Consider the following 133,095-nt stretch of genomic DNA (forward strand, 5'->3'; position numbering starts at 1 on the left):
GAACTGGAAACTTAGCCAAGCAATTTTTTTAACTTTTCTTTTGTAATATAAACATTTAGAACTATACATTTTTCTCTATAAATCACTTTATCAGCATCTAATGAAGTTTTGGACAGAGGAATTGTTTATATACTCATTATTTATTGAAGTATAGTTGATGTACAATATTATAAGTACAATATGGTGATTCACAATCTGGTGAGGCTTTTACTTAATTCTGAAAATGTTCACACTTAAAAGTTGAAAGAATTGTACAGTGATACCCAAATGCTCAACACCTAATTTCTACAGTTAAGATTTTACTTTATCTGCCTTATCGTGCAACTTTCCATTTATTCATCCTTTCTTCTATTGATTTCAAGGGTCTTATTTTTTATTCACTTGGAAGGAAATGACAGATATTAGCACATTTCACTCTTAAAGATTTCAGCATGCATATCATTACCTGGAGTTTATTATTTTTACTGATTGAAATTTTAAGGTCGGTTTATTAAGCTCAATGATAAAAGCTGTCAGAAGACTTTTTTCCTGAAAATTATTTTTTCTTATGAAAAAAAGAAAAGAAAATCAATACACACCCTCAGCATAGACATAGATGCTGTGGCAGTCAAGCCTCTTTAAGATGAGGATAGTTTACTAGTTGGTCAAGTCACTCTCTGGTCAGCAGGATTGTAGTCTGGATCATCCTCCTTATCCTCTGGATCCAAGTCATTTAATTTCTGGACAAGTGACTCATCTACCTCCACGCTGTATCCAGCATACTCCAAGAACTGGATATTAGCTGTGTCAGGATTATGATCTGTTTCAAACAGCTGTTTCCCACTTAATTTACTTTTTCCTGCTTGTTCCTTTACTTTCATTCATTTAAAAACATTTCCAAGAGTTCTGTATTAAACTTGGCCTTCCAACTTAAGAAATTTTGAATAGTAATAGGAGTACCATAAAATAATTGTTTTTCAGCTTCTGCTCTTCTTCTTGTCTTCAAGTTTCTATTTGATCTACCATTTCACTTAATTTTACTGGACCGCTATTGCTAAAAATCATACTATAGAAAAGCTTTCATCTGCCTGTAAAACTAGTAACTTTATTTCTAGGTTTTTCTGGGAGAGTATTTCCTAGAGGGGAGCTTCATCTGTGTGCTTTTCCATATATGTAAACTTGAGGAGGGAGGGCAGGACAGTTTCATTGTTTTCTCCAGCCTTATATGTCACAGGAATGGTGAACCTGGTTGGATTTTTCTGATACTTAGCTGAAATACTACCAAAGGAGAATATGGTATCAGGAAAGTTCATTGGAAGACCAGTTGTTAAGAGGGTTGGATCAACATACAATCACGCTCTGAAGAAGTCAGGGTAGATGGACTCCAGAGATTTCAGTTTAAAAAAAATATATATATATATATACATATTTAATATTCTTTTCTATCATGGTTTATCACAGAATATTGAATATAGTTCCCTGTGCTATACATTAGGACTTGTTTATCCATTCTAAATACAACAGTTTGCATCTACCAGCCTCAAACACCCAATCTATCCCTCTCCCTAACATACATAAAGAAGCACAAGCTGAAATCAAGATTGCCGGGAGAAATATCAATAACCTCAGATATGCAGATGACACCACCCTTATGGCAGAAAGTGAAGAGGAACTAAAAAGCCTCTTGATGAAAGTGAAAGAGGAGAGTGAAAAAGTTGGCTTAAAGCTCAACATTCAGAAAATGAAGATCATGGCATCCGGTCACATCACTTCATGGGAAATAGATGGGGAAACAGTGGAAACAGCGGCAGACTTTATTTTAGGGGGCTCCAAAATCACTGCAGATGGTGACTGCAGCCATGAAATTAAAAGACGCTTACTCCTTGGAAGCAAAGTTATGACCAACCTAGATAGCATATTCAAAAGCAGAGGCATGACTTTGCCAACAAAGGTCCGTCTAGTCAAGGCTATGGTTTTTCCTGTGGTCATGTATGGATGTGAGAGTTGGACTGTGAAGAAGGCTGAGTGCCTAAGAATTGATGCCTTTGAACTGTGGTGTTGGAGAAGACTCTTGAGAGTCCCTTGGACTGCAAGGAGATCCAACCAGTCCATTCTGAAGGAGATCAGCCGTGGGTTTTCTTTGGAAGGAATGATGCTAAAGCTGAAACTCCAGTACTTTGGCCAGCTCATGCGAAGAGTTGACTCATTGGAAAAGACTCTGATGCTGGGAGGGATTGGGGGCAGGAGGAAAAGGGGACGACAGAGGATGAGATGGCTGGATGGCATCACCGACTCGATGGACGTGAGTCTGAGTGAACTCTGGGAGTTGGTGCTGGACAGGGAGGCCTGGCATGCTGTGATTCATGGGGTCCCAAAGAGTCGGACACTACTGAGCGACTGAACTGAACTGAACTGAACATACAGAAAACTGCAAAAATCCTAAGTGTATAGCTTGATGAATTATCACAAAATGAATACATCTAAATCAAGAAATAGAAAAGGTTCCAGAAACTCCCCTCATGTAACCACTACCTGGACTTCAAACACCATAATTCATTTTGTTTACTTTTTGAACTTGGTACAAATAAAATCATATAATTTGTATTTTTGTGTGTGGCTTTCTTTAGTACAACATTGTATCTGTGAAATCCATATAGCTGCACCTAGTGATAGTCTTCGTTTCCACTGGTATATGGTATTCCATTGTATGAATCTACTACAGTTGAAATTCTACAGTATTCATTCTACAGTTGAAATATTTACTACTATAAATAATTCCATGAGAACACTTTTGTGTGTCATTTTTATTGTGGTAAAACATACATATTTCCCCTTTTATTCATTTTTAAATATAAAATCCAGTGGCATTAAGTACATTCACAATATTGTACAACTATCACCACAATTCATTTCCAGAACTTTTTCTTATCTTTTTGATGCACATATGTGGGTATTTCTCATGGGTATATACTTAGGAAATGCTGGATCACACTGTATATGTTCAACTTTAAAAAATATTGCCAGGCTTCCCTGGTGGCTCAGTGGTAAAGAATCCACCTGCCAATGCAGGAGACACAGGTTTGATCCCTGATCCGGGAAGATCCCACATGCTGCAGATCCCACGGGCCACAGCTATTGAGCCTGTGCTCTAGAGCCCAGGAGCCACAACTACTGAAGCCTGAGAGCCCAGAGCCCATGTTCTGCAACAAGAGAAGCCATCACAATGAGAAACCCATGCACCGCAACTAAAGAGTAGTCCCAATTCACCACTAGAGAAAACCCATGCAGCAATGAAGACCCAGCATGATAGAGAAAAAAAAGAAAGAAAAAATTATTGCCAATGTTTCAAAGTGGCAATGGTAACTTACATGCCTATCAACCCTGTATGATAGTTCCCATGGCTATATGCCCCTTAAATTTTAATTTTAATTAAGTTTTAATTATTTTAGAAATTTTTTTTGTATCTTTTCTCACTTCTCTGATAACTGTTTAGCACCTTTTCATATGGTCATTTAGACAATAAAAAGGGCTAAAGAAACAGAGAAGACAAAACTATATCTTATGAAATTTGAAGCTCAAGTTGTATTATTTGTGTGTTAGCAAGCAGTTTACATTTCTAATAATATGTCTCCCATTGACTAAAATCAACCCCACGGGGCAATATCTCTCACACTCCCACACTGCATATATGAGATTATATCTTAAAAAAGAAACAAAATCCTTTACAGTCACTTGAGTGGTGTTTAGGGACTTAATAGTGACAAAGGCATGAATTGAATCCACCATATTTAACAGAATATCATGCTTTCTAATTACAATTATTACCAAAAAGTGGGGTCAGCTGCTCCCCACTCAAAAACCAATAAACAGGCCAAGCTGGTGGAAGGGAAAGTTTGCTTTATTTCAGATGCCAGCAACTGTTGGGGAAGGGCAGACGTCTGTCAAAGGCAAACTGCCCCCCTCCCTCCACCACAAGCAGTGGGTAAGAGCTTTTACAGACCCGGAGAGGGGGCTACGTACACAAAGCACAGTCAGCTCTGATAGTCATCTTCAAATTGGTCATTGGTGGTCTTACCAGCATCATCTTGGTTATTTTAGGTACAGTTAATCTTCAGTTCCAGGGTTCATCTGTTCCCATTTCTTGAAGACAATTCTTGGAATTGTAGCAGCTTATGTCATGGGTACAGCCTAATTATCATGCAGTTAGCTTCTTCCACCTGCTGTTTTTCTTTTTAATTAATTAATTTATTTTAATTGGAGGCTAATTACTTTACAATATTGTGGTGGTTTTTGTTTTAATATCTATAAGACAGATCATCTATAAGCCATATAGATATGGCTCAGAGCATTATCTATAGCCCTTGCTGCTGCTACTGCTGCTAAGTCACTTCAGTCGTGTCCGACTCTTAGCGACCCCATGGACTGCAGCCTACCAGGCTCCTCTGTCCATGGGATTTTCCAAGCAAGAGTACTGGAGTGGGTTGCCATTGCCTTCTCCTCTACAGCCCTTGAGGAGGAACTAAAGGTCCTTAACTATGCTCAATTATTACATTATTATTATTTGGTCTTCTTTGACTGCTTTCCTTTGTTTCTGCATGTACTCACTTCTCTGATTAAACTTACTCTTAGCCTAAGTTTTTCCACAGACAAAAGGCAGGCAGAGGACATGGGGGGCAAAGACCGTAGGGTCCTGCTCTGTTTCATTATTACTGATATGTAGAGTATCACACTATTGCCATTCCACTCACAGGGAGTGCCTAGGCTCAGTTCTCATCTAAAGACTGTCAACATTTTTGTCCCACCCTCTCAGCACACAGCTTTTCATAAGGCTATAGCCCCAAGCAGAAGGTTGACAACAGTTTTGTTCAGCTTGCAAGGGTGTCCTTGGCTTCAAGCTGAAAATCCGTCCCAGGTCCCCCACCTCCTGGGAGGCACAAATCTCTGACTGCTACCCTTGCTTCCAGACTTATTTCAGAGCCCATGGGCTCTATGACTTTAGCAAATTCACAGAGGTGATGTTTTAAAGCTTAGATTGCTTTACTCTTTTCAAGTTCTATCTATCATTGCTATATGTCTGCTACAGGGTGCATGTGTGTGTGTGTGTGTGTGTGTGTGTGTGTGTGTGTGTGTAAAAGCTGTAACCTGTTTTCATCTGTCTAATAAGAGTTTAGTAAGAGTTTCTCTCTTTTTTTTTTAGCCACACCATGCAACTTGTGGATCTTAGTTTCCCAACCAGGGATCGAAACTGTGCCCCCTACATTGGAAGTGCAGAGTCTTAACCACTGGACCATTCGTTCAGTTCTGTTGAGTTGCTCAGTTGTGTCCGACTCTTTGCGACCCCATGAATCACAGCATGCCAGGCCTCCCTGTCCAGCACCAACTCCCGGAGTTCACTCAGACTCACGTCCATCGAGTCGGTGATGCCATCCAGCCATCTCATCCTCTGTCGTCCCCTTTTCCTCCTGCCCCCAATCCCTCCCAGCATCAGAGTCTTTTCCAATGAGTCAACTCTTCGCATGAGCTGGCCAAAGTACTGGAGTTTCAGCTTTAGCATCATTCCTTCCAAAGAAAACCCACGGCTGATCTCCTTCAGAATGGACTGGTTGGATCTCCTTGCAGTCCAAGGGACTCTCAAGAGTCTTCTCCAACACCACAGTTCAAAGGCATCAATTCTTAGGCACTCAGCCTTCTTCACAGTCCAACTCTCACATCCATACATGACCACAGGAAAAACCATAGCCTTGACTAGACGGACCTTTGTTGGCAAAGTCATGTCTCTGCTTTTGAATATGCTATCTAGGTTGGTCATAACTTTCCTTCCAAGGAGTAAGCGTCTTTTAATTTCATGGCTGCAGTCACCATCTGCAGTGGTTTTGGAGCCCCCCAGAATAAAGTCTGCCGCTGTTTCCACTGTTTCCCCATCTATTTCCCATGAAGTGATGTGACCGGATGCCATGATCTTCGTTTTCTAAATGTTGAGCTTTAAGCCAACTTTTTCACTCTCCACTTTCATTTTCATCAAGAGGCTTTTTAGTTCCTCTTCACTTTCTTCCATAAGGGTGGTGTCGTCTGTGTATCTCAGGTTATTGATATTTCTCCCGGCAATCTTGATTCCAGCTTGTGTTTCTTCCAGTCCAGTGTTTCTCATGATGTACTCTGGACTATCAGGGAAGTCCTAATAAGAGTTTCTTGAATTGATGACAGACAGGAGTTGTGACAGGATGTTAGTTAGATGCTCCCTGTTGTCTCTGGAGTTTCAGCCAAGGTCTCAAAGGCAGAAAGCAACACAATAGATGCCAGGCAACCTCTTCTCCCATCCACTTCAAAGGGAGATGGGATGAGACTGTGAACCCATCTGCCAGCATTACTATTAATAATTATCCACACTGAATCAATATAAGGGAATTAGAATTGTGGGGAGGTAGAGGGGGGGTTTTCCCCTTTGCCTAAATCCAAGTGGGGACTTCCCTGGTGGCTCAGACTGTGAAGAATCTGCCTGTAATGTGGGAGACCTGGGTTTGACCCCTGGGTTGGGAAGATCCCATGGAGAAGGGAATGGGTACCCACTCCAGTATTCTTGCCTGGAGAATTCCAAGGACAGAGGAGCCTAGTGGGCTATGGCCCATGGGGTCACAAAGAGTTGGACATGACTGAGTGACTAACACACACACGGACACACACACACACACACACACAGAGCCAAGTGAGATAGAGACCTCCACTAGCACCTTGCAGAATGTTTGGCTTAGATCTCCTGGATTTAGAAAGTCCACAGGGACTCACGTCCTAACTCCCACCTGAGGACGTCCATATGCAAAATGCTGGCTGACCAGCTTTCCTGGGATGGTGAGTAAGGTGGGTTGCATGGAGAGTGAGCTGCACTGCCCTTGCCAGTAGGGCAAAGATGCAGGAGTTGTCCTGTGGACAAGTATACCTAGAAGGAAATGACTTGGAGTCATTAAAAAGGTCCTTCCCATGAAGGATGCTCTGAGAGGAAAGGAACTTCAGGAGAGTATATTTTACAGAACCTGCAGAAGGCCATGAACTTGGGGGCGGGGAGAGAGGAGTCATAGGCAGTTAACCAGAGGAGAGGCATTGCCTAGGTCCCAGTAAGAGAGCTTAAAAAAAAAGCCCACAACAGTGACACACACAAGAGAGAAAGAGCCAACTTTTGTGAGTCCTCCAAGTCCACAGAGAACCAACTTTTGAAGATAACAGCATCTTGCCCCAAGTGGGAAAAGCTGTGGCCCTTTCCCCTAAGCTCTTCTCCTCTTATACCAAACCCTGGGGGAGAGGTTCAGAAATAGCAGTTGGCCAGCAAGACAGGAGTAAACTCTGATGAGTAAAGCCCAGGAATGTGGAGAAACTTGGCACACCTTGGCACACAGCAAGACTCACACGTGAAGCAGGCAAAAGCTAGAGGAGGGGCAAACCTTTAGCTCGAATGAAGTTGAGAGTTGAATTATATTTAGGGCAGGTGTGAAGAGGAAGCAAGGGAGTTTTCCAATTATTAACCCTGGGGGCCAGCTCCCCTGATAAAAGTAATTATTCAATATTAGAGAAGGATTGAAGAGGAAAAGTTGATAGTGTACCTATCCCTGATTTAGCATATATCGACTCCAATGAGCTATAAACACCTATTCACATTTTATTCATATTTGTTTAGATCACACCAAAAGCAATGGGTAACCAAAATTCATACACAGAATAGTAAAGACCAAGTGTACACCTCTGGCAGAGTTTTAATTGGTACTCTGCTCCACACAGTCACTTAGGACCCAGGCTGACAGGCTGTACCTTCTGGAGCACGTAGCTTCTTCAGTTCCACAGCAAGGAAAGAAAAAGCATTTTATAACTACTCTTTCTTGATTTCCCAGAGGCAATACAAGGTGCTTGCATTCACAGCTGTAGTGACTAGAAATAGTCATAAGACTCCCCTTTTTGAAATGGGGAAGGAAGCATTCTTTTTTTGGTGTTAAGCATGAGAGGAGCCCCAGATATGGTGCACGAGTGCTCAGTCACCCAGTTGCATCCGACTGTTTGCAACCCAACAAACTGTAGGGCAAGAATATACTAGAGTGGGTTGCCATTTCCTCCTCCAGGGGATCTTCCCAACACAGGGATCAAACTGGCATTTCCAGCATCTCCTGAATTGGCAGGTTCTTTACCATTCACAGATGACTAACACCAATTTCCAGGACATTTTACATGGCAGCCTCACTTACAGAGGCTGTCACCCTTCTCTGATAGGACTTTTACCTGCTGAGCTAGTGTATCTAAATCTTTGATTGCAGGTCTCTGTCGCACATGTTATGAAATATGTTTTTAGACTGCTCAGAAACCTTGTACATAACTCATATTTTCTGCTTAAGAGCCATCACTTTCTCAGATGGCTTTACTTTTACTTCTTTTACTACCATCAATCCTGGTAGTTTTCTTTTCACAGAGAAATCACATTAAAGAAAGCTCTTTAATGTGACAGTAAAGAGCTTTCTTTAAAAAAAAAATAATAAGGAAAGCTCTTTACTGTCACATTACACAGTTAAAAGAAAACAACAGAACTGGATTGAGATGTGGATAACTGGCATTTGACAGCGTTCATTCATTAGCTGATAACTCATTCCCTCATACAGAGAAGGCAATGGCACCCCACTCCAGTACTCTTGCCTGGAAAATCCCATGGACGGAGGAGCCTGGTAGCCCGCAGTCCATGGGGTCGCTAAGAGTCTGACACGACTGAGCGACTTCACTTTCACTTTTCACTTTCATGCATTGGAGAAGGAAATGGCAAGCCACTCCAGTGTTCTTGCCTGGAGAATCCCAGGGAAGGGGGAACTGGTGGGCTGCCATCTATAGGGTCGCACGGGGTCGGACACGACTGATGCGACCTAGCAGCAGCAGCAGCAGCATTCCCTCATGGTGACTTCCCAGTATACAGATAATCCCAACTTATGTTTCAAACAAAATCGGCTATCCATCTGTGAAAAATAATCTCAGATTTAATTTAATGGACTATGCAAGGGTTCATATATAAAATTCCATGTAAACTGAATATGGGAAACAAAATCATTAAAAGTGTTAATAAATATGGAAGAATATATTAAGAATCTTGACATGATGAAGGCCTCTTTAGGCCACAAAATCCAAAGTCAGCAACTGAAAATTCAAATGCCTATAGGGAGCAAGCAAGTAATGTTGAGTGAAGAAAGATGGGTGTGAGAGAAATCAATTAGTAAAAATTTATTTTAATTTTACTAAGCTATGAGGTAAGCAAATGCCATTATACAAATATGTGAAATTGGAGAGACTCTAAATTTAATATGAAAAATATAAATTAGAAAATGGGAATCTTAGGGAATGCCCTGGCAGTCCAGTGGTTAGGGCTTAGCGCTTTCACTGCCAGGCTAGGGTTCAATCCCTGGTCAGGAAATTAAGATCCCACAAGCCCCACAGCTCTATCAAAAAAAAAAAAAAAAGAAAATGGAAATCTTTTGTAAGTAATTTTTTCTTTGTCTTGCCTCTTCTTTGCAAACAGAAACCTGATTTTCATACCAATTTCAGGCTTTGTGTTTCTAGTTAATAGAGGAAAACTTTCAAGCCATTAGTACTTTATTTTGAAGAGTTCAATTTAGCGTCAACATTTTTCTTTCATATTTTGACCATTGCTTTTCTTCTTTTTTTTTTTTTTTTTAACTTTTGTACTTAGTAGTATACAGGGACCACCACTGCATCCAAGTGTCCAGGAAAATTCTGGTAGCAGACTGGAGGGTTCCAAATCGCTTGCAAACTCTCCAGGCCTCCTAGCTGTCACGATGTGGACCCCTAGCGGTGAGCGACGTTCCCGATAAGTGTTCTGGTTGAGACGGCGACAATTTTACTCGGATGCCTGCTTTGGGTTTGATTCTCGCTCCCGAATCGCCCCCATTCCGCACTTCCCCATCCTCAATTTCAACTTCTGCAAAAGAGGCAAACTAGAAAGTAAATTGTTGGCCGTGGTGCGGCTTCTATGGGAGCCGGGACTTCGTCGGTCGCTCTTGCCAAGGTGCGTAATCTCCCACATAACGCCTTGCAGGTTTTTTACATTCCCATCACTTACAACCATTTCTTGTCACCACGTAAATTAACAGGGTTGCGGGCAGGGAAAAGGCAAAGATGCTCCCGCCCCCTCGAAGCCACCAGCATCCCGAGGACTCAAGCATCCCCGGAAGAGCCAACTCCGCTCCTGCTAATCCTTTCCCTTCCGCTCGGCCCACCCCGGGCAGAGCGCTCGGGGTCACGTGTTCGCCGGAGGAGGGGAAGTGGGCGGCTCAGCGGCCGCCATCTTACCGGCTTGGAGGCGGAGCGTGAGGAGCGCAGGTCGCGCGCTTCTCCTCCCCTCCCCTCGCTCAGCCTCGCACCGCCCTCCGTGCTCCTCCCCACTTCTGGCTCCCTTGGCCGCTCCCTGAGTGGAGGAACGGGGAGCCCCGGAGGGCGGGGGGGTGTGTCGGGCCCGTGATCGCGCCCTCCAACCGCCAGCCGCGGCCGCGGGGGCGCGCTCGACCGGGCCCCAGGGGAGGCGCGGGGCTGAGGGGAGGGGGCTGCTCCGGCTGCGGGGGCGGCGCACGGCGGCCGTGGCGGCCGGGGTTGCAGCTGCGGCGGCGCGCTGGGGGCCCGCGTCCGGGGCGCCCCCAGGTCGGCGCTGCCGCCGTGGCCGCGGCTGCCAGAGCCATGTACCGCAGCGGCGCCCGCTCCTCCGTCTCTTCACACCGGCCTAAAGAGAGCGGCGGGGGCGACCCGCGCACCGGCCGCAGCTCCGGCTCCTCCTCAGGCCCGGCTCGCCGCACCTCACCGCCGTCCTCCTGCTCCTCCTCGTCGCGGACGCCGGCTCGCCGGCCCCGCTCTCCCTCAGGGCACCGCGGCCGCCGGGCCTCTCCGTCCCCTCCGCGGGGTCGCCGCGGCTCCCCGTCTCCGCCCCGCGGCCGCCGGGCCTCGCCGTCCCCGCCACGGGGTCGTCGCGGCTCCCCGTCCCCGCCGCGGGCCCGTCGCGGCTCCCCGTCGCCGCCGCGGGGCAGACGACTCTTCCCGCCGGGCTCGGCCGGCTTCCGAGGGAGCAGCCGGGGGGAGTCCCGCGCCGACTTCGCCAGGGACGGCCGCGGAGACCATCCAGGCGACAGCGGCAGCCGGGTAATCCCACCCCTTCACCCGGACTCTGTGCTCCAGCCCCCTCGCCCGGGATTCCCGCTTTCAGAAACGCCCGCCGCCCGGCCGACCCGAGGCCTCCAGGCCGGGGTCCCCACATGGAAGGCCCTTCATCCCCATGGGCCCCCTCAGCGACGCCCGAACCAGGAGGTTCCTGGTCAGCCCCGGGAACTTCATTTGCACAATAACGGATTCGGGACGCGGCCGGGCGCCGGCTTGGGACGCCGTGCTGCGTTTCCTGGGAATAGGCTGGTTCTCTCCCTCTGTGTGAGGTGTGAAAAAGTTTGCCGGGCGAGGGGAAGCTCCTCCACGCCGTGTGCCTGGTACTTTTTCAGTAGTTGGTGTCCTTAGAGTTGGATGGTTTTGTGTGTGTCCCGCTAGAACTGAGCTGCGCCCTGGATCTGAAAAGGGTGAAATCTCTTTGTGGCGACTTAGGGTGGCTTAGACAGTTCCCAGGGTAGACACCGAGAGAATGTACACCGAGAGAATGTAACCTGTTCGTACTCTGTGTTGGAGCTGCTTCTCCGAAATCGAAGTGTGGGTATCTACAGTCGTTGTAATAGGTGCCTCCCCTTAACCTAGTTGTGTGGCAGGATTCACGTCCTTTCGCGGGGTGCGGGGAGGGTTCCTCTTTATCTAACAGCTGAGGAACTCACAGAGATTTAAGAAACTTAATCAAGGTGATGCCTGTAAGAAGTGGAGTGTGATTCAATTCTTTACCTGGTTCCCAATACCCTGAATTTAACTGTTAAGTTTCCCTGCTTGAAGGGACAGAGCATGAGGTTAAGAAGGTTAGTTTAGAGGTAATACTGACTTTTCATGCATCTCTCTGTTAGTAGAGCCTCTGGGCAGGATCTGGTGTTTTGGTATTTGTTTTTATTGTTAGTTAACCAATCCTTTTAAAAAAGTGACAAAGTTTCTGTTTTATTTAGTGGCTCTCTAACAGTATTTGGGTACTCTGGTCATAGGTGAATTGACTTATTAAGAGTTTAAGATTTTCATAGCTGAGTATGATAGTCTGAATGTTAATCACTACAGAGAAAGTAAGGAAAACAAAAAACAATGAGTTTCCATAACTTCCCCTTTCTTCTCCAATGCACAACCTATTTGCTCCAGTCTTTTGTCTCAATAAATGACATCACCCGCTGCTCAGCCAGAAAGTGATCATCTCCCTTCTCCCAGTCTGTAGGGATAACTTCATCTATCAAACTATCAGCTCTACCTCCAAAATACATCCTCCAAACTGTTGTCTTCCTGCCATCATTCTTATCTAAACTTTATTATCTCTTGCTTAGTTTATTGCATTAGGCTCCATTACACTCCACTTTTGTTACCATCCAGTTTTTTTCTATACCTAGAAATAAAAATGATTTTTAAAGACCTCCATTTTATGTATTTGAGAAATATTTATTGAACCCTTACCATGCTGTTCTGGGCACTGGGAATATAATAATGAACAAACCAGTCAAAAACCCTGCCCTAGTAGAGCTTATATTCTGACAGGGGGAGTTGGATAATAAGAGAAGTAAAATGTCTTGGCATGTTAAATATGATTAAGTGTTAAGAGAAAAAACAGAAAGGAGTTACAATTTTTGGTAAGGTAGCCAGAGAAGGCCTTCTGGGAAGGTGATTTCTTAATAAAAACCTGAAGATGAGGATGTGAACAGAGTGAGCATCTAGAGGAAGTAAGTAGTAATGTCACTCCCATGCTTGAACCCCTTCTATGGCTTGTTAAACTAAGAATAAAAATCCAGATTTCCTAACTGTGGCTTCTGCCTGTTGTGTGTCACTTCACTGCAGTCATGCTGGCCACCTTTCTGTTTCCCCAAACATGCTAAGCTTATTACAGAACATGCTCTTTTGGCCTGAAACATCTTCCATCTGTTCTTTGCAAGACTGATATCTCATCATTGAGGCTCCAGATTAAATGGTATCACCTCAGAAAGCATTTTCTAACCATTATCTGAAGTAGCTCCTTTTCCCCAGTCTTTCATGTTATCATGTTTTAATGACTTTATAACACTTCACACTGCCATCAGAAATATTTTTTTTTCTTAACCTGTGTTTGGCTTGTCTCCTTTAGTGGAAATGTAAAGATTCTGGTAGCAGACTTAATTCACTCCTCTGGCCCCATTCCTGGTGCCAGGAAATTAAAGAATTTAGGAGGATTGGAAGTATGGACTTTCATCTAAGAAAATGATAATTTAAAATGTGTATATGTGTGTGTGTGTGTGTGTATATATATATATACATATACATATAAATATTTGTTTATTTGGCTGCACAAGGTCTTAGTTGGAGCATGGGAATACTTTAATTGTGGCATGTGGGATCTAGTTCCCCAACCAGAGATGGAACCCAGGCCATTAGACCCCTGGTGAAGTCCTTGATAATTTTTTTAAAATCCTTTATTTTTGGAGTAGTATCTTACCATAATCATCTCTCACCCTGTGGACTATAGCTTTAGAAAGGAGAACAGTTTTGAGTGTAGGAATGTCTTGACCCTATTGACTGTTACTATCTTTTACTCTTGTAGAGACGCTCTCCTGGTCTGAGATCTGACTCTTCTTTGGAACAGAGCTTACGGATCACTGTTGGCAATGACCACTTCTGTGTTGGCATACCAGAACGGAGGCGGCTTAGTGATCGACTGGGGTCACCAGTGGAAAATCTGGAGGATGCAGACAGGTAGGCTTCATCTGAGGCAGGGCACTTCATATGAGTACTTGAAGGTAGAAATGTTGCTGTTTTCTGAATGATGTATTTGAAAGGGTGGTGCCAGCACTGAAGTTTATGCCCTATGTCCAGTACAAAGTATTACATTGGAAAGAGTGGGGTAGACTCTGTTGCTGAAACAATTATGTAGAAAAAAAGACTTTAAAAGATCTAAGACTTCCCTAGTGGTCCAGTGGTTAAGACTCTCTGCTTCCACTGTAGGAGACATGGGTTCAATCCCTGGTCAGGGAACTACGATCCTGAGTGCAGCATGGCATGGCCAAAAAAAAAAGGTCATCCTGGCCCCAACTGGAAAGGGGGAAGTTGAGGGAATATAAACAGTCCCCCAAATTAAAAACAGTTGAGATGATACAGATTCTAAAATAGTGGAACTAGGGGGGGGTCCCTTCTGCAAAGGAAAGTTCTGAACAAAATAGGATATCTAGGAAATCTACTTATTTATGGCTGCACTGGGTCTTCATTGATGCAATCAAGCTCTCTCTAGTTGCATTGAGTAGGGACTACTCTAGTTGCAACCCACGGACTTCTTACTGCAGTGGCTTCTCTTGTTGCACAGCACAGGCTCTAGAGCTTGGACTCAGTAGTTGGGGTACACTGGCTTAGTTGCCCCACAGCATATGGAATCTCCTGGACCAGGGATCACACCTGTGTCCCGTGTATTGACTGGCAGATTCTTAACCTCTGGACCACCAGGGAAGTCCTTAGAAATCTTTGTTTAAATGGTGTTATTTTTTAGCTTGTCCAGGATGAAATATATATAGATTCAGAAAAGGTTTAGATAAATTCATGTTTATTGTATACACACACACACACACACATGTATAGGCATTAATAGAAAGTTAGAGATCTTTAAAAATGTTTAATTTCAGTTATTACTTTACAACCACTGAGGGCTAAGGAAGGGCAAATATACTCCATAGGGTGTTAAATATAGATCTCAGGTACTAGGAACTTAGGTATGTATGGGAAGTAAATAATGCGTTACATGTTTTTCACCTCGCAAAAGTAAAAGAGCTAGAATGGGAGTGCAGGGAAAGCACTCTTTCTGAGAGCTGAGAACCATGTCTGTTAATGGTTTCTGCCAAGTATATTGGGAGTTTTCACAAATGTTTAGCAGTAGCAGTAAATCAATATAATGTTCTTTTAAACTGTGACTCTCCGTGAAGTAGTGCACAGAATATAGGCAGGCAGGTGGGGGACAGCTGGGCAGGAAGTGTGAGGACCAGTGCTGCCCTTTGGTAATATTTACTTCAAAGCTTCAGTGGCTATTCAATGCAGTGAAGCAAGGCAGGACAATCATATAACACTGAAGCTTCTGAAGATAGAGCTTCAAGGTATGTGACTGTATCACTTAATTGAGGCAACAGCCCATGCCCTTCTAGCTGCTTCTATTTTGGGAGATGATTGAGTAGGCAGGCAGTCCGAGTAGGTGGTGCATGATGTGATTCTCTTCCTTCCTTAGGAGCTCAGGTTTTGGTGTGACTAGCATTTCCTCTTGCTAGTTCTAGGGTGTCAGCTCCCCTTTCCATAAACTTTGTTACGCATGTGTGCTTCAGGTAAACAATTGTCTGTTTATAAGTTATAAAAATTAAAAATTTCTTCTCTGTATTTAAGATAGTAATTTTCTCCCTTGAATCCTATTTCAGAGAGAGAAATTTATTTTAGAGAAAGTGAAATTAAGGTTCTACAAGGAGGTTCCAGGCCATTCTTTAGACTTTTTTGCCCTCAGCACTCTTGTTCAATCTGCTTTGTGTCGATAATTACTGTCTGCTAAAACCAGGCCATACGAACATTGGCATTCGCAGTGTCTTCCTGACTGTGAGTCCAGTCTTCAGCTAATGAAGCAGGCCATTTCCATCGTTTGTATGTAGGTGTGTGTTTATTTTTTCCTGAGACCCTGTATTCTTTCTCTTCCCATATTCGATCTGTTAAATTTTATACCAGGTTTGGGTTACAGTCAGATTACCAGGGTTGTCAGTCTCCTCACCACAGCAGTTCTCTGTGCAGGACTGTAACTTATTCTGAAAAGAAAGTGTGAATAGGTTGTGTGAATAGGTTGTGTGAAGACTCTGAGTTTCTGAATAAGTGTAGATGTGAGGTTGATTTCCCTTGTTTATGAGAGTATTCTGCACATTATACATTCCATTCATAGTAGTCTCATCTCCTGACTCCTTCTTGCCTTGATGTAGGGAGTAGGATTTTTTCCCTGTTACTTGCCTTAGGGAAAAGACAGAAGCACAACAGCTTTCTTCAGGCATTTTGAGGAATCAGCACAGGAAAATAATGGGAAGTTTGAGCTCTGGAGAACCTTTTTTTTCTTACCGTATACATTTTTTAGCAGCTTTTTTATTTAGCCATAATTCATATACCATGCAATTCACCCATTTAGAGTGTACAGTTCAGTGATTTTTAGTATATTCATAGAGTTGTACATATACCACTGTGATCAATTAAAAAATTTTTCTTTTTGCCTTATCCTTAGTCTCACCTACCCACCCCCCAGCCTATCACTAACCTTCTTCTGTATTTATTCTGGCCATTTCATATAAATAGTATCATACAATGTGTGGTCTTTTGTGACTGGCTTCTTTCACGTAGCATAATGTTTTCAAGATTCATTCATGTTTTTACATATAACAGTGCTTCATTTTTTTTATTGCTGATAATAATTTCATTGTATATGTATTTTGTTTATCTGTTACCAGTGTTGAGTGGATGGATAGCATTTTAGTTGTTTCTACTTTTTGGCTGTTATGAATAATGCTGCTGTGAATATTGGTGTACAAACTTCTGTGGATATATGTGTTGTTTTTTTTTAACTTGCTTAAGGGAATTTGTAAACACAGAAAAAGTAGAATAGTTCAGTGAGCCTCTAGGTACCCATCACCTACATCAGTCAATTTTTTTAAGAAAAGAGTTGGACTTGACCAAAGCTTTCAGAGAGAGTTTGTCACTGGACTGTTCTGAGCTGCAGGAGATGGGGCCCTTTTTAGGACTCACTTTTATTGCAGTCAGTTCTCTCTCATCCTTTGGGAAAACTAGGGAAGGAGGACATGAGCTTCTAACAGGCAACCTGATTTCTGCCTGTATTTACACATTAGCGCATTCTTTTAACTGTTTCTATTCCTCCTTTTATTGGTTTTTGCCTCCTTTTGCAGGAGATTGCAGGTTTGGATTGAGTCTTTCTGAGAGCCATTTCATTATTTCTAGCTTCTCGATGTTTAATATTGGATTAGATTTGAGGCTAGTTGGTCTCTTGGTGGAGAAAGCAGAACATAGGAGCAATGGATGAACTTGCCTACTAGCCATGGAGCCTGTAATTTTCCCCAACGCTAATGTGATCAGAGACTATGTATATAGATGGTGTTTTGGCAGTGGAGTGACTCAACTCATGGACATTCCTCCCTGAAAAAAGATGTGTTCATGGCTGGCAGACCTGCAAAGTAAAATATTTTACTCTATTTTTGTTTGATTTCAGAGATCATCTTTGGTCATTCTCATTCTTTCCTATTATTTCATAGTACATTGAGACCACAAAATTCCCTAAATACTTGGGGAGGAGGTGAGTAACAGGAACCTCGATTCCCATAGATGACATTCTTATAGAAGAGGTGATAAAATTTATCCTTTATAGTCTTTCATAAAGTTACTTATAGCTGTAACCTCAGTCTAAAACTGAACAAGGGCTGTGCTAGTGAATGAGAAAAAGCAGCTCTTTGATGTTCTACTAACTTTAGTCCCAGAAATAGGAAAACTACTGTCATAAAAAAACAAAAGTCATTTTTCGAAACTTCAAAAAAGCAGAAATAGCTCCTAGAAACTGTAGAAGACAGGAATAATTACCATCCTGTAGATAGTAATTCACTCTGAAATGTGAGTGACGTGTAAGTTTTTCTAAGTTGTATGCTTAAAGTGCTTTGTTCTTGTTTAGCTGCTCAGTTGTGTCCAACTCTTTGTGACCCCATAGACTGCAGCCTGTCAGTCTCCTCTGCCATGGGATTTCCCAGACAGGAACACTGGAGAGGGTTGCTATTTCCTTCTCCAGGGGATCTTCCCAACCTAGGGATCCAACCCAAGTCTCCTGCATTGCAGGTGGATTCTTTACCACTGAGCCACCAGAAAAGCTTAAAGCGCTAGGGGATCTTTGTTTCTGTGATTTAAATCAGAAACTTTTAGGGGGCAGTAGAAGCTCCCTGGGGCTTACCTGGTGGCTCAGTGGTAAAGAATCCACCTGCCAATGCAGTAAATGCAGATTTGATCCCTGGGTCAGACAGATCCCCCGGGGAAGGATAAAGCAACCCGCTCCAGTATTCTTGCCTGGAGAATTTCATGGACAGAGGAGTCTGACAGGGCTGCAGTCCATGGAGTCTCAAAGAATCGGACAGGACTTAGCAACTAAACAGCAAAAACAGAAGCTCTGTGACCATAATGCCCCAGAAGATTAGGATACTGTGTGTGGTATAGAGATCTGAGCTGAAAGGACAGATGTTCCATCCGTATTTTTACCTTCATGCCTTAAAAGTCTAAGGCCTTTTTATTTCTATAATAAATCTATCTCACTGTAATAGAAATATATAGTGAGATAACCATCACATACTTTTTTTCTGGGCTCAAGATTAACAAAATGCTTATGGATATTCAGGCAAGGCAGGAAAGAGTATAACAAAACAGACTGAGGGAGTTTTGTGGTTTTTAATATATGATCCAGTGAAATGAAGCAATTGCAGAACCTTCTAAAACTTACAAGAAAATCGTGCCAATTGGATAGATCAGTGGTTAAAAAAAATTTTTTTTCCCACAGTGAAACTCTTTTTTTTCCAAATGAAATATTCTGTAGAATTTGACAATATAAACAGGTAAAGTTGGCCTGCTCTAACTCAAATTTTGTTTTTACAGTTTTTGTTTTACACCTTAAAGTTTTTTTTTTTGGCTATACCCAGCATGCAGGGTGGTACCTGAGAATCTGCATCTCTAAAAAAATTTCCTGGGAAATACTGATGTTGCTTATTCAGACCAAAGTTTTAGTAGCAAAGAGCTAGTGTGAAGTTGTGTGACCAGGACTCTTTGTAGTCTGGTAGTGGTATTTTCACATCTCCAAGACCTTTGCATGAGACTGTGCATCCCCAAAGTCTAATCAAAGAAAGAATTCTGTCCAGATAGATTAGCAATCTCTTCCATTGGTTAGAGGCTGCAGCTGCTTATGCTCTGGGAAAAGGGAGAAGAAATATTGCATGTATATACGTAGATTTGTTCTGACCTCATGATTACTGTCTTTTGTTCTAAGCATTCTACAGCCCCCTTGTCAGATGTCAGTCTCTCTTAGCCTTGTCTGGTCTCGCTCTTTGCAAGTCCATTATATTCAGTGATGCTTGTCTCTTTCCTCAGGGATGACCTGACTGATGATTCTGTCTTCACTCGAAGCTCCCAATGCTCTCGAGGTCTTGAACGATATATTTCCCGGGAGGAGGCACCTCTCAGTCCCTTCTTGGGACAACTTGATGAGGACTACCGAGCAAGAGAAACTTTCCTTCATCGATCTGATTATAGTCCTCATATCAGTTGTCATGATGATCTGTTGCGGGGAACAGAACGGAATAGAGACAAACTCAAAGGCTCCTACTCTATACGACCTGAGGAAAGTAGCCGGGAGGCCAAACGGCCCCGCTATGATGACACAGAGAAGATGCACAACATGGGAAGTGATCACCCGAGTTTTACATCAGGGACTCGCAACTATCGACAGCGTAGACGGAGCCCAAGCCCTAGGTTTTTAGACCCTGAGTTTCGAGAGCTGGACCTCGCCAGGCGAAAACGAGAGGAAGAGGAGGAACGAAGTAGGAGCTTGAGTCAGGAGCTGGTGGGAGTTGATGGTGGCGGCACTAGTTGTCCCATCCCTGGATTGTCAGGTGTCCTAACAGCATCGGAGCCAGGATATTCTTTACATCGGCCTGAGGAAGTATCTGTGATGCCCAAGAAGTCAATTCTGAAAAAGCGGATTGAGGTGGACATGGAGCCTTCCTTGCAGGTCTATGCTGTGTTTCTTTTAGGGTGTCTTGCTTGTTTCTCTCAATATTTTAAAGCCTAGTTACTTTCCCGGGGGCTGTGTCCCTAAGGTATCCTTGGAATATATGTTGGCGTAACATTGTTATGCTTATGAGCTGTACCTTTCAGGAGTCTAAGGAAATTGTAGGCCTCATATGCAGTAATAGAGGGCTTCTGTTGTTATGTATTAGGCTTCCTAAGGGGCTTCCCTGGTGGCTCAGACCACGGAAGAATCTGTCTGCAATGCAGGAGACCTGCGTTTAATACCTGGGTCATGAAGATCCCCTGGAGAAGGGAATGCAAACCCCACTCCAGTATTCTTGCCTGGAGAATCACATAGACAGAGGAGCCTGGCGGGCTGCAGTCCATAGGGTTGCAAAGAGTCAGACATGACTGAGTGACTAAGCACACAGGCTTTCTAGACAGACGTTTTGGAGAGTATCTATTATATAAAGTTTTTTTTCCCTCTAAGTTGGCTAGTCCTGTAGGATCTTTGAATATAGGTTTCTTGGAAATGAAGCTTGAAAGCAAAGGGAGGAGCTGATTGAATTTTCCTCATCTCTTTAAAGAGAAGAAAAAATGTGTGAGTGGTAGGACACTAGAGCAGAAATCCGATAATTCTAATTCTGGATCCATGTCTATCACCAACTTGCTGTGCGATTTTTAGACAAGTCACCTAACCATTCTGGACCTTGATATTTTTTCCTTACTTACAGAAAGATGGTCAGGCATGAGCACTTGTTTTTACTTGTTCTCTTAGGAGCTAAATGTTTCTGAAGTGCCTAAGGGCACTTAGGGAAGTAAGAGAAGGCTGATCAGTTAGGGATCAGAGTTTCCTGACTGTACTTCAGTCAAAGTAGCTCTGCTTGTATTTTTTTTTTTTTTTTTTTTTTTTTGAAGATTCATAAAAAGAGAAAGCAAGTAAGCTAGGGCATCTCTAAAGTCCTTTTGAATTCAGATTCCTTGTTAAAGACTACAACAAATGGGCAAAAGTTAAGATTCAATCTGCCTTCTTTTCTGTTTCCCTTTGCTACAGCAGAACCATCTGGAGAAATGGGAAACCATATCTTGAACCTGGCTAAGGACCTCCCTTGCATCCACATGTATCTTTGCCCTGTTAATTCAAGAACAACAAAGTATTTATTTTAATCTCAGTTACTGGTTTTCTGAGATTCTATGTAGAGGCTAATTTAGTTATGTTTATCTTTGCAGCTTGAGAGTTTTCCCAGCAGTACCAGCTCCAGCCAGGATCACCCTCTTTACTCTGGACACTCATCTCTTCCACTAAGTGGTGCTATTGCTGCTTTTGCCTCAGAGGTTGAAAACAACAAGGGAACTATGGTAGAGACTACCCTGAAGGAATCTCAGGGCAACCTCTACCAATGGGGCCCCCTCCCTGGGATACCCAAAGACAACAGTCCCCTCAGAGAGAAGTTTGGAAGTTTTCTGTGCCACAAGGAAAAATTGGATATGAAGGCTGAGGGACCAGAGCGACACACAGACTTCTTGCTTCCTCACGAGAGAGCCAGCCAGGATGGCAGTGGTTTCTCCTGCATTCTGAGCATGTTAGCAGATTCTACCAGTACGCAGGAAAAAAGGCGACTTAGCTTCCCTGACATTGAAGATGAGGAGAAATTTCTCTATGGGGATGAAGAAGAGGATTTAAAAGCAGAATCTCCACCAAAGCCCCTTGGGAGCTCTGAAAGTGAAGTTATGAGGCAGAAGGCAAGCTCCCTACCCTCTTCAGCTCCAACTGTAAAGCTAGAATCAAGAGAAGAGACCAATCCAGAATATGCCAAGATTCATGACTTGCTCAAGACCATAGGGCTGGATATTGGGGTAGCCGAGATTAGTAAACTGGCTGCACGCACACAGGAACGACTTCATGGCAAAAAGCCGTCAGGTTCCTCTGCTGACCGCCGTTCCTCTGCTGACCGCCATTCCTCTGCTGACCGGCACTTTCCTGCAGACCGCTGTTCCTCCGTTGACCGCCGTTTCTCAGCTGATCAGCGCTCTGCAGATCCTCACAGACTGGAGAGCGGGGAGGTGCACCATAGCAATACCCACTCCCCAGAAGTGTCCCGTCCACACCAGGTCTCCCCTGTGGACCCTTACTTGCTCACAAAAAACAGCCCCCCGTTCTTAAAGTCTGACCATCCGATGGGCCATATTGTAGGACCTGAGGTGGTTGGCAGTGGGTTTCAGTCATCTGTTGCAGTCAGGTGCATGTTGCCATCAGCCCCATCTGCCCCAGTTAGACTTCCGCACCCTGCTTCTTTATCTCAGTTTCATGTGCCAAGGGCCTCTCAGTTTGCTGCAGCTCGGATACCTCCAAACTACCAGGGACCTGCCATTCCCCCTGCTTCCTTTGATGCCTATAGGCACTACATGGCATATGCAGCCTCAAGGTGGCCCATGTACCCTGCCTCCCAACCCTCAAATCACCCTCTACCAGACTCACACAGGACAGTGCCAGTTAGCAAACAAGCTACCCGCAGCCGTCCCAACCTCCGTGTGATCCCCACTGTGACTCCTGATGAGCCCAAGCATGAGGAGTCAGTGCTGGGCTCAATTCCTACTGCCCAAGTGCCTGTCCATGTGTCCATCCCATCACTCATAAGATATAATCCAGAGAAGATTTCTGATGAGAAGAACCGTGCTTCCCAGAAACAGAAGGTGAGTGTTAGCTTTGGGCCTCCTGTGCCTGCATCTTCTATTTCAACATAAATTTGTATTTGTCTTTTAGAGGGAGCTAAAAATTTGCAAGGTCCAAGGCAATCTTTAGAGAGTGCTGTTATTACCATAATTTTTTCTTTTACTGTTTTCTCCTTTGGCCTAAAGTATGGCCCTAGGTCCTACTGTGATTGCTAGACTTCTTTTTCCTAAGTTTATTTCTCTGTCTCAATTACCAGCCTTAGGACACTATGGGTAGAAGCTGGGAGCCTTGAAGTCTTCAGTATGACTCATCAGAGAGTGAGGAACCAAAATTGGGTTCCTTTCCTGATATCCATAGAAATCAAGAAATCTGTGTTTTATCCCAGTGAGTTTTAGATCTTTTTTCTGTAGTGATTATGGAGTTTAAAAACTATTGACTAGTTGTTGCTTGGTAACTAAACCAAGAAATAAGCTTTGTTTGTTCTGGTTTAACTTAGAGTCCAGGAATAATAATATATTTTATGACACTTTTTTAAAGTAGTTTTTGTACTGTCAAGGTTCATTGGGTTCCTTGACTATAGAAAGCAGACAGTGGCTGGGGTAAAGATATAATAATTTAGATGTTTTAAAGCAGTAGGTAAAAATTACATAGAGATGAGGAATACAGAATAGAATTTTGAATAGAAAAATTAATATATACTGTTGATTTTAAAGGTACTTGATAGCTAACAACTCACTTTGTTAAGCACAGTGACCTAAGGACCATAAAATTGTAATATGTGTTAATTTGGTTTGCTAATAAAATAATTAAGACCTGAGGAGAAAAATAGAAAAGGTGAAATTGGAAGGCTAATTGATTTTTTTCCAGTTTAAAAGAAATTTAGCTAATCCTTGAGAAGACCAGAAACACCTCTTAATTTTCCATTGTACTTGGGTACCCTGAACTTCAGTGTTTTGTGTTTTTTGTTTGTTTTTTTGAAGTCTTTTGGGAAAGAGAAGAACTTCCATACGACAAAACCTAAGACTGCAGAGATACTCTGAAGACTAGTGCTTTTCCTTTCCTTTACCTTTAAGGCCCTAGTACTAAAGTCAGGGCTGACAGTACACAGGGTTTTCACTTGAGTTCCTTATGGACAAGCCATATTTGTTTTTCCCATTAGGTGATAGTAGTAGAGTTGAAAGACCAGAGGCTTTAGGGCATATATACCTGGATTTAAAATCATCTTACTATATGATCTTTGGTATGTTACTTAGTCTTTTGCAACCTCAGTTTTCTTACTGTGAAACAGATAATATCATGATTAAATAAGATGATACATACAATGCAACTAACACAGTGCTTCATCCACAACACATATTCATTCCCTTCTTGATGGTTCCTTTTGGACTCAGAACTACTATCTAATAGTGTAGTGCTTTTACAAAAATAGTAGTTTCCAATCAATAGAGTTCTGGAAAGGATAATTCTATTCTGGGACTTGAATTGGAATGAAATAATCATCTTCGTTATAAAGTCAGAGCCTCTGTGTGCAGGTGTTTGTATTCTTGCATTCAGATATTATCTAGTATGAGGCTTTCTGGAAAAGAACAATAGAAAAGGGGGGATGTTGTAGGCTAAAGTGTCTGTTACCATTTTTTATTTTGCAGGTTATTGAAGAGAGGGAAAAGCTGAAAAGTGACCGTGAAGCTCGCCAGAAGAAGATGTACTATCTTAGAACTGAGTTGGAGCGGCTTCATAAACAGCAAGGTATCAGACACTCCTAGGCTGCCCTTTTGTTGTAACTTTAGTAAGAGATCCAAATGAAAAGCCTTGGGGACTCTCAAACAGGTTCATTGACATTGAAGCTTCACTTTCAAAAAAATTTTGATATGATTAGACTTATAGAAAAGTTGCATTAGTAGTGTAAAGAATTCTCAGGTGTTTTCCATGATTATTAGCATTTTACCATATTTGCTATATTCGTTTTTCTCTCAATTGTGTGTGTAGGTGTGGGTGTACACCTCTTCACCAGTGCTTTTAGGATTTCACATATACACTAAGGAAAGAACATAAAATATGACAACTTGGTAATAACAGAAAAGCAGAGAGTGGGAGAAGATGTAATTTCTTGTTTGGCTTTGGACTTTTTAGGAATGAGAAGCTTAGTTATTAATCCTGTGAGGGTTAATTCATGAGAATCTGAAGTTTGAAATAAGAAATAACATCAGGTGAACTTAAGGCAAAATGTAAAACTCAATGGATGTGTTGGTGAAGGGTCCTTAAATCAGATAAAGTCAAATATGTGAATAATTATTTGGTTCTCTGAAGAGAACAGCCACAGAATGCATGTGTTACAGTTACAGCATATATTAACCTTTTTGGAGGACACATGTACATAAACTTGTATATACCCTTCTAGGGATACATGGAGTCTCTCTTTGAAACCTGTCCATAGATCTTTAGCTAATAACCCCTACCTAAGAGATAATGTAATCACTCTACCTTTACTTCCATAGGAGCATCACCTAAACCGGCCCACGTGGAGGGCAAGTCTCACCTGCTTTTGGATGTTTCATGGAGAGACATTTTATGAACATAAAGTCTTAAGAATTAGTGTTTATGACTGAAAAATGGCTTGTTAACTTTCCTGTGTTTCTTTCTGTTGACATTTGACTACTCAGGGGAAATGCTGCGTAAGAAACGAAGGGAGAAGGATGGTCACAAAGATCCACTCCTAGTAGAGGTGAGTCGGCTTCAGGATAACATTATGAAGGACATTGCAGAACTTCGACAAGAGGCAGAAGAGGCAGAAAAAAAGCAGTCTGAACTGGACAAAGTGGCTCAGATCCTGGGAATTAACATTTCTGATAAATCTCAGAAGTCTTCAAGTGACAGTAGAGAGCCTACAGAGAAGACTGGGAAAGCAGAAAAATCCAAGAGCCCAGAAAAAGTGTTGTCATCCTCAAACTCCTCTTCCAATAGCAAGGTAACGACTCAACTTTTCCATTTCTTTTGTATCTTTTATTTCCATGGATTCCTAAAGCAGCCTTCTAACTAACCATTTTCTTAGCTTCCTTTTCCAAACTGTTCTTACTCTTGCTAGTTATTTTTGTAAAACATAGTTTAGATCGTGGTACTGTCCTTCAGAATTTTAGCAGTTCCCCATTGCCTCCAAAGTAGAATTCTGGGCCCTCCATGTTCTGGATCTAGCATTTACACCTTAACTCACTTCAGTCTAGCTTCTAGTCTTCTCACAACTTGAAATGCCTTTTTGGTTCATGTTTAGCAACAAGGTCACCACCATGTTGAACAGCCTCAAATTTCAGTTCTTAAATCAGTATTTGATACAAGGAACCACTGTCTCCGAAAAACTGTTTTCTTCCTTTGGCTCCCATCACATTTCTTTTCCTTCTTGTATGTTAGCTGCTCTGCTTAATTTCCTGATCTTTGAATATTTTAGTTCTTCAGGACTCAGTTCTAGCCCAGGTCTCCAGAATTCTGCTTTTTCCCTAGGTCATTTCATTCAGTCCTCTGCTGAAATACCATATTGACAACTTTCAGTTTTATATTCTAGCTCAGGTGATTCTTATAAGGTTCAAGTCTGAGTGTCCAACAGACTACTCACTATTTCCACTTGATTGTCTCTAACACCTTAAAATCAATGTATTCTAAATTAAACTAAGATTGTGCTCAGCCTCCCTCTAATCTTTCTTCCTCTGCTGTTTGTTACCTGTCTCAGTGAATGACATTACTGTCCAACAGTTTTTATGCCAACAAGTGGAAAAGCATTCCTAGTGCTCCCCCTTCCTAACTGCTCCACACGATTACAGAGTCTGCCAGTTCTCCATCCAAAATAAATCTCAGTTCCATTCATCTCATCATCTCTGTTGCCATACAAGTTCAAGCCACCTTCAAGTTTTGCTTGTACTGCTACTCTCTTAATTCTTTCTCCACATTCAGCCAGTGGTTATGATACTACTTTGCCTGCCTCTTCAGCCTCATTTCAAATCTTACTTTTCCTTTGCTCTCTGCAATTTCATTACTGGCATTTTCATTCCATAAATGTTTCATCATCTTTAATGTCTTTGTGTCCTCTCCTCCTACTAATTACTACTCTTCTTACCCTGTGTTCTCACTCAAATTCATCCTCAGATCGCAGTTTAAATTATTTCCCTGACTCCCTTTCTTGATTTTCCAGGTTGTTAAATTTGCCTCATATATACTCTCATATCTTCATTTTCCTTCTTAGCATTTATGGCCTTGTAATTGTATTATTACATGTGTTCCCCAATTAGATTTTAAGGTTCAAGGGATCAGGGACCATATCTGTCTCATTCTCCAGTATAGTCCCCAGTACACAGTTCAGTGCCTGCCACATAGCAAATAGATAGCTCTCAGGAAATCATTAATACTCCTCTTAGCCTGGAATAATCTTTCTCCCAACTCTACTCATCCACTAAGGCCCAACTTGAATACTCCCCTCCTCGGTGAAGAATTCCTGAATTCCGCTGTGATTGAGTCAGACCTTTTTTAGCATTCCCATAATATATTACTTTGTTCCTTTATAAAATGTATTTCATTCTGTCTTACTGAAAGCATGATTAAACTCATGCCTGATTTCATGCCTGTCTCTTGCACTAAATGAGAGCTTCTTGAGAATAACAGAGTATAACTTATTTTTGTGTTTTCTCATGGCATCCGGTATGTCTAGTACGTAGTAGATGGTCAGTTAATATTGGGGTTAGAGAAGAAGATACTCTGTATTCTCTGTCAGCCAAGCTTTAATTTTTTTATGTCTTCCTGGGAGACTTCTCTTTCTCAACCAGGTAGGACTATTTTCTTATACCAGGACCACTGAGTTCAGGGCCTTTGATGGGAAAAGAGCTTGTAGTTGACTTATACATTATTTGGGGTTCCATTTAGGCACCAACCCCATGATAAACTATCATCTTGACTTGAGTGAGAGAATGTTCTCTGAAGTTAACAAGAATATGTTGCAATTTGATTTTCATTTCAGCAATAAGGAATGTTCTCTCTGCAAGCTCTGTTTTCTACCTGTCTTTGGTCTTTCTTCTTTCTTTGCCTCTTTTTAAAATGTGTGGTTAGTTTGATTTTCTTTCTCTTAAATAGCTCATTTCATAAAAGTAAACACATGCACATTTCCATAGTTCCATTCACTTAGACACAGTTGTTACTGATGAGTTGGTATTATTCCAAATTACCTTCTTCTGTTCATTCATTTAATAAATATTTCTTGGTCTCCAAAAAAGTGCCAGACAGTGTTTAGATATGGGAAGTATAAAAGGGAACTATGTAGTTGGTGGTGGTGGTGGTGGTTCAGTCGAAAACAGGCTAAGGAATATGGAGTAGTTAGGGAAAGTCTTCTGGATAAAGTGACATTTGACATTCTGTACCTAGTCACATATCTGTATTGATTATTCAAATACATCTTTTAATAGATTTGTGTTGTTTTTTTTTTTTAATTGGTTGCACTGGCTCTTTGTTGTTGTGCACAGGTTTTCTCTAGTTGTGGCAAGTGGGGGTTACTCTTCATTGTCAATGAATGGCCTTCCCATGATGGTGGCTTCTCTTGTGGAGCATGGTCTCCAGGGCACACCGGCTCAGTAGTTGTGGCTCACGGACCCTGGAGTTCTCGGTGCTTGGGTTTAGTTGCTCCACAGCGTGTGGAATCTTCCCAGACCAGAGATTGACCTGGTGTCCCCTGCATTGGCAGGCAGATTCTTATCCACTGTACCACCAGGGAAGTCCTAATCAAATGTATTTTGTTATTTCGTTGTTCAGTTGCTAAGTCCTGTTGACCCTTTGCAACCATGGACTACAGCATGCCAGGCTCTTTTGTCTTCCACTATCTCCAGAGTTAGTGGGCGATAGTTGCTCACATTCATGTCCATTGAGTTGGTGATGCTATCTAACCATCTCATCCTTTGCCGCCCACTTCTTTTGTCTTCAATCTTTCCCAGCAACGGGGTTTTTTTCCAGTGAGTCAGCTCTTTGCATCATGTGACCAGAATATTGGAACTTCAGCATCAGTCCTTTCAATGAATATTCAGGGTTGAATTCCTTGAGAATTGACTGCTTTGATCTGCTTGCAGTCCAGGAGACTCTGAAGCATCTTCTCCAACACCACAGTCTGAAAGCATTTGTTACTTACTCTTGTAGTATTTCATGATAGTCTTTCCATGTCAATAAATAGACTTATATAATATCATTTTAGCAACCTTATTTTTATTGTTGTATGGATAACAGTTTAACCAGTTAAATCACCTGTAGTTTGACGTAATTTCCTGAGGATAAATATCATGGAATAGAATTGCTTGGTCAAAGGTATAAAGAATTTTGAGGTATATAATTTGTGTTCCTCAATTATCTTCTGGAAAGGTGGTGTCAGTTAGTACTCACCAGCAGTGTATGCATGTGCCCATCCCTTACCTGCTGGATATGATCTGTTTAGTGACCCTTGAATAGGACTGTAAATGGGAAAGATTATTATTGAAATCTCAGTTGTTTCCCTTTCTCTATTTAGTCTTCCTTTCCCCACCAGCCAATATTCCAGGTGCTCCCTTCCCTGATTGTGTCTACTGTGGAACCTACTTCATACTCACCTTCTCTGTGTTCCAGGATTATCTTTTTTATGTGCTTCAGTCCCCAATATTATCCAGAATTCTCATTTCCTGAATACCTTGTTCTCAGCTTGCTGAAAAATGAATTCATATTATTTATTATTGATCACTTAATGTTGGAGAGTTGATATATTTTAAAAGAGGATTCATGTTAACTGAAAGATGTTAAATTCTAATGGTGACACTTTAGGCAGTTAGAAACATTTTACCCAGATTCCTGTAAGTTATCCTAAATAGATGACTATACCCTTTATCTATGCCAGCCTTGTTCTCTAGTTTTCTGTACTGGATGTGTCTGTGATGAGAGAGTTCACTATCATCTGGTTTGTTTGTTTTTTTTCACTTGCTTAATCTGTCAATTACCTTTTCCATTTCCTCTTCCCTTCCTAGTTGTCATCATGATTGATAAACTTAACTAATGTATTTAGTTGTATAGGTAACACATTTAACATCTACCAAAGGTGATACTATAGAAGATTCCTATCCACTCTTGTTCTCTACCTTCCTCCCCAGAGGCAGCCAATGTTTCCATAATCCTGAGTATTCTTCTAGATATTTTCAGATATATAAGTAAATATAATGTCATTATGATTTATTCTTCATAATGACATGACACTGGAATCAAATTAATTCTCTTTGAGTCTTGCAGACAGATTTCTCATGGGGTTTTTCCCAGTTTGTGCAGCTTTAGGCAGTTTTAACAGAAATGTGATCATACGGTCCTATTTCCGTTATTGCAGTAGCTACCTGCTTTTTCTGAGGGAAGACAGATCTAGATTGTCTTGAATTCCTTCTTAGTACAGGTTTTTCCCCCTCTAGGAATCAAAGGTAAACAATGAGAATTCCCATACTAAGAGCCCCAAGCCTGCTGAGAGCCCCCAGCCAGCTAAGCAGTCTGATCAGCCCGTTGCTGCCTATGAGTATTATGATGCTGGCAATCACTGGTGCAAAGACTGCAACACCATCTGTGGGACCATGTTTGACTTCTTCACCCATATGCACAATAAGAAGCACACACAGGTAGGTATCTTGCCCTCTGTTATTTCCGTTCTTGCCCTCTTTCCCCTCAAACTCCTATACCCCCATCTGTATTACAAAGCTGGAAAATGCAACATTCTCATATGGGCAGGAGCCCCAATCTGAAGAGCCAAGAGGTACCAACAAAGGAGACATCATCCCCAGGGCTCAGTCCAGGGGACCTGCCTGTAACTAAACACCATGGCAAGTGTAAGTGATGCTGCTGCCTCTTTTGATTCCTTGAGTACCTGATTATTTGTTTTATTTTATCCATTGCTAGTACTTGCTCTAACATATGTTTACCTTTTCCACAGGTGATTTCCATTTAAACAGTTGGCAGAGTGGGTGGGGGTGGGCAGCTGGGGGCTTCTGGTCCCCCCTGGTTGTTGGGGAGAAAAAGAAAAGTGGGTCATTGAGATTTTAGTGCTGTGTGTGAGCGCCTCTGCCTCTTGCAAATAGACACTGGATCCCTACAACAGACCTTGGGCTTCAAAGACCCAGAATGAAGCCAAGCAAGATGCTGTAAAGCGCACTGACAAGATAACTGTTCCTGCAAAAGGTAAGTTTCCTCCCTGCCATTTTTGTGGTTTCCTTACATTCAGTCAGGGAAGAGGTATCCCTGAACTAAGGTGCAAGGAAGCAGCATAGAGTGAAACATAACCAATACTTTTAGCAAAGCTGGAATATTGTATTCCATGTGCACAACTAGGTCCTAAAGAAATAAAGAGAGCTATAAGACAGTAACAATCTCTACCCATATGGCCAACAATCTTAACAGATGTTAAACACATACATACCACTCTAAAATAAAACTTTCTTTGTGCTCGCTTCGGCAGCACATGGACTAAAATATGACTTTCTTCACCACTGACTTATGCACTAAAACCTTATTTGAAATCCAGGGGAAAAAGAACAGTAAGAGGTGCAAAATAACTGCCTTTTCAGCTAAGAACTATAAAATATTTTTGAATAGTTGTTATTAGGGGCTAAGTTGAGAAATAGAAAGTTTTTTTGTCTTTAAACTTCTCAGTTTCTTACCTTTGTAAGTAGTCAGTGCTTCTACATCCTTTATATCTGTAGAAGATAAATTCCTAAGTAATTAATACCAACATGAGAGATTCTCATACAAATGGTACTGGGCTTTTGAGGAGTATAATTTTTAAATCTCCTAAGATACTTAGTGCTAGTTGGAATTTGAGGAGAATCAGCAACAGAAATGAGTCTGGCACAGAAAACTCCTAAATTAACCAGTTAGGGGATTAACCAGTTAGTGTTCCCAAAATGTAGAAGGGATGGAGGTCCTGAGTTCAGGCTTTAAGTTGGAAAAACATACCATTGAGATTCTAAATGCTCCTTCTGACTTGAAAGTGAGTAAAGTCCTTTATACTGTTAATCATTTTACTGCAAAAGGGAAGTGGGATTTCCTTTGGTTGCTGTCATCTTGGGTAGAAATGACTTACTTTCTTGACTTTGTTCTACTTCTTGCAGGCTCTGAGTTTCTGATTCCCATCACTGGATATTACTGCCAGCTCTGTGAGGAATTTTTGGGGGATCCAATTTCTGGAGAGCAACATGTGAAGGGTTATCAACACAATGAGAAATATAAGGTTGGTCTTTGTAGTAGCCTATGGAGATTTCCTACTTTCTGCAGTAATCCTTTTGATGTTGTCAAGCTCAGAGCAAGAAAAAGTCCTTAACACTTCAAATTCTATATAACCACAAGGAAGTTCTCAATCCTAGTAAGAAATGCTAACCTGAGAGGACCATTTATTTATTCTTGAGGAAGGTGAATCAGAATTTTCATTAAATGAGTTCTAATAGTGGCAGGGTCAAATTTTCTCTCTTAAAGTATTTTGCCCAGTTATTGAGCCTTTATCTTTTCTCTTCCCTAGAAATATGTGGTTGAAAACCCATTGTATGAGGAGCGACGGAATCTGGACCGCCAGGCTGGCTTGGCCGTGGTCCTAGAGACAGAACGGCGGCGGCAGAGTGAGCTGAAGCGCAAGTTCAGTGAGAGACCGAAGGAGGAGAAGAAAGAAAAACAGGCAAAGATTATGAAGGAAGTAAAGGAGGACGATAGGGTGTCTGAGGAATTAGAGGACCAGCTTTCTGAGGGTGGAAACTCCCCTGAAAAGGCTGAAAATAGAAAGAGGCCTAGCATCAAACTCCAATTAAAAGAAGAAATAAAGAAAGAACCACCAATATCTTCCTCTTTTGGGAAATTCAGCTGGAAGAAGCCGGAAAAAGAGGAGGAAAAAAGTTTAGTGATCCCAAGTATTCCCAAAGAAGAGATTGTGGAAAGTGGTAAGGACAAAGAGGATGGCAAAGCTGATCCTGGGAAGACAAAGCCTATCAAAATCAAACTCTCTGGGAAAACTGTTGTTGCACATACTAGTCCTTGGATGCCTGTAGTGACAACTTCAACCCAGACTAAGATCCGACCCAACCTGCCCATCCCATCCACAGTCCTCCGCAAATCAGGTTCAGCCACAGTAAGCAAGCCAGCTCCGCTTAACACCTTTCTATCCATCAAATCTTCTGGAACCACTGCTAAGCCTCTGCCAGTGGTTAAAGAGTCTTCAGCTGATCTCCTCTTGCCTCCCGACATCATCTCTAAAGCATTTGGAGGGGAAGAGGTGATTTTGAAAGGGTCTCCAGAGGAAAAAATGGTGCTGGCTGAAAAGAATGAGCCATCACATATACCTGAACAAATGCTACCACCTCCTCCACCTCCACCTCCACCGCCACCTCCACCACCTCCAGTTATACCTCATCCAGCTTCCCCCTCTCCTGCCCAAGCAAATGCTATTTTGGCTCCAGTGAAATCAAACCCAGCTGTATCTCACACTGTCATCCCTGGCTTCCTGGGTCCTAACATTTTGAACCCAGTATTACCGGTAGCCATCATGGCCTCAGCACAGCCTACTGCCATTCCTTCTGATGAGACGGCTCCTGGGGTGAGTGAGAGTGACCGGGACCAGACCCTATTCTCTGTGTTGGTGCGTCCTCCACCTCCCCTCTCAAGTGTGTTCAGTGAACAAGCCAAAAAATTGGAAAAGCGTAATTCATGCTTAGCCACAGCCAATGCTAAGGATCTGTATGACATATTCTACAGTAGTGGTGGAAAAGGAGCCCCTGAGACTAAGCTGAGTGGTGGTCCATTAGCCAACGGGGAAAATAGAGCTGAAAATTCAGATACCTCTTCCACTTCTACTTTGAACAGCAGTGCATCCCAAGAGGAGTTGCCTTCAGGTAGAAATTTGGTCTCTGCTCCTATGGTCAGCAGCTCTGAAAAGCCCATTTCAAAACCTCTGGTGTCCCTAGGAAGATTGTCAGCTGTAGAAAATGTAGATTCAAAAAACAGAGGCAGCAGCTATGGCTTCCTGCAGCCTCTGACAAGGTTGTGCCAAAACAGGCCTTATGAAACTATTAGCCCAAAGACAGAGACTTTGGCCAAGTGGGCCTCTGGTTCCTTCCAGAGTGATGCTAATAAGGATGTAGCTCCAGTGAGGAAAATTGAACTTGACCTGGGAGACCCTGGGCCACCAGGTGTGGAGCCAGCCTCTGAGCTGTCAGATACACAGTGTCATACCATGCAATCTCAGAAGTTGGTAGAAACCCACCTTGTGGAATCTAGTAAGCAGCAAAGCCAGGAGCTCCACCAATCTAAGCATTGTGGGAAAAGTGAAGTAGAGACAAGCACTGAACTAAAAGAAGAAGGAGTGAAACTCTCTGAAAGGACAGTGAGAGAGGGAACAGATATCAATGTTGGGCCCAATAGCATAGAGGACTCTAATTTGAACAGTGGGAACAGATGCATGTGGGAGGAAGAAGTAGAACAGCCCAACTTGCATAGGACTGACAAAAAGGCTAAACAGTCCAGGAAATTGATAACAGAAAGTAAAACTCAAGGTAAACTAGTACCTGAATTGAAGACACAAGCTGTCTCTTCCACAAAGGCAAAAATAGACTCATATCCGTCAGAAGCTAGGTCTTTACTCCAGAACCCACAAGATGTGAAAATTTCTGCCCCAGAATTGCTTCTTCAGTCCCCAGACAGATCAGATATGTGCTTGAAAGACCATGAACAGAAGCAAGGAGTCCCAACTTGTAGTGAGGAGTGGCTAGAAAATTCAGCACCAGAATCATCTTCCAGAACTTCTAGGTACAGAAGCCTCAAACTGAAGAGAGAAAGATCAAAAGACTTGCAGGGTAAAATGACCTATAAACTGACTGTTTGGGATGAGAACAAGAAGCCAGAAACCTGGGAGAGCCCAGAGAAACCAAAAGCAGAAGCCCTGGAGCCTCGAGATGTCCATCCAGAACTAACAGTGACAATAGAGAGCAAGGCCTTAGAAAACTTTGAAGTTACAGATTTAAAAGTAGAAGAGCTTGCTGCCCTGGGAAGCCTGGGGGATATAGGTGTTGATTTCTGCAATACTCGGGTAGACCCAGCACATAGATCCCCAGTTGCCCTGTCTCAGAAAGTATGTGAAGAAAATTCTGTGTCTCCTCTAGGAGGTAATCCCTCCACTCTCACCGACTTTGAACCAATACCATCCTTTTCTGAGTTTCCCTTAGATTCTCCCAAAACCCTGGTGCTGAACTTTGGAGCAGAGGGTGAACAAAACTCAACTAATCCCAGAACTGGGAGGATCGCTCCTAACATTTTGAAAACTGGACTTCCTATAGAAAATGTTGGCCTTGGCTTGGGGAACCTAGAGGGAACACACCAGGCCCTGGACCTGTTAGCAGGAGGAATGATGCCTGAGGAAATAGAAGAAACATCTAAATTAGAGAAACAAGATTCACTCAGATTGGAATCAGAAACAATTAATCCTTTATGCCTTGGGCCATCTCCTTGCCTTCCAGACCTTGTTGATTTTGTCACACGGACATCTGGAGTTCAAAAAGAGAAGATATGTTCTCCTCTCTCTGAGCCAGGTGACCCTCCTGAGTGTAGTTCCCTGGAGATGGGACCACTGCAGCTAGAAATACCGAATGCATCCATCACGGAAGTAGCAGTTCCTCAAGTAGATGAATATAGTGACAACCCTTTGAATGTGGTAAAATCTGTGGCTTCAGGGTCCCATACAAGGGAACAGGTAGCCGGAGGCAGTACGATCCCTCAGGAAATAGCTGCACAAGAAGCTGCTGTTGATGCGCTCCAGGACCACACGGAATCCAGTGTTCACAGCTGAGAAAGCACGTTCAGAGCTACTTGTGGATGAATCCTATTGGCTTCTAGAAATCAGGTGCCCAGGTGACCCAGGACTAGTTGGATCTCATCTGGAACCTACACTAAGAGATGCAGTCAGCATCTTAGAGTAAATGTTCATGGAAGCTAAAAAATTTACCTCCGTTGCTTTTTTCCTTAAGAAACCAGACAAATCAATCATAATTTCTATACATATCTGTAAAAAAAGTATTTTCTGTTAATTATTATTATTATTTTTTTTTTTTTGCCAATTTATTTTCTCCAACTTTGTCATTAAAATCAAATGTCTATCTGGCTCACCACCTAGTGTGCTTTGATTGTATTTTGGCTTTGACTCTTCCATTTCTGGGGGAGGAGGGAGACAGAGCTGACTTCTCCAATTGCTGTGTTGTATTCCCACCCAATTTCTTGGGCAGCTGATGGATCTCTGGGAGAAAGACAAGAAAGCCTGCTGAAATGGAAAACTACTGATGAAGGAAGGATTGTTCATCTCTTAGGCTTTCCATTTGGATGGGCCTGCCTTAACATTGTTTGAAATGCAGTGTGAGTAGCCCTTTTGTTTACTGTTTATTTCCTTGTGGCATGTCAGTCCCCACACTTCCTTCATTCTGTTGCCCTTTCTTGAGCTGGTCCTGCTAATCCACAAACCTATTTGGAAATCACCTCAGTAAACATGGAAGAAAATCTACCAGGCTCACTTTAGGAAGACAACAAATCGGTAAGGCTTATTCATGGCTTAGTGCCAGGAGCAGATATGCTTTTGGGGTCCCTTTTGTTTTTGAAATGGCCTTTGTTCATTGTACTGTGATCCACTGACACTTTGTGCAAATTATTTAGCAGCCATTTTCTGTTCTGAAGAGGTAGAGGATCTGAAGCTTGTTTTGGGATTGTACTCCTCCTCTGTTCCACACTTATATGTATTCCTCCCTCTACCTCTCCCTTTCCCATTTTTTTCCTCCATAGTGTGATGTTTTGGGTTGTACATTTGTTCAAAAGATTAAAGATTTATGAGTTGACTTGGACAAGTTTAACTTTATTTTTATTGTGTTAATTACTTGGAATAAATGCATTAATCTCATGTTTCTTTCTGGATTTTTGTTTTGCAACCACACACATTTGAATTTTATAGGAAAGCTAGAACAATGAACTTCCTCTGCCCTATTGTCTGTCTCCCCCTCCCAACCTTCTTTCCCCAGTTGTTAGGGCTACTTTTGTTCCGATATTGTCTGTTCCCCAGTGCTTCCTGGATGGGTAGTGAGTAGGCAGCAGAGGTCTGGTTTTGGCATCTTTCTGTTATGCAGCTTTCTATATACTTTTATGTTGACTCTCCCAGTGCTCCTCTGGGAACTGAGCTCCCCAAAATACTCAGGTTCTTGTTGAGGGTGCTCTTGGGCAACAGGGAGCTTGGTCCTTAGATTTTCTAATATCTGTCCCAGTTTCCTCTTGACAGTGTAACCTGGCTCAATAAAGGCTTTGATGTCTTATTTTCCCACATGCCTCAAAAATAATGCAAAGTTGCTGATCTTTTTTCCTAAGAATTCTTGTTTTTCCTGTTCCTTGTGTGCAGAGCTGCAGAATCCCTGTGTTAAGTTTATGAAGGCTATTTTTCTTCACTGATTTAGAAATTTAGAAGTTGTCCTGGCCTCCCTTCTTCATCTTGTGGAAGGAGCACAGATTTGGAGTAGTTAGGTCCTTGGATGATCCTGGGCCATTTGCCTTACTGTGGTTTCAGACGAGTTACTTTGCCACACTGTACCATAGGGATTTTTTTCTTTAATACAGAGGATCATTATCTCCATCTCACACCAGATGTGTACAAGGTCAGCCATCCTGAACTGTCTTCCAAAGTCTGCTTTTTAGGCTGAAACCTGAGTTCAGTGCATCTTTTTGGCCTGAAAACCATAAGCAGATTCAGAAGGTTCCCTTTAACAGAACATAAACCCAGGTAAGCTTCGGAGATAGATTTGTTTCTCCAAAGAACTGCTGCTCCCTCTCCCTTCTAGGAGTTTATTTACAGGAATTTGGAGAACATAAGAGTTTAAAATGCCAGTTGTTACTGATTTTCAGGACTGTTCACTTAGTAAGTTCCACCTCCCTTTAGGGAGAGATGGGTGAGTTTAGGGTAAGCATGGAGAGGGGTTAATGGCATACAGATCCCAGTGCTAAACTCTTTCTTGGAGTCAGAATCTTACTCTCTGGTTAGAAGCAGGCCAATTGAGAAGGATGGGGAAGGGAAAAGACAAAATTTAGGAAGGGCAGAACTAATTTAGGGTCAGGAAGATCCCCTGGAGAAGGGCATGGCAACCCACTCCAGTATTCTTGTCTGGAGAATCCCATGGACAGAGGAGCCTTGTGGGCTACAGTCCATGGGGCCCAAAGAGTCGGACACGACTGAAGTGATTTAGCATGCGCGCGTGAACTAATTTAAGTAACTGGGGCTGGAGTACTTTGCGAAACTCCTCTTGATAAAGGGCCCCTACCAATCTTAGGCTTTTTCTAGAATAATGCCCACTTTTAAGAGCTGAAGCAATGTGTTCTTCATATCTGCTTTAAACCAGCAGAAGGAGAGCTTTTAGGATTCTGTAGTTTGGGTGGAAAGTGTTGGTAGCTTCCTCTTTGATCAGTGGGATAAGGTTTTGGAGCTTATCTAGAGAAGCCGTTTGAAAGGAAGGGCAGAACTTGAATCCAGTTGCTAGCACCTAGAGTCAGGGCCTGTTTCTTTTTATTCAGTACTATCACAGTACTGAGTAAATTTTCATCTTAGGAGACAGGCACATGCAAAGAGTGGACCCTAATCTTTACATGTGGCTTATGGTGTCACATAACTTTTAAATATCAAACATCAGAGACAGTTTTTATTTGACTCCCTCAATTATGAGAACAGATGATCAGTAGTTGGGTTTTAAATTTTGGCGAACACCAAATTTTACCTAGGTTGTGTAAATAACCCCTTAAAACTTCCCCTTGGCTTTGTGAATGGAGGCCTTTGCTTTGTAAACCTCTTTCTTCGCAGCTAGCTTCAGGGCACATAATATTCTTAATAACCCTTCTGCTAAGTATACCTGTTTGACACTATGCCACTCCATCTCTGAAAAATGTCAACATGTTAGCTAATGTTTTGGTAGTAAACACACTAGAGTGTATATCCATTTATCAGACTGCCAGGTTAAGAGACTGAGGAAGAATGGGGAGGTGGGGCTGGGGAGTTTGGACATATAGAATGCAGGTGTCCAGTAGGGACATTAAGTGTTTTATTTTAAAAAAACAAAAATGGCAGGGGATCGAGGAGGAGACAGTAAGGTGGGATTTTGTAAAAATACATATTCCCAAGCCCTGGTTCTAACTTCAACAAAGCTTACCTTTGTTCTAACCTACAAAGAACCTAAGCAAATTCTTCATTAACAATTCTGTGAGAAGATGGACAAATAAAAATAACTTGAGATTGTGAGCACATTTCTTCTTTATTTAACCTTAATTTTACAATAATGTCTGTAATTTTTAACCAAAGATTACCTATATAATAACAGTATTCATTGATATGCTGAGCACCTGAATTTACAATGAAAACCTACCCTTGAAAAAAATCAACACCCAGATTTGCCCTCAACCCTTAACACTTTGCAAGACCATGTGCGTTTACATTGTAGCACTTATTGTGGTTGTACTTTTATATTTATGTGTTTCTTTGATTAATATGTGCCTCTTTCCCACTCCCTTCCCCCAACTAGACTATAAATTCTTGAGAGCAGGAAGTCTGTCTTTGCTTACTGTTTTTTATCTTTGTATTCACAGTACACAGTTGCCTGGCACATTTAAGAGTGCTTGATAAAAATTCAGTAGAAGAATTAATTTGGTAGTAGTAGCTATTTTTTTTTTAATTAACTGAATACTTAGCAATTTATAAGTGAGGAAAAGCTGTAAATTGCTGATTGTATTTGCTGGGTGCTTAATACTTCAGAAGCTGACTGTCCTCTTGCTTCTGTCCTGGATCTTTATCTGCAAGGTACTGCCTTTAGCAGTGAGTGAATATCAAGGCTGCCATCATTTCAACAGCATTCCAGAGTAAGGATTGGGACACTGCCCCTGAAGCTCCTGCAAGAAAAACAGGATGGGAAGGGGGCAGTGCATTGACTTTAGAGTTCACAATAAAAGACTCTGGGACTCTGATTTTCAGATGGCTCCCTTTCTCCTTTCAGCCAGATTTTATAGGCATGTTGAAGTAAATTAAGCCCCAAATCCTTCTGATTTAGCCGAAGGAATAATTCAACCTTTCACAGCCCAGCATCCTGTTGTCACTTCGTCAAAATTATAAATCAAGCTGTCAATTTTATTTCTGGAAGGAGACAACCAAAAGAGTTGCCTTTGGAAAAGGAAGGAGTGGTGCTTTCACTTTTTATTTTGTATATTTTTTGTTTGAACATTCTGACCATGAAAATGCATTTTGTGTAAAATACAAATATTTTACACCCATATAAAATATGTACACACACACGGAATTTTTATGTCAGTGAGACTTGTCTGGTGCTGAGAATTGTAGACCAAATTTTTTTTCCCCTTCTGTATATTTTTATGCATTAAAAAAATTAATTTTTAAAAAAAAAGTTATCACTCAGGGCATTCCTGTCTTCACCGTCATCAGTTTTCCATTATTACAAATAGGTCTTGGTGCTTTTCCCTTAAGACTTCCTAAATTCCTCTATTTCTGTCAAGGTGGGGCAATATACATTGAAGAATACCACTCTTCTCTTCCTCTTCCCTAGCTGTAGTTCCTACCTCTGTGGAACGCGTTATGCATTTCCATTCATGCTGTATGGGCACTTAGACATTAAATTATATAAATCAAGATACCTGTCTTCACAAAGCTTACTTTAATGCAGGTATACAAAAGATACCACAAAGTCTTTGTTGCATTCAAAGGGACACAAGATAACATATCTAGATGTGTTAATTAAAAGCTTTACAGGCTTTTGTTCCTTCCACTCATAAAGGATCAGGCAAGAAAAGTGTTTTGTAGTAAACAAGGGAAATGAGCATGTTTAAGAGAAGCGAATGAGCAGAGTAAAAATAGAGACGGAGGGACTTCCCTGGGCATTCAGTGGTTAGGACTCTGTGCTTCCACTGCCAGGGGCACGGGTTCAATCCCTAGTTGGAGAACTAGGATCCTGAGTGCCGCACAGTGTGGGCCGCCCCCACTCCCAACCCATCAAAAAAAAAGAGTTACATTATGGTAGAGGAAGGTAACAAAAAAATTAAATCGACCATGTTGAGGTACTGTTCTCTTTCATCTTCTCTCCGATACTTAGCCCCTGCTAAAGTTCTATCCAACCCTCCATAGCCTGCCTACATAAGGATGATTATGATGATATTTACTGACTCTAACCCACTTATCTTCCTTTTTTTTCAGGAGCAATTGCAGAAGTCTAAAGATTTCTAGAAGGAAGGACTGCAGAAGACATTTTTGTTCAAGGGAGGCAGGGACAGAAGCCACAGGAACAGTGAGTACCCCTGGAGCCAGTGGGCAGCGTCACCTCTAGGGTCTGACTTCCAGAAGGTGCGTATGATTGCTGGAGCAGGAATGGGTTGTGGAGAAGGTCCTGTTATTTTCGCTGCCAGGAAATGGTGAGTTGGGTGAGCAAAAATGTTATTTATGTCTTTATCTTTGTACCAGTAGAGGAGGAGCAAGATGAGGATAGGAACAGAAAGCATATATTTTAAACTTGCCACTCCTCATCTCAAATTATCTCCTAACTTCTATCTCTCATTTTGAGATTTCTTTTTATTTATTTATGGCTGCGCTGGGTGTTCGTTGCTGCATGCAGGCTTTGTCTAGTTGTGTCAAGCCGAGGCTACTCTTTAGTAGTGTGTGGGCTTCTTATTGTGGTGTCTGCTCCTGTGGAGCATGGACTCTAGCGTGAGCGGGCTTCAGTAGTTATGGTGCACAAGCTTAGATGCCCCATGACATGTGAAATCTTCCCAGACCAGGGATCAAACCCATGTCCCCTGCATTGGCAGACAGATTCTTTTCCACTGAGCCAGCAAGGAAGCCCTCGTTTATGTCTCATTTTATGCCCTGATACTTATGTTACAGCTGTGGGTTCAGACCTTCTTATCCATCCTAGGCCCTGGGCCCAGTGTTCCTAGCTAATAGAACATCTCCCATCTCAGTTTTAGCCTTCCTTACTGGTCCATACAAAAATCCTTGGAGGATTGGAAAGTGTTAGTCACTCAGTCGTGTCTGACTCTTTGAGACCCATGAACTGTAGCCCACCAGGCTCCTCTATCCTTGGAATTTTCCAGGCAAGAATACTGGAGTGGGTTGCCATTTCCTTCTCCAGGGGACCTTCCTGACCCAGGAATTGAACTCAGGTCTCCCTCATTGCAGGCTGGCTGAGCCACCAAGGAAGCCCGTCCTTGGAGGGGTGGAATATAAATAGACAAAGGAGTCTTAAGAAAGGGGGAACGATCACAGAGGATATGTTTGAAAAATCCTGGGATTTCGGACTTCAAGACTACTATTAGCAGTTTCCATTCAGTCTTACTTGTCTTCTACACACAGTGAAACTTTTGGTATACAGAAAGAAGCAAGCATTTCAAAATACCAAGGAAACACCTTGTTCTCTGTGCATCTAAAATGCCTGTAGGTGCCTCTTTTACTCCCTTCTGTGCTTTGAAACTGGACTCAGGAACACAGGATGAGAACCTGACTTTTAGGTCCTTCAAACTCTTAAGATTTATTTAAATCTGAGCTGCCCCAACTCCAGATTTACCTTTAAAACTGGTAGCCTAGTTTTGTTTATTATTTGTAAACCTGGTACTTTTAGAGCCATTGAGGTCCACTGCCCAAATAAATCTGTAGTTTGGATAACTTTGAGGACTACTCATAACACTATAAAGAACTTGATAATGTACAACCAAAGCCATCAATAGAAGAAGAAAGAAGTAAGGAGTGAAAAAAATCTCACAGGGCCTCTTTTTGCTGAACTTACATTCATTAAGGACTACTCGTTCCTCAGGCATGACCCTGTGGATGAAGCATGGAAAGCAGCCTGGCGCCAGGGCTGCCAACACTTTGTCACCACTACTTTCTATCCCTTGCTCCAGCTCAAAATCTGTTTTTCATCAGCTACCACATTCCTCTGCTCAGGGACAATCAGTGGTATGGGTCACAGCTTTCATTCTAAAATGTGACTCACCTACCTACCAGCCTCTGCTTTGCTGCTTAGACCTCCCTTTGTCAGTGATGCCTGGGGGTCCACCTTTGAGGTATGCTGATCTGGGGCATGGGCAAGGGAAAGCAAACATTTTTTAGAATAATAGTTTTCCATTTGGAAAAAGATTTTCCCTTTTAAAATTTGATATGCTAGAGTTCACATGTTATTAATGAATAATAATAATTATTAATTAATAATAAACCTTTTTAATTGAAATATTTCTATAACATTAAATTTCATATAACATGATTCATCATTTTAAAGTGTACGGTCCAGTGGTTTTTAGTATCTTGAAGGTTGTGCAGTAACCCCCATTGTCTAATTCCAGAATATTTCCATCACTCTCTTAAAAACACATCCCAATTAGCAGACATTCCCAATTATCCCCTGCCCCAAAGCCACCAGCAATCATCAATCTGCTTTGTGTCTTTATGAATTTACCTATTCTGGACAATTCATTATAAATAGAGTCATATAATATGTGGTCTTTTGTATTTGGTTTGTTTCACTTAACATTTTCAAGGTTCATCCATGTTGTGCTATGTATCAGTAATTCATTAGTATTTTGTAAGTGTAGGTGTTAGCTTCTCAGTCATGTCTGACTCCTTGCAACTCCATGAACTGCAGCCCGACAGTCTCCTCTGTCCATGGCATTCTCCAGGCAAGAATACTGGAGTGGGTTGCTGTTGAATAATATTCCCCTGTATAGATATGCCACATTTTGTTTGTCCATTAGTTGGTAGACATTTGGATTACTTCCACTTTTTGGCTATTATGCTGCTGTGAACATTTGTGTACAGGTATTTGTGTGGATGTGTTTTTCAGTTCTCTTGGATATATACTGGCAACTGTTTTTAAAAAATACAATTTTTAGTAAAGTATAAAGTGCATACAAAAAACAAAAGCACACACATCACAAGTGTTAAGCTCAGTACTTTTCACAAAGTGAACACTTTGTGTAATGCTTTAGGTGACCAACACCCAAATCAAAAAATGGAATGTGACCAGCACCCCTGAAGTCTCTCTCATGTTCTCTTGGCAGTCACTGCTTTCCTGAATGTAACTGCTGTCTCAAGTGGGTTTTGTTTTTGTTTTATGGAGGTGAAATTCACATAACATAAAGTTAGCCACTTTAAAGTGAGCAAGTCAGTGGCGTTTAGTACATTCCCAATGTTGTACATCCAAAACCTCTGTCCAGTTCTAAAACATTTTCACTACCACAGAATAAAACCATTATACAGTTAGTTCCCATTCCTGCCTCCCCTGGCAATCACCAGTTTTCTTTCTGTCTTTCTGGATTTACATATTCTGGATATTTCATATACATGGAGTCACACAGTGATTTTTCTGTTTTCTTTCACTTGTAATAGTGTTTCTGAGGTTCATTGATATACCATGTATCAATGTTCCATTACTTTTTTATGGCTGAACAATATTCCATTGTCCGTGTATACCACAATTTATTGATACATTCATCCATTGATAGACATTTAGGTTGTTTCCACCTTTTGGCTATTGTGCATATTACTGTTATGAACATTTATGCATAAGTACTTGTTTTGAGTACCTGTTTTCAGTTATTTTCAGTATGTACTCAGAAGTGGAATTGCTGGGTCATATGTTATATATTTAGCATTTTTAGGAACCACCAAACTGTTTTCCCAGCACCTGAATCATTTTACATCCCTTCCAACAATCCAGTTTCTCCATATTCATGTGTGCATGCATGCTTAATTACTCAGGTGTGTCCAACTCTTTGTGACCCCATGGTCTGTAGCCCCCAAGTCTCCGTCCATGGGATTATCCCAGCGCAAGAATACTGGAGTGGGTTGCCATTTCCTCCTACAGGGATCTTCCTGACCTAGGAGTCAAACTGGTGTCTCCTTTGGCTCCTGCACTAGCAGGCAGATTCTTTACCACTGCGCCACCTGGGAAGTCCCTCCATATTCATAGCACTGGTTAAAGTCCTTTTTCATGTATTATAACCATCCCAATATTTTATTGTGGTTTTGCTTTGTATTTCTTGATGACTAATGATATTGATCATCTCTTCGTGCTTTTTGGCCATTTATATATCTTTTTTGGAGAAATGTCTAATAAAGTTCTTTTCCATTTTTAAATAGTATTATTTGCTTTTTATTGTAGAATTCTGAGAATTTTTAATATATTCTGGATACTAGACCTTTATCAGATACATGATTTGAATATATTTTCTCCCATTCTGTAAGTTGTCTTTTCACTTGGTTTTGTTGGCTCTTTTTTTCCCCTAGTCCCTCTAGGTGTAAGAATGAGGTTGTTGATTTGAAGTCTTCTTTTTAAAAATGTTTACTGGACTTGGGTGGCAGTCCAAGACTTTACCTTCCAGTGCGGGGGGTGTGGGTTTGATTCCTCATTAGGGAGCTAAGATCCCACATGCCTGTGGCCGAAATCCCAAAACATAAACCAGAAGCAATATTGTAACAAGTTCAATAAAGACTTAAAAAAAATATTCACAGCTATAGTTTCCCTTTGAGCACTGTTTTCACTGTACTCCATACATTTTGATATGTTGTGCTTTTATTTTCACTCATCTCAAAGTATTTTATAATTTCTCTTGTGAGTCCTTCTTTGAACTGTTGCTTCTTTAAGAGTGTGCTGTGTAATTTCCACATTTTGTGAGTTTTCCTCCTATTACTGATTTTTAGCTTTATTCCATTGTGGTTGGAGAAGACACTTTGTATAATTTTAATCTTTTTAAATGTACTGAGACTTGTTTTGTGACCTAACATATAATCTATCCTGGAAAATGTTTTATGTGAGCTTGAGAAGATTGTGTATTCTGCTGTTTTTGGATATTCTGTGTATTCTGTGTATATCTGTAAGATCTAGTTAATTTAGTATTGTTCAAATCCTCTATTTCCTTAGTGAACTTCTGTCTAGATGTTCTGTTCATTATTGGAGTATTGGAATCTCCCAATCTCCCACTATTGTTGTAGAACTGTTTCTCCCTTCAATTGTGTCGATATTTGATTCATATATTTTGGGTTTCTGTTTGACATGTATGCATTTATAGTTTCTATATCATCTTAATGAGCTGACTCTGTCAATGTATGATGACTTTCTTTGCCCTTTAACAGTTTTTTATTTTTTTATTTAAAGTCTACTTTTTATTTTTATTTAAAGTTTAATTTTAACATGGCTACCTCAGCTCTCTTTTGGGTACTATTTGTATGGAATATCTTCTTCCATCCTTTCAACTTATATGTGTGTTAGGATCTAAAGTGAGTTTAAAGTGAGTCTCTTGTAGACAGCATATAGTTGGATTTTTTTTCATCCATCTGCCAGTTCCTGTCTTTTAATTGACGGGTTTAATTTCTTTATATTTAAGGTGATTATTGGTAAGAAAGTACTTAATGATATCTTGCTATTTATTTTCTTCTGTCTTATGTCTTATCTCGTATCTTTTTTGTTTCTCAGTTCCTTCAATACTGCATTTTGTTTAATTTATTCCCAATGTATTGTTTTCATCCTCTCATTATTTCCTTTTCTATATATATTTTAGATTTCCTCAGTGGTTACCATGGGGATTATAATTAACATCTTAAATTTTATAACAGTCTCATTTGAATTGATACCAACTTAGCTTCAATACTGTACAAAAAATTCTTATTCTGCTCCTATATAGCTCCATCTCTCTCCTTATGTTTTGTCACAGATTACATCTTTATATATTATGTGTTGATTAACTAGTTTCATAATTATTGTTTTGTGTGTTTGTCTTTTTTTTAATTAATTAATTTATTTTAATTGGAGGCTAATTACTTTACAATATTGTAGTGGTTTTTGCCATACATTGACATGAATCAGCCTGTGTCTTTTAAATCATATAGGAAACAAGGAGAGTGGTCACAAACCAAATAATACTGGCTTTTATATTTACCTGTGTTACCTTTCCCAGATTTCTTTCTCTCTTTGTAATACTTTGAGTTATTGAGTTACTGTCTGTTGTCCTTTCATTTCTACCTAAAGACTTCCCTTTAGCATTTCTTGTAGTCTGGCATTGTCTAGTAGTGATAAACTCCCTCAGCTTTCACTCTCTAGGAAGGCTTAAGGTTTTAATTTCCTCTTTGTTGTGAAGGATAGTTTTGTTGGATACAGATTCTTGGTTGAGAGTTTCTTCTTTTAGCATTTTATGCCACCCCAGTCTTCTGACCTCCATGACTTTTGATGAGAAATCAGCTGTTAATCTTATTGGAGATCCCTTGTACATGATGAGTCCCTTATCTTGTGCTGCTTTCAGTATTCTCTCTTTGTCTTTTGTCACTTTGATTGTAAAGTGACTTGGTCGGGATCTCTTTGAGTTTGGTCTGTTTGGAATTTGTCCTACTTCTTAGATATGTAGATTCATGTCTCTTGATGAATTTGGAGAGTTTTCAACCATTGTTTTTTGCCTCTCTTCACTCGCTTCTCTTTCTGTAACTCCCATAATGCATATGTTGGTCTGTTTGTTGGTGTTCTATGCGTTCTTTAGGCTCTTTATCACCAGATGGCCAACACCGAAATCAGATTGATTATATTCTTTGCAGCCAAAGATGGAGAAGCTCTATACAGTCAACAAAAACAAGACCAGGAGCTGACTGTGGCTCAGATCATGAACTCCTTATTACCAAATTCAAACTTAAATTGAAGAAAGTAGGGAAAACCACTAGACCATTCAGGTATGACCTAAATCAAATCCCTTATGATTATACAGTAGAAATGAGAAATAGATTTAAGGGCCTAGATCTGATAGATAGAGTGCCTGATGAACTATGGAATGAGTTTTGTGACATTGTACAGGAGACAGGGATCAAGACCATCCCCATGGAAAAGAAATGCAAAAAAGCAAAGTGGCTGTCTGGGGAGGCCTTACAAATAGCTGTGAAAAGAAGAGAAGCAAAAAGCAAAGGAGAAAAGGAAAGATACAAGCATCTGAAGGCAGAGTTCCAAAGAATAGCAAGAAGAGATAAGAAAGCCTTCATCAGTGATCAGTGCAAAGAAATAGAGGAAAACAACAGAATGGGAAAAACTAGAGATCTCTTCAAGAAAATTAGAGATACCAAGGGAACATTTCATGCAAAGATGGGCCCAATAAAGGACAGAAATGGTATGGACCTAACAGAAGCAGAAGATATCAAGAAGAAGAATACACAGAAGAACTGTACAAAAAAGATCTTCACATCCCAGATAATCACGATGGTGTGATCATTGACCTAGAGCCAGACATCCTAGAATGTGAAGTCAAGTGGGCCTTAGGAAGCATCACTATGAACAAAGCTAGTGGAGGTGATGGAATTCCAGTTGAGCTACTTCAAATCCTGAAAGATGATGCTGTGAAAGTGCTGCACTCAATATGCCAGCAAATTTGGAAAACTCAGCAGTGGCCACAGGACTGGAAAAGGTCAGTTTTCATTCCAATCCCAAAGAAAGGCAATGCCAAAGAATGCTCAAACTACCGCACAATTGCACTCATCTCACACGCTAGTAAAGTAATGCTCAAAATTCTCCAAGCCAGGCTTCAGCAATATGTGAACCGTGAACTTTCTGATGTTCAAGCTGGTTTTAGAAAAGGCAGAGGAACCAGAGATCAAATTGCCAACATCTGCTGGATCACGGAAAAAGCAAGAGAGTTCCAGAAAAACATCTATTTCTGCTTTATTGACTATGCCAAAGCCTTTGACTGTGTGGATCACAATCAACTGTTGAAAATTCTGAAAGAGATGGGACTACCAGACCACCTGACCTGCCTCTTGAGAAATCTGTATGCAGGTCAGGAAGCAACAGTTAGAACTGGATATGGAACAACAGACTGGTTCCAAATAAGAAAAGGAGTACGTCAAGACTGTATATTGTCACCCTGCTTTATTTAACTTATATGCAGAGTACATCATGAGAAACGCTGGACTGGAAGAAACACAAGCTGGAATCAAGATTGCCAGGAGAAATATCAATAACCTCAGATATGCAGATGACACCACCCTTATGGCAGAAAGTGAAGAGGAACTAAAAAGCCTCTTGATGAAAGTGAAAGAGGAGAGTGAAAAAGTTGGCTTAAAGCTCAACATTCAGAAAACGAAGATCATGGCATCCGGTCCCTTCACTTCGTGGGAAATAGATGGGGAAACAGTGTCAGACTTTATTTTTCTGGGCTCCAAAATCACTGCAGATGGTGACTGCAGCCATGAAATTAAAAGATGCTTACTCCTTGGAAGGAAAGTTATGTCTAACCTAGATAGTATATTCAAAAGCAGAGACATTACTTTGCCAACAAAGGTCCGTCTAGTCAAGGCTATGGTTTTTCCTGTGGTCATGTATGGATGTGAGAGTTGGACTGTGAAGAAGGCTGAGCGCTGAAGAATTGATGCTTTTGAAGTGTGGTGTTGGAGAAGACTCTTGAGAGTCCCTTGGACTGCAAGGAGATCCAGCCAGCCCATTCTGAAGGAGATCAGCCCTGGGATTTCTTTGGAAGGAATGATGCTGAAGCTGAAACTCCAGTACTTTGGCCACCTCATGGGAAGAGTTGACTCATTGGAAAAGACTCGGATGCTGGAAGGGATTGGGGGCAGGAGGAGAAGGGGACGACAGAGGATGAGATGGCTGGATGGCATCACTGACTGGATGGACGTGAGTCTGAGTGAACTCCGGGAGTTGGTGATAGACAGGGAGGCCTGGCGTGCTGCGATTCATGGGGTCTCAAAGAGTCGGATACAACTGAGCGACTGAACTGAACCCTTTTTTCTTTCTGATACTCACATAATTTCAGTAATTCTCTCTCCCAGTTTACTCATTTCCTGCCAACTTGAATCTAAAGCTGTTGAACCCTCATAGTGAGTTTTTCATTTCAGCCACTGTACTTTTCAGTTCTAGAATTTTATTTGGTTCTTTTTATATCCTTATATTGATATTTGTTCATTCTCCTGGGGTTTTTTTGTCCATTAATTTCTTTAGCTCTTTGAGCATATCCAAGACAGTTGATTGAAAATATTTGCCTAGTAAGTCCAGAGTCTGGGTTTCCTTGGTGATGGTTTCTATAAATTTCTTTTTTCCCTATGAATGAACCATATTTTCTTTATTCTTTTTATACCTTGTGATTTTTTGGTTTAAAACTGGATGTTTTGACTATTATAACTTGTCACCCTGGGAATCAGATCCCCTTCCCAGGGTTTGCTGTTGATTATTGAAGTCTGTAGCCATCATTTGTTTATTGAATTTTCCAAACTGTTTTTGTTAAGACTGTATGTTTGTGTGTGATCTTTAAATCTCTGTTCCATTATCACAGCAGTCAGTGACCTGATGGAGATTTCTTTAAATGCCTGGAGTGGAAAATCAAATAAAAACAGACTAAAACCCCACCTCTCCTGGTCTTTGCAGACACTGACCTGGGGGGCAATACTTCAGTGCTAAGCCAATTTTCCTAGAACTCTGCCTTAACCTTCACCTTCCGGCTGCATGAAGCCCAAAGTTTAGCTGAACATGCAAGCCTAAGGTCCTCTCAGGTCTTTTCTGAACCTTTATCTGTCCTTGGGCGTGTATTTTTCATGCTGAATTTCCCCATACACCTGGTAGCCATCTAGAGTTCTTATTTCTCTGTGTGTCTTCCTCCTCAGTCTTCTCCTTTCCAGACTTTTAGATTTGCCTCCTGGTTGTTCGATTCATTGTTTCTTTATCTAGGCAGCCGCTGGTAGTATATGTCTTTAAATGGTTTCAGTGAATGTTGTGAAAGCTGCTCCAGCTTGAGGGAAGCAAAACAGGGTCAGCCTTAGCACAGATCCTTCAGGGAACCACCAAATAAGGCAAAATTCACAGTTACGATCTTTTGAGAACAAGGTGCATATTGCCATATTGCTTTCTCCTGGCACTAGCAAGCTATACCAGAAATGTGGACTGCTATCCCAATGGCCACCTCCAAGCTGTGGAATGAGACATGTTAGATAGGTAAGCAAAAATGCTGCAATGCTTTTTTATTGAAATTTTGCAGCTACTTTTTTCATTAAGCACACCACTGGTTGGACTCCATTGTAAAATTTTTATTAGATTGCAAAGTTCTCAAGAAGTTGATTCTGTCAGTTTTTGCCAGCTTAATGATAACTTCAGTGGAGGAGCTGATTCTTGGAGTTCTCTGCTCTGCCATTTCTGTGAAGTTACAGTATATTACTTTTTGAGGAACTGTCAATCTGTTTTCCACAGCAGCTGTACCACTTTACATTCCTACCAGAAATGTGAGGTTTAATTTTTTTCCACATCTTTCCAACATTTGTAAAATATATATATTTATTTAAAAAAAATTTAAATCTATTTATTTTTGGCTATGCTGGGCCTTCATTGCTGTGCATGGGCTTTCTCTAGTTGTGACAAGTGGGAGCTATTCTCTAGTCATGATGTGTGGGCTTCTCATTGCGGTAGCTTCTCTTTTTACAGAGCATTGGCTCTAAGGCACACAGGTTCATTAGTTGTGGCACATGAGCTTAGTTACCTCATGGCATGTGGAATCTTCCCAGACCAGGGATCAAACCCTCGTTCCTTGCATTGGCAGGAGGATTCTTAACCACTGGACCTCCAACACTTGTTACTTTCTGTTTTTCTTTTTTAATTATAGCCATTCTAGTGAGTATGAAGTGGTATCCTTATTGTTTTGATTTGCATTTCTTTAATGACTAATGATGTCAAGCATCTCTTTATGTGCTTATCAGCCATTTGTGTATCTTCTTTGAAGAACTGTCCAAATCCTTAATTAGGACTGTTTTGGTTGTAACAGAAACTGAACTCACACCGCTTAAGAGAGAAAAAAAAAAAATGAATAGGTGGTAATTTGTGGTTTGGTAACTGGGAAACCAAGTCATTGTTAGATCCAGGATGTCAGAGGTGTCATTGGGCCTCTTTGTTCCCCATTTCCTCCCCTCTGCTTAACTTCTCATTTTCTCTTCACTAAGGGGCAAGTTAAGCCCTGCAGTCTCAAGTTGCAATTGTTTTTACAGGCTTCTAAGTAGGAAGTGAGAGTGTATCTTTCCTTACAGCTCCAAAAAAAATCTTAGGGAGGATGTTGATTCATGTGAATTGGGCTACATTTCTATCTTTGAACAATTACTGTGGCCAAGTGGATGAAGTATCCAGACCAAGCCCCGGTCATTAGCTCACCCTGGGAAGGCAGGGTCTACCTTACTGAGGAGTCTAGACTAAGTTGAATTAATGTGCACTAAGGAAAATGAGATTCTCCAAAAGAAATGCTTCTAAGTAGAAAATAAAACGTTCATTTAGTACCTTCTTTGTTTGTAGCCTTCTTCTTTGTGGCTTTTTATCAAAAGATGGATGCTCAGGTTTTTATCTCCACTAAGATACTAGTAATTGCTGCCCTTTTTTTGGTGGTGAGGTGTGGGGTGTAAGAGATTAGACGTAAAGACCTTATAGCTCTACGTGTTCCAAAAGCTCAGGAGAAGAGGAGAAAGAACCCAATCATTTTGGAGTTGGGAAGAGGGTAGAACTTGGCTCCTGATTCTGTGAACTTGAACTTCATAGAGGAACTGAAAGACTTCTCTATAAAAAGGTAAGCATTTGCATTTATTGAAATTCATAAGATTAAACTGTTTTAGTCTTATTGCAAAGTCTCATGACCTGAAAGGACTATTCTGTGTATTATATATATAAAAAAAATTTACCCCCAGACCTTAGCGAGAAGATGAGGAGTTGCAGATAGTTTCCACCAAGGAGCATTGTCACCATCTATCAGATTTGTAAGTAAGCTGACCGCCAAGTTTTACTCCTCTTCTCTGTTTCCAGCATATGGATACATTTTTCATGCTGCTGATTATTTGGAGGTCATTTTTAAATATACACTTTCAGATGAAATGCACATTCTCAAGTACTACTTGAGAAGCCAAATCCATCTTTGCATGGAAAACCATCATTTAAAGCTGTTATTGATTTCTTCACAAGCGTATGTTTTGGGCTTCCCTGGTGGCCCAGTGGTAAAGACTCCACCTGTGATGCAGGAGACATGAGTTCCATCCCTGGGTTGGGAAGACCCCCTAGAGGAGGGTATGGCAACCCACTCCAGTATTCTTGCCTGGGAATTCCCTGGGGCAGAGGAGCCTGGTGGGTTACAGTCCACAAGCATATGTTTGAAGGCAGCCATGGTGAAGGGTCAGGAAGTCCTTTCTGACAGTGTTGATTCTGAATTAGTCCAACTGATGCCACTGAATCACAAAATGTAGTTCTCTCAATTGCCCTAAGCAGCTAACCACAAGTAGCTAATACAGAGTGCTCTCAACAGGTTCATCTGATGGCAAGTTGATGCTGGGAAACAAAGGAAAAATTGGACAGACTCTTGACAGCGTCATAAATAATGTTGATTATGCAGCAGCAATTATCTACAAGTGGGAGGATTAGTGTATTATAAGAAAGTATTTCAGTTTTGTGTGTATGTTTCTATTTTTGTGGGGGTTTTTTGTTTGTTTTCACTTTTTGTTTATAAAAAGTACAGCTTTCTAGTTGGAGGGGATATTCAAAACATGGAGTGAGAAAGCACAAGGGTTATGCGTAATAAAGGTTGAAAAACACAATGATAAAGAGAGAAGACTGATTTTTCAATAATATACAGAACTGAGTGAAACCTTTTAAAGGAGTCATTGTAGATACAAATTTTGATAATGCCTTAAAAGTCACAAGCATATGACCATGTACTTGAACAAGTCTACAATAGTATAAAATGAGTGATTTATAGTTGTAATTAAAACTCATTGCAGCACTAACCTGACACATGATAACAACCATATCAGTAAGGTGCTTTACAGTTTATGTAACACTTTCCTGCAGTCTCTCTTTTGCCATATATTTAATGATGGCATAATTGTGCTACCTGCTAATTTGACTTAATTAGTAATTTCTTGTGAATGACTGTAATTAGAGGGACTGATTTACTGCCCAAGCAAATTTTCAATTCTCTTTTTACTTTATTAGTTACCTAATATTTATAATTAGGATCAGTTTAAATCGTATTCCATTTTGCATCATACATGCTGATCCTTATGTATATTAAGAAACAACTACTGATTCTTACTCCTTGACAGCTGAACTCCTCTTGCTCCAGGGCTTTTGTTATAACAAAACTTTCAACCCCTACCAGTCCACTGATAACTGCACATATCTCCCACTGGTCCTCATCTACTCACACTAGAGGGATACTTGTGTGCAACATTTAACATTCATTCACCAAAAAATATTTATTGAGCACCATGTACCAGAAATTGAGCAAGACATGGAAGCATACATAGTCCTGGGTCCTGCCTTCCCAGGGTCACAGACTACTGGGGTAGACAGAGCCTAGATTGTGGCAGGAGAGGTGGGCAGGAAGTTGGCAGACCTATTTTTCCTCATTTGATTCAGCACTTAGGAAGGGAAAACATAGCTATCATAGGTTGCACTCCCTCTACCCCCAGCACAGGATGCTGTAGGAGGGAGTGCCTGGGGCAAATAGCCTGGTACTAAATAGGTGAGAGGGAGAGCTGAGGTTAGGCAGGAATTAGTGAGGTGAAGATACTGGAGAAGCAAGTTCCCAGAAAAGAGGTAGCATCTGCAAAGGCCCTAATGCAGGAAAGAACTTGGCAGATTAAGAAACTCATTTAGTATAATTACAGAAATTGAGGCAACAGGAGAAATGGCTTAGAAGACTGGAAAGGTGTAGAATCCTAGAACGAAGTTAAAAATTTTATCTTGAGGGACTTCCCAGGTGGTCCAGTGGTTGAGAATCTGCCTGTCAGTGCAGGGGATACAAGTTTGATCCCTGGTCTAGGAAGATCCCACATACTGCAGGGCAGCTGAGCCCACGCACCACAACTACTGAAGCCAGCATGCCTAGAGCCTGTGCTGTGCAACAGGAGAAGCCACCACAATGAAAAGCCTGTGCACCACAATGAAGATTATCTCCCAACACCACAACTACAGAAGCCCTGCACATAGCAACAGAGACCCAATACTGCCAAAACATACGTTAATTAAAACAATACTTTATCTTGAAGGTGCTAAGAAGCCATGGAAAAGTTTTAATGACATTTCCCTGCCTCTTGTATCTCAACCCATTAGTTACCTGGATAGTCCCTCTTATCTTCAGGTACAGAGATGCTGTGCAGACAAGCGTAGTATCCTTTCAGACTGAAACACATGGATAGCTTGGCAGAAACCATACTTAGGAGCATCAGGTAGGAAAAGTATGAACTCAAGAGTCAGAATGCTTGAAGGTCTATAATGTATAATGTTGAACACATTTCTTAACCTCTCCAAGCCACTTTCCTTTTCTGTACAGTTGGTAATGTAACACTGAAATCCATCACCACATTGTTAGATCAGAAATAACAAATACAGTGCCTGTGATTGCCATTCCATAGGTGTTAGCTGCCACTATTTTAGCAATGCTCCCTTGCTAACACACATTTCAAACCCTCGTGAGGAATGGAATCACAAAATAATATATCATCAAATTGTGAAGAAACCTTAAAGATATCTGTATATGATGCTTGGATTCTTTCTGCAACACTGATGAACAGTTGGTTTGTTCTCCAGCATTACTTGTAACATCCAAAGACAGGAAGCTCACTACTGTCTGAAGCAGCCACTCCATGTTTGGCTCTATTAGCAGGTTCTTTTCTTGGACTGAATCCACATCTGCTTCCCTATGACTTCTGTTCAGGGGCCTCAGTAGCAGTTATACCTCTCCCCTGTGACAGTCCTCCAGGTGCTGGAGGTCATTATCTCCATTTACCACTCACCTAGAGTTGAAAAGCTTGTTTCTTCACCTAACAACAACAATAAAAGGGTCAATTAATCAAGAAAACAACAATTATACAACATATATATACCTAACATGGAGAAGGCAATGGCACCCCACTCCAGTACTCTTGCCTGGAAAATCCCATGGATGGAGGAGCTTGGGCTGCAGTCCATGTGGTCGCTAAGAGTCGGACACAACTGAGCGACTTCACTTTCACTTTTCACTTTCATGCATTGGAGAAGGAAATGGCAAGCCACTCCAGTGTTCTTGCCTGGAGAATCCCAGGGACGGGGGAGCCTGTTGGGCTGCCGTCTATGGGGTTGCACAGAGTCGGACACGACTGAAGCGACTTAGCAGCAGCAGCATATACCTAACAATACAACACAAAATGTTAATGGGAGATTTTAATCTTAGCTTACTCCTTGGAAGGAAAGTTATGACCAATCTGGATAGCATATTAAAAAGCAGAGACATTACTTTGATAACAAAGGTCCATCTAGTCAAGGTCATGGTTTTTCCAGTGGTCATGTATGGATGTGAGAGTTGGACTGTGAAGAAAGCTGAGCGCCGAAGAATTGATGCTTTTGAACTGTGCTATTGGAGAAGACTCTTGAGAGTCCCTTGGACTGCAAGGAGATCCAACCAGTCCATCCTAAAGGAGATCAGTCCTGGGTGTTCTTTGGAAGGAATGATGCTGAGGCTGAAACTCCAGTACTTTGGCCACCTCATGCGAAGAGTTGACTCATTGGAAAAGACCTTGATGCTGGGAGGGATTGGGGGCAGGAGGAGAAGGGGACGACAGAGGATGAGATGGCTGGATGGCATCACCAACTCGATGGACATGAGTTTGAGTAAACTCCCGGAGTTGGTAATGAACATGGAGTCCTGATGTGCTGTGATTCATGGGGTCGCAAAGAGTCAGACACGACTGAGCGACTGAACTGACTGAGTAGTTGTTCAGTTGCTTAGTCATGTCCGACTCTGTGATCCCATGGACTGCAGCATGCTAGGCTTCCCTGTCCTTCACTATTTCCTGGAGTTTGCTCAAACTGATGTTCCATTGAGTCAGTGATGCCATCCAACCATCTCATCCTCTGTCGTCCCCTTCTCTTGCCTTCAATCTTTCCCAGCATCAAGGTCTTTTCCAGTGAGTCGGCCCTTCCCATCAGGTAGCCAAAGTATTGGACTTTCAGCTTCAGCATCAGTCCTTCCAATGAATATGCAAGATTGATTCCCTTTAGGATTGACTGGTTTGAGCGCCTTGCAGTCCAAGGGACTCTCAAGAGTTTTATCCAGTGCCACAGTTCAAAAGCATCAATTCTTCAGCACTCAGCCTTCTTTGTGGTCCAACTCTCACATCTATACATGACTACTGGAAAAACCATAGCTTTGACTGTATGGACCTTTGTTGGCAAAGTAATGTCTCTGCTTTTTAATATGCTGTCTAGGTTGGTCATAGCTTTTCTTCCAAGGAGCAAGTGTCTTTTAATTTCATGACGGCAGTCACTGTCCACAGTGATTTTGGAGCCTAAGAAAGTCTGTCACTGTTTCCATTGTTTCCTCATCTATGCCATGAAGTGATGGGACCAGATGCCATGATCTTTGTTTTTTAAACATTGAGTTTTAAGCCAGCCTTTTCACTCTCCTAGTAGTAGTGTACTAGTAATAATAACTATCATTTGCTGAACATCCCCACTAAACTTGGTACTATAGATACACTCATAAGTAAGTCTCAACCTGTCAACTGAAGAAAGTTAGAAAAGTAAACAAGTGTAAAACAATATTACAGATACTAGGACAGGAATGTGCAGGAAAAAGCAGGGGGCAATTAGGGAAATAGTCATCTTGATAAAAGAGGGGCCTGCCCTTAGATGGTATAAACTATACCCTCTCAGTTGAGTAGGTAATACTTAAACACTCAACTGGACTTATTTGTGGTATTTGTTAAAATATTTTAGAGGCTTTAGTCACACAAAGTATTCAAAACAACCACTGTCAGTAACTGAAAATGCATTCTTACAAGAGATGTTAATTTTCCCTGTTAATATTCTTTACAAAGACTCTTGGGTTAGAGTCAGAATAATGGAAGCCAGGCAAGGAAGAAGAGTGGAATACTGTCATTTGCTGTACCTGTACATGGATGGCAAATACTTGGAAAGGAATATTTGAAAGTATTTGAAAGACTAGACTTGGCTAGTCTTTCATAAGCACTGAAATAGAAAAGATGAGGCATATTATGTTTGTTGTGGCCATTCAATATAGGAAGGCCACAGAAGATGGGGAGCAGTAAAGGACCTGCCCACTGACTCCTTGCAAGTTGTATGAAAGCAGCATGGTAGTCACAGTTCAATGCTTGTTTTTTTGTGTGGAGCCCTATACTGGATGCTAGGATAAAGAAAACCCAACCAGGAGCCTGAGACATGGGCACAAGGTGACCCAATGCAGGAAGAGGTAGGGAATCTTAGAAAAGGATTATTTGATGTGCCCTGGAAATTCTGAGGACAGATCCTTGGACTGATAAAGTTAGCCTTCCTAAAGGAGGCAGCATCTCCAGGAATAAAACAATGAAGTCCTCCCAAACTCCTAATGTGGGACTTTCTTCAGAGAGCCATAGAGTGCAAAAGGCAGTGAACCTCAAACTGCCTTTTTGAAGAAGAAACACATGAAAGAGGCAGAAACATGACAGTAAAATATCAGTGAAGAGTAATTTTTCAAGTTTATTGAACCTTTCAAGAAACATTTACAAAACTAAGGGTCTTGACTATTCCCCCAAACAAGAAATGATGAGAAAGCATAGAAAAGTTTATTTCACATTGTGTAAGCCTTCCACCTTTAGAAGTCACTAAGGAGGATAAAACAAGTGTTGTTAGAAGCGGAAAATACAGAGACAAATGAGGAAACAGGAGTGTTGAATAGAAGTTCAGACACCAGTCGTATCCCCATTGCCCAGATGAGGGGACTGAAGTTCAGAGACATTCTCCAACTCCTAAGACACAAATAGGACTCCTTTTCCCCCAACAGGGCAGTTGCAGCCCAGCGATGGGTTTAGCACACATGCCCCCTTCAGCCTTTTCTGAACTGACTTGACAAAACAGAAGCATTTACTCCCCAAAACTCTAAATGATATTTCATTAGACTGTCTCCTCAGCTGGGGCCCTGGTGCAAAGTAATCTCTCTTCTGCCCCTCATTTGCTGAACTAACTTTTTTTTTTTTAAGTAGTTCCCTTCAGGCATTATTATTATTAAGGCATTATCCACATACCATAAATGTCACCCTTTTAAAGTGTACAAACCTATGGTCTTGAGTATATTCACAAGATATCACCACTGTCTAATGCCAGATCATTTTCATTTCCCCGTAAGGAGACCTGGTTCCTCACTAGTAGATACTTCCAACTGTCCCTCCCCTAAACCCCTGGGAACAACTAATCTATTTTCTGTCTTTATGGATTTTCCTATTCTGGATGTTTCATATAAATGAAATCATACAATACATGGTGTTATGTGTCCAGCTTCTTAACAGTGTTTTTATGGTTCACTCATGTTGTAGCTTGAATTAGTACTTCATTTCTTTTTATGGCCAAAGAATAGTCTATCACAGATAGTCTATCATAGAGTGTGTTTTGTTTATCCATTCATCAGTTGATGGACTTTGGGTTTTTCTACCTTTTGGCTATTGTGAACAGCAGTTAGTCTAGTACTATGAATATTCATGTTCAAGTTTTTGTGTGGACAAATGCTTTTTGTGTTTGTGTAGTCAGTTGCACCTAGGGCTGCAATTGCTGGGTCATATGGTAACTCTGAGTTTAACTTTTTGAAGAATTGCCTATTTTTCAAAGGGCTACACATTTTACATTCCCATCAACATTGTATGAGGAGTCCAATTTTGCCACATCCTCACTAACACTCATTTTTTTTTAATGATAGCCATTTAGTAGGTCTAAAATAATATCTCCTTGTGGTACTGATTTTCATTTCCCTAATGACAGACGATGTAGAGTGTCATTTCATGTGTTGTTAACCTTTGTATATCTTCTTTGGAAAAATGTCTATGCAAATTCTTTTCCCAGTTTTTAATTGGGTTGTCTTTTTATTGTTAGGTCATCAGTTCAGTTCAGTCCCTCAGTCGTGTCCCACTCTTTGCAACCCCATGAATTGCAGCACACCAGGCCTCCCTGTCCATCACCAACTCCCGGAATTCACTCAGACTCACGTCCATCGAGTCAGTGATGCCATCCAGCCATCTCATCCTCTGTCATCCTCCCACCCCCAGTCCCTCCCAGCATCAGAGTCTTTTCCAATGAGTCAACTCTTCGCATGAGCTGGCCAAAGTACTGGAGTTTCAGCTTTAGCATCATTCCTTCCAAAGAAATCCCAGGGCTGATCTCCTTCAGAATGGACTGGTTGGAGTCCAAGGGACTCTCAAGAGTCTTCTCCAACACCACAGTTCAAAAGCATCAATTCTTCGGCGCTCAGCTTTCTTCACAGTCCAACTCTCACATCCATAAATGACCACTGGAAAAACCATAGCCTTGACTAGACGGACCTTTGTTGGCAAAGTCATGTCTCTGCTTTTGAATATGCTGTCTAGGTTGGCCATAACTTTCCTTCCAAGGAGTAAGTGTCTTTTAATTTCATGGCTGCAATCAACATCTGCAGTGATTTTGGAGCCCCCCAAAATAAAGTCTGCCACTGTTTCCACTGTTTCCCCATCTATAAAAACCATGAAGTGATGGGACCAGATGCCATGATCTTAGTTTTCTGAATGTTGAGCTTTAAGCCAACTTTTTCACCCTCCTCTTTCACTTTCATCAAGAGGCTTTTTAGTTCTCTTCACTTTCTGCCATAAGGGTAGTGTCATCTGCATATCTGAGGTTATTGATATTTCTCCTGGCAATCTTGACTCCAGTGTGTGCTTCTTCCAGCCCAGCATTTCTCATGATGTACTCTGCGTATAAGTTAAATAAACAGGGTGACAATATACAGCCTTTACGTACTCCTTTTCCTATTTGGAACCAGTCTGTTAGGTCATAAAAGTCCTTTTTTTCTGATTACAAGATCCTTATCAGATATATGTTTGCAAATACTTTCTCTCATTTTGTGGGTTTATATTTTTTTGAAATGTCCTTTGAAGCATTGCTGGACTACTTTTAACAAATACTAAAACATGTTAAACTAAATTAGGAATATGTAATTGTTGTTTGAATTATACTTTTAAATTTAATAAGCATTATAATTTTCTGAGCAAACCATGTTTTGGGGCTTCCAAACTAAGTTTTGAATTCATTATGGGATCTATCATAATGACAGTTATCACTTAATAGCATTTAGATGCCAGGTGCTGTTTGAGCACTTTGCAGGTATTAACTTATGTAAGTCTTACCACAATCCTATGAGGGAGAAATTTATTTCACTACTCATTGTACAGATAAGAATGGAGGCAGGTGCTCACTTTGGCAGCACAAACACTAAAATTGGAATGATACAGAGAAGATTAGTATGGCCCCTGTGCAAGGATGACATGCAAATTGGAGAACCATTCCATATTTTTACAAATTGAAAGAATAGCATTGAAACATTTACATTACTGTATGTAAACTTAGATAGCCAGTGGAAATTTGCTGGATGAGGCAGGGATTCAGATCCGGTGCTCTGTGATAGCTCAGAGGTGTGGGATGGGGGTGGGAGATTGTGGGGGGGAGGGTCAAGAGGGAGGGGGCATGTGTATACCTACCCTAGGGCTGATTCATGGTGATTTATGGCAGCAACCAACACAATATTGTATAGCAATTATCTTCCAGTTAAAAAAAAAAATGGGGGCAGAGGAAAGTCAAGTAATTTGCCTGAAGGAAAGTTAAGTAAGTTGAGTAATTTGCTCAACAGAGATGAGCTCCGGATTCCTTCTTAACCATTTGCTACTAGTGAGGCGAAATTAAACCATTTCAAAGAATGCCTAACTTCGGGGAAATAATAGTGTTTTCCTGGCATCTACGCTGAGAAGGCAATGGCAGCCCACTCGAGTACCCTTGCCTGGAAAATCCCGTGGTCGGAGGAGCCTGGTGGGCTGCAATCCATGGGGTCGCTAAGAATCGGACACGACTGAGCGACTTCACTTTCACTTTTCACTTTCATGCATTGGAGAAGGAAATGGCAACCCACTCCAGTATTCTTGCCTGGAGAATCCCAGGGACGGGGGAGCCTGGTGGGCTGCCGTCTATGGGGTCGCACAGAGTTGGACACGACTGAAGCGACTTAGCAGCAGTAGCAGCAGCAACACTGTGAACAGTTTTCCCCTCTTTACCTACCAGAAACTATCGCCACCTTTCCAGGTGTCCTCATTACTCCGTCCCCTCCCAGTCTAGCCTCAGGGCCTTCTCTCCTGTCCACTGGTCCGAGACAGTAGTTGGAAGTAAAAGTCGCCTGCGTTCCCCAGGTGGAGTGGTCCAAATTTCTGCCGGCCGATTGGAACCAAGAAGCAGCAGATTCCGCCCTAAGAGGCCACGGGCCAAGCCGTGGGCGGGGCCAGCAGAGGGGGCGGGAACTGAGCCAAGGCTGACTCGCCTCTACACTGTACGGCCCCTGCAGCTCAGAGCGGAGCCATGAGCTGGACCTGCCCGCGTTGTCAGCAACCGGTTTTCTTTGGTGAGGCCTGGGTGGAGAAAGGGGAGAAGACGGGGCAAGTGAGAGCTACTGGGTTCCCTGAGGATGCAAGGAGCTGGCGACCAGTTCCGGATCCTCTTTCCACCTGTGGGGTGCAGGGCATTCGGGCGGGATGGAGCTGGCCTCCCGGAGACATTCCCCGTCGCCTCTAGGAGCCAGGGTGGGCGGGAAGAAGAGGGGAAAGGAGGGCGCCTTCAGCTTGGCCTGGCTCCCCTCTGCCCGATTCCACCTTGTCCTCCACAGCAGAGAAAGTGAGCTCCCTGGGCAAGAACTGGCACCCATTCTGCCTGAAATGTGAGCACTGCCACAGCGTCCTGTCCCCAGGAGGGCATGCAGAGGTGAGGCCTGGCTAGTGCGCACAGCTCTGTATCTGTTCATTATCCCTGAGATACCAGCCCCCCTCCCCCGCCCCGTTTCAGTCCCATCTGCTCACCAAAGGCAGCCTCAGTAGCCAACTCCCATGATCACCTACTCGATAGGCACCATATGAGCCAGGATGTGGGGAGTCTGAATTGTGCTGATAGATCCCGTGGCTTTTGTGGGGTAGGGGAGGGAAGTAGCTGTGCTTCCTGACCTGCTCTTTCCCTTTTTCCCTGGCCACTGTGGCAATTCTGGCATGCCAGCTTACCCCTCACTCCTCCCATTCCCTCCAGCCCAGGCCAGTAGACAGCCACACCTGGCAGCTGTCTTGGGGGAAAGCCTGTGGGGCACAGGAGAGGCCCTGTTGGGCCCTAAGCAGTCCTCTTCCCTCTGCTTGTACCTAGCACAACGGAAGGCCATATTGCCACAAACCATGCTATGGGGCTCTCTTTGGACCCAGAGGTAAGTACCAGTCTGGAAAGGGCCAGGGAATAGCAGAACCCTCTGTGTGGCTGGGAGCTGGAGACTCAAGCCTGACCTCCCCTCTTCTTTCTGCAGGGGTGAACATTGGTGGTGTGGGCTCCTACCTCTACAAACCTCCCACTCCCACACCTGCCAGCATCACTCACCTTAGCCCCAGCAGCTTCAGCCCCCCCAGGCCCAGGACTGGCCTCCCTCAGGGCAAGAAAAGTAAGTGAGATTGGGCCCCAGCCAAGGAACTCCTCCTCCTGACCCTTCCCCAGGATGGAACAGGAGGTGGGACCAGGTTGCAGTATTCCACCTAGTCCTCCGCTTCACATGCCTACAACTTTGTTCATGGCAAAGTCTTCTCCGTGGCTCCTTTTTTGATATTTCCTCATGTCAGCTGCTGAGTAAGAGGTAAATTGGGCAGATGGCATTATCACCCCCACTTTACAGGTGAGGAAACTATGGTCTGTAGAGGGCAAGTGAACTTTTGCAGTCACACAGCTAATCAGAGGCAAAGCTGGCCTAGAACTCAGGCCTCTCCCAGTTCAGGGCCATGGAAGGAATAACCTAGTGTGAAGGGTCACTGAGATGGGCCAGCCCCTCACATTCTTTCATTTCTCTCTCTCCATGTTCCTTCATCCCCTGAGTGGACAGTGACACTGTGCTCCCCAACACCTGACACCCCTGCCCTGGCCAGCTCCTGTATCAGCTCAGGTTTCCTGAGGATTGGGTTGCTGACAGAGTTGGGCTGGTGGGCACCTGAGGCTCTGGGAGGATGAGAAGGAAGCAGGTGGTCCCTCTTGCAGACAGGGATAAGGCAGGAGATAGAGTCAGAGGGGACTCAGCTCTGCCTGAGAAAAGCAGGCTCATGTCCATGTGGGTGGGAGGCTGTGGGATGAGCCTGGCTTTTGGAAGAGGACAGTGCCATATACAAGCCAGGGCTGATGGGCCCTGATTAGGCTTGGCTCCCACCTTAGCCCTAGCTGGGGGCCTCTTCCTCTTAAAGGCCCTCCTCACATGAAGACATTCACTGGGGAGACCTCGTTGTGCCCAGGCTGTGAGGAACCCGTCTATTTTGGTAAGTGACAACAGAAAGCTAGGGGAAGGCGGTGGTGCCAGGCAAGTGGGTCTTCCTGTTCTGTCCCTGGAACTACCACCTCTCCTCCACCAGCTGAGACGGTGATGTCTTTGGGCAGAAATTGGCACCGACCCTGTCTGAGGTGCCAGCGGTGCCGGAAGACCCTGACTGCTGGGAGTCACGCTGAGGTGAGCAGGGCAGGGGTGGGTGACTATGCTGGAGGGAGGCTGGAAAAGAGCCAAGCTGAGACGTCTCTCTTTTTCTCTGTGTCCCAGCATGACGGCGCCCCCTACTGCCACATTCCCTGCTATGGCTACCTGTTTGGCCCCAAAGGTGGGCAGCCCCACCCCAGACACTGGGCCTGAAGTATGGCATGTGGGTCTGTGTGGACAATTTCCCCTGTGGTCAAACACACTGCAGGCCCCTCCCAGTTCCCTCCAGCCTTCAGCCCAGCAACCCCCAACCCCAAGGCCCTTGGTGATGGGGTTCTCTCCTTCAGGTGTGAACATTGGTGATGTGGGCTGCTACATCTATGACCCCGTGGAGATAAAATCTAAATGAAATACTCACAGGAGAGGTCACACTAACCCGGGTCTTCCATCAACCCCTCCATGGTCCAATGGAAGCTACAGAATTTTCTAGTCCCATGAGAGTGGGAGAAGGTGGGCTTCTGGCGGCCTGGGCCTAGGCTCCATGGTAGACCAGAGTCTAGACTTTCTCTGCCAACTCCTCCCTCTTCCATTCCTATCTGGTCAGAGGACACAGGCCACCTCACTTTAAGGGTAGCCTCTTGGTCTTTCCAATCGCTTGACCCAGCAAATTCTGTAACTTCAAGGTACTCATAAAACGTGTGTTTATTTTTGCTTCTCCAATAAAATGTTGGCTCCCATGCCTTCAATTCTTCTTTAGACATGAGGCCTAGACAGTGGGTTGCAGGGTGGGGAGTGTAGGGGTGAGGGGGTGCATTAGCCTGCAGAGTGCCTGGGAGGTAGCAAAGTCAGCCACAGGAACAAAGAGCTCTGTTCTCCTGGCTCCCTGGCTCTGGCACCAGGCAGCCCCAGCCCCACACAGTGGACAGCATGCCCACCAGCCCTACTGGTACCAGAAGTATCATAGGACAGCTATTTCTTTAGCACCATGTCTAGAAGAAGCACCTTAGCATCTCATTTGAGCATGAGAGGAGATAGATCCTGTGGTGAGGTCTGCTAAGAGGCTTCATTATCCATTTGAGAGATGACCAGAAAGGGAAAGTCACAAGCCCAAGGTCACCCAGAAGTCAGTGACAAAGCTGGGACCAGAACCCAAGGCCAGACTCAGTGGCTTTTCGTCCAGGGCTTATCTCACAGCTCCAGGGGCACCTGTATTTACAAAATCCTCCCAGCCATGAGAGGGGTGCTAGACTTCTCCAGCAGCCACTACATTCTGGGAAGCTGCTGTGTTACTGGAGGCCAAATAGTCAGGCTGGATGAGAACAGAGAGAGAGCAACTGCAGCCCCAGGCAGGGGGCTCGCTGCCTCCAGCCCCAGCCCCAGGGCCTGCCCTTCTGTTCTCTTAGCCCCTGCTGCAGAACTTCTGTAGAGGGCCTGCCCTCAATACCACTCAGTCCTGGACCTGCTTCATGGGCATCTCTTCCTCCTGAAGACTGGATGGGGCACTGGGGAGGAAGGAGTCATGAGCAATGGTGGGGTTTAGCCTCTCAGCCAACCACCCCAGCCTGCCCCTGAGGGCTGGCCTGGGGCTCCCCCCAGCTCTTGACATGCAAACACATGCACTTCCACAAGTGACTCCCACACATGCCTGACACATCCCTGACATGTAGGCGTACCTGAGTGTGTGTACACATCCTCTTCTTCCTGGACACACTCACAGGTATGGGCTCATGGACACTTTTATACACACCTCAGGTCATGCTCCCATGCACACTCGCATACATGACTGGATACACATGTGCTGACATGGCTCCCTCTCTGAATCTTATCTAAGATGTCAGGGACCTGGGCACCCATACCCACATGCACGTGCTCACACAGAGACAGTCCTGTACACACACCTCTTCCTCTCCACATCTTGGATGGTCTCTGGCAACTGTGCCTGCTTTGTCTCTGGTAGCAGGAGGGTAGTGCAGGCAGCCAGCAGGGCGATCCCCCCATAAGCGAGCTTGGGCAATGACAGCCATACTCCGTCCAGCAAGGCTGCCAGTGGGGCCAAAGACCCCCCTAGCCGGCCCACCAGTGCAGTCAGCCCCATCCCCGTCTGTCTGTTCAGAAAGGACGGAGGAGAGGGCTGGTACTTGAAATTACTTGCAGTCATGCCTCACGGGGCTCCCCTTCTGGGCTGGAAGGCCCTGTTGCCCCCTTCTCCCCAGACAGCTAAGAAAACTGGGGATTCTTTCAGGTGGTCTTCCCACCCACCCCCACCCCCCCAAGCCCAGGGGCCCCCAAGCCAGCACCCACAGGGGGATGGGCTCCTGTTCTGATAGTACCAATCAGGTACTGCAGAAGGAAAATAAAGAAGTCATTAGAAAGAGGATGGGGAGAGGATGGTGTGAAAGGAAGAGGTCAGCAGCTGGAACAGACTGCTGTGCTAGAGAAGACAGAGGGCTTTCTGAACATGCCCAGCTGTCTGCCCATCTCCTCTCCACCTGTCAATAGTTACCTGAAAGAAGAGCCTTATGTCCAGAGACAACCCCCCAAGGGCAGCTCTGCTTAGGCTGTGGTGAGTAGGATGGGATGGGTTGGACAGATGGGGCCTTTTGCGACTGTTTTCTTTTAAAGGAGCCCCAGAGAAGTTGTCTGTCTTTGCTCAGGTTCACTTTGTAAAGATTAAATGCCCCACCTCTTCCCAGATTTAGACAAACGCAGACGGTTCAGATTAGGTCTGTAAGGAATGGATGACAGGGACCGGGGTACAGTGTACGTGTCTAGGATGTTAGTAAGAGATGTGACTAACAAGCCCTCCCTCCAGGTGGCTTGCCTGGGACCCCTCACCTGAGGACGGTAGGGTACAACTCCGACGTGAACAGGTAGACAGTGGTGAAGGCAGCTTCAGAAAAACCTTTCCCCATCACCGCCAGGGCGGTGCTCCAGTTCTTCATCTCTGGAGGGAAAGGGGTTCAGGCAGTGAGCCGGCCTTGCCGGATAACCGAGGTTCTCCCAGGATAGGAGGTGCAGTCTCGGGAGAGGGCGGGACTTAACTGGCCTTGAGTCGGGGGCTTCCGGGATGGGATGGGGCGGGTTCTCGGCCAGGGGGCGGGGCCTACGGGAATGGGCGGGGCTCACCGGGGGACACCAGTATCCTGAAGCCCACGGCGAGCGCGGCGCCAAGCAGCGTTCCCGCCATCGTGAGGCGGCGTCCCGCGTGGCGCACCGACAGATAGACCAGCAGCTTGGAGGGCAGCTCCACGGCCCCGAACACCAGCTGCGTCAGGTACATGTTCAGGCCTAGTCCCGACAAGTCCAGGCTCACGCCGTAGTAAGAGAAGTTCACTCCAAACCTGAGGGGGTCGCGATGCCTCTCAGGGGTCCTCCTTCGCGCCCCATTGTCCTCTCAGGAGCCTTAGGCCTTTCAGAGGGACCATCTCTCCCCACCTTCGGAGCCCACTGCCCATGACCTTCCCAGTCCCCATAATCCCTTCTGGTGGCCCAAACGCCCTTACCTAATCTTCACAACAACCCCGTGAGATAGGAACTAATAGCGTCCTGTCGTACAGCAGAGGCACTGAGGCTCAGGATGCTAAGTGACCTACCTGTCCAAGGGCTCACAGTAAGGAAGCGGCAGAGCTTGCATTTGACCCACGTATCTCTGACGCCGGCTCCATCCTGACCTTCCAGAGTCCAGTCCCTCCAGAAGCTGACCCTCCCGCCCCCCGCAGTTACAGTTTCACTTGTCCCGTGTCCTCTCACACTCAGCACCAGCTGGAGCCCGCCCCTCCCCCACCCCGCCTGGCCCAGGTCAGGCTCCCTCACCACACCACCATGCAGCACAGTGAGATGTATCGCAGCCGTGGTGTCCGGAACAGGTCTAAATACGAGGGTCTTCGGACCATCCGCTCCGCGGCAGCCACTTTGTTCAGGGCCTGGTGGGAGAGGAGGGTTTGTGATGCCAGAGTCGGCTGTGAGGCCTGAGCAAGGTACCCTTGTTCTCCCTGGATCTCTGTCCTCTGCTGCAGTAGCGGGGGAGGGGATGCCGGTGGGAGCTGAGTAGGGTGGGCCCTGAGCAAAGGGTGTGGCCCACCAGGGCCAGTAGGACATCCTGAAGAGTTTGGGATGTTCTACGGGGGTCCAGGAGCTTTTCTTGCACAGTGTGGATCCCAGGAAGGGGACCCTTGACACAACCTGCTGACCCCCACGCTCACACACAAACATGCACTTGCACACAAGCACATCATGCATTCACTCTCACCTCCCGGCTCAGGCTGTCCTCACCCACAGGCCGCCCATTGAGCCTGGCACAGCGGAGCAGGTACCTGTGGGCCTCTTCCACACGGCCCTGGGTCAGAAGCCAGCGAGCAGATTCAGGCACCCACCTGGGGGACAGGAGGAGGCCCTTCAGTCAGAGTCGCTGCCCTAAGCCACATCTCCCTCCTGGGCACACCTGTCCGCCTCCAGGCTCTTCCCCACACAGTACCCTCAGCCTGGAACATGTTCCCTTCCCAAGCCCTCCTCATCTAATGAACTATTCATCCGTTAAGGCCCAATTTCATAGCCACCTCTGTGCACTCTTCTTTGCCCAGGTCTAAGTACCCCACAGCCTGGAATTCCCTGCTCTGCTCAAATGAATTGGTCTCACTCCCAAAACCTCAGCCCCCAGCACTAGCTATCACTTCTCCCACAGGTGACCAGGAGGGCATAGGATGAAAGAGAGACAGATACACAGACATACCCAGAGGGATCATCCAAAACCAGTTCATTTGGGGGAGGCAGTGAAATGGCCACCTCACCCAGCATTTCACCCTCCTGTCTAGACTCCTGTTCTGGCTTTGCCCCCAGCCCCACTGGTCCCGGGCGCCAGCCTATTTGTGCTTCGCTCTGTCTCTCCATCCCCATCTCCCCTGTCGCTCTGTCTGTGCCTCTGAATCTGCCTTTCAGTCCTGGTCTCTCACTGTCTCTCAGTGGTTCTGCCTCTGTCATTCCATCTCTATCTATATTTTGTTCTCTCTTTCTCTGCTTCACATGCCTGATGCCATCCTCTTTATACCGATGTTTGTCTCTCTTTCTCTCTCGGTCACTGACTATTTCTCTTCATCTCTCAGTTTCTCTTTCAAATCTCATCCATGCGTGTGTTCAGTCGCTCGGCTGTGTCTGACTCTTTGCAACCCCATGGACTGTAGCCCACCAGGCTCCTCTGTACATGGGATTCTCCAGGCAAGAATACTGGAGTGGGTTGCCATTTCCTCCTCCAGGGAATCTTCCTGACCCAGGGATCAAACCTGTGTCTCCTGCATTGGCAGGCAGATTCTTTACCTCTGAGACACCTGGGAAGTGATTCATTCTGTCTCTGGCTTCTGTATCTCCCACTCCCCAGCTGCCCACAAGTCTCACCAGAGGGTAAGGATGCCTGGGACACAAGGCAGGGTGACAGTCAGCAGGAGCCATCGCCAATCCCGTATCAGGTAGCTGATCAGTGCCAACAGCATCACACCCCCTGTCCAGAAGGTGCTGCTCAGGACACCTGCCACGGTCCGGTGTCTCACGTCCAGCCACTCCAGTTCTGGGCCAGGGCAGGGGTTGGAGGCAGGAAGACAGTTAGCAAGGGCCAGATGGGCTCAGTCTCACCTTTGACTGCTGCTTCCTTCCTGTCCTCTAGGTCCTACCCATTCTTTGCGTGCCTTACCCAGTGGCATCACAATGATGGTGAAGCCAGCCAAAGCCATGCCAGTGAGGGTTCGAGTGATGGCAAACATGATGTAGCTGACCGAGGCTGCAGACGCCAGGCCCAGCACCAGGGAGCTCACGTAGGCCACCAGCAGCAGGCGGCGCCGCCCAAACCTGCACAGGGGTCACGCAGGGTCAGCACCCTGTAGACGGGAAGTCCCATACCACAGTTAGTGGAAGAGGGTTCCCCACCCCACTCCGTATTGGCCCCTCTACCTCACCCCACCTGTCAGACAGGTATCCATAGACCACGGCCCCCACCAGCACACCGGCGAAGAAGAAGGTGGAAATGGCTTTGTTCAGGCCTTTCTGCTCACACACAAGGTCCCACTGCAGGAACAGGCAGAGAGGGGCCTCCTATGGGCATAGGCCCCTTCCAGCTGGTACCAATCCCTCTTCTCCCAGACCCTGGGGCTTTCTGAGGTCAACTGTGCCATCCTGGTACCTCCATGTAAGATAATAAGTCCCCAACTATTCCCTCCAGCTTGGGGGGTGGAAAGCTTTGCCCCCCACCGCAGTCCTGCAACCTCAGTTTTTTCCCATGGAAGGCCTTGACTATGACAACAAGAATTCTGCTCCTTCCCAGACAGACTGTCCCCCACCTCCTCCTCCATCCTCCAGATGAATTATATAAATCCTAGACCTAGGGCCTGGAAAAAGGAAGGGAGAGAAGGAGTCTTCTATTGTTTTTCCACCTCTTAGAACAGAAAAACCCTTCTCAAATCTCTGCCCCAGCTCCCTGGAGTCAACTTACCCCTCCCTTGCCCTAATCACTTCTCAAGTGGTAATAGCAGTTCTCACACAGGGCCTTTACCACAAGCCAGGAACTAAACTCAGTGCTTTAAAGTTATAGACCCCAACTACAGATTGGTAAACGGAGACTCTCAAAGGTAAAGTAATGTATCTAATGCCCACATGGTAATCACCCAAGGCAATGGCAGACCCATTCACTCACATGTCCCCCAACCTCCCAACTCGGGTACCTCAGTTGCAATGGTGGAGGAGAATTCCGAGTGGTTGTACTCCCAGCCCTGAGGACAGGGCACTGTGGAGGGCTCGCCCTCTGGTTGCTCCCCAGAGTTCTGCCCCTCTCCCCACAACGTGCTGTTGGGGAGGGCCTGCGGATGGGTGAAGCGGAGGCAGGCGCTGAGACTGCCGTCAGGTTCCCGGGGCAGGTGGGCCTCCAGCCATGCATCCTGGTTGCTGAAGTTGTCCGGGGCCCCAGGCAGGGCACAGCGGTGGGCCGGCACAGCAGCCAGGAAGATGGGCAGGAGGAAGTGCATGGGCAGCAGCACCCGGGGCAGGGCCAGCAGGGCCACGTTCCGCAGCTGGAAGGGCCCAAAGCCGCCCACCTTGTCTAGCAGCTCCTCGAATCCCATGCTGCTTACCCACCAACCTTCTCCTGCGCCGACTCCCTCTACAGTGCCCAGCACAGCTCAAACCACCCACCACTTGAACCCTTGGACTCTGGAGGCGGGAGAGACAGACTGATGAGCAGAGAGCCTTCAGTCAGAATCCAGCCCTCAGGGGCTGGCCCAGGATGGGGCCCTCCCAGGCCACCCAGGTCTCCAGGGATCCCTGCCTGTCTGGCTTAGTTCCCCGGGGGAGGAGGGGAAGAGGCGGGAGGGGCTGCCATCCACTCAGAAGTCACTGACATTGTGGCTCTGTGACTTACATATTGGTGCTCAAGGACCAAGTGGGGTAACCTTGAGCTGCCAGGGGGTAGCTGGGTGTGTGGGAGATGAGGCCCTAGCCCCTTGGTCAGCAGCGCTTCCAAGGGTCCCTAAAAGGAGAAGTCCCCTGGAGCACAGTGCCAGCTCTCCCTGGATGCCCTTTGTCCTATGAAGCCTTAGTTCATCTGTGTCTATTTGTAGCCACAGCCTGGCCGGCAGCTCGGGATGCAAGACCGAGATCTAGGTCCTAACCAGGTGAAGGGTTCTTCCGGCTGAGAACCCTTCCTGTACACAGGAAGGGAACACAAGGCCTTCCTGTACTCCTACCTGGAGCATATGTCCCAGGCAGAAACACACCTGAAACCGCACCAGACAGTCTGGCTGACCTGGGGATCCCAGACCCATCACCCTTCCATTTTTTCACTCAGGGTCTCTTCCCATACACACAGTCCCATCTGCCTGCCCTCTGACTCTATTTCAGGAGCGTCCCAGATTACCCCGTGGTGGGTGGGGGGTGGTGGTAGGGAAGGAAGGAGTTTGCCAGGGTCCTGGCATAGTTGCCTGCAGTGAATGCCTAAGACTCAGAATTTGTCTGATCTCCCCACTCAGTTCTCATTCATGGCCCTTGCCACGAAAGCACAGTGGAAGCCAGCAATGTCAGACTCATTCTGATCTGATTCTACCAGGTTGGCAAAGCTGGGAGATTGTCACATCGTATTCCAAGGGCTCTAGATTTCTAAGCAAATAAGCTTTTCAAGGGCTTAAGCTAAAAAAAAAAATTTTTTTTTTAGATCTTTCATTTAATCTAGCCCCCACTTTGAATAGATAGGGAAAACAATTTGGGAGGCTGAGAACACCTCTGGCTGGGGTCACCAGCCACTGACTCAGCAGCAGAGAGAAGACCTGGACCCCTGACTCTGGCCCCAGTCTTTAACCCAAGCTGCTGAGCTGGAAATGGTCCAGTCTGAGCTAGGCTGGACTCTCTGAGAAAGCTCTGGGGAAAGAGGTACATTGTTGATATGGTGTGTGTTACTGGTGATGCTAGTAGACTTGGGAGTGATTTGGTGATGATGATGGGAGGTAATAGTAGTATTAACAAGAGCTGTTGAGTCTCTAATGCAACCTCAGCATTTTGTAAGGTAGAAAGATGCCTCTGTCACAGTCCCTGCCCTCAGTGAACATGCAGTCTGGCAGGAGGGTTAAAACAAGTGATACAAGCCCCTCCCACTGGCTCCAGTCTCACCCCTCTCAAACCGCCCCCACCCCCCACCCCAACCCACCCCTCCCCCACCCCAACACACCCACTGGAATGAACATTTTAAAACACAGATTGGGCAGGGTAATGTCTGTTTAAAACCCTTTATCAGAGGCTTCCCTGGTGGTCCAATGGCTAAGACTCCATGTTCCCAATGAAGGGAGTCCGAGTTCGATCCCTGGTCAGGGAACTAGATTCCATATGCCACAGCTAAGATCCCACAACATGCAACTAAGGGCTCACATGCCCCAGCTTAAAGATCCCGTGTGTTACAACTAAGACCTGACATAAATAAATAAATAAATATTAAGGAAATAATCACAGTAGCCAAAATGTAGAGGCAGCCCAAAGTGTATCAGTCGATGAATGGATAAACAAAATGTGGTCTATCCCTACAACAGACTATCATTCAGCCTTAAAAAGGAATGAAGTACTGATAAGATCTAAACATGGGTGAGAATCCTGGAAATGTGCTGTGTAAGGAAGGCAGTCACAAAGAGCCACGTATGGTGCGATTCCAATGATATGAAATGTGCAAAATAGGCAAATGATACAGACACAGAAAATAGACTAGTGGTTGCCTCGGGCTTGAGGGGTTGGGGAGAAATGGGGGTGACTGCTGAGAAGTATGGCGTTTCTTTCTGGGGCTGATGGAAATATTCTAACTTTGATTGTGATGACTGGTTGTGCAGCTCTATGATATACTAAAAACAAGGAAGATCTGTATTTTAAGATGTTGGGTGTAAAAATCGTGTTTCAGAATAGTAGGTATAATATGCTCCTCCATTTATAAGAAATACATATGGAAAGAGTGCTGTTATTATAAACCTAGAAGGTCTGAGATGGTACACACCAAGGGGTTCACAAGGATTGCCTCTAGATGGTCACGTTTGTGGATGGGAGCCTTTTGTGTTTTATTTTACATGCTTTTAGCACTTGCCTGTTTATTACAAACATGACCTGCTTTTGACATTTTTGAACAAGAAGGAAAGTAAAAGCATGTGGGGGTGAATCAGGCCCTAGAGCTCCCTTGGATCATGTCAAAAGAAAGAAACAGGAGATGGTTACACAGGCTCTGGGATGTCAGAGCTGTGGTGGGGTGGTCTTCTCAGAGGGAGAGCAGGACATCAAAGCCTGCGTCCTTTTCCCTCGGATCCCAGGCAGTGCTGGGAGTCTGCCCTGGGACAGAAGTTGTTTATGTATTGTCTAGGTGAAAGGTTCACACGTACTGAACCTCGGGTCCAAAATGCAGAAAGTATAGCAAGCACACTCCACTGCAGCCTCCCTCCCCCCACCCCCCTGGCCTCCCAAAGCAACCAGAGGCCTCTAACTCATCTAAATAGGTGGACATTACACACACAGTCCTTTTACTAGATACAAAAAGCCCCCTCATTCATGGCAGAGCTTCACAGCACCCCATGACATCACAGGCTCTACTAACAGGCCCCCATTAAACGGACATTTAGATTGTTTCTCAGCGCTTGCTTTTTACAGGTTTACAGTCTCTGATCCAAACAATTGAAAATCTTTTAGAATTCAGAATACATTTAGAGTTAGAAAGGCAACTCAATGTATAGTCCATATATTGGGAAACACCCCAATAGGACCTAAGGCTGCATCCCATAATCAAACACATTAATACTTCACTGAAAATATGTATGGTAAAGTGGAATTAATAAAGACTATAAATGGTCTTATCAGGTTTCTATATCAAATGAGTTGATGCTGATCTAATGGGATGTCAGTTTTCAGAACTTTCTGGCTTTTGGAATTGCAGATGAGGCTTTGTGGAGCTCAAAGGATGCTGCCATGAATTACTTAGGACATATATATAATTTTGTGAGTTTAAGGTATATCCTTAAAGATACATTTCTAGGAGTGGAGATGCTGGGTCAAAGGCTCTGTTCATTTGTGATTTTCATAGATTTTGCTAGAATAATGACCGTTATTCTTCTTTGCCTATAAGCTGCTGTACTTCCTGGTTTTCCAAACACTTGTGCTTTTGTCTGTTAACTTGGGGGCAATGAAAATTCTTCCCCCCTCCCTCTCTGCACAAAGCTAGACTTAAAAGTCTCTTGGAGCCAGGGGAGCAGAGAGAGCCCAAGCTTTGCTATCAGAGACAGCAGGGCCATTCCCTTCCACCTGTGTGACCCTGCCCAAATCACCTGTATGCACCCTGAGCTTTCGTGTCCTCTTCTGTAGACAACCAACCTCCAGGACAGTCCCTCCTCACATTCCCACCAGCCTGCTCTCTCCCCTCTGCCTACTCCCAGCTCCAAGGCCTGGGCTTTGTCCTATCCCCCAAAGGAAACAGAGTCCAAGCCAACAGAAAGAAAGGTCCACAGGCTTTTTAATGGTGTGATGGCTACTTCCCTTCCGAGACCCGATCTAATCATGACAGCGGCTTCCAGGGTGCTGGGGTGGGGATGGACAGGTGCAAGGTGGGCAGAGGCCATGCAGTGACTAGGAGGGGTGGGGAGGGTGTTACATTCTGTTTGGCATGTAAACATTCTTCAGTAGCTTCCCCAGGGAGGGGAAGGGAAACTCCCTGCCCCTCACCCCATGCTCACCAGGGCTGATTCCCCCTGACCCCACTCCAGCTGAGAAGACTGCGCAAGCCAGGCCCCTTCGAGGAGCTGGGAAGGGGGCAGCCCACATATGGGGGCACAGCTCCTCACCTGCACCCTCTTCGTGCACAGTGCGCTGGGGAGGGGAGGCATGTTCTGGGGTGAGCAGACCTTCATCTGAGCCAGTGACACAGGCTGTGTCGATGGGGAAATGCTGGAGGGTGTGGTGGTGGTGTGACACTCTTTTATAGAGAAGGGGCTCAGGACTGGGAGGGCTTGGTGGGCAGGAATGGGTGCCCAAGCGGGAGGAGACTGCAGTGGGAGGTGAGGGCACTGGAAGGTGTGTTTTCCTCTGCCCTAGATCCTTCCGAGGGGGGCGGGGAGGGGCAGAGTCAGTACCCTAGCTCCCCCACACACTTGCCCCATCCCCTCCTCCCCTACCTCGGTGACATTCAATGACGCAGAGGCCTGAGGTCAGTTGGGAGCCCTAGGGAGGTCCGGAATCCCAAGGGCAGACAGGGTTTCGTGTCTCTGCCCAGCTCGAGTGCTGGGTGAAGCTAGAGTGTGGGATGGGTTTGGGGCTCTCTCAGGCCGCCCCCTTTTTCCTCCCAACACCAAACCAGGGTGTTGTTGGTCCTGGGGCAGGGGTGAGGCTGGGGGGCCCTACATTCACGGTTCGGTTGGTGGCAAGGAGCAGGCCCAGGACCTGGGCACCAGGGGTCATGCCCTGGTCCCCACCTGGCACGAGCTGATTGTCATTCGAAGAAGCTCTAGGTGGGAAGGAGTGGCCCCTCCTCCACCCCCTCTGCTGGACCCAGAGGGCAGTAGAGGCCTTGGGATGGGTCTCGGGTTGACAAAGAGGGCTCTGTCTGGAGAGGTTTCCTGAGTGTTCTGGGAGCTTCTGCGTCAGTGAAGGGTGAACCTTGAAGGCCATTCACCCTGGAGTCCTCCCCTGGGCTGGTCTGCAGAGAAACCACCACCTTGGCATAGAAGCAGCTGCCCAAGCCTGCCAACACTCCATCAGGGGCTTCAGCTGGTGCCACCAGGCTTCTCTCGGGGCCGATTTCCTCATGGGCATCCTTCTAAGTGATAGGGGCTGGATGCTGCCAGACCACTAGGGCAGGCTGGGGCCTTTATTCCTCTTCCCCGGGTTGTCTTGCCCTGCTCTCTGTGACCCAGGGAAGAACAGAGGGGCCATGCCAGAGGACAGAAGCTGTGGATGCCGAGGATGGAGGAAGAACGCAGGGAACCTGTCCCAAATGGGCAGGGTTGACTATCCCCTCTGCAGCCCCTTGGCCCAGATGTAGGCAGTTGAGGCTGATGATGAGTGGGGATGAGCTATGCAGGAGCCAGACCCAGGAGGAGGCCCCATATCCATTCATGGAGCAGCGTAGGCCTCGCCCTCTGCAGGGACTGCTCAGCTGCATGGGCTGGATTAGGACAAGAGGCGACAGGCTGAAGGGTGAGCTGGAGGCGGAGGGCACTGGGGCTGGACCCATCATAGAAACGTACAGTCCAGAAGTGAGAAGGGCCTTTCTGCCTCGAGTTCAGGGGCCAGCTGTCAGTCCGTCTGCCTATTTCTGCTCTCTCTCCGGCGGGGGAGATGATGGTCTGATCCAGTCCACTCTCCAGAGCCAGGAGGACAGAGAGGGTGATGCAGCCAGAACTGGGTCCCTGAATCTCCAAAGGGCCAGGGCAGAGAAGATGATAACCAGTCATTCTCCACCCCCATTGAATTCAGGAGAGAGAGAAGTTGGCTGAAACTGCAGTAGGCAAGATTGAGGTTAGATGGCAAGAAGGAATTCCTGATGGTGAGGGGTCCTGAGCACTAGATCAGGGGACCACGGGAAGGGGTGAAACGTTTTTTAAAGCCCTGCTCCCCCTGCCCCCCCCGCAACTTCCCACTGGGAAACACTTGCCCAGGAAAGCAGCCCCTGCACACTTGATGGTTCCCACACAAACTTAGGGGAAGGGGGTCATTGTACCCTAGAGGTGCGAGGGAGCACCCTTCTCCCATCACCTGCCCACTACTTCCCACAGGGGTGTCAAGGACGGTGCTGACTCTGGGGCAGGTCAGACCTGCCCCCTCACACCTGAGTAGACCAATGGCTCCTAGGTCTTACTTCTCCAACTCCAGTCTGGCAGCTGAGAAGAGGTCTTTCCAACCACCTGAGCTCCCAGGGGATGGTGGGATTAGCCCCTAGTGGGAGGCTGGAGCCTCCATTTCTGGAATTTGAGGCTGCCTTTCCAAAAAGGGGGGCGGTGGGAGGGGGGACTTTGGCTGGAAGAGGGTCAGGAGGAGGGAAAGACACCGCAGGATGTGTAAGCAGAGTTCCCTAGTGGGGCATGGGGGACAGCAGAGGCCTGGTGGGTGAGCAGGGGTCCCCGTTAGTGGAGTCCTTGGTGAAAAGTCGCTGAGCCTTCCCCGGGGCGGAGGGTGAGCCTGTCCCACCTGAAGGGCAGCAGGAGGAGAGGCGGAGAAGGGGAAGGATGGGGAGGCGGGCGCTCCCCCGGGCCCGGTGCCCCGATTGGCAGGGCTGGCGGGTGGTCGCTGCGTGTGCTGGCGCGCGTCCTCGCGGGTGCAGGCGGGAAGCTGGGTGCACGGGTGGCGCGCGTGAGGCGCCTAAGGCTGTGCTGGGAGCTGTTTCAGTGTGGCCGGCTGCGGGTGGGGGGCCGGGGTGAGGGTGGGGGGCCGCAGAGAGCCGCGCGCATCATTATCTGGCCCCCGCCCGACTCTCCGCGACCCCCGCCCGGCCTTTGGTTGCTGCGCGCTGAGTCTGGACTTTCCCTCTGGGTCCTTTCTTGGGGCCCCCCAAAGGGGAGGGGGTGCCTTCAGGCTGCGCCCGGGCCTGCGGGGCGCCCCGGGGTGGGGCGGGCCCGGGGCGGGCCTGGTGCGAAGGGGAAGGGCTCTCTTTTCGTGACAAGGACCGGCTCCGCGGGGACGCGCTGGGATGGTGCGCGGAGGAGGCAGGGAGGCCGGGACTGCGCGGGGCTGAGGGCCTGGTGCGGGCTGGGGCTCGCCCGGGGCCTGGGCCTCGGCCGGAGGGCTGTTTGGGACGGAGGTCAGCAGCAATGGCCGTCCCTGGGGGCTTCTGCAGCTGGAGCCTGTGGAAGATGCGAGAGGAGGGCAAAGAAACAAAAGGAGAGACAGTTTCAGAATCTCCCTGGGCACTGAGTCCCAGAGTCCTGCATCCTCCGAGGTGGATGAGCCTGAGGATGAGACCTTGGCAAAGACGATCAAACCAAGGCAAACAAACTGAGGCGTGGTGCCCCGTCCTCCAGGACGGGGCCTCTAAGGGCCACCCTCCCCCACCCCATGCCCCCACCCCCGACCCGGGCTTTTAACAAAAGAGCTTGCTGCACGCTTTCTCTGATGTTTCATCTTTACATTCTACTGTATTATATATTCGTGCTTATATTAATACGGGTCATGTTTTCTCCCAACTATTCTAGCCTTTATCTTTGAGCCTAAATTCCCGGTGGCACACTAGAGACTGTATGTGGACCCCAATATCCCCCATCAACCTTTCCCAAGCCTGCCTCCTTGATATCCCTCCAGACACTCCTTTGAGCCCAGTGCCAGGGCTGGGACCCAAGTCAGAAGAGAGACTTGGTTGGGGAGGTGTGGCTGAATTATCAGTATCCCTTGCCTCCAGAAAAGCCTCCCCTGGAGGAAGCCTTCTGTGGTCACCCTCTGCCACCCCCCCACCACCACCCACCGCCCCCCCCACCCCGGGACTGGCAGCGGTTTCTCACCTGCTGGTGATGGCTGTGTCAGATGCTGGGGCCGCACCTTGGGGTCTGTCGGGGGGCTGCTGGGCTGTGGCAGGCGTGGGCATGCGGACGCTAATGGGGCGGGGGATCCGGCTCCGGGTGGCAGCTGCCCGCCCGGCTTTCTTGGGCACTGCAGGCTCGGAGGCAGGCGTGTCCTCCTCGGAGCCTGTGCCTGAGAGAGTCTCAGAGGCACGGCGTTGCTCCTCGCTGGAAGAAGACGAGGCCCCAGAGGCCAGGCGCAATAGCAGGCGGCCCTGCCTCTTTTCCATCACCAGCCGCGCCAGGTCTTGCTGTGGTCGGGCCCTCTTGCCCCACCGCTCTTTGGCCGACAGTGAGCCGGAGGGCTCCGAGCCTGTGTCCTCCTCAGACAGCAGGACAGGGATTCGGCTCCTGGGGCGAGGGCCTGGCATGGCGTGGCGACTAGGAGAGATGGTGGCCAGTTTTTCGGGGCCTGGCTCCAGCAGGGACACAGGGGCGGGCCCATCAGCCAGGGCTGGGCCGTTGGGCAGTGAGTCTGCAGTCACCTCCAAGGGGCCACTCCCCGGGGGTGCTGACGGGACACAGCTCTCCAGCCCTGACAGGGCAATGCCGTTCTCCAGGTGTGCGGAGGCCCCTTCCTCCGCCACCCTCCCATCAGAGGTCACCTCCAGGCCCAGCTCACCCCCAGAGCTGAGCTCCTCAGACCGGGAGGCTTGTCCACCGGAAGACATGACATTGAGGTGGGTTTTCTCCGCAATGTGCACAAAGGTCCTCTCGACTTTGGTGAAGGGTGAGGAGGTGACTGCCACTCCCCCTGCCCCCATGGCCACCGCTCCTGTCCCCGGCCCTGCCCCAGGCCCGGGGGGCTTGGGCTCGGACTTGAGGACGGAGGACAGGGTGCCTGGCTCCGACACATCCAGCTGGCTGCCAGTGGGCTGGGGCCGCTCCTGCTGTGGGGTGAGGGCGGCCATAGTGCCCAGGTCGGGGTCGGGGGCCAGGTCGGCAGTGACGGGTGACTTCTTCATGTCACCAGGGGAGACGAGCACCAGCGTTTTGGAGCCCTCCTCAGGCTCTAGGTCCCCGTCAGCCATTGAGGCCCGGCCCCTGGACTCTTTCTGGTCGTCGGCCAGCAGTGTGGAAGGTGCGCCCTCCTGGCTCCGGTCTGTGCTCCTCTCACTGCCCTCACTGCTGGAGCCGCTGTGTGGCCCCAGAACCTCCCCCAGGGCCACTGCCTCCTCCTCCTCCTCCTCCTCATCTTCCTCCTCCTCCTCCTCATCCTCTTCTTCTTCCTCCTCCTCTTCCTCCTCTTCTTCCTCTTCCTCCTCCTCCTCCTCCTCCTCTTCCTCCTTCCCATTTGTTTGAGGCTGAGCAGGAGCCAGTGGGACCTGGGGGGGTGTGAGTAGCATGTGCGAGAAGCCCACCCTCCGGACCCTGTTGAGCAGCCGAGCCCGTTCGCGGTAATCGGAGAGATCCTTCTTGAAGTCCTGGTAGGGCAGGCTCAGGGGCACAGCTCGTGGGAGACCGTTCACCTCAAACGGGGGTGCCACAGAGAATACCTGCAAGGGGCATACACAGGGACCCACTGAGGTCACTGCCCTGCTCCTGGGCCTGACTGCACCCCCAGTCTTGGAGGCCCGCCAGAGTGTGAGTTCCACTAGAGCAGGCACGGAGGCTTGTTTTGTTCATTGTTCCATCCCCGGAGCCTAGGCTGGTCCCTGGGACCTAGTAGCTGCTCAATAAATCTCTGATGATTGTTTCCATGCTCCAGGTCCCCTGGAAGTCCCAGGCCTTTATCCCGGTGGCTTTTCCATCTCTCAGTCTCCCTTTTACCCCTACTCCTCTCCTGTATCCTACGTGTACCCTGAAACCCAAAGCCAACTGTAGTTCAGTCAACAGAAGAAAATGACAACTGCAAGCCATCGTAGCCACCATACAGATCAACCCTTCCTTAGGTCCAGAGAGGAGCAGCAAGTGTCTGGGGTGCCCTCACTGCCTCCTCATAGCGTATAGTTCCTCTGTAGCCAGGGAGTTGGCCGCAGGGCCACCAGAACCTGTCCGGGCAAAGTTTGGGCCATCCTCCACCCTGTGAAGTACAGGCTAGGTCCCTGGAGCTCCAGCCCTGTTCCCACCTGCCTGTCAGCCAGGAAGTTTCCAGCCCTCTGCATTTTGAGTCCACACTTCTCTAGAAAGTCACAGCCAACCTATGAAAGACAGTTTCCTTTTCACTTGATTACTTGTGTCCCTTGGAAGTTTTGGGCAGAGTCCTTGGCCATGCGATGGAATGTTCTTGGTTTTCTAGACTCTTACCACATCTCCCCTGAGCCTTCTTCCTTCCAGACTCAAAAGACCTGAGCATCTTACCAGGGCTTCCGCTGCTATGTCTTCTCTAGCTCCACCCTTGTCAATCACACACATCCCTGGGCACCCACACAGCACCAGGCCCCATCAGGGCTGACATGGCTTTGTTCCTGGGGGGATGGTACCGACTTTGTTAGCCTTTTGAACACACAGGGCTTCTGTTTTCTGAAACATAGCCCTTGCAGACCCAAAGCCCTGGAAGGGCTCCAACACCTTCAGGGGCCATCCAGACTCTCAGGGAGTCCTGCCAGGCATTCCTCTTGAACATCTGTGTCTGTTGTCCTATCCCCATGGGCACAGCCCTGTCCTGCCTGGTGGTTCCCCAGCCACGGGCCTGATTTTTTTTCCCCATTCTACATTGCTCATCCGTTCTTCCTACAGCTGCCCAAGTGATCTTCCTGAAACTTAAATCAGATCTCATTTCCCCTTGTTTCAAACCTGCAGAAACCTATGGTGGGCCCCACAGTCCTCTGGAGATAGTCCCAATCCTTGGCTTGGCATATGAGCATCCTCACTCCTCCCCACCTCTCCCTACCTTACTCCACCCCAGCCCAGCCCATGATCTGGCTCCTACCTTCTGCTCCAACCTCACTTTGCTCCCCTGCCTACGTTCCAGCAGTTCTCAAAATGCAGTTTTCTCATACTTCTGATCCTTCCCTAGGCAGCTTCCTCTGCCCAGGGGTCCATCCCTCTCTCTCTACTGACATAACAAATTCCTAGTCTTCTTCCAGCACCCAGCTCAAACAGCTCATTTGCCCAAAAGCTTCTTGTCCACCCACCAAGCAGACTTCACCACTCTCCTTGTTTTCCCACATGCCTCCTTCACAGAACTTTCCACCCTCTATTTCACAGGCACGCCTTTACATGGTTCTCTCTCCTGATAAATGGTGAGCCTCCTAAGGGTTTTTCATTCATTCATGCGTGTGTAAAGTCCTTGAATGTCTATTGTCTTGGCCACTGTGTTAGAGGCTGTAAATTTGTGGATCAACAAGACAGACCTGGTCCTTGTTTTCATGGAGTGTGCAGTCTCTAGATTAGGAAGTGAGATGGGGATAATACAGACTCCACAAAGGCTGTGACCAGAAACGAGGTCATATAAGCAGTGGATCTGGCTTATAGCAGTGGATTGATAAATGTTAGCTCCCTCCCAACCCCATCCCACCCCCGCCTCCTACCCCCTGCTCTGGCTTACCCTAGTTTGAAGATCATTACCTCCCTCCTCAATCCCAGAAACTCCTGGATGCCATACCTATGGAGGCAGGGAAAGAAGAGGCTCTCTAGCTGAGGTCTCTGTGCTCAGCCCATAGGCAGGTGAAGGAGAAGGAATCCACAAGGCCAAGATTTTGCTCAGGGCTGTGACTTCTCCCCTCCTTAACTGTCATAACCTTCCTCATGCAAGACAAGATAGTGTCAGACATCAGACAGGACCCCAGCACACTCCGGAGTGTGTTCTGATTATGTGTTACAGGAGAAACACATTATGTGTTCTGAGTCCTGTCTGGCTCAGAACCCACCCACCCAGTATCAGATACATCCTACTCAGCAGGGGTACCCTTCAACCCCACCAAACCACTCTTTCTCAGCAGAATCTCAGCCTATTTTCCTGCCCATCTCTTACTCTTTGGGCATCCCTGTTAGAACGATCTTTGCCCCTGCCATCTGGCCAGTTCTTGGATCTCTCTGGAAAAGCCCCATCCAAAGGATGGATCCTCTGCTCACAGTGCCCACGTTAGATGCTCATAGGTGGAATCCTCTCCCCTTCCATCTCAAAGCCCTCCCCTTCCATTACATGGGAGGGATGAGGGATCCCCACTGGAAATCAGGCATCACTGATAATATCAGACTAGGAAACTGAGGCCTAGAGAGAGGCATCAATAGGCCTGAGTCACAGAGGCACACCAGTCAGGCCATCCCAGAACTCAGAATTCTTTCCACTGCCTCAGTGGCCTCTCACCATCCCAAGTGGCGAAACTCAGGACCCTCTGCCCCTCAGCAGAGCCGTGAACCTCAGAGAAGACACAGATTTACCCTAAGGGTCACCCTGGCCTGGGCATGCTTGGTTTTCTGTTTCAGAGCCCCTTTCCATCTGGCTCCAACTTGGGGAGCACCAGGCCTGGAGGCACCCCTCCTCCTCCTCAGAGAGCAGGAAGCCCTCCCTCACCCTTGCTGGCCTCTCCTGGATGCCTAAGTCCAGTGAGTATTCACCTGTTCACCCGGGTGATCCTGTGCCCGTTCAATCAGCCAGCGATCCCTGGGCAGCCCCTGTGTGCTTGGCCCTCCAGGCCTGAGGACACCACGGGAGGGGCACAGCAGCGACACTCCCCTGTTCTGCCTCAGAGGGAAGAGACAGTGCTGGCTGTCAGCAAGGGGAAGCCAGCATCCAGGGCAGCCCACACCTTCCTGCTCCCTTCTCAGGGCAGGGACACGGTATGATTTCAATTTGCTTTCTATGGTTCTCCAGCCTGCTTGGCACAGCGGTATTTGGGGACGCTTTTTAAAAATACAGAGCCCTAAGTCCTACTCCGCAGATTCTGCTAGGTCAGAGATAAGGCCCAGAAATCTGTTTCACAGCTCCCTGGTGACTCGGATGGAGTTGGGCCAAAGGCAGATGCGGTGAGGGTGTGGGAGGAGGGGAGGCAGGCCTTTGGGGCTGAGACACTCAGAGAGAATGAAAGTCTCAGCCCTCCCCCTTTGTCTGCTGAGCCCCGAGCAGAGGCATGTGGCCTTGTCAGCTGCAGAGCTCAGCCCAAGTCCATGTTTACTCCAGTCAGCCGGAAAAGTGAACAGAGGCAGACGGACCAGACTCCAAACTGACCCTGCCGCCAGCAAAACCAGACTCTCCTCAGCCTTGACTCCCCTACTATTGACACTGGAGACAGGTTACTCCCCACACCCCCATCCGCACACAGCACCCATTGAGCAACTCTCTGACCTGGACCCAGGCCAAGCCCAGACTCACCAGTCCACAGTCCCAAGGTCAAAGAAGGCGGGCTGCCTGGGGACAAGAGGACTATGAGCTCTGACACCCCCCCACCCGCCCCACTGCCCAGTGGGGAGGGCTTTGTGCCTCTCACAGCAGTGCCCCCCAGCCCCAGAACAGCTGCCCAGCACATACCTCCTCGCCCCCGCCACAGGAACCCCCACTCCCATTGCCATAACTGCCTAGACTGACAGAGATGAGAGGTCAGCAGGGTACCTCCTCTGCTGGACTCTGCCTTTCCCAGAGTCTTTGCCCATCTGTCTGGGTCTCTACACTCAAACCACATCTGCCAGGCCAAGAGCCCTCCCTCTGCTCTTCACCCCCCATCCAGGGGTGCCACCCACACCCGGCACCCTGGCCCGTGGCAGTCATCTGGGTGAAAGGGGTAAGATGACCTGGGAAGACAGCTGCTACCTACCCTAAGTCTCTACAGATCCTCATACACTTGACCCCAGATCTCAGTGCCTGCCCCGGCTGCCCCAGGGCAAGGACCTCTCAATGCCCTGGGGGTTGCCCTTTCTCACCCCCACACTTGCTTTAGGCCCCAAGGGGAAACATATTAGTATCTTCCTCTTTTGGCGCTATGGCTGCAGGCCTGTGGGGGTGGGATGGGGGACAGTGAGACGGTGAGCCCCCTTCCCCTTTGACTCCCTCTCTCTGCAATCTCTACAGTCTCTGCGACCCTCTTTCGGTCCACCGTCTCCTTGACCTAGGCTTGACTCAGGGTATTCTAGCCCTGAGTTCCCTGGGTTCTGCACAATCCAGTCTCTCACTGATTCCCCTCAACAGACCATTCTCCCCCAGGCCGAGGTTCCTGCAGATCCCCCCATCAGGGCAGGGGACAGGGAGCAGGAGAAGGCTCCCTGAGGTCTCCTCACAGGGTTCTCTGCTATTCTGGCTTCCCACCCCCACTGCACACTTGGCCATAATTGTCTGATCCACCGACAACTGATTATCACCTTCCGGCTCCCCATCCCCCCTCCAGCAAGCTGGCCATTTCCAGTCAGGCCAGAGACCAGAGTCCACCCCCAAAGCCCTCCTCGGGATGAAAGGAGACCGCCAGCCAGCCGCAGCAGTTAAGTGTTGTTCAAGTCCAACTAGGCTGAAACTCCCTCTCCCTACTTTGGCCTGTCTTAGCTGCTGGCTAAGGTAGGAGTGGGGCTGGATCCATTGATCTGAAATTTGCCATCCCTCATCCACCACCCCATCTCTGATTCAGCAAAAGACTAGCCCCTGGCCTCTGCGCAGTCCTGCGACCCCAGAAGTGGTGGGTTAGAAAGGAGGAGGAGGAAAGAAAGCAGGCGAGGCGCAGGTTCCTGGAAGGCGTCTTTAATCAAAATTTGGTAGTACACAAGCTCTCCGGATTGTCTGCATTAACATACAGGGACTTTAAAAGGCACAAGATCCCTTGCACAGCGACACCTGACGGCGGGGCGCCCCCCACACCCGCCCTGCGTGGCCGTGTGCGCGGGGGTGCAGAGTCCGTGTCCTACCCCCTCCCCCCAACCCCGGCGGCGCCGCGCGTGTGCATGTCGGTTTCAAGTGTTGGATTTGTACAGTACTCGCAGTCTAGGGGCAGGGGGCTCAGTGCATGCTCTTCTACCTGGGCCCTGGAGGGTGGGGGTGGGGGGGGCCCTGACGCCACTCTGTACACTGAGGACACACCCCGGAGAGAGAGAAAGAAAAAAAAAAAGCGTCCCATCTTCGCGCGTGTGTGGTTTTGAAGTTTTTCTTGCATGCTTATGGCTGGCCAGGGTTGGGAAATAGTGCAAGCTTATAATACAGTATTATTGCAGTACAAAATGGGGGGCGGGGTGTTATGATGGGATGGGGAGGCCCAGGAATAAACAGGCTGGGATTCGGGACCTCCAGGAGGATCCTCTCGCCAACCCCCTTCCCATCCCTGCCTCCCAATGCTGGGAGGGGGCTCCTCGGGCCCCTGGAGGGAAAAGGCTGCGCTGGGCCCTCGGGCCGAGCTTCCCCCATCCCACCAGACAAACCTCCCAGCGGGGCAGGGACCAGCCCTCTCCTCATTAAATACTGATAGCCACAAGGGCCCAGAACCCCACTCCTCTCCCACCGAAGCCCCTCCAAGTGGCTGGGGGTGGGGGTGGGGAAGGAGTCGACGGAGCAAGTGCAAAGGAAGCAGATGTTGGTCCCTGAGTTTTATTTGCGGGGATGGGGAGAGAGAAGAGCTGGAAGTGGGGGCATGTTTGGGGACCCCCAGGGCCCTCTGTGGTGTAAGTTGGGTGGGGCAGGAGACACGGAGGCTGGGGCTGGGGTCAAAAGGGGGGTGTTGGGTGGCTCTGAGAGACTTAGGCTCAAAGCTTGGCTCCCCCTCAACTCTGGGCTCTTTGGCATCCAATTGCAAGGCCAATTTATTTGGGGCAGGGAGGGGAAGGGGCAGCCCTGTAGGCGGTGAGGTAACAGGAATCCGGTGTGGGCGACCCGGGCTCTTGAAGCCCGGAATTGGCCAGCTCCCTCTCCCAGCCCTAGTCAGCACCCTGCCCTGGAGCACGGAGGGGCGAGCCTTCACACCCGTCCCGCTCCACCCCGGGCCGGGGACCCGGCGGCCCAGAGCCGGCGGAGGGGAGCCAACTCAACCTCAGCGCGGGGCGGGGCGGGAGGCGGCGGGCGGCTGGGGGGCGAGAACCCGGGAAGGACTTTAGCAGCAGGCAGCTCGGCGGGGGCGGGGAGCAGAGGCTGACGCCCGGGGGCGCCCGGGAGGATTACTCTGGCGACGTGAGCGGCGTGGCTCGAGCTGGGGGACTCGGAGGCCGGGCGGTCGCCTGGTCACGCCGCGTAGCAGCTAGTTAAAAAGACTGGAACGTACATTCGTGGTGCAACGGCCGCGGGGGCGGGGACAAAAGGGAATGTAGGGGATGGGGGTCCCAATACAGTGATAAACCTGCCAGAGGGGCCCGGAAACACGATCCTCGCGTTCTCCCGGGCCGGGCCGTTAGTCTGCTGTCCGGAGAGTGCATGAAGTGTGCGCGCAGCTACGGGTGTGTGTGTGTGTATAGCAGAGAGAGAGCCTGTTAGTCGTGGCAAGGTGAACCCCAGACCCCGGGTAAAAGGGAGGGTAGGTGGTGGGACGCACGGCGGAACCAAGTGGAAGCGGAGGTCTCGGAAGGTTTCCATAGTCCTTTGGGCTTCACTGACCCTCCTCCCCAAGGCTTCTCAACTCTTCACTTGAGGGCTGGGGTCGCCGTTCAGGCCCAGGGGCTCCCTAAACTGGGAAGCCCACTGGGTGGTGTGGGAAACCATTGGGGATGTTTGAGGGTTGTTGTCCTCAGTCTAGGAGCCTCTCCCTTAGGGAGAAGGATGCTTTAAAATTTTCAGAGGCTGACCCCACCAGTCCTGGGGGCACCTCTGTCCCTAATAGGAATAATGCAAACTTTGGGGACATGCCCCCCAACTTAAGGAGAGTGATCTGCCACGCTCCTTGTTACCAAGGACTGCCCATGGGGGTGGGCTGATTCCTGCCCTATGGGGTGGAATCCAGTGGAATTTGGGAGTTGGGTGGGGTGGTGTTCAGGCTTTCCTTAGAGGTCTATGCCTCCATCCTCAGGTACCAAATCAACCCGAGCAGGGGATGTCGCGTTCTCTATGCTTCCATAGCCAGTGACCCCCAGAGCCTACCTATGCATGGTCCTCTCTGATCACCCAACACTGCCACGGCTCCTCTGCTCACCCAGTGGCCTAGACCTCCCAACCACTGCCTGGGAAGACAGCACCACCCCTCCCCAGAAAAGGGGACCTAAAGAGGGCAAAGGAGAAATAGCAAAGGAGGGTCCTGGGACTCCCCACAAAGAGGAACACAGGTTTTCCTGGGATTGAAGGGACCTGCCCCTCCTGGCTGGGGGAGCAAGGGTTAATGTACCAGCATGGCTCAGAGATTCCACCATTTCCTCCTTATGCTGGGCAGGGCCATTCCTTCCCCCCCGCCCCCCCCCCCCACCCCCACAACTAGAATTGCAAAGGAGATGGCTGGGATTGGGATGCTAGAGGTTGTGGTGAGTATTGACTGGTTATTGCTGTGACCCAAGCTGCCTTAAGTGGGTGGGGGTGTCTATTCATTACCGAGAATTTACTAGTGCATTTTTCCAGTGACAGGATCCTAGGATCCTGTCTTACAGAGAAAATACTGGTCCTTTGAGGAGGACCCCACTTAACATGAACAAACCCACTGGCCCACACACACACTTAGGCATACACACCAAGAGCTCACTGACATGTACACACAGCGCACACCACACATCCCCACTGGTCGTGAGCTGCCTGTTCTTAAGAAGGCCACCCAGTTTGTGTTCCTGGGGAAGAACACTGTCCCATTTGAGTGCTTACAGTTTTGGATAGATGGGGGTAGGGGGATCCTCAGGCTCAGAGAGTTTGCTCAGAGAGGTTGCAAACTGAGTTCAGGGTCTCTGCTTGTAAACCAATTTTGTTTAGTTCACACAGTGATTTTTCTTTAAAAAGTTGTTTTTTTAAAAAATTAGATGCCAATATTTAAAAATAGTGAGATTTCACATTAAAGGTAGAAGATACTGGCAACAGTTGGTTGAGCTGAGGATGGTGGGGGTCCCTTTGTTTACCACAGTCCCCACAAGTGCCCTCTCCCTGACACTACTTGGCTCCTATTGACATGAGTTGAGATGAGTTGGTGACACTCATCTCAAATCTCCATGGTCAGTGGTATGGATGCCAGTATCTGCCCTGCCTGTGAGCCTGACCCTAGGGACCCCACCCATGCCACTGAGGACAGGGTTTTAAGCACCTGCTTTCTCACTGGAACTCTTACTCCACCCACCTAATCCCCAGAGCTGCTATGGGCATGCTTGGGGCCATGTGGGACTGAGAGGTTGGGGGGTCTCTGGAGATACAAGGTCCAGCCATTTCAACCAACCCCAGAACTCTGGAGTGACCACCTATCCACCCCCAACTCCATCCCATGCCCAGTGGGATGGAGAAGGAAGGAGAGTCTGATTCATAGATAACTTCCTTCTTCCTCAATAGAGCAAGGAGGGGCCAACCAGTAAGGACAGTAAATAATAAACAGACCATAACACAGACTGAAACACTTTAAAACTCCTATCAAACAAGTCCTCAGTTATTCGGCATTGGCGGGGGGTATTAATATGCTTTTGTAAATTAGATATTCTGATTAATCCATTTAATGCAGATAATACTGGGATCTACTTCCTAGGCTATTAGGATTAAATGAGTTATTTTTGTAAAGTGCTTAGATCACTGTCTGGCACATGATAAGCTCTGTGTGCCAGTGACTGTTAAATAAAATAAATTAATTAATAATTGGAAGCCACCACTACATGCAGGGTGTGACTTTAAAGTACAAAAATAGCATCTTCTAATACAATAAAGAGTGCTGTTCCTTTTCAAAGCTGACCTCAGGGAGGCTATGCATTTGCCCCAGGCAGGATATCTTTTCTTGAAACACTCTGGCATCTTTCTTGGGAAACCCTTAAGAAAAAAGCTTGACAACACTCTGGGTTCACAGCTTCCCTGCCCAGCCCAGGACCCAGAGACAAGCAACTGGATTCCAAACCACACAGGGGTCTGCTGAGCTTCACATGAACTTACTTCAGCACACGTGGCTTCAAATAGCCTTAGATGTTCCAAAAGTCAGAGCTACCCTCAAAAGGTAATAATATCAAGACCACTTCCTGGTCTTAAGACCACTTCTGGTTAGCTCAGAGCTTTATGGCTTATAAGACAGTTTCTCCTCCACTACGGAGGGCATATAAAAAGATGTCCCACAGAGGACAAAATGTTTTGAGTCATGATCTTTAAAGGACACACTCTTTCCCATAATAGTCAGTTCTGGGGTGTGTGTGTTTGAAAAATTCAGCTACTTTGGGAATGCTAAACAGGATTCCCCACCTCCAAAACCTTTGGAAACACTGAAGAAGTGAAAGTGAAAGTCGCTCAGTTGTGTCTGACTCTTTGTGACCCCATGGACTATACAGTCCATGGAATTCTCCAAGCCAGAATACTGGAGTAGGTAGCCTTCCCCTTCGCCAGGGGATCTTCCCAACCCAGGGATTGAACCCAGGTCTCCTGCATTGCAGGCGAATTCTTTACCAGCTGAGCCACCAGGGAAGCCCTAATACGTGTCTGATGCTAAATCAAGGCTGAAGCTAGTGCTGTCATCTTTGATAGGTCACAAGGCACTTTGGGATCTTAGAGTACCGCAGGGCTCTGGTCATGGTGTGGGAGCTGTGCTCAGGGTCAGGTAGTAGAACCCTCTGGAAGGAAATGCCGGATAACAGAGGGCTTGGTTTCATCTCATCCCATATAGCGGGGGCCCTGCCCCCACTGCTGCTGATTGTGGAGTGGCTGGTGGACAGACTCCCCTTCATTTCAGCCCCTGCTGCTTGCCGCCCGCAAGAGAGGATGGAAAGAGGGCCAGAGGAGAGTAGGGAGGGAGGCAGGCAGTGCCAGAAGGTGGGGAGTAGGGCTACTGGCCATCCCACCCCCCAACTTTGTGCTTTGATTTTTCTCTCTTTTCTTGAAGGGTCTACCCTGACTCCTCCTCTGCCTTCTGCCATCACATGGCGCAGAGCCACCCAAAACAGCCCAGAGGGCAACAGAGTCTTGGACCTGGGGAGGTTCAAAAATGAGCAGTCAGGATGGAGGTGGGTCCCAGTTTGGCTTCCATTCCCAAACGGGGAGGGTGCTCGTGGCCCAGCTACCCTTAAGCTATCCTTTTGGAGAAAGGAGTGAGGTGGGTATGGGCTTGGCTCACATGGGTGAGCCACCTATGAGAACAGTTTGGCTCAGGGCACTGTTCACTGACTGTGGCACCCTTAGGTTGAGGCAGGGGCCCTGAGGCCTCTGCTGGAACCAGAGACAGGAGATGAAGGGAGATGAGTTGGGAGGGAAGCAGACATCAAGTGAAGGAAGGAGAAAGAGGAGCCAGGATGATAGTAGGTACATAGGAAACTACCAAGGATTACACAAACATCTTTCTGATTCCCTAAGAGACACACATACTCACACTCATACACACCCACCTGCACAGAACTGCAGCACTGGGCAACTTCAGTGGGTGCCATTCACATCAGGGGCTATGTAACTGGCACTCCCTAGAATTGTGCAGTGCACAGCCTGAGCATCTATCCATGGCAACCCTGCCACATGCACACATTCTCATACATAACCACACTCATGCTCATAAGTGTACCAGCACACGAGCACACACACAGAGGCAACCTTACTGCAATAAACACTTTGCGGGCCTTCTGGCCTCCTCCTCTCCTTCCCTTCCTGTACTGGCCCTGCCCTTCCTGGAGCCATCTTCACCACTGCCCCACTCCCCAGGGGAACAGAGGTGCTGGATGACATGAGCAGAAGTGAAGGCAGAGGACCTTGGGGTCCCTGCAGTGACAGGCTGGGTGCTGAGAAACAGGCAGAAAGCACAATCTGGCATCCTGATCCCCCTCCCATCTCCGATCCCCTCTGATCAGCCTACCAGGTGTTTGGTCTTCACCAACGCCCCTGGGGACCAAAAAGCTTGGCTGAGCACCCACTGGAAGGAGTCACCCTCTAAGAGGGGCAGTAGTGGGACTGCTGCTGTCTGGAATTTGTCCTGAGCTCACAGGTCTCACATCCTTAACAACCACCCTCTCTGCCACTGCTACTAGGCAGGGCCCATCACCCCGAGGCCACAGCTCGCTTTGAGGGGCAGACCCCAGACCCCTCCCTGTGCGTCCCTCCCCAGCTCCTAAGGAGCTGGGCCAGGCAACATATGTCCCAGGGGAGGGGCAGCCTACAGTGGGCTGAGCTCCAGGACTCCTGGGTTGAGATGCAGGAGGGCAGGGCACTGTCCTCCATGACCGTGGCCTGGGAAGGGCTCACTGGGTCACAGGGCCACTTCCTCCCACGTCAATGAGTACAGAGGCACTTTCCCACCAAACCCCAAAGCTGGCTGGCCAGGCCCCTATCTCATACACAGGGCCACACACCTCGCCCTGCCCAGAGAGACAGACACATAGCACACCGAAAGGGACCGTCTCCTGGCATCCCCTCCCCAAGGGTGGACCATGCCCAGCCATGCCAAGAGATCACAGATTAAACAGAATAAGCACCCTCCCAGACTGACTCTGACCCAGCACGCCTCTCCCTGACACCTTGGTTTCCACCGGACTCTGGACCCACTGGTGGCTCCAGCCCAGAGCCCCTGTCCTGTCCCAGAAACTGCACCAACAGCCCCACCCCTCCCTGCACCATTTGGCTGGCACCAAGCAGAGGAAGTCGATGGAGGGGGTGAGGGGTGGGGGGTTACAGTACCTTGGGCCAACGTTATAGGGGCTGTATTGCATGACAGGGAGGGTCGGGGTGTGTGAGTGTGTGATTATTGCGTCCTGGGAAGGAACCACATCTCTGCCTGCTCCCCACCCCCCCCCCACCTGCCCCCTCCAGGAGGGGGGGGGCCCAGCCTAGGTCTTGTGGGTGAAGCGGGCCCACACCTGCTGCAGCTGTGACCGCGAGATGCGGAGCACCGAGGGCACGAGTCTGTGGTTGCCGGCGGCCAGGGGCGCGTGGCGCCGGTGGGGCGCCCGCACGGGGCTGCTCTCCGCCGAGCGGCTGCGCTGAATGAGGGAACCGGAGGAGCCGCCGCCGCCGGGGTGAGGGTAATGCTCGGTCTCCAGCGTGGAGGAGGAGAACACGGAGGACGCCAGTCGTCGCAGGGGGCTGTACCGCGGGAGGGAGTGCCCCGAGAGTCTGTCCTCCTCCAACTGAAAGAGACCAAAAGAGTGGAGGGAAAAGAGGTGTCAGGCACAGACTCGATCGACAGCTCCGTCTCGGGGGCCACCCACCGCTGACAGCCCCTGCGGCGCCGGCGTCGCGGGCAAGTGGGCAGGGTCCGGACCCTCCCGTTCTGCCTCACCACCTAGGCTCCGGCCTCCAACGCCCTTCCCCCGCCTCCTCCTCATACCATGGTCTCCTCCTGGAGACCTTGCTCACTCACCTTCTTCAGGAAGCCTTCCTGGCTTAGCTCTATATAGCTTGGAGTTCCCTCTGGGCTGGGGAAATCCTGCCCCCTCCCCCTGGAAAAACAGCTCTAAAATGTATTGGCATCTGTGCACCATCTGTCTCCCCAGCTGGACTCTGCGCCCTTCATGAGGTCGAGAGAATACCAGCTAAGTGCCCTCTGCGATGACAGCCCTGCCCCCATGCTCAGAGTCTCAGTGACGAGGTGGCAGAAGGGAAGGACTCTGAAGTCCGACAACATGTTTGAATTCCAACTCCACCACTTAGTACCTGGGTGACCTCAAGCAAGTTACTTTACTTCATGCCTCAGCTTTCTCATCTGTAAAATGGGGGTAACTACGGTTTCCCAAGACTCTTCTTATGAGGATTAGGTGTTATAATATGCAAAGCCCTTTGAATGGTGCTGGCCATGGTGTAAATGCTGTGTCACGTGAGCTGTTTATCACTCTCAAGAATGAAGAAAGAATTTAGAGGGTTGGGGGATGGAGGAGCCAGTTGAAGTCATTTCTCCCAGGCAGCTTTTCCCTGTCTAAAGTTGAGAGACATTACAGGGCTTGGCCGCGTCACCTGGCCACCCCATGCCCTGCTGCTCTCATGCCCTCAGAGGGAAAAGAGAAAATGGGCTCCGTGTCCCGGGCATGTAGGGACAGGAACAATGACTTGCTGTCATCTGACCTTGCCCATCCTGACCTCAAGCTCTTCCTGGGACAGAGGCCAGTTTACAAAGCTTTAGGTGGTGCAGTGAGGACTGGCTGGGCCAGCTGCTAAAGGGCTGAGGAGGAGGGTGCCCCGCGGCCACTGAGTGGGGGGTCCAGGGGCCTGGCGCAGAAAGGGGGAGAAAGGATATGCTGTGGCTCGCCTTACACTCACTGGCCTCACCATGGTTTCCCCTCCTGCTTCTTCGTGGCCAAGTCTAGGATCGTTCTGAGCTAGTCCTGTCTGCACTGAGGGTTAGGTGTCCATCGGCCTACGTGGTGATACCAAGGGCCAGTGGCACCCACCATTGCTCACACCCTTCTCAAAGCACATGTCAGGGGCTCCAGTTCAGCACCTCAGGCAGAGTTTGGTCAGCTGCCAAAGGGACCTAGTTCCAGCACATCCTGCCGTTTCAGGCCAGGCACCACTTGTGGCCACCTCCCCGTCCTCCATGCCCAGCTGAAGTGTCACACCCGTGAAGCCACCCCAGCTTTTCTGGCAGGCTGGCTCCATTCCGAGCAGACAAGAGTCCGCCGTTATGTCCCTGTGGCCCCTTGAGTGTAAACACCGTCTCCACCTTTGCATCCTCAGCCTACCCCCTTGCCTGTGAGCCTGATTCATCTTTGTCCCCCAGCCCCTTGCACACGTGGCAGGGAAATGCTCTAGGGGCTGCCAAACAAATGTCCATGCCCTCAGGAAATGTTGACCTGCTGGGTTATCAGCCAGAGACAACTGGTAAAGGAGGGTAAACATCCCTCCCCTAGATCCCACACTCTGTCCACTGCCCTCCCCTATGGCCTAGCTTTCCCGGACACTTCTGATTTGCACGGTGAATTCCAGAGAGGAGAAATGAAGGTGTGTGTAAGAAAAAAACATTCAAGGGTCATGGTACGCACACCAAAGAACAACAGATGCTCTAAGACTGCCTGGTTCCACACTATCCTTGTCCTTACTCCCCATGGGGACGTGCAAGTGTCCCTATCTTTAAAGATTGCTTTTAGGAGGAAGTTCACACATCAGACCCCGAGCAGATGCAGCTGGGACTTGGAGGGGCTTCCTTGCACAAAGGTTGTAGGGTGGGGTCCCTGAAGGGACTTCCTGCCTGCCCTGAGCCACTTAATCTAGTTATGTTACAGGATGCAGGGAGGTCCACAAACTGTGATTCCATGTGCAGTCAGGTGTGGAGACCTCACCCAGGCTCAAGACTCTTTCCAGACCAAAAGAAGGAAAAAAATATGCCAGTCCACCCCTCCCTCTTCCCCTGCCCTCGGCGAAGGAAGGGCTAGGCTTCACCCTGCTACATTGAAACGCTGGACAACACCTGTCCTGCCCCACGTGCTCACACCCAGACACACACAGAGATACCTACATGCCCACAGGCACACCTGCTGCCATGGCCCAGCCAGCAGGCACACACATGTGTGCACACGCAGCACGAACAGACACCCACGCACCACAAAGGCTCTTTCTGACCCTGCACAAACCATCTGCTCTCTGGTCTGTTTGTTCCTCTCTCTCTCTTTTTTTGTCCCGTGGCTTGCGGGTTCTTAGTTCCTCAATCAGAGACAGAACCTGCATCCCTGAAGTGGGAGCACAGAGTCTTAACCACTAGACCACCTGGGAAGTCCCAGATTCAGCCTTGTTTTTGTTTTTTTTTTTTGTCTGCACTGCATGGCTTGTGGGATCTTAGTTCCCCGACCAGGGATCGAACTTGCATCCTTGGCAGTGAACATGCCTAAGCACTGGACCGCCAGGGAAGCCCCTGATCCTCTTTTAAACACACAGCCCTCAGACTGTGTGGCTCCGAGCACAGCCCTGGAGCCAGCTGGCTGGATTCAAATCCCACTTCTACCCCTTAGCAGCTGGTGACCCAGGGCTACACACTTAGCTGCTCTGAGCCTCAGCTTCCTCACCCTGTAAGCAGGGGTGGCCTCTGCACTGTGTCGCTGTGAGGGTTACGTGGGAAGAATACAGAAGCTCAGGAGCAGCGCTGCTGTTTATTCGCATTAGAACTATCACTGTGGCGACTACCCCGCCAGCTGGGACACTGTAGACGTCTGGGGTTCTCCACACACCACACGCTCTCCACACTCTGAAAGTGCACCCACATGTGTGTGCGCGGACACACGGACACACCCACACACCACTGCACACTCTTGGGTAAGCTGACACAGAAGAGCACACACGCGGCTGTAGAATGCTGCGCAAGCTTGCTTCTGTGCACTGTGGGGAAACCAAGGCCCGCACAACCTAACACCCCGGCCAGACTCACACGACCCCATTGCTCGCTGAGACAGGCAGTGCCCATCCTTGCCACCAGCAGGACCTGAGCCCAAGACTGACCATACAGCAGGCCTGCATCTGCTCCCCCAAATCTCACCCCCTTGGCTGGAATTCCCCAAAGTGAGGCTGACTCCTAGGACCAGGGAGGCATCTGAAGGTGAGAAAAGCCTCCCAGATGGCTCAGCTGCACAACTCTGAGACAGTCACCAGGAAGAGACTAGAAGGGCCCAGGTCCTGAACTCGGCCTCCTGACTTTAATTCTGGGCTTTTTCTCCACCCCACACACACCACCACCATCTGTCCCCCTTCCTAGACTCTGCACCTCCCAAGGGCCCAGCCTGTTGTGTGTCTGATCTCTGACACCTCTGGTCTCTGATACAGAGGCGCAGTAGGTGTGGAATGATGAGGTGATGAATGAATGAGAGGGGATCAAGGGAGCCCAGACGGATCCTGCTCCACCTCCTGCTTACCCAGTGCTGGTTCTGATGGGAACAGAGCCCGGGTCAGCAACATAGCCATGCTGCCCAAGCCCTGCCCTGGCTGAGCCTCCAACTCAGGCTGGCTAGGACCTCTCAGGGTGGGGGCTCATGGTCCCCATTTTTTGAGCCTCCAGTTTTCCAGTGCCCAGGACAAGGCCAGGACGTACAGTCTCAGGATCTCAGGTTAGAGACTGTCTCTTCTACACACCGGGATGGGGCCTGAAGACAGTCCTGTCTGGAGCCGCCTCCTCCGGGGCACCGGGGTCTCCTGGCCAGGCCTCCCGATCTGAGCACTCAGTGGAACCGGCCCTGCACCTGGTGTCTCCCAGAGCCTCCCATGTGCAGGCCCCCACACGGGACAGTCGAAGGGAACGCACGTGGGCCCTGAGCCCTCCAGCATCACTTCCTTGGCTCTCCCCAGTCCTCTGAGGCGACATGGACCCCAGTCAGCACCCAGGGTGAGTGGTGGAGCCACTTCCTGGGTCAGAGGTCAGTCTCTGCACCACACAGAGAAACCCAAGCAGGCCAGGGACCTTCTGCCTGTTCGGACACCCCATATTTGCAAAAAAAAAACCCAGAATACCATGAAATGTGCTGCGGCCCCTCACCCCAGCATTTATGATACAGCCACCACCAGGCCTCTCTCTGCCCATCCTGTCTCATCCCTTAGGCCTCCCACACGAGAAGGCACCACGGCAACCTGACCGGGTCCTCCCAGGGCTGCCAACATGCCGGCCCCTGTGTCCGGTTTAGGGTCCCCCCCTGCCCTGGCTCCTTCCCTCCCCATCACTGTCCAACATCCTGGCTCTCAGAGCTCACCCTCGGCACAGTGCCTGCTCTGACCCAGCACACCCTCCGCTGCCCTCACCCCTCTTCAGCAAGCTCCTTCTCGACTCAGGGAGCCCTCTCCCCGGGTGTTCTTGCCCCTTCGTCTCACTCTTTTTCAAGGTGTGAATCCCAGCTCTGCCTTCACCCTGGGCTCTCCCCACTCCACATAGTCCTCTTGAGTGACACCACCCACTCCTGTGGACTACGAGATCCCCAGATCCATCTCTCTCACTGAGATCTCTCTCCTGAACCCCAGTGCCTCCACAGTGGACATCCCCCAGGTACCATGAGGTCATTGCGTCCAAATCTGAGTTGATGCTCCCTTTGAAACCATTCAGTGACAGTTCCGCTGCCCACCCAGAACGCCCCGTGTCAGCAGCGACTCCCTTGATCCTCTCCCCAACACCCCCAGGCTCCATCCACCCTGCCCCACATTCAGAGTCCCCTCCCTGCTCCATGCCCCCAGGGCGCTCTCCTGCTGGTGTCTGCCCTGTGGCCTTCCTACTGATAGGTTTGTGCCCCTTCAATCCATTTTCCACACAGCAGCCAGAGGGACCCTTCAAAAGTATCAATGGCATCATGTTGCACCCCTGCTTAAAAGCCTGCCACGCCGTGCCGTGCTAAGTTGCTTCCACTGTGTTCAACTCTGTGCGACCCCATGAACTGCAGCCTGCCAGGCTCCTCTGTCCTCTCAGTGGCTCACCAAGCCTTCAGAATCCAGCACCAAGGCCAAGGCCCTCCTGGACGGGGCCCCAGGACCCAGCTCGCAGCCTCGTCTGCTGCAACCCGCCGATCAGTGTTTCTGATTGCCACCTCTGGGCCTTTGCACACCCTGTCCCCGTGCTCTGGGAGGTCTTTCTCCTGTTTTGTCACCTGGCTGACACTGCCCCGAAGGCGAGACTCGACTCAGAACCCTGCCCCCCACAATCATGCTTGCAGACCCTTAAACCTGCCTCCCTTCATCACGGCTGCAACCGTTGGGTGCTAGCCGGCAGCCCCCAGGGAGCATACGGGAGCACTCTCAGCTGCACGCCAGGACTGTGGGCGTCAGGGGTGGGGACTGGGGTGCAAGCCCAGCCTTACCTGTCTCTGCGGGCCAGTGGGATCCGACTCTCTCCGTCGGGGGCGGGGTCCAGAGTGCAGGGGAGAGTGGGAAGGGCTGCCAGGCGTGGGGGGCTGTGATGTCTCTGACCGGCCATCGGCCTGGCTCAGCTGGGGTGGCGGGGGCTGGGCGGGCGTCAGCCGCAGGTCCTCCTCGGCCAGCGTGTGCATGCCGCGTCCCCGGGGCCGGACGGCGGGCTCTGGCCCTGGCCGCCGCCGCTCCTCGGCCTCCTCGGGCAGCGGCCGCAGCTCCTCGGGTTCTTCGTCCGTGGTGCCCGACGTGCTAGGCTCAGCCCCCGGGGGGAAGTCCTTCAGCTCCGTCTCCTTGTCGATGATGACCCACTCCTTGCTGTCGAAGTCCTCCTCCTCGGCCAGTGGCACTGAGCGGAAGGCATTGCTCAGGGCCTCCTGCTCCACAGAGGCTGACACGTCCATGCGGCCGCTGGCCTGCCGGTCGGCGTGGCCTGTGTCCACTGACAGCATCTGCGCTGGCTGCGAGGAGCAGGCTTGCCGCGAGGGTGAGCCAGGCAGATCCATCCGTGACCTGCAAAGCCACCCCACGTGGGGCTCAGTGCCCGGCCTCTCTGGGTCCCCAAGGACCCCAAGGTGGAGCCGTATGCCTGGGACCTCCTGACTCTGGCCTTCTCCCACCCCGGGCCAGGCTCAGCCACCTCCTGGGTTGCCACCCTCCAACCTCAGTCCTTGCAAAGAGCTCACGCATTCATTCAACACACATTTTTGAATGCTTACTATGTTCCAGGAATCTAAACAAGCAGTAAGTAAAATTCTTGGGCTCAAGGAACACTGCCCTCCAGAGCACTCCCAGAAATTTGGATCTTCCTAAAGATAACTTGATGCTTGCCCAGCCAGGGCTTCCACCCGACCCAGGCTTGCACCCGATGTGCCCAAGACAAACACACCCACCTGCCCTCGAGTGTGCTGATGGTTTTCTGGCCTCTTCTACCACCACCCTTCAGGCCTACCTGGCTGGTTGCACCTCCTCCAATAAACTCCAGTGACAGCCCCCCTACCAGCCCAGGACAAAGTCCACATGATTTAGTTTGGCATTCAAGGCCCCTGGCAGCCAGACAGAGGCCCTGTTTCCCATTTCCCCTAGCCAGACAGATCTCAAAGTCACCTGCTTTTTCCTCTGTGCCTTTATAAATGCGCCTCCCCCCAACACGGCCTGCCCTTCCACCTTGGGCTGTCCACCCCAGCTCGGTGTCAACTCCCATAGGGAGCTGTTCCCTCCTGCATGATGGGGGGCTAGTTTGCCCTCCCAGGGCTGCCTCTGTCCCCTCACGTCAGAGCATGTGTGTGTTTATGAGTCTGCCGCCCCAGGAGGCGATGAGTTCTGCCAGACAGGGGCTGGGTCCCCTTTGGCTTTTGCCTCTGGGACACTGATTCTACCTGGGGACATCTCTTTTGTTGTTATCTTAACCTGTGCTGTGAATCTCACATGGCTTGCTGAGGTTCTCAACTGGGGTTTACCAGCCCCAAGGTGAGGATATTCTTCAGGAATGCTACACAAGGAAGAACTGTCCTCCCCCACATTCCAGGGTGCCCTGCTGAGAACCGCGGAGAACTCACACTCAGGCTGTGGGTAGGGGGCTGACTGCCATCCACCCCCCAGCATCGAGCCTGTGAGGTGAGTGGTACAGATCAAAGCCTCCTGTCGGCCTTTCTCAGCATCCTCCCACCCTGGCCTATGTGGGTTCTGCCAACACTAATCTGCACAGCATTTTTATCGATTTGTTCATAAACTTAAAAAAAAAACAAAGGAAGGTCACCGGGTCTTACATTCACACTCCCATTTAAGTGGCTGACGTCACTTGCTTTCCCAAGAGCATGGCTTGTTTTGATGGACATGAAGGAGAGAGAGGCTGAAGATGGGGTGGGGGGTGGTTGAAACAAGCAGGGAGGGGCACACCCTGATCCCATCTGCTTCATACACTCTCCTGCTCCCTCGTGCCCCAGAGCCCCCCAACCCTCCACCCTGCTTGAGATCCTGGCCCTTCTCTTCCAGAAAATCTCCCCTTGACCCTCTCCTCCCCTCAAACAAGCGTTCACTCTGGGCCAGACCAAGGTGTTCTCCAGGACTGTCTTTGCTCAGGGCATTTCCCACCTCCCTCTTCCACTCATCTCCCTTCCAAACTGCCCTTCCTCACTCCTTCCTGTTTCCTGAACCTTCTGGGCTACTGGGAGGAAAATGTGGTCTTCTGTCCCTGGGATTCAACCTGTGAGAGTGTGAGTGTCTGTGGATATGAGTGTGTGTGTAAGGGCTGACGGCTCCCTCAGGACAGGGCCTGCGTCCCTCCGTCCTGGGGTCACCAGAGGGATTGGCACAGGGCTGCCCTGTCTTGAGCACCCCAGAGGGGCACTGTGCCCGTCCTGGAGGTGGAGCGCAGTTTGGGGCAGAATCCAGAGCGGGGATGGTGGCTGAGGTGGGGCAGGAGGGGACAGGGGTGTGAACAAGACCCCCTACCCCGGGGCTGGGCCTCGGGCAGCAACTCCTTTCCTGGTGCAGAGAAGGCCCCCACCTTGCTGTAAAGCCCCACCCCAAACCAAGGGAGGTGGGGTAGTCTCTCCACCCGAGGTGGTCCCACCCACCAGATGAGGATCCGGCCCTGGTCCAAGCTCCACCAGCCACTCTCATCCCACATCCTAAAGGCTCACCTTGGCTCTCAACTCTCCCAACACTCCCTCACATCAACCAGGTCCCTCCTCCCTCCCTGACATTCAGACTCCCAAGCCCTGATCCCCAAAGCTTGGTCTGTCTCCTCCTCAAACACCCCCAACACCCGCTGAATCTTCTCCAGGCCCCTCCGCTGGAGCTGGAGGAAGCTTCCCCAGTTGCTCTGAGGCCTCTGTAATTAGTCCCTAGGGAAAGAGGTTCTGGAAGCACGCCCACCTACCATCTCAGCCTTCACCTCCTCCTATGCCTGCCCCCCACCCCACGCCCCTTCGTGGCCTAAGCTGGGCCCTCTACACTCCCACACCCTCTCCAGGGCTGGTCACTGATTCTAACCGAGTCCCCAGTCCCAAGCGTAAATCTCATAACCCTTCCAGGGTCCCCCACCTCTGTCTGGAAACTGCCCTTCCTCCAGACCAGCTGTGAGAAGCTGATGGGGTAGGGGGGGACCAGGGGCCCTGGATCACACCCCTGGCTCCAGACCCACCTCCTGTCATGCAGCTCCACCCGCCCGTCTGCCGTGGACAGCCTCTCAGACTCAGGGCTGTTGACCCTCCGGTAGCGCAGAGAACGGACTGGGGTTGTCGGTGAGTCTGGGGGAGCCCGCACCGGGGAGCTGGGGACCCCGACACCACGGCTCTGCTCCTCCTCCACCACAGCGGGGGTCTGCAGGAGAGGGGAGTCCCATGAGCTGGGGCTGATGGGGCGGCTGTGGGGCTGTGGTTTTCTCAGGGCGAAGGAGGGAGCAGGAGGTCTGAGCGCTGGGTGCCAGTGATCCCGGGAGGGCGTCAGGCCAAGGAGGCAGGGCGACCAGGCAGGTGGCTGGGGAGAGGGACCCACGGGTGGGGAGCAAGGGGGCAGGGGGAGAAGGCCACCCATGTCGCCCTCCCTGGCTGCAGTTACTTTTCCAATGTTGATCCGGAGTTTGTTCCGGTTGACATCCGTCTCCTCCCAGACTTCAGCCTCAGGACCCCCAGGGTGGGGGACAAGGTGGGGGCTGGGACCCAGTCCCTCGGGGGGCCGACCAGGCAGGATCGGGGGTGCATTCTCCTGGTCGCTCAGGTGCTCGCCCTGCAACACGTCCTCGGTGTTCTCCCGGAGCAGGTCACCAGGCACTGGCGTCACGTTGACCACCCTGTGGAGGCCAGGAGGGGGCCGTGGGCAAGGCTGGTGGGGGGCTGCCCTCTCCTCTAGCCCTGGAGACCACCCATCACCCTTGGGCGGGGGCACAGGAGAGGTCCGGCAGGTTGGGGGCGTCCATAGGCCCAGCTCCATCTCTGGTTCATAGACCCTCTGGGACCACGGTACCCTCAGGTGGGTTCGGTGGGCAGAGGCTTGGAGGCGGGCTACAGCACCACCTGGCTCTGTTTATTTAGGAGATTCGCTGCTTTGTGGCCCTGCCAGCTCCCTACTGCAGTTTGCTGTCCTGATTCCTCGAGACTAGGCGTATGTGCCTGCTAAGTCGCGTCAGTCATGTCTGACTCCATACAACCCCATGGACTGTAGCCCGCCAGGCTCCTCTGTCCATGGGATTCTCCAGGCAAGAATACTGGAGTGGGTTGCCATTTCCTTCTCCAGGGGAATCTTCCCGACCCAGGGGTAAAACCCGCGGGCAGACGAGTTTCTTTACCACTAGCACCACCTGGGAAGCCCTGGGGATTAGGAAATGGGTCTAAAGAAAGAATCACTTTGGAGTTCCTCGAGCAATGTCGTCACAGAACTGGCAGCACGTGCGCCGCCAAGTCCTGCTGAGTCTCCCCAGCGGTCCCCTGACTCACTCCCGGGACGGTGGAGCAGGGGAGACCTCCTCACTCTGGCCCCTCCCTGGGCCACTCAGTTTTGTGCTTTTCACTTGGATCTGAGTTCGCCGACTCACCGATTACAAACATCCTCCACTCAACTGAGAGCATTTTGAGGTCAGGGGCTATTAAATTTCTTCTCTGAGCCCTACAGGGCCCAGAGCTGGGGCTCAAGACCTGGCCATGTGTGATCACCAAACTGTGGGCCCCAGGGGACCCTCACTCAGGGATCCCTGCTCCCCAGAAAGGTCAAGAACTCCAAATAAGGATGTCCATTGCAGCCCCAGATTGAAGGTGGAGGCATGGTAGGACTTCCTGGGATTCAAGAGCCCCGCTTCTGAGCACCGAGAACAGGAGAGACAGCCAGGTGGCGTCCGGGTAGGAAGAGGAGAGGGTTGGCTTCCCAGGTGACAACTCGGGGCAGGGGTCGTCTGCCCCCCGACAGGGCCATCGCCCCTCCTGAGACTCACCCAAACATGGCTGCCGTCTGCCGGGTGTTCTGTTGGGGCGGGGTGGAGGTGCTCGTGGACAGGAGGGCGTCATTGCCCGCCTTCTCCCAGTCAAAGGCCTCGTTCTCCGCAATGCCCCGCTCCTTCATGCTGTTCTCAAACACTGACATGATCAACTGCAGGGGGCGGGGGTGGCGGGAGGACAGAGCGGTGACCCCGGGGGCTAGCCAGGAGGGAGGGGGCAGGTGCTGGGGTCGCAGAGGGGAAGACAGGGGCCTTCCAGGACAGGGAGGGGCCAAGAGGGGGCATTGGAAGGAGAAGGGCACATTGATTTTAAATGAAAACATGCACACAATATGCAAATCAGCATGCAAATTATTGTCTGGACTTCAGCTCCCCCCTGGCTGGACACGAGCCCTTAGAGGTGTGTCCCACTCATTCCTGTCCCCAGCCTCCTCTGCCATCGCCACCGGTGCAGCGGACGCCGCCGCAGCAGCATTTTCCCCAACCCGCCACCTGGGGTCATACCTCTGCACAGAATGCTTCGTCTGCCTGCAGTGCCCAGCCCACCGTTCTCTCCCATCTGAAGCCTTCCCTGATTCCCTCACCCACACAGCCTCAGTTTGAACTGTTCACAGGCCTACCTGCCGCCTCTACATTTCTAGCAGCCAGCCACAGGGCTCAGCACAGGGTGTGCTGGAAGCTGTGTGGTCTGAGGGACCCCATGAGGCTCAGTTAGGACTAAGGGGCATGGTCTCCCGACTACCCGAGTAAGGGATCTCTGCCAACAACCGGGTCTCTGGGTTTAGGAGGTGGCAGTCCCCCAGACATTCCCACTTTGACTTAGCTCTCTCTCCAGACAGTTCTCTCTGCTAGCGGGACCCCCTTTACTGTGGGCCCACTGTGGGCCTGACACTATCCGTGTTCCCGAGGGGTGTGGCCATGCCTGGCACACAGCAGGTCCTGGCAGAACACTGTTTCCCCCATTCTTTGATCAGGGTCAGCAGGTCCCATTGGAGTGTGGTGAGGGCACCTTGGAAAGAGCCCTGGACTTGGAGGCAAGTGTGCCTGAGCCCTGCCCTGCTCCTCACCAGGCTACCAGGCCTCAGTTTCCTCATCTGTGAAATGGGGACAATCATCCCACTTGGTCTCCTACAGAGTTTCGATGTAAAGTCCTTGAAAGCACTTGGTTTCATTAATGATTAAGTGCTGGAATAATAACATGAAGAACACGCAATATCGCCAAAGGCTTGTTTTAAAGCTTAAATGAATTAAGTGAGGAAAAGCGCTGAGAGCAGGGTGAGCTCTTGATAAATCAGAGCTGTGACTGGTGTTTACAACAGCAGAGAACAGTTTCTTTCGTGCAGTTGGAAGAGCAGGAGAGGTGCTCGGGACCAAGCCGGCAGGGGCGTGGGGCCTCAGCAGGATAGATGGTGCTGGAGACGGCAACCCACAGAGAAGGGGGTGCAGGAGCGGGCGGCAGGCTCCCACCTGGTAATCGGGCTTCGTGAAGTAGTCAAGGCTGGCGATGTGGTCCAGGAAGAGGTGGAACTCGGAGGGCATGTGCTTCAGCAGCATCCGGTGCTCATATTTCTCCTTGATCATCCCTACCTGCTCCTGGAGGCAGGAGGGCACCAGGAGATGGAGCCCCGGCTGCCCTCCATGCCCTCGCCACCCCCAGGCCCAGCTGTGCTGGCCTTACCTTGTCCTTGATCTTTCTCCAAGGCAGCTGACCCACTGCAAACTCCACCAGCATGTAGAAAAGGGACCACAGGTCATCGTGGCGGCCCATCTCCTGGGGATGCGGGTGCAGAGGGGGTCACCCACAGCTCTCAGGTCCTTCCCTGGGAGTGGGGGCTGACCCTTCACTGAGGGACCCCAGTCAGGTTGCCTGTGGGCAGAGCTAGGGTCTCCCTGAAGCTATGGCTCCACTCCTGACCCACCAACACACAGGATCCCTCAGTCAAAAGTTCTGTGTGAGTTTTCTCATCCTCCAGAGATTCGTAGTGGGGACAGAGAGGAGGGGATCCCCCAAGTAAGGAAGAAGGTGACGTCAAGGGGATACACCAGGGGAGCCCTCCTCCAGGGTCTCTGGAGGGGCAGCTTCCAGCCCCTGCCTTGGGCTCCTCTCCACCCCACCAACAGCCTCACACCCCACCCCTGACCTGTGCCCGTACTGTCTTACCTTCCCCAGTCCCGGCCCAGCCACTCACCCGGTTCTTGTGGGCATTGACCGAGGCATAGCGTACAGTCCCCCGGAACCCGGCCACATTCCGAGGCTGCAGAGGGGAGGACACCAACAGGAACGTCACCCGCCACCCCTGACCGTGGCCACATCTCAGCCCTGCTTACCAAGCCTCCTCAGCCTACTCTAGCCCTGCCAGCCTCCCCCTCCGCCCCCACCCCCACCCCCGCTCCGGATCACATGGGTCAAGAACAGCCTGACCCACAAGCCCAGTCTTAAACCTGCCTCCTGCCCCTGCTTGATGCCCCTGCTCGTCTGCCCTTGACTGGAGTGGGCAGACAGACCACAGGGCGTGGAAGTGGCCTGCACTCAGGCCACGGGGGAGAGGGAACGGGCTGCATGTGGCTTCAGCGCTGACTGACACTGAGGCCAGGCCCGTCTAGGCAGCTTCAGCAAAGGCTGGTGAAGGCTCCCCAGATCAGGGGCTGAGGTGAGGACGCCAGGATTCCGGTGAGCGGCGGTACTCACGGGCCGGACGTCCCCCGTGGTGTTGGTGTACTGCCGGGCCAGCCCGAAATCCAACATGTAGCACTTTCGGTAGGTGGAGGGCAGCCTGCCCATGGCAAAGTTTGACTGGGGGAAGACAGCAGCTGTGAGGGAGGCCGCCTGTGGGCTCCAAGCCCACCTGGCCCACCTCAGGAGACAAACAGCTCTGGTGAGGGCCCCTCCACCCCTCCTCACACTAACATGAGAGAAAAACACCGTGTGAGCAGGTCACGGACCCTCGTCTGAGGGGCAGGTGTGCTTATCCTCATTTCAGAGGGGAGGAAACTGAAGGCCAGCTGGGGGCTTCTCCCAGATCACACAGCAGGAGGTGACCCAGCCGGGGCCCGCCGGGCTCGGAACCCCCGGGACTCCCGGCAGGACCACGTGGCCCAGTGTAGCTGTCCTGCTCTCTGGCACCAGGCGGCCAGCATTGTCCTTGCTGTGTGACTTTGGGCCCTTCAACCAACCTTTCTGGGCCTGTTTTCACTTTTTTTTTAAATTTGTTTTTATTTATTTGGGCCTTAGCTGCAGCATGTGGAATCTAGTTCTCTGCCCAGGGATCAAACCCGGGCCCCCTGAATTGGGAGTGGAGAGTCTTAGCCACTGGACCAGCAGGCAAGTCCCTCACCACTTTAAATCGGAGGTTTTTCCCCAGCACCAAGACCCAAGATGTCACAAAATTAGCTACTTAGAATCTCTTCCCAAACCGCAGCTCCTAGGTCCTTTTCCTCAATCCCTCCATCTTTCCCCAACCCCTTCACCTTTCCAGGTTCAAGGACTATTCAGGTCAGGTGTGAGAAAAGGGAAGAGGACAGAAGATAAGGGAGGCCACGGGCATGGCCAGGGTGGGCAGAGGTGCTCCTGGGAGGCAGTGGGGAGGAGGAGGCGGTGCTAGAGAGGGAGAGCAGGAGGAGGGGACAGGCAGAAGAAGCTGTCCCCGCCCCAACCCCTGCTCTGGAGAAGAAACAGGGGGCCCAGGGAAGGGGAGAAGGTGGGGGGAGCTTCGGAGGTGGGGACCACCCTCACCGGCTTGATGTCGCGGTGCAGGAAGCCCACAGAGTGGATGGCCTCGATGGACTCCAGGATCTGCTTGCCCAGCCGCAGCGTGGTGCTCAGCGTGAAGGTGCCCCGCGGCTGACTGCGGCGCAGGTCAGCCAGGTTCCGGCCCTGCAGTGAGGGTGGGGCCCTGCTCAGCTGCCATCCAGCAGTCCACCGCCACTGTGACACTTGGCCCAGCCTCGCCACCCCGCTAAGGCTCGTGCCCACTCCCCGCTCCTCTGGAGTCCACAGTCTCCAACCTACCCCAGGTGTCCCCACCAGATCTCTTGGGGGAGAGAGAAGGGAGGATGGGCTGTGGGGGCTCACCTGGAGCTGCATCACCACGTAGTTGAACTTCTCGTTCCGGCCACAGCCAATGAACCTGCACACGTGGTCTTTCCCTGAGGGGCACAGACAGGGGTCTCCCAACTCCCACTCCTTCTTCCCTACTTCCAGCCCTAAGGTGGGCTCCTGGGGTGCTCTTGATCCCTGGTCCCCCAGCCCTGGGCCCTGGCCACTTCTCCCACCTCCCCCTCCACCTTAAGCCGATCGTGGTTCTTGGACTCGGGTCCCATAGCCCCTCACCCATCACCTACTGGCCCTGGGCCCCATCACCCTTCTCCGCCCCTCCTGCCCTGGACCCATACCTTGCAGCTTTTTGAGCACAGCCACCTCCATCTTGAGGACCTGCTTGGGTTGCTGGGCCGACTCCACCTTGAGAGCCACATTCTCCCTGGTCAGCAGGTCCATGGCCTCGTAGATCTCACCAAAGCCCCCGCCCCCGATCTTTTTGAGCTACAGAAATAGGGGAGAGGGGAAGAGGGGGCACAGAGATCAGGCTGAGTAGCTCTCCACCCAACCCACTGCTGGCTCACATCCTTCAGTGTCCTTGGAGGAGAGGATCCCCCACCCACCAGTGCTCCCACCTCCTCTCCTAGTGCTAGAGACAGCTCAGCAACTGCCCCCCTCCCCCCAACACACACACAGGGCCACACGTCACGTGGGCAGGGGGGGAAGTTATGAGACCTGAGACTCCACAGAGACATGGAGACAAACCCATGCAGGGTTCTGAAGAGATAATGGGCTGTTGTGAGCCATTTAAGGGACATAAATACCACACTTCCCCCATCCCCCACCTAGACTGAGCAGCCTCCATCCAGAAGCAAAACTAATTTCCAGAACCTCGCAGTTTCAGGTGGGTCCCCCAGGGAGGCCAGCCCTTTCTGGGGTTGGCAGTCTCCTGAAAGATGACACCAGGGGCAGAGAGCATCTCGAGGAGAGTGTCTGTGGGGTTGGGGGGTGGGGGGCGGGTACTCAACAAAGGGTGTTCTCTGCCCACGTCACTCCTGAGGCCCGAGATCAGATGCCCAAAACCAGGGTGAGTCTCCTATCCCAGGGAACATGGTGGGGATGGAAGTTTGGAGAAAAATCTGTCTGTTCCCAGGGAGCACTGCAGTGGATCTCTGACCCTCTGGGCCCCCCTCCTCCAGCATCCTCAGGCAGGGAGTGAGAAAAGACAGAGGGGAGAACTGTGAGAGAGGAAGAATTGGCCAGGGGAGATAAGCAGAGCTGAGTTAGAGGGCAGGATTAAAAGTCATTTCAAGTCAGGGGCCCAGGGCTCTTGGAGAGTGAGGGTGCTGCTGGCAAAGATGGGGGGACAGGGGAGAAGGTGCTGAGTTCTAAGTGGGGACTTCTTTGGTTTAAGAAAGATGCACACATGTTTCTGCCATCTTTCCACCAAAATGATGCACATGGAGGTTCTGGCTGATGCTCTCAAGAGCATCAACAATGACAAAAAGAGAAGCAGATGCCAGGTTCTTATCAGGCTATGCTCTAGAGTCATCATCCAGTTTCTAACTGTGATGCTGAAGCATGGTTACATTGGTGAGCTTGAAATCATCAGTGCTCACAGAGCTGGCAAAATTGTTGTGAACATCATAGGTAGGTTAGACAAGTGTAAGGGGACCAGCCCCAGATTTGAGGAGCAACTCAAAGATCTAGAAAAATGGCAGAATAACCTGTTCCCGCTCCATCAGTGTGGTTTCATTGTACTGATAGCCCCAGCTGGCATCATGAAATGTGAGGAAGCAAGACAAAAAAACACAGGAGGGAAAATCCTGAGATTCTTTTTCTAGGGTTGTAACAAATCAGGGCAAATAAAATGCCTCACTAGGAAAAAAGAAAGAAAGAAAGCAAGAAGCTGTACAGTTCCATTCTCACCTCCCAAGGAAGCCCATCCATCATGAATAGCCTGCTCTCTTCCTGAGCCCTTACTCCTGTCCTGTTGGCTTGTAACTGGCTTGTAACACACCAGCCGCAGCTGGGCTTCCTGACTCTGAGCCTCCCGCATCTCTGAACCCTCCCTGTAGCATTTACTCAGCACTCACACGCCCAATAAATGTTTAATGGTGGTTGAAACATAGGAACAGCGGAGGAAAGGGGGCAGGGCAGAGCTGAGGACTGGGAGTTCCCAGCGGGTCACAGTGGTAAACGCTCTAGAGAGAGGAGGATGCCCGGAAGATTGAGAAGACAAGTGGAAGGCTGGTTGGGTTCTTGTGCCCAAGAAAGAGGGTGGAGGAAGAACAGGGAGACACCAGAGTCCCTCTCTGCTTGAGATAAAAGGTAAGGTCAGGCTTCTAGAAGAATTTTGAACAGGAGGAGACAGAGGCAGGCTCAAGGCAACCCATGGCAGGTCTTCTTCTGGGGAACATTAAAGTCAGGGGAGATTCTAGTATCTTCTAGATTCCTTTATGGTTTTCTTTGTGGCAATATGGAGAAAAGGGCAAGGGAGAGGGTACAACCACCACCCTTTGGTTCTGTCTGCTCCAGACTCACAGATTTCATCTCAGCTCACCCCCAGAGGCTCTCGACAACTCACAGGAGTTGTCATTTTGCACAAAAGGAAAACTAAGGCACAGAGAGTTAAGTACCTTGCCCCAGTTCTCACTGCTAGTAAGTAGCAAAGCCAGGTTTCATTTAAATCCAGGCAATGGTAAAGAACTCGCTTGCCAATGCAAGAGACCCGGGTTTGATTCCTGGGTCGGGAAGGTCCCCTGGAGGAGGACATGGCAACCCACTCCAGTATTCTTGCCTGGAGAATCCCATGAACAGAGGAGCCTGGAGGGCTACGGTCCATAGGATTGCTAAGAGTCAGACACAACTGAAGCGACTTAGCACATGCAATCTAATGCAGAACCCATGCTCTTAACTGCAATCTTGTAGGAACTGTTGACCATACTGGCATTAACAGTATGAGTGCTGAGATTTAAGCCCAGATTTGCCAGGTTCCAAAATCCTTGCTAGAGATGGCAAGGAGGGCTCGGGGCACCCAAGACATTTCTGACATCTACTCCCGAATTTCCCAGGACACCAAAGGGTATTTCTCTACCACCTCCACTTCCAAACAGTGTTTCTCCTCTCTTAGTTACCTACTCACCCCTACCCACCCATTACAGAACCTCTGGGGGCAGAAGAGTACACCGGGCACAGAGGCTAGTTCCCTAATAATAGTTTTAGAAGGCCATGAAAATGTTCTAATTTCTTTTAAAGTCAGAAGGGAATAAATAAACTTTTAGATAAAATTTTTATTATATAATATTAATTTATTCCTTATTATAGCACTGCAATCACACAGTTGCAATTTTTGGTACTTTATTATTTTTGAAGAGGCCAGTGGAGGCAAAACTGACTGCCCAAGCCCCACAAAAGTCACAGAACAGCTTTGCCCACGCCCAGTAACAGGAACATCCTCATAACTAGACCCTGTTCCTTCCCTTCTACATTTTTTCAGGAGCCCCTCCACTGCTGAAGGACCTCGATACAATAGGACACAATAGGACCAGCATTCACTTAGGAAAAAGGAAACCTGTTTTCTTGGGCCAGCTCTGGGTGACCCAGGATGAGTGTCTGCTTTTCTCCTTCTGTAAAATGAGTGGGACTACAATAGGTCACAATTCTCCCTTGGCTCTGTGACCTTGATTCTTGGAGAGGCTAATTCTTGGGAAATGAATGGCAGAGCTCTGTGACTGTTGCGCCAGCAATCAGACAGACCTGGCTTCACCGGCCAGTCATGGGAGCCTAGCAGGTTAGCTCATCTTTGTGTCTCAGTTTCCATACCTGTGAAATGGGAATAATAATGGTACTTATCCCATAGGTTGTTGAGGTCAGGCATGTAAGGGACTTTACACATTGCCTGGCCACAGTACGTGCTCAAAATAAATGCTAAGTTTTTATTGTTATTATAGTTGTTTATTCTGATTCTGAGAGGCACCCCTCAAGAAGAAAGCTGTCATTTTAAAATACTCCACCTAGTGCCATGGACCCTCCTTTTCTCCTGGCATAGACCATCTGGGAGGCTTGTTCTTGGTTCCTGAGCTGTGCCTCACTCCTGGCCCTCGTGGAGACTGGCTGACGGGGGTGCATCTGGCACCCTACCCTCTCTACGTCTCCAGGATCCAGGGAGGGAGTGAGGGGAAAGAGAGTTCACACTGGCAAAGACTAAGGGCTTGCTCCCTGTCCCCCGACCTGACCTCTACCACTTCTCTCCCCACTCATCTCCCACCCCCTCCCTCAAAAAGCACAGGAAAGTTCTAACCCAAACTCATTATGCTGGTGAACACCCTCTTTTTCTCACCTCTTCAGTGCAAAAGTCCTCCTGCCCCCAGTCTGCCAGAAACTACCCTGAGCAGGACCTGGTGGGGATGGGGCCTTGGAGGAACACTCCTCACTTGGCCAGACTCTCATTCCTTTGATTTCTGCCCTGGATCCTCCTCTCCTGATTTCTGTCCCCTCCCTTTCCCTCTCAAGAAGCCCCGTCTGGGACACAGACAGCCCATTCCCTTGCTCTCTGGCTTCTCCAGCTCCTTTCTCATCCCCTGTTCCCAGTCCCAGGGACATCTCTGACGATGCATTGTGGCTTTTGCCCCTCTCCCTGGGCCACTGGCAAACCAGCCCACGGGGTGGTTGTTGCCATGGTAACCTGCAGGGCAATCGGGCCGCCCCACTCTCCTTTGAACCCTGCACCTCTGGTGAGTTGAGCCCCCACCATCTGTCCAGTGGTTAGGACTGTGCTTCCACTGCTGGGAGCAAGGTTCGATCCCTCGTTGGGGAACTAAGATTCCCGCGTTATCAACAACAACAACAACAACAACAAATCAGTATTTCTACAGTAGGTCTCGTTCAGCATACACTGCACTGCCTTTGCCTCGACCCTCGCGCCTCTCCCTCCCATCCGAGGCCCAAAGCCCTGAGGAGGCTCGGACTACAATTCCCAGCAGGCCGAGCAGCCTGAAGTCCTGGGCTGGAGGAGCAAGGCACGCTGGGAGATGGAGTCTCGGCATGTTGCACCTGCCGCAGGAAGCCGTGAGGGGAGGAGGGTGGATGGAGAAGATGGAGTGCGGATGCGGTGGGAGCCGCCTGCAGGGCCTCTTTCCCCGAACTCAGGCTTTTCTGTCCTCTGCGGAAGAGGAGGGGCTCACTCGCTGCCCTTCTCCAAGGTCCAACAGAGAAAGAGCCCCCTCCCCCACCCCCGCCCTCTTCCCCTCCCTGAGCTCTGCAGCTCCCGCTCCGACATCCAACCAAGAGTTTTTTCAACCAACATGACCTAGCGGGGAAAGGGGTGAGAGACGGCGGGGTTGGAGAGGGGGCACTGGGAGAAAGCGATGGTCCACAAGTGTAGGCAAAAGAACTACCTGCAAGCCATGTGCAAATGAGCTTAGGGGCACCTCCCTCTTAGGGTAGGGCCGCCGCAGGCACCTGTTTTAACGGGACTCCAAGCCCTCCCTTTCCATCCTCCCCGCTCCCCTCCCGCTGCCTCGCCGGGTCACTCACTCACCACCTTCCAGCGATCCTTGACCACGTAGTTGGCCGGCAGGATGTCGGCCTGCTCCCCTCCCCCACTCATGTTGGTTTCGTCCTTAAGAGCGGCCGCTAGGCACTGCATTCGCCAGCCGGAGGGAGGGGTGTCCGCAGGGCCTGCCCTGAGGGGGCCATCTACCTGGGGAGTGGGGAGGGACTGTGAGGGAGGCGGGCTAGGACCCGGGACCCACTTGCAGATATGGAAGAGGCGACTTCCGTTCTCCTGGCTGGCATCCTTCCCTGGCCCACTGGGTAGATGCTCCAGGGGTCACTGGGGGAAGCATTGTGTAAAAACCCAGGTAGGAGTCCACAAATGCCGTTCAAGGGGAAAGAGATGCAAACTGTAAACTGGAGATGTGAAAGCCAGCAATGGGGACCCATGCGTTGGAAAAAGGAGAGGAAAATGGTGTGTGAATAGGCTGTGGGGAAAGCGTTTCCCACAGAGACAGATGCTGACGAATGTGAGGAAGACTTGCTAACTGAGGAGGACACAGGACTGGGACGGGCGCTTGAGCAGGGAGACTGGGGCCAAGAAGGACCAGCATGGGGATCCGGGCTGTGGTCCCCGCACCCACACATTTTCCATGCCACGCAGTGCCTGGGAAACTGTGCATCTGAGGCTCATTGAAAGGGGAGACTTGCTGACCCAGGGAAGACCCACCCCACAATGACAGGGCGCTCTAATCAACCGTGGGAGAGGTGATCATCTGAAAATGAGGTGCTACCCAACAGCCCTTGAGGATGGTGCTGAGTGAGGAGGCTGCCACCACTCCCAGAGCTGAGCCCAAACCATGGCCACGGCCACGGTGGGTGAGAAGCAAGGATGTGAGCGGTGGGGTGGACATCAGGCAATGGACTCAAGATGTGGATTTTAGAGGTAAGGCAGCCCTGTGGTCACTCAGAGGGAGAGAGGGAGCTAAACTGGGGGGAAGTGAGGAGAGTGGGGAAGTGGAAGCAGTTAAAGAGAAGGCAGGAGAAATGCTGGGCGGCAGGGGGTCTGGATGGACAGTGGACGAGAGAGCCTCTGCCCAAGCTTTTCTGTATCAACTCAGGAAGGAACACAGCTCTTGTCACCTTTGGATAGGTAGAAGTTGGATATCAGGAGGAGTGTGAGGGCTGGGAAAGCCAGCCAGTGTTACCCAGGGAAATGTCACTGGTACGCATGCGTGTGTCTGTGTGTGTACCTTCTGTGTGAGTGTGTTTATGTCTTTGTGTGTCCTTCTGTGTGTGTGTGTGTCTATGTGTCTTTGTGTACATCTCTATCCATGTGTGCTTATATGTGCTTTTGTGTCTGCCAGTGGGTGAGGTGCCTCTGTGTAGACAGGGGCCAAAAGAGATGGCTTTTTGAGATCTCTGCCAACCCAGTACAGGAATGGATCTTTTCCTCTCTTCTTTCCCTCTACACTTTTTATAAGCGCACGGCTCTGCCCTCCCAGTGACCCTGAACAGTCACAGATGGAAGAAAGTTCCTCAGGCTGGGTATGGTGGGGGATGTGGAGAGGAGGAAAGTGCCTAGAATACCTATGGATGGGGCAGGAACTCCATGAGTCTCAGTTTACTTGGGATAGACTCATTGCCCAGGGCTCCTGTGTCTGACCATCCAGGCAGCATGGGATAGTGAAGGCGGGGAAACCACCTTCAACAGGTCATGGTGTGCCATGAGGGATCTACAGCAGGAGGAACATTGCCACTCTTTTTCTGCCAAATGACTCAGCTGACTGTTTCCTCCAATCCATGCAACTTCAGAGTGTCAGGACTGTGGGGATATCAAATAGGCTTCTGCCTTCCTTCTGCCAAGTGGCAAATGGGGCATCAGGTATTCAGAGGGCAATGGGGGCAATGGCAGGAGGGGGAGGGATGGGGCAATCTGGAATAAAGGTGGAGGAGACAGGTAGAGGACAAGATTGAAGAAACAATTGAACCAGGAGGGAGGGAGCCTTAAGGAATTAAGCAGGGTGACCTCTGGTGGGCCCGCTGAGTCCTGTGATGGTGGATTCTACAGACTGAAGAGGACGATGTGAGTCCTGATCCCATTCTATAGATGGGCAAGCAAAGAAGGAACAGGTGAAGTGGGGAAAGGTGGAGTGGAGGCAAGTGGATAAATGAGGGTTTCCTGCCTCTCCCTGCCCGCCAGCTTCCCTGCTCTGCCTCAGAGGACTGCACTCAGCCCAGGCTAAGGTGGGATGACACAACATAAGGAACTTGCCTGCCCCATGATCGCCCGCTCAGGACCCTTTGGTGTGTAGAGGCATAAGTGTGTTGTGAGAGAGGGCTTGTGGAGGAGGTTTTATGAGTATCTGTCAGCGACTGTGTGTGTATGAGAGAGTGGCACCAATGATGTGTGTGTGTGTGGTGGGGGGGTGTACCCAGGTGGTTGGGAGCTCATCATGGCATATGCACATAGAGGTGTTGATGTGCACCTGTGCAAGGTGTAAGCCAGGTGTGTGTAGGAATATGGGAGCCCAGGTAAAGAGAAGTGTGGGAGAGTGGTGAGGAGTAATGGGAACAGGTGAAGAGAGGTGTGGAAGGGGGCAGAGGGGAACGAAAGGGACAAGGGGAGACAGGATCAAAGGAGGGGGTACATCGGATAGAGACAGGTGAAGGAGAAGCATGACAGGTGAGAAGGGGTCAGCACCAGGAGAGGTGCTCCTGGGCACAGTTGAGGGGTGAGGAAGTAGGTAAGGAGGCTGCTGGGAGGAATGGAGGGACTGAGGACAAGGGAGAGGGGTTATGGAGACAGAGGAGAGGACTGTCAGGGATGCCAGGAGAGTGAAGCCACAGGGACCGGGACTGGCGGAGCGGCGGGGAGCAGCACCCCGGGAGGACAGGCTGGAGAGTGTGGGTAAATGCGGGCGGCAGGGCGCCGTTCCAGGCCTCGGGATGCGGCCCAGGCTGTGTAGGCCAGCGTCCCAGCTCGGGTGGAGACGGAGACGGAGCCGGCAAAGGGAGGGGGAGCTGGAGAAGGCTGCACTGGGAGCTGAGCCAGACCGAGGCCCGATGGGTCCCCAGAAGGAGCCCCCTCCCCGACCCCCGCCCGGCCCGCCGGCCGCGCCCCGCCCCGCCTCGCCTCGCCTCGCCTCACCTGCTCTGTGCCCGCTGCGGCTGCGGCTGCGGCGGCGGAGGCAGCGGCTCGGGGCGGCGCATCCCCCGGGGCCGGGGCGGAGCGGGGACGGGGGCGGCTCAGTGCGGCGCTGGGTGGCCCGCTCCCTCGGGCGGCGGTGGCGGCGGCCTCCCGACCGGGACCATCCCGGCCCGGTCCGGCCCGGCCCCGATCCTTCTCAGGCGACAGCGGCGGCAGCAGCAGAGCGGGGAGCTGCCCACAATGCACTGCGCCGCCAGCATCAGCACCAGCCCTGACATCACCTCCTCACCGCCCTGGGCTCTTACATCATCGTCCTTGCTCTGACATCACATACCACTCTGCTCCTTTCTCCACTACTTCGACTCTACGACTATCTCTCAGATCGAACTGCTCCGGCTCCTAAGGTTCTTCTCACTGGCCTCTGGCATTCACTTGACCTCCATCCCCCAGTCGTGCCCTGTCACTCCTTACCTGTCCCCACAAACCTCACCTGTCTCTATCACCCTTTATCTTCTCCACTCCCAGCGTGTCCCTATCACGCTGTTTCCATCAGCCTCAACTGATTCTCCCACAACACCTTCCATACATTCATATTCCTTTCCTCTAAATTAATTCCCCTTCACCTGTACCCATCCTCTCATAAGTCCCCTCCCCTTTTCTTCTAACACCATCCCTCACCTATAACTCTCACCTCCCTACCCAGGCTCAGCCTGGACCTTTCTTACTTTGGCCCTTTCTCCTATCTGTTGACAAACTCTCTTTGTTTTTCTCACCAAATGGGATGAACACTCCTTTCCGTGACATAAAACATTCTTCTCAATATGAGCCCAGAGAAGCTATTAATACCCTTCTGGACATATTGGATTGCTCAACACTCCCTGAACATACTTTGCATTTTGTTTCTCTCAGTTCCCTTCCTTCCATCCCTCTTGTCCTCAACAAATGCACACTAATTTCAACAATCGTGATGACAACAATAATAACAGTAATGATTTACTCCTGCCAGACACTGGCCTGAATTTTCACGTGTTAATTCATTTAACCTTCATAATAACCCTTTGAGGTAGCATACTATTGTTATATCCATGTTATTTTATATATATTAGCTTTAATTAATTAATTTGGCTGTGTTGGGTCTTTGTTGCTACATGGGCTTTTTCTAGTTGCAGCAAGCAGGGGCTACTCTCTAGTTGCGATATGCCGGCTTCTCACTGCTATGGCTTCTCTTGTTTGCAGAGCATGGGCTCTAAAGCGAGCGGGCTTCAGTAATTGTGGCACATGAGTTTAGTTGCTCCCTAGCATGTGGAATCTTCCCAGACCAGGGATTGAACCAGTGTCCCCTGCGTTGGCAGGAGGATTCTTAACCACAGGATCATTAGGGCAGTCCTTAAATTACTTTTTATTGGAGTATAGTTGCTTTATAATGTTGTGTTAGTTTCTTCTGTATAGCAAAGTGAATCAGCTTAATATACACATATATGGTCTCTTTTCTGGATTTCCTTCCCATTTAGGTCACCACAGAGCACTGAGTAGAAGTCCCTGTGTTATACAGTAGGTTCTCATGAGTTAATTATTTTATACATAGTGTCAATAGTGTATATATGTCAATCTCAATCTCCCAGTTCATCCTTTCCCACCTATGTTCTCTAGGTCTGTGTCATTATGCCCATTTTATAGATGAGGAAACTAAGATGCAGAGAGGTGGAGTAATTTGCCTTAAGTTACACACACATAGCTAACAAGTGGCAGAGCTGAAATTCAAACCCTGGTCACAGGGTCTATGCTCCTAACCTCCATGCTGGGAAGAAGGGTCACTGAATCTGCAAGAGTAGTCATGCTGCTGCTGCTAAGTCGCTTCAGTCGTGTCCGACTCTGTGCGACCCCATAGACGGCAGCCCACCAGGCTCCGCCATCCCTGGGATTCTCCAGGCAAGAACACTGGAGTGGGTTGCCATTTCCTTCTCCAATGCATGAAAGAGAAAAGTGAAAGTGAAGTCGCTCAGTCGTGTCTGACTCTTCGCGACCCCATGGACTGCAGCCTACCAGGCTCCTCCGTCCATGGATTTTCTAGGCAAGAGTACTGGAGTGGGGTGCCATGGCCATAGGAGGCTTCTTGGAGGAGGTGCACTCAACTGTAATTTGAAGAATATGTAGGGATTTTTCAACTGATGAGTGGGGCCAGGGCAAAGGGTGGGAGGGACTTCCAGGCTGAGAAGATAGCATGTGGTGAGCTGGGGGTGACCTTGTGCCAGGTCATGAATGAAGGGCTTTGTGTGCTGGGCTAAGGAGATTGCTTCCTCTACATTTAGTTTTTGAAAGCTGGATAATGTGATGAGCCATCCAGATCCCCCTTCAGAATCCAGGGACTCACTTCCCTGGCTGCCTAGGGTGCTGAAGACCAGCTCTCACAGCTCACTCCCTCTCTAGAATTGCCCTTGACCAAGAGAGTTGCCATGCCCAAGATCACATGCCCTTCTGGGGGACATCCCATAGCCAGTCAATGATAGAGCTGTGAGTGCAAAGGCCTGGCCCCCTCACCCCACCTCAGAGCAGCTCTGAAGGGACATCCCATTTATAAACCCCCCATAGGATGAGGCAAGGCATCTGCTGAGGCTGCATCAAAGCTCAGCGTCTCCTCTGTCCAGTTCTTCTTCCTTCACCCCTCCTCAGATGTTGATCTCAGAGCACTTCCCATAAGCCTGCTGCATGAGCATCCCTGTCCCAGACTCAGTGTCCAGGAGACCCAGACCTTTTGAGAAGAAATCACTGAAGAATTTTAAGCAGAGATAAGACACAGTTTGATCAGAGTATTAGGTTAGAACTCGAGGTTGACTTTTTTTTCTTTTTAAGGTTTTTAAATTTTTTATAATTTTTTTTTTTTCCTGCACTGCATGTAAGATCTTAGTTCCCTGCCCAGGGATCGAACCTGCGGCCCCTGCAGTGGGGGTGTGAAGTCTTAACCACTGGACCACCAGGGAAGTCCGAGCTTTATTAGTATTTTAGAAGTGTTGCTGTGCTGTCTTCTAGCTTGCATTGCTTCTGATAAAAGATCTGCAGCTATCCTTATCTTTGCTGTTCTGTGTGTAATGTTTTCTACCCTGGCTACTTTTACAAGTTCCTCTTGATCACTGGTTTTAAGCCATTTGATGATGTACCTTGGTGTAGTTTCTTGCACTTGGAGTTTGTTGAGCTTCTTTTAAATATGGATTTATAGTTTTCATCAAGTTTGGAAAATTTTTGGCCATCAAATATTTTTTCTGCTCTTCTCTTTCCTTCAGGGACTGCAATACCCTGTCTACTAGGCTACTTGAAGTTGTCCTGCAGCTCACTGATGCTTTGTTCATTTTTTCTCAGTCTTTTTTCTCACTGTGTTTCATTTTGGATAGCTTCCATCATTATTTACTCAAGTTTCTTAATCTGTGCTTCTGCGGCATCTAATCTGGTTTGAATCCCATCCAATGTATTTTTTTAACTGTAGTTTATATCTCTAGAAGTTCCATCTGGGCCTTTTAAATTTTTTTCCCATGTTTAATTTTCCTTCTAACTTCTTAAACATATAGAATAGTTATAATAACTCTTTTAATGTACTTGTGTATGAATTTATTATCTGATAAATTTATGAATCCATTTCAGTTGATGTTTCTCTGCACCGTAGGTCATATTTTTCTGATCCTTTTCATTCCATAATTTTTTGGGGTGCCAAATATTGCTAATTTTACGTTGTGGGGTCCTGGATATTTTTGCACTTCAGTAAATATTGTTGAGCTTTGTTCAGTCCCTAGAAATCTTGCAGGCAGTCCTCCACCTGGCTTGTTTCTGTCTTTCAGGAATCACTGTCCTAGGCTGCCTGGTGGCCAATATTCACGTCATTGTTTTATGTATCCCCTCAGGTTTTTTTGGCTTGCTTCACTGATGGGTCAGATGGTAAAGAATTTGCCTGCAATGAGAGAGACCAGGGTTTGATCCCTGGATCAGGAAGAGCCCCTGGAGAAGGAAATGGCTACCCACTGCAGTATTCTTGCCTGGAGAATACCATGAACAGAAGAGCCTGCTGGGCTACAGAAGTCCATGGGGTTGCAAAGAGTCAGACACAACTGAGCAGCTAACACGTTCACTTTTGAACATTCTGCAAAGGAAACCATCAACAAGATGAAAAGGCAGTCTACAAAGTGAGAGAAAATATTGCAAATCATATATCTGATGAGGGGCTAATATCTAAAAAATACATAGAATTCACACAACTTTTAAAAGTCCAATTTAAAAATGGGTAGAGGAGACTTCCCTGGTGGTCCAGTGGTTAAAAATCCCCTGCCAATGCAGGGTACACAGGTTTGATCCCTGGTCCCAGAAGATTCCACATGCTGCGGGACAACTAAACCCATGTGCCACAACTACTATGCCCAAGTGCCCTAGAGCCTGTGCTCTGCAACAAAAGAAGCCACAGCAAGAAGCCCCTGTACTGCAAGGAAGAATAGCCCCAGTGCCCCGCAACTTAAGAAAGCCCATGTGCAGTAACGAAGACCCAGTGCAGCCAATTAATTACTTAATTGAATTGAATTGAAAATATTTTTTAAAAGTGGGCAGAGGATTTGAATAGACATTTTTCCAAAGAAGACAGGTAAATGGCCAATATGTATGTGAAAAGGTGTCTAACATATCGAGGAGCAATTAAGCCTGTGCACAGCAACTATTGAACCTGTGCTCTAGAACCTGGGAGCTGCAATTGCTGAGCCCATGTGCTGCAGCTGTTGAAGCCTGCTCACCTAGAGCCCATGCTCTGTGACAGGAAAAGCCACGGCAACCAGAAGCCCAAGCACAGCAACTAGAGAGTAGCCCCTGATTGCCGCCAACTCACGGAAATGTAAATCAAAACCACAATGAGATGCTACCTCACACTTGTCAGGATGGGTGTTATCAAAAAGACAAGAGGGAGTTCCCTGGCAGTCAGTGGTTAGAACTCTGAACTTTCACTGCCATGGACCTGCGATCAGTCCCTGGACAGGACGTGCAGTACAGACCAAAAAATAATTAATTAAAAGACAAGAAATAACAAGTGTTGGTGAGGATATGAAGAAGAGGGACCCCTTGTGAACTGTTGGTAAAGACTGTATGTGTGTGTACAATGGAATATTGTTCAACCATGGAAAAAGAAATCCAGCCAGTCCCAGCAACATGGATGGAATTTGAAGGCATTAAACTAAGTGAACTAAGTCAGACAGAAAAGCACAAATACTGTATCATATCACTTATATGTGAAATCTGAAAAAAAAAAATGACATCACAGATACGGAGAAAAGATTTGTAGTTACCAGAAGTGGGGGGATTCCCTGATGGCTCAGAGAGTAGAGTCTGCCTGCAATTTGGGAGACCTGAGTTTGATCCCTGGGTCTGGAAGATCTCCTGGGGAAGGAAATGGCAACCCACTTCAGTATTCTTGCCTGGAAAATCCCACGAATGGAAGAGCCTGGAGGGCCACAGTCCAGAGGATCGCAGAGTCAGACACAACTGAGCAACTTCACTTTCACTTTCAGAAGTGGGGTGTGGTGGTGGGTGAAGTGAGTCGAGGTGGTCAAAAGGTAGAAACTTCCAGTAATAAGATGACTAAGTCCTGGTAATGGTGACTGTGGTTAACAAACTGTATTATATACTTGAAATTTGCTAAAGTTGGACATTATTTTGCTGACAAAGGTCCGTATAGTCAAAGCTATGGTTTTTCCAACAGTCATGTATGGATATGAGAGTTGGACCTTAAAGAAGGCTGAGTGCTGAAGAACTGATGCTTTTGAACTGTGGTGTTGGAGAAGACTCTTGAGAGTCCCTTGGACTGCAAGATCAAACCAGTCAATCCTAAAGGGAATCAGTCCTGAATATTCATTGGAAGGATTGATGCTGAAACTGAAACTCCAATACTTTGGCTGGCTGATGCAAAGAACTGACTCAATGGAAGAGACCCTGATGCTGGGAAAAACTAAAGGCAGGATGAGAAGGAGACGACAGAGGAAGAGGTGATTGGATGGCATCCCTGACTCAATGGACACAAGTTTGAGCAAGCGCTGAGAGTTGGTGATGGACAGGGAAGCCTGGCGTGCTGCAGTCCATGGGGTCACAAAGAGTCGGACACGACTGAGTGAATGAACTGAACTGAACAGGCTGGATCTTAAAAGCTCTCAACACAATAAATAAATTTGTGACTATGTGTGCTAATGGGCATGAACTAAACTTATTGTGGTGATCATTTCAAAATACACAGGTGTATCATATCATTATATACCTGAAACTAACAAAATGTGACATGTCAATTATCTCTCAACTTTAAAAGTCCACTTAATGGGCTTCCCTGGTGGCTCAGGCATGAAGGATCTGCCTGACAGTGCAGGAGACATGGATTTGATCCTTGATCTGGGAAGATCCCACATGCAGAGGAGCAGTTAAGCCCATGCACAGCAACTGTTGAGCCTGTGCTCTAGAACCTGGGAGCTGCAACTACTGAGCCCATGCGCCATGACTACTGAAGCCTGTTCACCTAGAGCCCATGCTCCATAACAGAAGCCACAGCAACCAGAAGTCTGAGCACCACAACTGGAGAATAGCCCCTGATTGCTGCAACTAGAGGGAAGCCCGAGAAGCAATAAAGACCCAGCACAGCCAAAAATATATAAATTAATGGAATTATAAAAACAAAATGCATAAAAACAAAATTATAAAAAAAAATGCAATGCAGGAAGACGCTACAAGCCTTCTTCAGTCACTGAAATATTTAAAAAATAATCCACTTAAGAGAAAGCATAACAAACAAAAGAAGCGGTGGCGGGGGAAGTATACTAAATATAAAGGACAAAAGAAGATAAGAGGAAAAACTTCCAAACCTGTAAGTAATCACAAAAAATAAGAATGGATGAAGTTCATTAATTAACAGACCATCAGCTTTTTAAAAATGTAAATATAAGCTGCTTACTAAAGATGCATTTGGAATACAGAAAGGTTGAACAAAAGGTATAAAAATATATGAGTCCAAAAGAATTTTATAAAGTGGGTCACTTTATAAGGACAAAAAAGGATACCACTCAAAAAAAAAAAAAAAAGGATACCACTCAGAACTTGTATTCACTTACTAGTCTCAGAATACAAAGTAAAAATAGTTAAAATTATAGGGAAAAAATTTTTAAATTCACTGTCAAAGGGAGGGTTTAACAAAATTACCCCAATAATTGATACTTGTTAGCAAGCAAGATCCAACCAGTCCATCCTAAAGGAAATCAGTCCTGAATATTCATTGGAAGGACTGATGCTGAAGCTGAAACTCCAATACTCTGGCCACCTGATGCAAAGAAACGACTCATTTGAAAAGACCCTGATGCTGGGAAAGCTTGAAGGTGGGAGGAGAAGGGGACGACAGAGGATGAGATGGTTGGATGGCATCACTGACTTGATGGATATGAGTTTGAGCAAGCTCTGGGAGTTGGCGACAGGGAGGACAGGGAGGCCTGGCGTGCTGCAGTCCATGGGGTTGCAAAGAGTCGGACATGACTGAGTGACTGAACTGAACTGAACTGAGCAAGCCATTTGTTATAGTTTTAGTTTTCAAATGTTCTATATCCTTACTATTTTTTTTTCCATTTGATTTATCAATTACTGGGGTAATTCTGTTAAATTCTCCCTGCAGCCAACTCCCACTCCCAGCCCAGCCCTCCATGATCTGCTTTCTGTTTCTCTAAATATGCCCTTTCCAGACATTTCATCTAACTGCAGTCATGCACTGGGTTGTCTACTGTTCCTGATACTAGGACATAAGTTGTATACACTGACCTGCACCACCCTGGCTCCCCCTCCCATCACTTAGTGCTGCATCCCTCCAACTCAGGCCTCTGCCCTGAGCCGAGGATCTGAGCTGCCAGCCATGGCCGGCTCTGCATCCTGACCACCTCAGCTGTGGGCAAAGAATCAATCGCAGGGCCTTGTTTCCCATCTGGAGAAACAGACAAAACATCCCTCTCCTCTTTCTCCTTCAGCCTGAGGTAGAACGGGGATGTCAGACCCCTCGGAAGTGTGGACCCTAAGGAGATGGAGGCTGGCTTCTTTTCTTGAGGACACAGAGGCAGAAGCAAGATGCTCTGTGTCGCTATAGGCATGTGCTCCTCCTGGGAGGCGAGAACCGCAGGACAGTGTGACTGAGGGTGAGGAGGGCGTCCTCAAGGTCTCCGGCCGCTGGGGCCCACCTCCCTTTAAGGGCGCGTGTGTGACCGTGTGTGAGAAGGCACCGGGAGCACTGGTGCTCAGCTGTGCACACGTTTCCCCATGGTCTTATCTTTGGCACTGAGCCCATCAGAGGACACAGGTAGTCTAAGATTTCTTTGCCTTCTCTTTGTGTCCTTGGATTTAAAAAAATGATAATTGTGTCTGCTCTGTCACTCCATATGTGGGTAATTCATAGTTTAATCAGGAGGAATTCATAGGAAACCGCCAATGACACTCTCCTCTGAGAAATGGGATTGGGGGTCTCAGGATTCCCTTTCCATCGCATACTCTCTCATTACTTTTGAAATTCTTGTCCTAAGTTTGTGTAATTTTCATTGGAAAATGAAAATTGTTCATAGAAGTGAGACATGATGTGTTTGCCTGGCTCCCTGCAGATCCTGCTTCCATCAGATTAGTTTAGGGCTGAGCAGATTACAAAGTGCTACCGAATGCAGCTGCTCGTTTCATCCACTCAGCCATTCAACAAACATCTGATGAATGTTTCCTACAGGCTAGGTACAGCTCTAGAAGCTGGGGATATAGCAGTCAACAGAGAAAAATGTCTGCCTTCTTGGGGACTTACGTTCTACTGGGTGGAGAAAGACATACAACAAAATTAATCAGTTGTATGGTAGTGAGAAGAGAAAGACCAGGCAGAGGAGGGTGGTGGGGATGGGAGGCTGCCACATTGAAGAGGGTGGTCAGGAAGGTAACATGAACAGACTTGAAGGAGGAGAGGGAGTGACTGGGGACCACTCTGGGAGAAAAGGGCTCCTGCCTGCTCAGACACCTCAGTCATGTCCAACTCTGTGCAACCTCATGGACTGTAGCCCACCAGGCTCCTCGGTCCATGGGATTCTCCAGGCAAGAATACTGGGGTGGGTTGCCATGCCCTCCTCCAGGAGATCTTCCTGACCCAGGGATTGAAGTTGTGTTTCTCAAGTTTCCTGCATCAACAGATGGGTTCTTTACCACTAGCACCACCTGGGAGGCCTGAAAAGGGCTCAGAGAATAGCAAATGCCAAGGATCTGAGGCAAGAACATGCCCAGCTTGAGGAAGAGGCAGCGTGGCTGTGAAACAGACACTGAGGCCAAAGGAGCTGGGATGACAGAGGTGAGAGAGGCGCCAGGTCCTGTGGGGCTGCTGAGCCCCTGAGGGGGTTTGGGGTTTTACCCCAAGTGCGATGGGAGCCTTTGGAGGTTTGGCTGAAGAGGGTCATGACCTAACTACTGGGTTTACAGGTCCCCCTGCTGGAGACCAGACTGTGTAGCAGGAAAGGGGGTGGACTGTGGGGAGGCTGAGAGAGGTGGTGGAGGCTTGGAGGAGGGGGCGTCAGTGGAGGTGGTGGGTGTGTTCCCCTCCAGGACCTTATTGGGTCTTCCAGGGCCAGACCCCTCTCCCAAATCCTCTGCTTTAGCTCCTCTGTGAAGTACCTACTACTGCACAATTGCAATCATTTCACATGCTAGCAAAGTAATGCTCAAAATTCTCCAAGCTAGGCTTCAACAGTACATGAACCAAGAACTTCCAGATGTTCAAGCCTGATTTAGAAAAGGCAGAGAGGAACCAGAGATTAAATTGCCAACATCTGTTGGATCATAGAAAAAGCAAGAGAATTCCAGAAAAGCATCTTTTTCTGCTTCATTGACTACACTAAAGCCTTTGACTGTGTGGATCACAACTCTGCAAAATTCATAAAGAGATGGGAATACCAGACCACCTTATCTGCCTCCTGAGAAACCTGTATGCAGATCAAGAAGCAACAGTTAGAACCGAATATGCGACAATGGACTGGTTCAAAATTGGGAAAGGAGTACAACAAGGCTGTATATTTTCACCCTGTTTATTTAACTTATGTGCAGAGTACATCATGCAAAATGCCGGACTGGATGAAGCACAAGCTGGAATCAATACTGCAGGAGAAATATCAATAACCTTAGATATGCAGATGACACTACCCTTATGGCAGAAAGCAAAGAGGAACTGAAGAGCCTCTTTATGAAAGTGAAAGAGAGTGAAAAAGCTGGCTTAAAACTCAACATTCAAAACACTAAGATCATGGCATCTGGTCCCATCACTTCATGGCAAATAGATGGTGAAACAATGGAAACAGTGACAGACTTTATTTTCTTGGGCTCCAAAATCACTGCAGATGGTGATTGCAGCCATGAAATTAAAAGACACTTACTCCTTGGAAGAAAAGCTATGACTAAGCTAGACAGCATATTAAAAAGCAAAGACAAAACTTTGCCAACAAAGGTCCGTATAGTCAAAGCTATGATTTTTCCAGTAGTCATGTATGGATGTGAGAGTTGGGCCATAAAGAAGGCTGAGCGCTGAAGAACTGATGTTTTTCAACTGTGATGTTTGATAAGACTCTTGAGAGTCCCTTGGACTGCAAGGAGATCCAACCAGTCCATCCTAAAAAAGGAAATCAGTCCTGAATATTCACTGGAAGGACTGATGCTGAAGCTGAAGCTCCAATACTTTGACCACCTGATGTGAAGAACTGACTCATGAGAAAAGACTCTGATGGTGGGAAAGACTGAAGGAGGAGAAGGGGACAACATAGGACAAGATGGTTGGATGGCATCGCCAACTCCATGGACATGAATTTGAGCAAGCTCCAGGAGATGGTGAAGGACAGGGAAGCCTGGCGTGCTGCAGTCTATGGGCTTCCAAAGACTGAGCGACTGAACAGCAACAACCCCGGCCAGACCCCTCTCCTAAATCCTCTGATTTAGCTCCTCTCTCAAGTACGGTAGATAATAGTATCTGCCCGCTTTCTGAGTTGTTCGGCAGATGCTCAAGCCACCATCCACCAAATGGACGAAATTAACTACCTGATGACCATGCGCATGTGGCCCACAGACCTATCAGAACCTTAACCCCTGACACCGGGCACTGTTAACCTCAGCATCAACCAGAGAGTTGTGCAGGAACATCCCATACGCTGGGACTTCAGGCCCTGACCTGGCCTTAAAAATGCTCTCTTGGACCCCAGCAGGGAGTTTGGATGTTTTGAGCTCCCCCCCTGTCCTGAATTCCCTGCTTTGGGGGCCTGGCAGTAATCTCTACCCTTTCCTTCACCCACAACCCCGCGTCGGCAGAGGGGTTTTACTGGGAAACCGGGAGCTGACCCAAGGCTGGCTGCTCCACAGGCTGGCTTCAAAGTTTGGAGATATTTGGAAGAGAGAACCCGTAGGAGTTGCTGACGGATTGGGTATAGGAGCTGATGAAAAGAGAAGAGTAAAAATTGACTCCAAGGTTTGGGACCTGAGGAGCTCGGAGGAAGGAGTTGCCTTTGGCATAGATGGGGAAACCTGGGGCGGCAAGCGGCCATGAGTGAGGGGGCAAGGACCCCCGCCTTCTGCCTGGCAGTGTTAAAGAAGTCCGGGAGGCGCTGGGTCCCCAGACGTGCGTATCCTTAGCGTCAATTAACAGGTGTGGACACTCGGGAAGGAAAGCTCCGCAGGACGCGTGGGGTGGGGCCAGGACGCTGGTGCCCGCGGGCGCCCCCGGGCGCGGAGAGGGAAGCGCGGCGGCTGGAGCGCCGGGAACCTGCCAGCAGGCCCTGTTCTTCTGATGGACCAGCCGCAGCGGACGCGAGGACCGGGAGCCGGACGTAGGGATCGTGTCCCGGCTGCGGCGCTTCGGGGCGGTTCTTCCTGAGCAGTGGCGGCTGCTGAGCAGGATGTGAGCGGTGAGGCTGCCAGGGCGCGGGCGGCGGGGAAGGCGAGGGCGGCTCTGGCCGCTCGACAGAAACTGCGCTCAGTCCGTGCCGCTGGGCTCGCCCACCGGCGGGGAAGCTCCGGGCGGGGCCCTACCTGAGAAAGAACTGCGGCCAGGAATCAGACCGCGTGCGTCCGACCCGGGAGCCCACTCCCCGCATTCAATTACTATCATTTTGGTCCTTCGTGGAGAACTTCTTGGGCTCCTTCCGGAGGCTTTTGTAGGAGCAGGAAGGGAGGGGGCCGCGCTGACCTCTTCTCTCTCACCTAGCACAGAGCTTCCCTTTCATGTGGAAGTATCAGCCCTCCCTGACCCGACAGACCCCAGGTCCCGTGAACACCCTCTCTTTCAGGTCCCCTGATCAGACTGTTGCCAGTGCCTACTGCTCCTGCGGCGAGGTAGTCCCGGATCCTGGCTGGTTTTCTACTTTGGAAAGGGTGCCAGAACTCTCGCAGTTCTCAGAAAACCTCAGGGGTGTGTCCCCCTTTTCCCTCTCATGGGCAGAGCCGGGATCTGTAGGACCCGATGCTTTTCTCAGAGACCTCTTGATTTGAATTTGATTTTTGACTGCCCTGGGTCTTCATTGCTGCGCAAGGGCTTCTCAATGCGGTGACTTCTTTTGTTGAGGAGCCTGGGTTCGGTAGTTGTGGCCTGTGGGCTTAATTGCTCCACCTCAGGCATGTGCAATCTCCTCTGTTCAGGGATGGAATCCATGCACTCTGCCTTGGCAGGTAGATTCTTAACTACTGGGTCACCAGGGAAGTCCCTGTGGCATCCTCTTTAAAAAGATGCATCACAAAGTTGCTGGTGCTTTGGGAAGGACCTGTGCTCAACAGTATTCTGAGGGAGCTTGTTGAAAATGCAGATACTGGGATAAAACCTTTGAGTCCATTTTTAATAAGCTCTCCAGTTATTCTGCTCTGCTCTGGGGCGTGTGACCCTCATGCTCCCAGTGGGTGACATTCAATCAAGCTGGAAAGCTGGGATCCTGGCCTTGTGACCCCAGGATCTCCCCTGCCTTCACACCATCTCCCACTGGTTACACTTTGCTTTCAGGCAGGGATTCTCAAACTCGCCTGGGTATGAGAATCACCTGGAGAGCTCAGTCAGTGGTCCAGGCTCATCAATACCTGGGTCTTTGTAGTTGATCGGGTTCTCAGGTGGTTCTCACTCCCACCAAAGCCTGAGAGCCTGTGGGGCCCTAGGTTCCTTGCACGGGCCAGCCTCTTGCTCCTGCCTGTCCCCACCTGGGATGTGATTCCTCCTCCTCCTGTCCACCTCTGATCACTGATCTCCACCTCACCTGTATCACTCCTGTTGTTGATCACATTCCGCTCCCCGGAACAGGACTGCATTTTCCTTGCAGGCTTTTCCATTTCCCTAATTCATGGAATCCTAGTGTTGGGGGACCCTTGGAGGCCATCTCTCTGTCCCCTCCCCTGAGCAGGGTGGACCCGGGGGTGTCTAGGGCAGAGGAGAGGAACTGAAGCCCAGGGTGGGTCCCTGACTAGCTTTCCCTCAACCACAGGGGAAGAGGCTGCTGGAGGCGACAAGCTCATCCATGATCGGGACCTGGCCTGGCTGCAGCAGGCAGATGGTGAGTGGCCCACCGTCCTGCCTGCAAACTCCCCTGGGGTCCTAGATCCCCTGGACCTGCCTGGTTCCCCCCTCCAAGGGACTCCCTAAGTTCCCTTCTCATCACAGCCAGACTGTGTCGTGTGTCCCTCACAAGCCCGAGGGTGAGCCTTGGTCTCCTTTCTTCCCCAATGGTCGTGGCAGAAGTGACCCAGCCCTCTCTGGGGGTAGGCTATGAGCTGGGCTGGGCCGTAGCCCTCCACAAACCAGTCCTGTGCCTGTTTCGCCCAAAGTCTGGCCGAGGTGAGCCCCCCCAGCCCTGGCCTCCTTTCCCAGCTCTCTGAGGTCCCTGCCCTCCTCTCCTTCCTTGGGAGGCTCTGAGCACAGTGCCCACCCCAGAAAGGGATGGGAAAGGGAAGGGCAACAGGCAATGTGGGAGGGGAGTGTGGGAGGCAAGGAGGAGTGGAGAGGGAGGGGGAGCGTGGGAGGGGGAGTGTGGGAAGGGGGAGGGGTGTTGGGGGGAGGGGGAAGTATAGGAGGAGGAAGGGGAGTGGGGGGGGAGTCGGTGGGGGGGTGGGGGAGCCACCTCCACCCGCCTCCTCCTTCCCAGTGCTCTCAGCCGTGACCTGGGAGCAGCTGATGGCTCCAGGTTTCAGGTGTGTGACTTGCCAGAGGCAGAGGTGAAGGCAGTGGTTCTTCCCGAGCAGGTGGCTGCCTCTCCTGACCCAACTGTTTGACTTCACCCCAGTTTATGAAATTCTCCTGACCCCAGACTTGCTCTAGTACCTTTCCTGCCTCTTAGCCCCAGTACAGACACATGGTATGTTTTCAATTCTAGCTTTATGTCTGTGTGAATGTGGAGGTGGGTGCACATCCTCAGAAATAATCTTCTTAGCACCCTGCTTCACTTCAATATGTAGAGCCCTTTAAAGGTCTGCAGGCCCCCAAGAGAAGGATACTTCATAACGCCCTCAAGCTCCCCCCAGGAACATTCAGGAGTTTGGAGGAAGCTGGTCTTAGGAGGTTGCCATTCCTTTGTCACTGATGCTGTACTGGACACCTAAGTACCCACTGATGGATGAATGCATAAAGGAAATGTGTATGTGTATATAGTGTGTATGTATACACACGCACACACACACAATGGAATATTGTTTAGCCATAAAAAGGAACTCTTGCCCACTGCAACCACATGAGAAAATGATGTAAGGAAAATAAATCAGACAGAAAAAACACAAATACTGTATCATATCTCATGTGAGTTTTTTTTTTAAATGACCTCAGATACAGAGAACAGATGGTTGTTTGCAGAAGTAAGGGGTGGAGGTTGAAATAGGTTGAGGTGGTCAAAAGGTACAAACTTCCTAATAAGATAATTAAGTCCTAGGGAAGTAATATACAGTGTGGTGAATATAGTTAACAATACTGCATTTTATATTTGCATGTTGTTAAAATTAGAGATACTAAGGGAACATTTCATGCAAAGATGGGCTCGATAAAGGACAGAAATGGTATGGACCTAACAGAAGCAGATGATATTAAGAAGAGGTGGCAAGAATACACAGAAGAACTGTACAAAAAAGATCTTCACGACCCAGATAATCATGATGGTGTGATCACTCACCTAGAGCCAGATATCCTGGAATGTGAAGTCAAGTGGGCCTTAGAAAGCATCACTATGAACAAAGCTAGTGGAGGTGATGGAATTCCAGTTGAGCTATTCCAAATCCTGAAAGATGATGCTGTGAAGGTGCTGCACTCAATATGCCAGCAAATTTGGAAAACTCAGCAGTGGCCACAGGACTGGAAAAGGTCAGTTTTCATTCCAATCCCAAAGAAAGGCAATGCCAAAGAATGCTCAAACTACCGCACAATTGCACTCATCTCACATGCTAGTAAAGTAATGCTCAAAATTCTCCAAGCCAGGCTTCAGCAATACGTGAACCGTGAACTTCCAGATGTTCAAGCTGGTTTTAGAAAAGGCAAAGGAACCAGAGACCAAATTGTCAACATCCGCTGGATCATCAAAAAAGCAAGAGAGTTCCAGAAAAACATCTATTTCTGCTTTATTGACTATGCCAAAGCCTTTGACTGTGTGTATCACAATCAACTGTTGAAAATTCTGAAAGAGATGGGAATACCAGACCACCTGACCTGCCTTTTGAGAAATCTGTATGCAGGTCAGGAAGCAACAGTTAGAACTGGACATGGAACAACAGACTGGTTCCAAATAGGAAAAGGACTACGTCAAGGCTGTATATTGTCACCCTGCTTATTTAACTTATATGAAGAGTACATCATGAGAAACGCTGGGCTGGAAGAAGCACAAGCTGGAATCAAGATTGCCGGGAGAAATATCAATAACCTCAGATATGCAGATGACACCACCCTTATGGCAGAAAGTGAAGAGGAACTAAAAAGCCTCTTGATGAAAGTGAAAGAGGAGAGTGAAAAAGTTGGCTTAAAACTCAACATTCAGAAAACAAAGATCATGGCATCTAGTCCCATCACTTCATGGCAAATAGATGGGAAACAGTGGAAACAGTGTCAGACTTTATTTTTTGGGGCTGCAAAATCACTGCAGATGGTGACTGCAGCCATGAAATTAAAAGACGCTTACTCCTTGGAAGGAAAGTTATGACCAACCTAGATAGCATATTGAAAAGCAGAGACATTACTTTGCCAATAAAGGTCCGTCTAGTCAAGGCTATGGTTTTTCCTGTGGTCATGTATGGATGTGAGAGTTGGACTGTGAAGAAAGCTGAGCACTGAAGAATTGATGCTTTTGAACTGTGGTGTTGGAGAAGACTCTTGAGAGTCCCTTGGACTGCAAGGAGATGCAACAAGTCCATTCTGAAGGAGATCAGCCCTGGGATTTCTTTGGAGGGAATGATGCTGAAGCTGAAACTCCAGTACTTTGGCCACCTCATGTGAAGAGTTGACTCATTGGAAAAGACTCTGATGCTGGGAGGGATTGAGGGCAGGAGGAGAAGGGGACGACAGAGGATGAGATGGCTGGATGGCATCACTGAGTCGATGGACA

The 133,095-nt window shown here is 48.5% G+C and overlaps 6 protein-coding genes, 1 non-coding gene and 1 pseudogene across 9 annotated transcripts; 5 read left to right on the top strand and 3 right to left on the bottom strand.

Moving 5' to 3' along the window:
- Positions 1–644: 644 nt before the first annotated feature.
- LOC102396018 lies at positions 645–10,039 on the bottom strand (annotated as a pseudogene).
- A 509-nt stretch (positions 10,040–10,548) lies between these two features.
- Positions 10,549–36,524, top strand: ZNF318 (zinc finger protein 318). Its single transcript, XM_025269437.3, has 10 exons — positions 10,549–11,142; positions 13,694–13,845; positions 19,279–19,918; positions 21,148–22,611; positions 24,238–24,337; positions 25,252–25,556; positions 30,031–30,231; positions 30,688–30,787; positions 31,717–31,835; positions 32,121–36,524. The coding sequence occupies exons 1-10, from the start codon at positions 10,687–10,689 to the stop codon at positions 35,427–35,429; spliced, it is 6,846 nt and encodes a 2,281-aa protein (XP_025125222.3). The 5' UTR covers positions 10,549–10,686; the 3' UTR covers positions 35,430–36,524.
- A 24,355-nt stretch (positions 36,525–60,879) lies between these two features.
- On the top strand, positions 60,880–60,986 carry LOC112583166. The gene has a single exon (XR_003107509.2). It is a non-coding gene; the product is annotated as a U6 spliceosomal RNA (small nuclear RNA).
- A 608-nt stretch (positions 60,987–61,594) lies between these two features.
- On the top strand, positions 61,595–64,890 carry CRIP3 (cysteine rich protein 3). 2 transcript variants are annotated; one of them, XM_025269455.3, is made up of 8 exons: positions 61,595–62,077; positions 62,339–62,433; positions 62,860–62,917; positions 63,014–63,145; positions 63,930–64,001; positions 64,095–64,189; positions 64,277–64,334; positions 64,501–64,890. In XM_025269455.3, exons 1-8 carry the CDS (start codon positions 62,035–62,037, stop codon positions 64,560–64,562), a joined length of 615 nt encoding a protein of 204 aa, XP_025125240.1. In that variant the 5' UTR covers positions 61,595–62,034; the 3' UTR covers positions 64,563–64,890. The 2 variants fall into 2 exon arrangements, with proteins under 2 accessions (XP_025125240.1, XP_025125247.1); XM_025269462.3 differs by lacking the exon at positions 64,277–64,334 and having other exon boundaries at positions 61,597–62,077.
- A 260-nt stretch (positions 64,891–65,150) lies between these two features.
- Positions 65,151–71,366, bottom strand: SLC22A7 (solute carrier family 22 member 7). 2 transcript variants are annotated; one of them, XM_006069254.4, is made up of 10 exons: positions 70,858–71,366; positions 70,101–70,204; positions 69,834–69,988; positions 69,542–69,710; positions 68,403–68,526; positions 67,967–68,076; positions 67,280–67,494; positions 66,989–67,097; positions 66,052–66,258; positions 65,151–65,655 (listed from the first exon to the last, which is right to left on the bottom strand). In XM_006069254.4, the coding sequence occupies exons 1-10, from the start codon at positions 71,251–71,253 to the stop codon at positions 65,601–65,603; spliced, it is 1,644 nt and encodes a 547-aa protein (XP_006069316.1). In that variant the 5' UTR covers positions 71,254–71,366; the 3' UTR covers positions 65,151–65,600. The 2 variants fall into 2 exon arrangements, with proteins under 2 accessions (XP_006069316.1, XP_006069317.1); XM_006069255.4 differs by lacking the exon at positions 66,052–66,258.
- A 3,768-nt stretch (positions 71,367–75,134) lies between these two features.
- Positions 75,135–117,021, bottom strand: TTBK1 (tau tubulin kinase 1). The gene is made up of 15 exons (XM_006069248.4): positions 116,510–117,021; positions 113,405–113,566; positions 108,219–108,366; positions 107,899–107,972; positions 107,560–107,700; positions 106,516–106,620; positions 106,016–106,081; positions 105,505–105,597; positions 105,294–105,419; positions 103,824–103,978; positions 102,458–102,689; positions 102,042–102,220; positions 98,845–99,406; positions 79,126–80,678; positions 75,135–78,474 (listed from the first exon to the last, which is right to left on the bottom strand). The coding sequence occupies exons 2-15, from the start codon at positions 113,510–113,512 to the stop codon at positions 78,084–78,086; spliced, it is 3,933 nt and encodes a 1,310-aa protein (XP_006069310.4). The 5' UTR covers positions 113,513–113,566; positions 116,510–117,021; the 3' UTR covers positions 75,135–78,083.
- LOC123329833 (40S ribosomal protein S15a-like) lies at positions 109,239–109,706 on the top strand. The gene has a single exon (XM_044929786.2). The coding sequence runs from the start codon at positions 109,281–109,283 to the stop codon at positions 109,704–109,706; it is 426 nt and encodes a 141-aa protein (XP_044785721.2). The 5' UTR covers positions 109,239–109,280.
- Positions 117,022–128,454: 11,433 nt separating the features above from the next.
- On the top strand, positions 128,455–130,789 carry DNPH1 (2'-deoxynucleoside 5'-phosphate N-hydrolase 1). Its single transcript, XM_045162071.1, is given in 5 exon segments — positions 128,455–128,951; positions 130,006–130,074; positions 130,245–130,355; positions 130,663–130,677; positions 130,680–130,789. Coding segments are annotated over 5 exon segments (492 nt in total). The 5' UTR covers positions 128,455–128,764.
- The last annotated feature ends 2,306 nt before the right edge of the window (positions 130,790–133,095 follow it).

Source organism: Bubalus bubalis, chromosome 2 (genome assembly GCF_019923935.1).
Source record: "Bubalus bubalis isolate 160015118507 breed Murrah chromosome 2, NDDB_SH_1, whole genome shotgun sequence".
NCBI classification, from domain to species: Eukaryota; Metazoa; Chordata; class Mammalia; order Artiodactyla; family Bovidae; genus Bubalus; species Bubalus bubalis.

Coding starts and splice junctions, on each gene's coding strand:
- ZNF318 (XM_025269437.3), top strand. CDS start 10,687: ATGTACCGCAGCGGCGCCCGCTCCTCCGTCTCTTCACACCGGCCTAAA. Junction 13,846..19,278: donor AATCTGGAGGATGCAGACAG/GTAGGCTTCATC, acceptor CTCTTTCCTCAG/GGATGACCTGACTGATGATT. Junction 22,612..24,237: donor GTGCTTCCCAGAAACAGAAG/GTGAGTGTTAGC, acceptor TTTATTTTGCAG/GTTATTGAAGAGAGGGAAAA.
- CRIP3 (XM_025269455.3), top strand. CDS start 62,035: ATGAGCTGGACCTGCCCGCGTTGTCAGCAACCGGTTTTCTTTG. Junction 62,434..62,859: donor CCCCAGGAGGGCATGCAGAG/GTGAGGCCTGGC, acceptor GCTTGTACCTAG/CACAACGGAAGGCCATATTG. Junction 62,918..63,013: donor GGCTCTCTTTGGACCCAGAG/GTAAGTACCAGT, acceptor TTCTTTCTGCAG/GGGTGAACATTGGTGGTGTG.
- SLC22A7 (XM_006069254.4), bottom strand. CDS start 71,253: ATGGGATTCGAGGAGCTGCTAGACAAGGTGGGCGGCTTTGGGCCCTTC. Junction 70,205..70,857: donor CCTCCACCATTGCAACTGAG/GTACCCGAGTTG, acceptor CTGTTCCTGCAG/TGGGACCTTGTGTGTGAGCA. Junction 67,495..67,966: donor CTGTGCTGCATGGTGGTGTG/GTGAGGGAGCCT, acceptor CGACCCCCTCAG/GTTTGGAGTGAACTTCTCTT.
- LOC123329833 (XM_044929786.2), top strand. CDS start 109,281: ATGCACACATGTTTCTGCCATCTTTCCACCAAAATGATGCACATGGAG.
- TTBK1 (XM_006069248.4), bottom strand. CDS start 113,512: ATGCAGTGCCTAGCGGCCGCTCTTAAGGACGAAACCAACATGAGTGGG. Junction 105,598..106,015: donor TCAATGCCCACAAGAACCGG/GTGAGTGGCTGG, acceptor CCGCATCCCCAG/GAGATGGGCCGCCACGATGA. Junction 78,475..79,125: donor GACACAGCCATCACCAGCAG/GTGAGAAACCGC, acceptor CATCTTCCACAG/GCTCCAGCTGCAGAAGCCCC.